The sequence below is a fragment of the Anas platyrhynchos genome, chromosome 21 (genome assembly GCF_047663525.1).
Source record: "Anas platyrhynchos isolate ZD024472 breed Pekin duck chromosome 21, IASCAAS_PekinDuck_T2T, whole genome shotgun sequence".
In the NCBI taxonomy this organism is placed as follows: Eukaryota; Metazoa; Chordata; class Aves; order Anseriformes; family Anatidae; genus Anas; species Anas platyrhynchos.
The window spans coordinates 5387727-5510199 of NC_092607.1; the positions used below are offsets into that span (position 1 = coordinate 5387727).

Below are 122473 nucleotides of genomic sequence, written 5' to 3' on the forward strand. Positions count from 1 at the left end.
AGTGTCAGGAGCATCAAGACAAGGTCAGGGGTTTTTTGTTGTTTGGGGGAACACGCCCTGTGTTCATAAGTCTCAATGCTTTCTTAAGGTACTCTTCTGAACTCCACTCTCTTATTGCACAGTCACAGGGAAGCAGATTATCAGCCAGCTGCTCTTCTCTATCATTTCTTTTTTATTTTTTTTTAATCTCACTTCTTTTCCTCCAACTCCTTGTGATTTTCAGGTCTTGTTGATCGTTCAGGATGCTCCTTTATTATTCCAGTATCTCTAGTCTGCTCTTGTTCAGACTTCAAATCCAGTGCCTGCAGCTCCCTAATTCTGTGCTCCCTCTCAGCAGACAGCTGACAAGTAGCAACCTGTTTTTTAAAGGCTAATGTTCATTTTGCTGATTCTGTCCCCTAGAAATTTCCTTCTTCTTTCAAAAACTTTGCAGTATTTGTTTACATTCCAGCTCTCCTGGTGCACTCCTCTCCTTGCAGAAGGGTGGCAGATTGTTACTGACTTCAGGCAGCACCAGATCAGATGGTCTTGTTCACTCAGAGTGAGGCAGGGAGGGTGGCTTATTCCAGGAATTTATTCAAGGAGGAAATATTTTCAGCAGTTTCTGGGAAGGAAACCAGAAAGTGAGAAGGCAAGAAGGTATGACCTGTACTTGCCTTTAAGCAAAAGCAGAGGATAAATGTATTTAGACTACTTTTTTTTTTTTTAATATCATTTTTCTTAAAAAATAATAAAAAAAAAAAAAAAAAGGAAGAAAAAAGAAAAACGGGGGACAACCTATATAAAACAATTAATGAAGGATCATCTATACGGTAAAATGAAAAATAATAGGTTAATATGTTTATTATGGGTACAGCTCAGTTCATATTGGAAGTCAGGACAGCCCGTGGTGGTGTCAGTCCAGATGACCCCTAGGGTCCCCTGGGACACTAAGGTTCATCGGGGTAGGGCTGTGATGCACCACAGTTATATGCTGGCCTATTTTACCTGTACACAGGCCAGGCTAACAGGGACCCTGTTCTCTCTTGCTGCCTAGTGGTAGCATTGCCATTTGACATGGATAAAACTGCCTAGTGATTTTAATATTTTAAACCTGTGTGTGTGCAGTACCTGAATCAAACGTCCTTTATCTTCTCTGGTGACTGGCACAAGAGTAAAGGTTTGCAGAAGGAAAGAGGTTTACCAGCCTGCCCTGTCACTACAGCACCAGCTCTGCTGAGAATCCTTGTGGCTCTGACCCACCTTTGTTCCATGAGGAGAAACCCCATCGAGAGGCTGAACTGACAGCTTTCCATCTTTACAAACTCTCTTTGCCATTTAGTCACAGAGGCTGTCCTGCATTTTTCTCCCAGGAACTGTGTACAGCATTGAAAAAGATGAGATTGTGAGACATGCTCTAACACCAAACTCAACATACAAAATGCTTCAGTGGCTGTGAGCTGTATGGGAGGGAAAATCTCCCTCCTGCCATGCCCCAGGACATGAACAAATGCTTTGGGCAAAGTCCATGCCCATCTTGACAGCCCCATGTTCCTGAAAGGGCTGGCTGCAGCACAGCCCTGGGGCCTCACCCCTCCACAAAGAACTGAATTCTGGAATATTCCATGTTTCTTTTAGTTCAGAAACTGATGCTGTTTTGTCAAAGCTGCCAGAGTTCCTTGTGGAATGAAATGAGTATTTGTTAAGCATCCTGGCATGTGGGTTTTCTGGGTTTACACAGTACCAAGCAAGGGTCCCTCAACATGTTCATCATAGAATCACAGAATGGTTCAGGCGAGAAGAGACCCTCAAAGCCCACCCAGTTCCAACACCCTGCCATGGGTAGGGACACCTCCAACCAGACCAGGTTGATCAAAGCTCCATCCAGCCTGGCCTTGAACACTTCCAGGAACGGGGCACCCATACCATCAAACTCATCATCTTGGCAATGGTTCTGATGAGCCCAGAAAAAGGCATGGACTCTCCCTATTGCTGAATTTCTGGCTGACATATGGGAATTGCCTCCTGGAGATGTGCTGTTGAGAGGTCTGAGTTTTCCAGGGCTTTGTCCAGCACCTGAAAAACACGGAGCCTTCTAGACTACAAGCGCTCATCTTCCTGTCCAGCTCTGTAGGACTCGTTTGCTTTGTGCTGGGCATGGGCTGGGTACAGATCTGCTGGTGCTGCATATTCCCACCCTAAGCCAGCCGAAAGCATATTGTTCTGCTGCTAGCTGCAAGGAAGGTGAAGCCTCTGAATGACTCGTGCATGCTGCTATGGCACTAATTTCATATTAGCCTGCTAATATGCCTAGCCACACATATTAAGGACTTTAAATGTGATGTATGTTATTAATTCTGGTGTTGAATTATAAATTCGCTCTGACTTGAAGTGCTGCGGTGCCTGCTCCCCCTGCCTGCACACAGAACCGTCCTGTCCCTCTTGCCACATCCCGCAGTGCTGCCAGACCTGCACCTGCAAAACGCTGGGAAATTTGGCTGGGGGCTGCTCCGGGCACTGCTCTGGGCAAGGACCTGGGTGTTGGGGTACCTACCTAGCCAAAGCATAGAAAACCCCTCGTATCAGAACCTGCTCTTTCTTGAGATCCCCCATGTCTATAGCTTTGGGGATAGCAGAGGCACAGCCTCAGGTGGCTTCCAGAGCTTCTGCCCATGTGGGATGCCTGAGCAGTGATGCCTAAGGACAGCAGACCCCAAAGTTCCCAGGTCTTCCGTGTCTCTGTGCTGGTTGATGTTTGCACCGAGTTCTGGGCAAAAATTCACAGTGGTATTAACCTGCCTGGGCTGAGGTCCTGCTATCGCCTCCGCATGCTGCTTTCCCTATCACCAGCTTGTGGTGGCCAGACGTCTGCACTGAAGAAAGCGGGGAGATATTACCTCCTCAGCGGCCAGCCCCCGTGGTTTGGATAGCAGCACACTCTTCAGAAGTCAGCATGCCATTTGTTCCCTATTACCACTGCCCAGGGAGGAAGGAGGCCGGTGACAAATACATTATATAGACCTGTGTGAATGCTATCAGGCTTTTATTAATATCTCCTGGCTAAGTTATTATTCTGCTCCCTTGATGATTTCTTCTATTCCATTTCTATCAGCATCTGTGTCTGCCAGCCTGCTGCATTAATACATGTGCTTCTGCCTCCTCGCCCTTTATTACTAATAGGAGCTCAGTGGGAGAAAGCAGGTTTGGTGGTTTCACATCACATTAGAGAAGCACACAGCTTCTCCACACCGCAGCACCCCAGGGGGACGAGGGTTTGCTGGCTGACCCAAGTCTAAGGGATGTACGTGGGTATAACAGAAGCCACCTGCCGAGCCCTTTGTTCTCTCTGCACAAATGCCATGGGCTGTTTTCTGTGTTGCCGAACACACATAAGCATGAAACAAAAGCAGCCTGGGGAGATGAGAAGTGGGGAATGGTGTGTGTGTGTTGGGGGGGGGGGGGCAGGGGGGTTCTGCTCTGCTAGAAACACAGGCCAAAAGTTTTCAAAGGGAAGGCTCACACTGTCAGTAATTAACGCTTGTGTGAGATGCCCCTCTAGTTCTGAGGCTCCTCTGCTACTCAGTGCTTGATGTCCAGGCACTGAATCAGTTCACAATCCATTTACTGTGTCATCCTGCCTGTGCACAGGGGAATCCCATACTTCCAAGAAAGGTGATGGGGACACTAAAAAATCTACTTTTTAGCCCTGCTCTCTTGCTGGACTGACATTCAGTCACTCCTCACGGTGCTTCTGCTCCCTTATTTAGCAGCAGAGTTAAGGATACTCATGATTTTTCATGCAGTGAGGTATTTAAGGGAGTCCTCACTGACAGCACTTTGGTTTCTTTATGTCCTTTGAATGGCAAGTCTTATGTCCTCTGCGTGGTAACAACAGAGCTGCTCGGGCATACGTGGCTCAGGTGCTCTCAGTAAGGGATTACTTAATTGCTTCTAACACTATGTAGTTGGAAGTTTTCTTCTCCTCCTAAATGAGAAGAGTTTAAGCTCTGCAGCAGCCAAGAGGCACCTACAGACACAGCCAAAGCCCCGCAACCTCTCTCACCCAGCAGCTGCACCCCGTGTGTTTTACAGCTCACCACCCTGAGACTGCCGGGGTGTTTTAAGCCAAGCAGCTAAAAACACAGCAAAATTCCTAAATTCTTCAGGGAACTGGGAAACTGGCCAAGCGAAAACCACTTATGCAGCTCTTCTCAGAGCTGCCTGCAAGGAGGCAGTAGTTGATATTTGTGGTCTGTCGGTGCCCCACTGGCCTTCTGCCCATGGCACCGCGAGCACTCATTTGTACAGCAGAGCTCTGGCTGATCCTCCTGCCTGGTGGAGAAGCTCCCCGACTGCCTTTATTTCAAGGGCTGGGCTGTGCCACAGAAACAGAGATTTGTATTCATACCCAGCCATCGCCATGCTATGTGATGTGGTGACAGGCATAAAGTTCCTCAATAGAGTTGTTACATGATTAATAACAACAGGAGCAGCTTAATAGATAAAGCCATTTCCTTTACCTGGGATCCGTCCTGGGACTTACTGCTGTAGAGCTTGAATGAACTGAGCAAGGATGTTGCTGCTAATTAGTGTGCATGACCGCAGCTCGATACTGAAGGCTGCTGCTGAGTGGCCTGCCCCCTGCCCATAGTGGGGTGCAGCTGCCAGAGCAGCCAGCGGCTGATTTCCTTGGTTTTCTTTGCCTGGCAGCAATGTGTGGTCAGTCCCAGCACTCATCCTTCCTCTCTGTAGAGTGTTCAAATGTATAAGATCACAAGGTGCTCTGATGTAATTTGTCCTATTGAAGAAAAGATAAACTGTTCTTTCATGAAGGTGATATATGTAAATAGTGTCTCTTTTGAAATATCTGCAAACCTATATTTTAATCTCCAGCTTCAATGCCTTTCAAAGAACGTACAACAAAATACATCAGTGATATATTTCCCCAAAATCCTGACCTGCTGTTAAGCAGTCCTCAGGTTGGAGCATGCTGCTGTTGAACTGACAGAAATTATCCTGTCTCTGTAAAGAGGTGTGAATCAGAACAACTGAATAACATACTGAGGCTCTTCCTGAGAAGTCTGACTGGGAAACAGGGACCCATGACACTTCTCTTACTTTTTGTATGGAGCCACTTTGCAGAGGTAGAAGTCTCACTTGAGACGGGAGAGTGGAGGGCAGCTGGACTGTGGGGTGCAGCTGCAGGTCCCAGCATCTCTCACGTGGTAGAAGCATGAAGGTTACATATGCACATCCCCAGCTCAGAATGCTACACCTCTGGTAGCTGAGAGACCACGTCCTTCCATGTTCCTGACACCTTCCTGTAAGTGCTGAATTTCAAGTTGCTGTTTCTCTGCTCCGCAAAGTAAGGGGAACCTCAGTGCCAGAGGAGCACACAAGCAAAATGCAGGAGGGAGAATTTTTCTGTGTGAGTATTTTTCTGCCTCATAGAAGTGATGTCTGAGTTAGGAACAAACTCAGCCGTCTGACCCAGTCACTGTAGACAAAGACCTGGCGTGGAGCTCGACTAGGTCTAGGCTGGAGCATGAAACCAGCAGCTGAGTCAAACAAAGGGCTGGCAGAAGATTTCGCTATTGCCCTATTACAGGGGAAGTCTGGACTAAAATCTGGGCACAGATTGAAGGTCTTGGCTGAGGACACAAGCACGTAGCATCATCACAGTACAGGCTTGTGGCTGAACCACCCTTCCCTCCCATTGCCATCTTCTCGTTTCAGTCCTGTTGCAGACCTGCCTGGGATGCCATTATGCCCTGTCCCTTCAGTAGCTGACCTTCCCTTCTCCTGCCTTGCCCCACGATCTGGGATGGGCAGACATCTCCCCAACAGCTCTGCTCCGTAGGACAGCATTTCTGAAGCTCTCCCCTCATTTCCAAGCAACGCTGAGATGCATTCTCTTCCTCTCCCCTTCTGCTGCAACTGCTTATTTCACACTTGTTATTGGATTATTTATAGTAATTCTGCAAAGTGTTTTGGAATCAGTAGAAGGGCACAGTGCTAAATACAATAGCATCACCTCGTGAGATCTGACATTTAAAAACAGGGGATCTAATTACTGAAACCAAGGGAGACGGCAAATGTCAGGAAAAGCCAGTGGCTGTTGGCTTGACGCTGTGACTCCTGAATTGCTGCCTGTGCAGCAGGCAGAGGAGCTGTTTGCAGCTCCTGGTTTCTCCTGTGGAGCTCACAGCCCAGGAGGACTTCAGTACCCCTTCAGGGGATGCAACAAGTGCTGCTTTTTGCAATGCTGCATGAATCAATGACAACGCATGGATAAGCCTGCTGCCTCCATCAGCCCCACACCCAGACCCTTCAACTCAAGTTGGGTCAAACACATTGTGAGACCTGACCCCGAGGTTTCCAGCCAGACCCAGACAGTCCACAGCAAACGGCAGCTTCACAGCCTGCTTCCTTCTCGCAGAGGAATTCCAGCACAGAGCATGTCCAAGCTGTCTGAAATAGCGCAGCTGCCTAAAAGCCCAAGTTAATATTTGTGCTTCGTGCAGAATTTCAAATACATCCACCTCTCATCGGCAACGTCAAACTGTCTTGACAGTTAATGAGCTAGGCACAGACTCTAAACCAGCAAGTTGTAACTGAATAAATATGATAAACAACCTGTTTCCAGATGGCTTTTTATGTAACACTGTTTATGCAGTGTTGATAGATGGCAAATTTTATGCCAATAAATCCTCGTATTTTAAAACATTTGCCTTCTTAATTGCCCAGTTTACATGTAAAATATGTTTATGTGCATTGCTAAGTTGAAAAGTGACATGGAAACATCTCCGGACTGAGCAAGCACCGTTCATGTAGTGCCCCATCTGGCTGGGCTCACAAGAAAAACAGTGTCACAGGAATGTCACCTATGAAATCTCTTTTGCATAGCAGGAGTCAGGCTCTGATCAAGACCTGCATTCATTTATCTGTTGCTGCTAAGCTCCGTTCACTTCCTAGATGGCATTTGAAGGCAGCCTGAAGCCCTGAGCCCTCAGGCTGGTGGGACCTTGGGTGCTGCAAGGGAAACACAGTGGAGGACGAAGCTGGAGCAAGGAACAAGGCTGTGAATGAAGGTGGGTGGTGGTGCTGCAGTCAGCAGTCACTGGCCTCAGTTTCACACCTATGAAATGGGAGAGGTGGTGCTCTGTCTGCTGGGGATGGCTTTGGGGAAAGCCACTGGTGGCTCTGGGACACCCTAACCCTGCAGGCACTGATGTCTGGGGGGAAGCTGGTTGCATACCAGCACTAGACAGTCTCCTGCAGTCTCCCAAGATCTCTGTCCTGCTGAGGACACTGTGATAAAGCAAAGACACCCCAAGCCATTTGGATGAGAAGAGTGGGGTGAGTTTATGTCTTCAGAAGCTCCTCCAGACTCATCAGTGCTTTCCCCATCTGGACCCCAAAACATCAGTTCTGCTCTCAGCTGCAGACACCCAGTGCAGCACCAGGACCACACACAGGTTGATGTGTGGTTTCTCTCTCCAGTTGTGAGGTCAGTGCATGCCACTGCATTTTGGCCACAGGTTGTTTCCTGGGCACTTTGCACTGTCCTACAGGGGAGAACTCCTGCTGCCTTGATGTGCTCTACCAAACTTTCTGTAGGGCCAGCTGGTGTCCCTCGCACGATGTGCAGGAAACAGGAGTTGGCCAGAGCTAGAGGTTGTGCATGGAGACCCCCAAAATGCAGCAGGAGGCACTGAGCATCCTCCAGCTCCAGCGCCAGGCCCTGAGCCCCAAGTACCAATGACCATGGAGATCTTCCATGGGGTGCTGGCTCCATCCCAAGGAGCACGGTGGTGGCAAACACAGGAAAGGCAGAGCCCTATTAAACACCTCACCTTCTAATGCAATCACTTCATAGCTTATCTGTGGCCTTATTACTGGTTATTTGCTCTAATAGATTCAATCATGTATAACATTAACATAAATTGACACCAGGCAGATTTATCCCTTTGAGTGTGTTTACTCATTTAGGATTCCTGAGTTGCTCTGCAGTATATGGGGTGTTTTATTTAGCCTTTAACTCATTTATTGGGTATTTATAGAACAGGACTTCCCTGAGCAGTAAAACCAGATGGCTTCACACACAACAATATGTCCTCCTGACAGGTTTATATTGTTTTATTTCTTTAAGGGATAACTTTGCCTCACTCTGTGTTCACCTTAGCATCACCACTGAAGTCATTGCAACAAACTCTGCCCCTTTATATCTTTGGTGGCACTCAGGCAGTGTGGTCCTGGCTGGTCCTTGCAAGGCCAGGATTGCAAGGAGGCTGCAGCAGAGCCCAGGGCTCTCACAGCTCTGCACCAGACATGGCCCCGTTGTCAGTGCCCTGCAAATGTCACTAGCACCAGTGATTATTTTTTCAGAGAGATACAGGACCAGATCAAACAAACCATCATAAGGAAAAGTTATTTTTGTTGAGTCTCAAAAAACAGGAAAAATCTTTTTGGAAAAAACTCTTGTCATTTTCCAAATTTTCCTTTCTGGTTTTCAGACATTTCTGGTTCTGAGTTGAGAAGGGTGTTGGTTTTTTGTTTGTTTGTTTGTTTCAAAACATTGGTAAGCTTGGACTAACCAACAGACAATGGATGAAAAAGGAAAGTCAAATATCATATTCACCCAGTCTCTGAAGATGAGATATCTGACAGCCCATAACCATACATTGTTGGGGGGGGGGGGGAGGGGGGGAGGAGGAAGGGGGAGAACAAAAAAAAAAGAAAAAAAATAAAAGGAAGACAAAAAGGAAAAAAAGACAAATCTCCACTTTTTATCCTAGCTGGGTATGACATCAGAACACTTCTTTTACTCTTTTCTGAAATCTGAAGAATTTTTAACACACAAGAAAACCATTTCCCATTTATGCTCCAGTTACCACTGTGATGGCAATTTATATAAAAGATTCTGATGGTTGAAGGGGGTGGAGAGAAGTCCAGGACCTTCTGTGTTCACGTGTACGTTGTGTGCATCGGTCGGCTGACACACTGTATTAAAAACCTCAACGCATCAGGGCTGTCAGGGCAGCCACCCTCAGCCTTCACAGTACGTGACGCCCCTGAGGAAGCCTGCAGAACAGGAGGACAAAATGCTCACACAGCTCCCGTGTCCATCAGGAACTCTCTGGGAGACTGAATTAAACTGGGATTGATGCAGCCTTGCTTCATCTCATTTCCCCGAGGAATGGAACCACCCCTTTAGCACCAAAACACCTCATCTCCAGCCTCCGTGACCAAAACTGCCTCCTCAGCCACAGCTTTCGACAGCCTGAAAAGTTGAGAGCAGCAGGAACTTGGTGTGACCCGCTGAGGATTTCAACAGCTCACAGGGTGTTTGCTCTGGCCACTTTGTTTTTGTTTTTGTTTTTGTTTTTTGGCCAGGCACCCTGCACTGACGGGGCTACAGGCTGTGTCCTCTCACTTGTGCAGAAATGCTCTCTAGGTTGGTCCTGGGACCAGTCTCAGGTTTGCAGAGCCACTGGGACAGGCTTTCAGGGAGACAAGGTGCCCAAGGTCCTGCAAAAGGCTCCAGTTTGGGCTGACCAAGGCGTCTCTGTGTGCTGCCCATGTGGGGAGATGGAGGATGCCAAGTGCAGCGTGTGCATGACCAAGGGAACAGCTCAGGGAGAACTTTTGATCCGAGGATGTACCGGATAAGAAAGTGCCATTTATAGCCAGCTGCTCTCTGGGCTGGCACCTACATTTGTCTTGCAGCATTTGCTCAAATTGCCACAGTAACTAACGAAAATATGACTTATGAAAAATCTAACTCACGTTGCATATTGTTATCCATCAGCACTGACCTGGAGAAGTCCTTTAGGAATCTTCCCATGCCCTGAAAAAAACACTTGCTGAAGGCAAAGCTTCCAATTCTGTTTTTTTCAATCAGTCCCACAATGCCTGGCCAAAAGAGAGGGAGCATGAGATGACTGCCAGCCTCCACCACAGGCCTGGGTCCATAAAGCGACAGCTCAGCTACAGGTTCTCCCATCTCCTTTTTTCATTCCACATTTCAGTGACATTTGAGAGTTCTCTCAGATTTTAAAACACATAGATTTTGACATTTTATTACTTGCCTGTCTCTGTTTTATGGTTATTAGGATGGGTGAAAAATTAAGGTTCCTGGAGGCTGCTGTGAAAACCTCTATTTATTCAAAGGGCACGTAAAAAATGGCTGCATTCCCTGTCAGCAACATAATGAGATTTAGGACCATTTCTGGCTCTCGATTGCTTTGCATAGTGAGCATGGCACTTCCAGTGGCAGAAGCTCGACCCCAAATCCCTTCTGTCCCCCATCAACTCTTGTTTCACCCCCTGTGCTTCCAGAGTGCCTCCGGAGTGCGACCAGGGCACCCACCTGGGGTCTGTGGGCAAGAGGTGACATCTGAATTCCTTCATATGTTGTCTCAAGCGCCCATGGTGTTGTAATTTCAAGGCAGCCCGGATGCTGTTGGATGTCACCAAGACAGCCCTATACACATTCAACTGTTCTAGTAGCTGAGGTCTGCGTGAAACTCGGGAGATCGACTTTCTGCTTAGACTTATGGGAGGTAAAGCAGAGGACAAACCAGTAAGAGATCCCATTTTTTTTAGCTTGTTGCCTGATCCAGATGCAGGTCAGCATAAATTGCTCTTTTCAGAGTATTTTGGCATAAGAATCACATTTTGGATTCCTGCAGTTCCACATCAGCTCTGGCAGGAGGAACCACTCAAGGCTTGGTGAGGTGATGTCCTTCAGGCTGGCCCAGCTGCTGAGAACACCAACGCCTAGGTGATGGAAAACCAGAATGAAAAACATTTCTGTTTTCTCCCATGAACTGCAGAGCTAATGTCAAGCTGCTGAATCTGTCTTCTGAGAACTTTAAAAATACACAGGGCTGCTAGTGACAGTACCTTCAGTCAAACATCGCCTACATGAGGAAGAAGTTTTCTCTTCTTTGAAGAAAGTCCCTGCTTGCTGTGAAGCATCTGGAAAGCCAGATAACTCTGGAGTGCCCAAAAAACATGGCTGGCCAAAGGACACCAGGAGGTACCTGCTGGGTGTCCCCACAGCCTGACACAGCTCCCAGCATCAGACAGGGTTCACGCAGGGAGTGCAGAAATCATCCAAGCCAGGACATAGCATCCTGGAGGCAGCAGGAGCTGGAGCACACCTGCCCATGGGCTGCTGGAGCACAATGTCTGTCCTGGGGTCTGCCTGTCTGCACCCAGACCCCCCCCAGCACCTCGTCCCGGGAGAGCCACTTCTCACAGACATCCTGAAAGCCTCTGATGAGGGCTTCCAGACTTTTTCTGTATATTTCTTATGAGACTGTCTTTCCCTTGGAAATAGCACCAAGACCAAACAAAAATAGGGAGAGACAGAGTAAACATTCTCCTTTGCTTTTAAAAAATTGCCTGAAAAGGCAAAATGTTTCATTTGGGTAAAAACATATTTCTGTCCTGTTTTTTCTGTGGGAGGCAAAAAAAAAAAAAAAAAAAAAAAAAAAGCGAGGCTCTTCAATCAAATTGCTGCTGTATTACATGCATCAATTTTCTTCATCCGCCTTTTTGGTTAAAAACACAAAGAAACACAGATAAAAACTGTACGCCAGGTGCTATCTGCCTCTCCCAGGCTCAGATGAGTGGCCAAAGAGCAGGATCCCGCACGGCCAGAGGAGGAGGACAGGCTCATGGGGGCTGGCTTTGGCAGCACAGCAAGGAGCTGCTCCTGCTTAGCTCAGCCGCGGCATCACTCGTGCTCATTGAAGGGTGCCCGACACAATTGCTGCTTCTCCCCTGGGCCTTCGGCTGAGCTCACAGACTGAACACATGAGCCTCTTCCCTTTCCATCTATCCAGCCTCCTATGAGCTATACCATTTTTACAATTCATGAGCCACACCGGGGGTCTCTTTAGTGCTCATTCGTTAGTCTTTCTAGCTCGCTGGCTAGGTGTCCAATTAGTCTAAACAGCTCTTAGCCTTAGTAGAGCTAATTGTTTTATATTGCAGGGTGACGGCTCGGCAAGCACCCAAAGTTTCCCAAGAGGATTTTTAATTATTGCTTCTGTGCTGCTGGTACTCATCCCCTTCCCCTCCCTGAAGTCTCCCATCACCTCTCCTACGTGTTTTCTTCCACCAGAGCGTTCTGCCGCAGCCTGAGCGCACCGCCAGCATTGCTCATCCACAATTAATGTGCAGCTCAGACGTCAGGGGGAAGAATTGCCAAAGTTGTTTTCCCCCTTGTTCTCTTTTTTTTTTTTTTTTTTCCCTGAAGAACCACTTGTGGATTCAGGCAGGAACGTGACCGGCTCACGCTGCCAACCTCTGCAATTATGGAAACCATCGTTAGTGAGCAGAGATAAGGGCAAAAAAAATTAGATGCACTTGGGATTTGGTTTGCAATGTTTTACTTAAGAGTCTGAAACTCAGTTACTAAAGGCTAGTGAAAAATGTCTTGTATGTGTAGTATAACTACAAGGTCATAGTGGAGGTAGAGCCCTAAATCTGAAGCTCAGGGTGTAGGGGCTCAGTTTCCCCATCCTAGGCTGGGACTCATGATTATCACATATCTGGAGCATTTGCACCCTTCCCTCTGCTGTGTGAAGTAAGGCTGATAAATTGATTTTCCAGCCACGGCACCCTAGGAGGACAGACCTTTAGATGCTCTGACCCAGCAAGCTGACTACGTCGAGCTGAGTCCCAGCCCTCCCAGGGCACTGGGTACAGCTGTGCCCTCCCCGGGTGGGCAGAGCCCCCTGCCACTGTAAGCAGCTCCTTGCCAGTTGTGGCTTTAAATTAGGCAAAAGAGGGAGAAAATATATCGTGTTTTGGAGGTGTCATGTGATGAACCAGAACATAGGTGGTTTTCATTTGGATTTTCTATTATTCTTTTTCAGATGTAGCTGAAGTTCATTTCCCAGCCTTGGATCCCATCCCTTCCATTCCTGCAAACTTGGTCCCCAGTCCAGATGCCCTCACAGATAACACATCCTCCCAAACCAGCCTCTCTTGCAGGTTTAGAAAAAGAAAAACCTTTCAGTGTAGTCCAATACTTTTCTGAGGAGCAATTCAGTCCTTTAATGCATTTTTATTTCAATTAATCCAATTCGTAAATTTAAAAATTCTCTAGAAATTAAAAAAAAAAAAAAAAAAACTCTCAAGGCACAAAAGGCTTTGCCTATAAAAGCCTGCTAATCAAACACAGTGCTGTTTCCAAAGGAAAACATTTCATCTGGGAAATTCCTAGATTGCGTTTTTCTTCTCTTTTTTTCTGAAAACTTCCTAGCTGAAATTGCCAGTGCTGTTTCCAGCTGCTCTTATGCATTTGCTCTTGTATTTGTTCTCCATGTATTTCCTCTGAAGTGAATTTCAAGCCCGTGAGTGGTACGAAGCAGTGCAACAAACTCATATCCCCAGTGAGGTGTTTGGAAGGAGATGAGGAGCTGGAAGGAGCAGAGAGAGACGCCAGGGGTGACCTGGCTGACAGAGGTGTCTGCGTAGGATCTGTCTTCTTCCCACACAGAAATGGTGAGGAAAGTGGATCCAAGTGCAGGAAAGCACTGGTGAGATCAACACCTTGACTGGAATATTGTTAAAGACCTAGAAATGGGAAAAGATTGGAAACCTCTGGAACACAGCTCTGCATCAGGGCAGTCTGGGGTTTGGATATGACCGATTTTCTCCAGAGTCCTGAAGGAGCCTTCCTCCCCCTGCACACTGCTGTAAGGAGCAGGGCTCTGTCTCCTTCTTCATCTACTTTCTTCTCTCATTCTTTTCCCCCTTCCTTTTAACAGCCGCTTTCCTCATTTCTTCCATTCTTCTGCCCTTTTTCTTCTCCTTTTTCTTTTCACTTTCCTTGGGTTTTATCTTTGACTTTTAAAAATGGAGCCTGGCTGTAAAATTCCCCGTATAGATTATCCATTTTTCAAAGGAGTGCTCTTGACATTATGTGGAGAGAGAATTTGGGAGGAACATACATAACTGCAATCGAGCAAAAAGCAAAAAATGCTTGCTCCAGAGAGTTCCTCACCACTCCTTAAGAAGAAAACAGAGCCTAGACACTGAATCATAAACTCCAGCTTAATTACAGGCACACAGCAGCACAGTGTAGCAGCACTGGTGGCACTGCTGCACAGACATTGTGTGTGTCTGCCCCAAAAAGCCAGGAGCTGATGGAGTGCTGGGCCACCTAATTCTTCAAAAATGCTTCATTTAGGAAAAGAAGCAGCAAGAACTATGAGCAATTTCAGTGTGTCAAGGAGCTGGCCATTTCATCTGGGGATGCTGGGGATCGGTCAAAGCCTTTTCGTCAATGAGGAAAGAAAAATGGGAGGCTGAGGAGAAAAATAGTAGAAGCTTGGAGGAAGCTAGGGAAAAAAGGAGATTGAAATCATCCATCCCGTGAGTGGAGCAGGGCAGAGGTAGCGGCAGCAATTTGGTGGAAAGTGAAAGATCTGATTCCATTTTAGAATAACAGGTAAACAAATTTAGAATAACAGGCAAACAAATATAAAATAACAGGCAAACAAACCCACCCCCGGGGTGAGGACTTCTAGCCAAGCACTGCAGCCTCATGCCCCTGCCTGCAGCAGCCACCTTTTGGTACCTGTGATGCCATCGTCCTGGGCACATCAGGACAAGGAGAAAGTGGGCCCTAGGGGGAGCCAGGGGGAGGCACAGGGACACTGCCCTCCCTGGGAAGGGGCTGGTGGTACTTGGATGGGATTCAGGAGCAAGAACCACCACCACCTGCCCCCTCGGGCCCATCCATCATCCCTCTGAGCACCCTTGGCCACCAGCCATCAGTTTGTGCAGTGTGTTTGCAGACAGACAGGCATCGGCCAGCTTCCCATGGCAAGCCTGCACCTTTCATACCAGAAGTTAAACGTTGTGTGTTTTAACTCCTTCCCCTTTATTTTAAGAGGTGAAGAGCAGTGTCTCATGGACCTCTGCAATGTCTGAGTGGGAAACCATCACTCTACAGTCTACGTCTTTTATTTAATGATATGACCAATGCTGGAGTCCCAGGTCCTGATCAAGTGTAAAGCCAAATAATGAACATTGTCTCTGCTCCAGAACATTGAGGACAGGTTGGACACAATTTGAGCAAGGAGATGAAGGAGAAACACCAAGGGATGTTGCACCAAATGCAATGACATCTCCAAAAGTCAGAGTGCTTGGTAGCACAGCATGAGCATCTCAAGGGCTGTTTGCCTCCCACCAAGGGGAGAGCAGCCCGTGAGCATCCCCACACCCCCTGTCCCAGCTGCACCAAGGGCTGGGGGAGGCTCCCAAAGCCAGAAGAGAGACGAGGCCCCCATGGGCAGCACTTCTCTTTGGGATGGCCCAGCTGCTGTCCATCCAGCTCCACCCCATGCTGCCACCTCGACTAAGGACAGGGTCCCCAGGCTGGTCTCGATGTTGGGCTTCATTTTGGGTTAAAAATTCAAGCTTGTAACATGAATTTAGGCCAGTCTTTAACCTGGCTTTGGTCTTCATGCAGCAGAGATCTGACTTCTTTTCCCTGGCCTCTCCGACACCTCAGTATGGATTGTATTTTGTCTTAAATCCTAAGTCTGTGATCTTTTCCCCATTACCCTTTTGATCAAGCTGGCCTGCTGTTTCTTTTCCTAATAAAGGAGCAAATTTAGCAGCTCAGGAGGAGCTAACGGGCAGGTTTCTCCATCATCCTCAGAACCACTAGTGCTCATCTCTTCCCTCTCAGTACAGAACATTTGTATGTTTAATTTAAGAAGGTGATCTGTCAAAAGCGCTATCTCTAGGTAGCACTGAGCTGGATAAATATGTCAGAAACAATAGTTCCTGCTGCAAGAAACAAAATGTTCAGAAAATTTGTATTCTGGAGGATCTCAAGACAGAGGAAATCAGTTCAAAGTGACATCCCTGTTTGGGAGCTGTTCCCTGCACTCTCATCATTCCCCTCCATGGCTTCATCAGAGCCATGAAATGTCTGCAGGTCAATCATGGAGGGCTTCTGCTGCCAGCAAAGGTCTCGGGCTGGCTCTGGAGGCACCACCACCTCCAACACCACTTTCCCTGGGAGTTCCTGGGGAAGAAAAGCCCCCTCTGGCACAACGGGACTTGGACCTTGGGTAATGCCCAGGAGATCAGGGCAAGCCAGCCTCTCCTGGGGCTCACAGAGGGCAGGGGTTTCCTTTTTAACTTTCGTAATGTGAAAAATAAAAGCATAAATAAATAAAATTTAACCACCACCACCCCCAAAATATATATTTTTTTTTCCACTGCTCCCAGCTCCCCCCTTCTGAAGACAGATGGTGTCATAAATGTTGCATTTAGCAAAGAGTCAGGTCAACCAAGTGGGGTGAAATTCATCCCTGTAGAGAGGCAGCCCAAGTAGCCCTGTAGGATTCCCTGTTCTGGACCTCCAGCTAATTCTGGGGTTCCCTCCTGGCTGTGTGCTCCTCACAGACAGCGAGGGGCAGGGACCAGCCTGGCTGCTCCTTCCCCTCAGCAGTGAGCAGTCCCCAGGGGAGGACAGCTGGGGCTGATCCCACCTGGCACATTGACCTAGCTCTTGGCATAGGTGGGAAAGGATTGGAGGAAACGGGACTTCGCCCAGCAGGGAGTCAGTGTTGGCCTGGGATCCCTCCAGTTTGAGTTCTTGCAGCAAAAAAATGTGTCCCAGCGAAGGAGTTTTCCCTTCTAGTTATAGACATAGTCGGAGGTAACCTGGGAGTAACAAAGACAAAGGCACTCTAGTCCAGATCTGTGCCCATGTGTCTACATGCCTGGCATCCTCCAAGGCATAAAAAGCCAAAAAGCAAGTCAGATGGTCTCCCTCCTAAGAGAGAAACCAGAATTTACAGCCTGCCCATGGCCACATGCCAGCTGGAGCCACACAAAGGAAGGGGACACTGGGGGGACAAGGGGCCAGCAGGGAGCATGACAGGAGCTGCCTGCTGCCTTGGTGGGGAGCAGAAACTCTCATCCATACCTTTTCTCATCCAAAAAGCAGCTCTGGATCATGGAGAGCACAACTCCAGTGCAAAACCCAGCTCTTCTGAAATACAAAACAAGGATCATGCACAAAACCTTGGTAAATATATGGGAAAAAAAAATCTCAAGGCCAGCAAAAGAAGGGAACACATTCTCCTCTTTAATCCCACTCTAAGATCAGTGGAATTAAATATCTCTGTAGCAAATAAAGAGAGGGGATAGTGGGGCTGGGGGAGATGCTGCCTCGCACAGCATCCCCTGGGCTCCAGGCAGAGCAGGACCCCATTGACCCATGCTTAGGAATGAATCCAGGGCTGGGAAAAGCAGGTGAAGAAACCCCCAGCCCAGCATAAACAAAGCTGGTTCAGCACTTGAAGATGAATACCTTAATCCCAGAAGGCAGTAGGCTAATGACAAGAAATATCAAAATTAAAGGAGGCAAGCACTTCAGTTGGGTAAGTGATTAAAATCAGTCTTCAAAACCCCCAAAGGTCCCTGCTGCTGCTGTCAAAAAAAAAGAAAAGAAAAAGAAAAATATTGGACAGAGGTAAGGTTTTCAAAGCATTTCCAGCTGCTGGGGACTCGGCAGATGCCCCAAAACAGATCTTACAGTGCTCAGGGTGTGCCAAAATATCTGGGGCCCTCACCTGCCTCCAGCACAGCACGGAGATGTGATCGCTCACCTGCAGGATGCTCCAGCTGGAGCAAAGGTTCTGCTTTCCCTGACGTTTCCCTCCTTGAGAAAATGAGGTTCAGAACCCACTTTCAGCTGCAGTGGTAAGAGCTGAACCTGGAGGATCTAGTGCAAGATAAAAGATGCTATATCTGCATGATGAAAGACACTGCAGGCTTTCTCCACTGGACCCACATAGCTCAGAGAGCCATATGGATTAGCTGTGTGCTGGCTTTTTCCAAAACCAGGCACTTCTCTGCATCACTCTCATGCTACATTAGTGTGGGCACCGTATGTCCTCCTGGTGCCAGCTGAAAGCCAGCAGGAGAGTTGGTTTTATCTTCTCATTCTACCGAAAGGTGATCAGGTGCTGGTAACTGATTGGTATCAAGCTGTTGCTGCGGGCTGATGCTCAGGTTTGGCTTCAGTGGATGAGGACAGAGACTCAGCTCATCACAACCATTGCAGGAGGGGAAGAGGTTTGCCCCAGCCAGGACTGGTGGTGAAGATGCAAACATCCTCTGGTGATGCCAACACCTCTCTTTGACTCTGCAAGAACCATTGCTGACTAGCTTGGACCAGACAGCTCGCTCTGAGGTGGAAGTGGGATAGTGGAGGATGTGATGAACAGCAAAGACACCCTCGGCTGTTTGCTGCCCCAGAGAAATCTTTCACAGCATTTGCCACCCAGGAGCGCACTCAGCATTTCACCACCTGGAGTCGCTGCTCGGGGCTGCAACACCTTCATTTTGCAAATATGAAATAGTGTTGGAGTGGAAAAATGTTGTTGCTCTGCCTGCCCACATCCCGTTCTCTTGAGGAGCCATTGCTCAGACTTATTTGCAGGCTGAGACAGAAGTGTTTTGTTGGTTCCAGTGTAAGGCGGCTGTGAAAAGGGTAGTTCATTTACTGCTGCTGCTGCCACCGAGAACACTGCCTCTGATTGCAGGCAGCGAACAGAAAATTCACAGAATATTACTTTTGGAAAGATTTCTTGTAAATATATGTGTTTTATTATAAAATTCATATCTCCCAGGAACGCCCAGCGAAAGGAAGTAGCGACAATGTGCAAACAGAATTAAAGGTTGGGAATAACTGGGGCTTCTAACAGCTACCTTGGAAGTAGAAGATGGATTGGGACCTGTCTTAGCCTGTCAAATGCAACTGGATTCAAATAATTATGAACTGCACTTAAAGTCATAGGGCTGAAACAATTTGGAGAATTTGTTATAGAAACGACAAAGATAACCTATGAGGAAATGGTAGGAATATTACAGAACAGAGCAGAACATCTATTTTGCTGCTTTATGCTACCGCATAAATTGACGGCTTTCCTGAATCTTGAAAGCTGGACAATCTGGTCTTTCTGTTTCAAAAAGAATAAAGTGGAACTGAAAAAAAAAATCCAGAGGAAAGCAGCAAAAGTCATCAAAGGTATGAAACAGCTTCCAAATGAGGAACAGCTAAACAGATTGGGACCTCCCAGGAGGGGATGCAGTAACCAGAATTGAGAGGCACAGAAGACAGCAAGGAGATAGAAAAATGGCATGGGGACAGCAGATAGGAAATGACTGTTTGCGGTCTCTTCTAATATAACAATTTAGGATCGTTAAGTGAAACCAGTAATTGAAAGGTTCAAAACAGGCAGAAGGAGGCACTTCACACATTGCACCGCTGAACTTCTCACTGTGGGAGCCCACGGATATGAAATTTTATACAGGTTCAAAAGGTAGTTGGACAAGTTCATAGAAGAATGATCCATTGAAGTCCTTTAAACTCAACAAAAACCCAGCCTCTGGCTCAGGGAGTGCCTAAGCTGTGTGTTCCCAGCTCCTGGGACAGCAATCAAAGGAAGAATCATTATATTGGGTCCCTCTCGCTCGCTGTCAAAAGCAGACACTGAGCTCAGTGGGTTTCTGCTCCAGTCTAATAGAGCTGACCTCAGCTGAGCACAATCAAGAAACACACTCTCTGATGTCTAAAAGCACTTTAATACTAATTTATCTCCTTGTGCTCAGGTTTTATGTTTGCAAATATCCTACCTTGCTCTCCCCATGGCATATTTGGGCACAAGCCCAGGTGGATGCAAGGAGCACGGGTTTGTGGGCAGAGCACTGGACGAGGGGCAGCGTCTCTCTGTCTGGTGATGTCATGGGACATGGTCAGCACCAACGTGGGGCAGGATGTTATTGTGCAGGGTATTAGATTTGCCATTTCTGTCTGAAGAAATCTAGCCTCAATATAATGTTTTACAACCTTGGTGCTGGGGTGGGTGGCTGGAGGAAGAGACAAGGAGAGATGGGAAATTATAGTTCATTTAAATATACGCTTTAATCAAACCTCATAAATTACTCTAAGTGATGTTTTAACAAGGAGCTGTTTTGCAGGAGCTGAGCAATGTTTCTATCATGTGTGGCTGTTTTTTTTTTTTTGTTTGTTTGTTTTTGTTTTTAATGTTATTTATTTAACAACCAAAATACAGAATTCAATTTACAGGGCTTTAGCCATGGTAGATGAATTTTTATGGGATAAATTCACACTCTAGTTTTGTGTTTTGTTATCAGGATGCACTACGAGGAGCTGGGCCTTTTTATTATTATTAGGCCCGGTTGTCAATGCCAGTTATATTGCTCTCCTAAAACTAGATGCAAGATTGCTTGCTTCTGTATAGCATCAATAAAAATGGGTGTTTTCTTACAGCAAAGTTCCATTTTCCATTCAGGTAGAGAGTGGGATCATAATCTTAGATTCTTCTTTCACCTGAATAAGACCTGTTACATCTACAGGGGTTCTTCTAGGCAGACAGACCTTGTGACGACTTGGTGCAGAACCAAAGGAACCACAGAAATGCCATCTGAAGGGGGTCTCCAGACGTCTCTGACCCAATGTTCTCCCAAAAGTAGGACTAACACCAACCCTAGACCAGATCAGGCAGGAGTTTACCCAAATGGGTCTTGAAAACCTCCAAGGAGGGAGATCCCAAGACCTCTCTAGGATTTGTTCCAATCCTTGCAACAGGGTTGCAGCAGTGGCACTGCTTCCTGCAGGACAGAAATGGGGATGCAAACTCCCGCATCTCCTAACCAACACTCCCCCTCTTCTAACAGCTACCCTAGGGCAAACGTCAACTTGCAGCTGGCAGGATCAGGGCTCAGCTTTTGGCTTGAGCCACACACAGAAGCACTAGATGGAAAACTTGATTTTATTGCATTCAGCCAGGAAGGAGAACTAAGGCACTGAAAGATGCTGACTCCTTCAAGAGATCTGAATCACTGTTCAAACTGGAATTCCTGGGTTGCACACTGACACCTGCCCCCATCACAGCCCGTTCAGGAGAAACACCACTTTTCACCTTGGCCCAGGCAGGGTGTTTGGAAAACCAACATCGCATCCAGTGCAAATGCTTCCACCTCCCAGCTTCCCTGGATAGCAGCGTTTGCCTCCTGCCTCCACCCCAAGAGCAAGAAAAAATCTCCACATCTCTGTTAAAGGATAGCTCCCAGTTTTAACTACTATTCTCTGGAGAGAATAGCACCAAAAGTGATAGATCCCATTCCCTTACAAGACATTCAGAATGACCCTGTCAAAGTCATTATCATTAATCAAATTGGGTGTAAGATCTAAATAAAAAATGTACATAGTAATTTATGCAGATTGCTGTGTAAGCTTTTAAACTGCTGGGCTGAGGAAAAAAAAACTACACACATACACAAAATAAAACCTGCCGCTTGCTTTGCTCTAATTAAATCCATCTTGCTCTGCCTGCAGGTGAATAAACCCTTTTGCTCATCTCTTTCTGTGATCATATTCTGCGCAAAATGACAAATTAATAACTTGAATAACAACAGTTCAACAGAAACAGCCTGATTACAAATCTTGATAGGAAAAGGTATTGTTGCAGGAGTGGTTGCCATTTAAAATGCAGTAAATCAGATGTCTCTGGAGGAAGAACTGTGCAGTTTAAAAACTTATTTAAATGAAGAAATGGTAAATAGGAGAGGCAGTGCCCATTTCTCTTATTATATGTGTATGATTCAGCTACAGAAAAACCTCAGCAGAGGAGCTGGTTCAATTTACTGTTATCAGAGGGGATTAGAGCTGAAGATCCCTGATAGCCACGAGAGCTTTCCTGTGTTATTAACTAGGCTTGAAGGTATTTTTCCTCCTTTACAACACAAATGAAAAACCTCTTCATTTGCAATGCACACTGGACATTTCCTGCTTTAATGCAGCATTTCTCCACTGCAGTACTACCGTGAACTTCTGCTTTGTTTCCCCTGCTCAAAACCAGCAAAGCCAAGTCCCCCTGGGTTGTAGCATGTCTTGTCCATGGCCCAGGTAGCTCCAGCAAGATGCAGACAGTGGAGCAGGACAGCTCCAGGTCCCTTTCCACCAACACAGCCCCTTCCTCAAGCACACAGGTCCCCTCCGCAAAAACACTGGGTCCCCCACTGCTGCACCCAGCAGCATCTGCTGGCAGACCATACAGCTGCACCTCAGCTATCCCAGGGAGCAGTGCAAACCTGCAACAGGAAAGTCACTCCTTCAAGGGCCATCCATCACACTGGTCCCAGTTTCTTGCTTTTATTTCTCCCAGTCTTCCAATTCAATGCAGTCACAAGGACACCTTAAACCTATACAAAGAGCAGAAGTATCCATCTACCAGCTTTCCACCTTTTCTAACACGCACACACAAAAAAAATACAGGTAAAATAGTTCTTTTCCTCCACCTTATCTAGCTTGGATTGCTTCTTAGCAAACACCATTCCCACAATAGGGAAAGCGTAAGACCTTTCTCACCCTTTACTACAACCTTACTCTCACTGCCCCGCTGGCAGAGCTGAATGCACTGCTCCATCTTCAGCTAATGCCCAGAAAGAAAAACCCAGTGAAAGTCTACATGGAGATAGAAGCTCCAAAGAAATGGGAATCTGGAGTATGTCTGGAGCTCTGCTTGGCTTTAAATTCATATTCAGATGATGAAGGCTTCCAAAACAGAAGAAAAAAGTAGAACTGACCTGTCACCTCCCAGGCAGAAATACTGCCTCTTTGGAAGTGGTGCTGGGACATAAAACCCGAACCATCTGAAGGTGGTTCCCTGGCTAACAGAAGGGCAAGGGTAGCCAAATTTCATGTTTGCAAACATGAAAACACAGAAGGGGAAGATTGGACTGTTTTGCAGAGGAGAAATAGTATTAACAACTAAACAGGTCCCAAAAGGACCAAAACACAGCTCGTGGCCATGCAGCCATGCTCTGGAAGATGCACACGCACATAATCTCCACCTGGAGCAAGCTCCAGATCCAACCAGGACAGAGAGGCAGGATGAGGAGCTCTGCACAGCCTGCCCTGCACGGCAGTGCGCTGCCACCTGGACGTGACAAAGCCACTCCGAGCACCACAGGGCAGGGAGCCCAACACCAGAAGGGAGCAAGGTGGGACACCCCTGCCCTCCACCACACCAGGATCCTCCCCAGACACCACAAATTAACAGAAACAGGACTCTCTTTTATAGACCCCTCCGTCCACAGCTTGGCCTCATTCAAGGCTCTTGTAAAGAGCTCCTTCCCAAGAGACCTCCCTGTTAAACAGCCTCCTTGTCCTCAGAACAAACACCGGTTTTGTAATTAAGTGCTAATCAATAGTGTTTGCATGCAGAGAGCAGGAGACAGGGGCATGCTAAACCAGCCACCTGAGGAAGCTGTGCAGGGTTGCTGTAGGAGGATTTGTTTTACAGCCAGCTTCCTGCAGGAGCCGTGTGGTAAAACAACAACACAAACATGAGAGCACATTGGGCGTAAACAATTAGCAGTCTTTTGTGACAACTAAATGCAACACATGGATTATTTTTTTCCTTTTTTGTCTCCTCTGCTCACACAGCACCTCTGTTGAAAAGGTGCTGCATTACTGCAGGATGTGGCACAAAGCATGTGCAGTTTGCTGGAAGGCTCTCACCCTCTTCCTACCCCTTTGACTGCATCCCCTTGGGTCCTGGCATCACAGGGCTGTAGATTGTCTGGACTTCATTTTTCTCATGGAAGGTTGCCATTTGGAGTTTGTCAGGGAAAGCCAAAGCTGCTATCCCCATTCCACAAGCAGGGATGCTGATGCTCAGGAGGGCACCTGGCGGCCAGACCTCAGCTCACCCAGAGCCCACCCAGGGCACAGACACCCACTGACGGGGGGAAATGGGCTGCAAGATGTCTGTCTGTCTCTGACACCCCAGTGTTACGCTCACAAAATTTCTGTTGAGGACAAGAACAAGCAGGACTCTGGAGCCTAGAAAGGCAAAGATGTAAATCGTTCAGATGACTGGAGGTTTTAAGCTGTAGCATTAAAAAATTATGTCTCTCAGATTAATGTTCACCTGCTGTCCGGTTCTTGAGATGTCCGGCCCCTTGGGTATCTCAGCTCTCTCTTTCAAAGGTCAATTTCATCCATGAGCAAGTCCGCCAGCAGGTTTTGTACAGGACAACTACTTTAGAGACTGCTACAGCTACAGAAGCAGTGAGAAAGAAACCTCATGGCAATGCTGCCCCCTGGTCTCAGGGGGTCCTTCCCAGCCCTGTTTGCAGCCTCTTCCTCTCGCCCAAGGGACAAGCCACATGAGCTGCCTTGTGGTTTGGAAGGGGACCTGTGGTTCCCCTGGGCACACACTGCACCGGCTTTGCAGGAGGAAGGTCTCACAGCTCCACAGGGGCCACATGTCTCTTTTTAAGTCAACACAGACCCAGGTTGAAGCCCTGCAGGTGTTGCCCACACACACGTAGGTGCCTGCAGCTCCATTCTGCTCTGCCTGGTCCCTGCACGGCTGAGCAGGAGCAGGGCTTTTCACTGCACAAAATAAATTAAGATCTACTTAGAGGATGCACGCATAAATCTCCATTCAGAAACGGAAAGCAGCCCAAACCTCACAGACTTAATGGCAAAAGCTTGAGTGGAGGACAGAAAATGTTGCTCTTGCCACGTCGTGATTTCTTATGAAAAATGATTCCCTTGGAAAGCTACCGACCACATTTACCTGCTCACAGCTGTAAAACACCCAGTGACGCCTTGCATAAGCCAGCAATGTTAGCAGAGCAACATACTCAGGCTGTTTTTTCATGTGATAAATAGGTGGCAATAAAGACAAGTGTGCAAACAAGCAGCGAAACCTGCCAATGAACAACAAAACACAGCCTGGGAGCATTCCCCACTGCTTTGCCTCTGGTTGTCCTTTCTATCTCCCCAGGGGCCTCACCCAAGCCCTGGCCAGCATCCAGTTCCCCCAGACCCCGTAGGCTGAGCCTGACCCGCAGCGTGCCAGCAGAGCAGCACCGAGCAGAGACAAGGACAAGAACCCCAGGAAAGCCAACAGCCAGCACAGCCCGGGCAGGAGCAAGGGGCTTCTGCATGGACAGCTGCTGCCCACCCCTCCTGGCAGCACGGTGCCCAAGGGCCGAGACTTCAATGAGCTTTGCATAGAACTTTTTACTTAACTTTTCACCTTTATTATGCCCTCGTTCTTGAATTTAATGATGTAGCCATCAGATGCTATAAAACTGGCATTCCCTCTTTTTTTTTTTTTTGATCTTTTTTTGTTATAGAAATTTACCAAATATACAAGAGGAAACATAATATTACAGACCCACAATACCATAAATTGAGCAGGGACAAAAGTCTTTCACCCTAAACCTTCTGAGCACGAGCTCTTTCATTTATCACAGACTGTGTGTAGGTTAGAACGAACCCAGAAGAGGTAAATCACAGCAAGCCTTGGTGAGAGAGGACAGTGAGCTATTATGTTGATGTTTTGTTTGTCTTTGTGAGCGTGCTGCCACCGTACAATTTGTGTTCCCAGGGACATTGCCCACGTTCCTGCTGCAGGTCCCAAGGGAGTTATCAGCTTCTGGAAGACATTGACTGGCCCCAAGGCGCCACTGATCTCCTCTGTGCTGTAGGTGATGATGGAAGTTTTTTGTGATGGTGATAGCCACGCCATGGCATTGAAGTCCCCAGTGCTGGGAGGAGAAAGTGCAGCACCAAAGCTCATCTCAAACACTCAGTGCCAGGAGCACTCAAATGCCCCAGAAATGGTGTTCTCTGAGGGCATTTCTAGGGAAAGGCACATCCAAAGTGTAGGACAAAATTGCTGCAGAAATGTAAATATTGGTTCATAGCTATGAATAGGTAGGTCTGGTGGGAATATTCATTTCTTAAAAATTCAGCCTGGGAAAGAGATTAAAGAAGTACTCCTATAGCTATTTACTCATTTGGAGAAAATCAGCATTATTTACTTAGGGGATAGGTCTAAGTTTTGTGTTTGCATAGCAGTTCTTGAAGGAATATCAGAGAACTCCAAACTAGATGGTCCATTTGGGGGATCTAGTTCTGAGGTCCCTGGTACAAGACAGATACGGACCACCAAAGGGCCATAGAGGTGATTAAAGATATGGAGAGCTGGATGTACAAGGGGGAGGCTGAGAGACCTGGGATGTTGAGCCTGGAGAAGGCTCAGGGAGATGTGGTCAATGTGTAGAAATACCTGAATGGGGGAGTAAAGAACATTCTTCTGGGAGTTGCCCCAGCATAAGAAAAACTCAAACTGTGGTCAAACATAAGAAAAAAAAAAATAATTCCTGTGAAAGCAGACAAACACAGGAACACATTGCCCAAAGAGCCTGTGGGTGTCCATCTGTGGAGATACTGAACACCCAAGAGGACGTGGCTGTGGGCAGAGTGCTCTGCCTGACCCTGCCTTGAGCAGGGCTCGAGCCAGGTCCCTTCACACCCCAGCAGCAGCCCACCAGTGGCACAGCCAACACCACAGCTCAGACTGTCCTCCCGAGCGCAGGGAACAAACTGCTCACAAGCAATTAACAGAGTGGGAAAGAACATTAACAATTATTCTAGAAGTCCTTTTTGAATAACAAATAAACACAGAACATTCATAAACTGCTGACAAACAATTTATGGTCAAGAGACATAGCCAAATTCATTAAATAAAGTATACATTTTATTTTATTCCCCCCTCAGCTCTGTTAGAAATTATAACACAATATATATGCAGCCCTAGTCAGAGAATAAGGCTGAATTATAAATTTCTGTCAAAAATAAGTAAGAGAGTGTAAACATCCCCTGAGCAATCAACCAGCAGAAGTCCTCTGTAAATATATCAGTTGATTTTATAATTATAATGACAAACTTAATATAACAGTCTAATAGCAAACGCTTGCAATTAGCCACTTAAAAATAAGCCAAGAATCAATAATTAGACATTGAGTTCAATTGACAAAATATTTCAATTACTATTGCTGCATTTGTTTTCTATTTATTCCATAAACTAAACATCTTGTTCATTTGTTTCTTTAATGAATGTTTGTTCTCAAACAGTTTGCCAGAGGAAAAATGGAGAGAAAGCAAATTAATCCTGATCCATCTCTTGTCCTCACATCCCACCATTCCATTCCCACCAAGATGTTAACATCTGTATTTTTCTCTACAAGTTTAGGTATTTCCTTGATCTATTCTCTAACCTTCCAAAGATCTGTAAGTTTCAAATAGAGGTGGTACTTTTGCATTTAAATAGCCTTCCATGTATTCCCCTTTCCATGAATTTACTTAATTTTTGAATCAAAGTAAACCCTCTGCGCCTGCTGCTTTTGCAGCAAGGATTTCCAGAGCTTAACTGCACACTGAGGCAGGAGGAGCTGCCCTCACTTGGTCTGGAGCCTCTTACATGCAGGTTTCATTTGGTGGCAGGAGATCTTACATTGGAAGAAACGGTGACATTTATTCCCCATTCAGCTTCTACATATCAATTGGGATTCTACAGCCCTGTTTAGATTTCTGAGGAATGACTTTTCTCCAAAAAGTCATCCCTAACTTGGTGACCACTCGTTACTCATTAGTCTTAGCTTCAACCAAGGTGCCTGCTGGAGATGGCAGACTATCAAAAGTAGCTCCATGGATCTTTCCAATCCTTTTATACAACCAGCATCATATCGGTCCCTTTTCAGTCCTCTGGTATTGGGGTAGTCTGGAGAACAAGACTACACCCTACAGTGACAGTTCGTTATCTCATTCTTGATCTTGAGTGCACGTGGCTGATGTGATCTGTCCCTGGCAATCTTGCCATTCATCTCGTTATTTTTCTCTGTAACCTCCTCAAGCAATGCTTCAGTTCAATAGACATTTCCATTTAAAAGGGACTCTGAGGTGGAGACATCCTGAGCCTTATAGGATGCAGGCAGAAAACAATCCTTGCATAAAAGCACCCATCTCTGAGTGGTTTTGCACCTGGATTGTCAAAGATCCCAGAGAAAAACAAAGATTTTACTCTCAAAAGATTAGAGGTAGAAGAAAAAAATACTTTGCTCATTGTTCAGATAAAATATCTGATGATTGATTTTTTGTGACATGTGTATCCAGTTATGACCTCTGGTCCTAAACTCATGAAGGTAAATGTCATAACAGAGATCAGCTGTCATATATTTTTATGTACTTGGAGGCTAATGTGTCCACTGAAGAGTGTACATGGCAAGAATGTCTCATTTCTGAGGGTGCTTTATGTCAAGTGCTATTCCAGATGATCTCTTCGCAGCTCGGCTCCATGTCCTGTTGTTTCTTGGCAAGTACACACTGCCTGGGTCCTGCAGCCCCAATACGGACAGGCAGCAGGATGCTTATGCAAAGAATCCAAAGTGGCAACTCAGCAACTCATCCATCTCCTTAAAAACAACCCTGTTCTTTCCTAAGGTGCCACAATAATCACTAGAAATACATTTAAATCATCGGAAAGATTCAAAATATAAGGGCTTCTCCCCATAACATCCCACCACTGTTCCAAAGAGGAGAGACACCCTCAATTTCCAGAACAATTAATATTCAGTAAACTGGTAGTCTTGGGAATTCCCTTTCATATTTTGTATGACTCTTCATGGCACAGAGCCTGTAAGCCACCTCTGCGGGATGCAGGCTCTGCACCTACGCCAGATGCCCGGTGTGGATGCTCCTCCTGGGGAGCAGTTTTCAGTCTGCTCATGCTGCGAGTGTTAGCCACAGCCAGCAGACTCCCTGCCCTAATTCTAAGAGAGTCGAAAGCTGGAGATGGAAAAGCACTTCCCCCCAACCCCCTCTTTTTTTTTTTTAATTTTTTTTTTTTTTTCAGGTGTTCATGCTTTCATTACCTGTTTGTGTTGGTTGTGATTTTGTTTGTTTTTGTTTGTTTTGTTTGTTTGTTTGTTTGTTTGTTTGTTTGTTTCATTAAGCTTGCATTAACTCTTGGCAAATGTAAAATGGCTGACAAACTTTTACAGAGCCTGAGACACCCCAGTAGTCCCAGCTTTGGGGCAGGACTGATACGCTCCTGGAGTCCCACCAGCCTCCTCCTCTGCAGGACATTTCCCAGAGGGAAAATTTCCCGATTCCCTTAGCAATGGAGCAGAGATCACACTGGGTTAATCTCAGCATTAAGGCCAGCTGCATTAATCACTCAGCCTCTGTCATCTTCAGTATGTGTAGTGGGTTTACATAGCAAGGTGTTTTGGGTTTCTTTCCTTTGTTCATTACTTCTTTTGCTTGTTAGTAATAGGCAGTAAATCTTACTATCTCCCTATTCTGAGTCTGTTTTACCCATCACAATAGTTGTTGAGCAATCTCCCCGTCCTTTTCTCAACCCTTGGGCCATTTTCATGGTATTTTCTCCCCCTTTCCATTTGAGGAGGGGCAGTGAGAGAGCAGCCGTGGTGGAGCTCAGCTGCCCACCCAAGTAAAACCATCACAATACGAAAGCAAAGATTTTTTTAAAAGGCAATGTGTATTTTATAAAAAACAACATTCCAGAATATCACACGCAATGTGATTCTAAACAAAGGTTCTGGGCTGGGTTATTAAACTTGAAAGACTGGTAGTAAACTGGAGTCCCTCCACTGCCACAAATTGGGAGACAGAGGTGTAGTCATTGTGCCAACCCCAAAACTGGAATGGTCTTTCTGTACCTGAAACTTTCTGTACTTGTCCTTATCTACTGACCTGCCCCAGTAATCCTTTATTTTTCCTATCACCAAGACCTGTGGAGGTCCCCCTGCCCTGGACCCAAGTGGCCGGTTGTATTTGCAGGAAAGGTTTCTGATCGGTGCTGCTATTTCTGATTGCCCTGGCTTCCCTGCTGGGAAGTAATGACATTCACGGCATGGGGCAGATGAAATCATCATCAAGAGTTGACACCTTTTTACATCCTGTTATAAAACAGGTGAAAGGAGAAGAGCAATAAATCATCCTGATGACCACCTCCTTCCAGCCAGACCTGCAGGGTTTGAAATGGAAGCACTTGCCCCAACATCGCTGCAGAGAAATAGCTGCTGGCACAACGCGTGTGAAGGGAACAGTGTCTCATCCACAGCAATTTGTCTTCAGTGCTCAAAATCCCTGTCATAGGCTACGGGATCTGCCAGGAAATTGCCCATGCCCTGTTCTCCCCCCCACAGCACTCATTCTGCCTTGTTCCTGCATCACAAATAAGGTTACAACAGGAACAATGTCAAAAACTGGCCAGAGGTTTTATTGCATCTTCCCGTGGCCTCACATGGCTTTTTTCTCCTGACACAGCTGGACGCAGCCCTGGTGATGGTCTTGGGGGGAGCCGAGATCCCCAAAGGGATAGCAGGGCCAGGCTGGCACCACATCCACCTCGCACATTACTGAGACCTCTTGGGACAAATTCATGGGTTAGTGGCAGACCCAAGCAGGGAACATTTGTCATTTGGGCTGTAATGAAAGCACTTTAGTTAAAAAAAATAAAGCCGGCTTTAAAAAGAAGCATGAGATGGATTCATTCCAGGATTATTCAAATACCTTGCTTTGGGGGAATATACTTCACTTCTCTTTTAACTTTAATATCACATTAGAGACTGTTTCCCGGGATGGTGGATACTGTATTCTGCATACTTTATCGCCAGGCTCTGAGAGCTAGTGAAGTGTTTTGGATAATAGAAATGAATTATGTATCACACATTCGTTGCCTACCAGACTGATTTGTTTACTAATAATTTAGTTTAAAGTACATTATTGTTTTACTACTCACACTCTGATTTACTTCCAAACAGTGACTGAGCAGATATCATTAAATTAGAATAATTTTTTAACTCTAAAAGTATATTGTTCACAATTTGCTCCTTAGCAAGGCAATTGGTCTGAACTGCATATATTTGTCTCTAGGGTTATGGGTCCAAAATGATCTTCAAGCTGATTATTTCCAGGATACCTCAAGATTTTCTTTTGTACCCAGGGTCCATTCCAGCCTTCCTGTTAATTAGCTCTTCAGCAAAGAACCTCAGCAGCAACAAGACGAGTCCCTCAGTAGAATAACCACAATAAGATCCTGCAGCAGAGGCTCCATGATGAGCTTTTCTCTATAGACTGACTCTCCTAATCCTGTAAAGAATATTATCTGCATCATTCCATATATCTATGCATAGTTTTGCAGTGCAAAATGAGTTAAAGGTAGATCCTTTGGCAAATTTTGCAATGATCCTGTGTAACATTGTTGTGCTCATGAAATTCAGTAGCAGAATAACTCAAGCTTTGAAACCTTCCTCTCTAGTTAGAACTAAATGGAATAAATTTCATATGTTATAGCTGAAGAAACGTGGTAAGGTTTAGACTATGCTGCTAATAACTGCTGCATCTATTTGCAGAAATTTTCACTGCTAACTTTGTGGTGATACCATGAAGGCCAATACCTGATATGCCCTTATACATGAGCTTCATCTTCTGCAGAACCAAAGCTGTCATATGTGTTCCTAATACTTGCATGCCATTCGGAAACCTAGATAATAGGACCTATGAAAAAAGATGACCAAACTGTTTTTTTGTTGTTGTTGTCGTTGTTTTTTCCATTATAAGGCAGAGAAGATGGGAGAAGGGGGATGATGTGGTAACATTATTTAAAGATGGAGATGGCTGCTGCAAAGAGAGGCACCAATTGTTTACTGTTTGTGGAAGATAGGAATTCATGCATATAGAATGAAGTATGAAATATTCACTTTACTCATTTAGGGGTTTTATTTTTTTATTTATTTTGTGGCTAGTAGAGCACTGGAGTAGATTGCCTCATGCAACTGCAATGACTCCATCACAGGAGGCTTTAAGAAGGGGCTGGGCCAGCAGCTATGGGGTGGGATGGGGCCGATTCTGCTGGGCTGGGGACAGCCTAGCTCAGCTCCAGACTTCCGCAGCCATTTCCCGAGCTTCTGCATTTATGGCTCGGGAGCACAGTGCTGCGACTATGGGGTGCACATCCATGACTTCATACATCTGGTTCTAAAAAGAAAGAGATGTATTCTGGATTGTTTATATGTTCAGTATTACATTTGGATAAACAGGACTTTGCTGGGAGGGGGTTGAGACTGGATCTGCCACTGGGCATTCTCCACCTCCATCTCTTTTAACACAGCACGGAGACTTTAGACTGGTTTGGAGGAGAGGAAGGGTCATCTCTGTGCAGGCTGGACCACATTCATTCAAGATAAAATGAGGGTGCTTGTTCTAGAGGCAGGAAATTGCTACCTTCTCTTCATTTATTGCAAAGAACAAACTGAGGTTTTGCAAAACCTCAGAACTGGCTCTCCAGCAGGACAGCAGAACTGCTCACACATCCTCCAAAGTGAACATTGACACAAGATGTTAGTCTCCAAGAGTTTTAGTAGGCAATGTTTTGCTTATTTTCTTCCCTGTTCAGACTTAGAAAGGTTAACAGTGTCAGAGAAGAGGAAAACATCCTGACATTGCTCTCAGGAATAAGAACTGGGAAAAAATTGCACAGCTTACAGGATGAGAAAGAAATTAAATTGCAGCATACAAAAACCCAATATCCCAGCTGCAGGCGCATCCACTAGGTGAAACCAATCTAATTTGTTGGTCTCTTTATTCCCAAAGCCTCCTGAGACCTTGGAGTGAAAGAAAGCAGCTACCCGGAGAGAAAAGAAAGTTTCCAGCCCAGGGGAGCAAAGGGGATGTCACATTTATTTAAAAAGTGAGAGGGAACAGAGAGAAAGAAGCCAGTCTTGGGTGCCTTCAAGCACTGCCAAGCAGATCCTGAAAGATAAGCCTGTGTTGTCAGAGCTTCAGCTTTTCTGAAACAGTTCTGATAACATTGATTGAGGAGCTGTGCACGACAGCAGTGGTTTGAAAGCCTTGGAGCTATCGTTGATCCAAGCGTAGAGCAAGAGATAGAACAGCAGTTCCCAGCATATCGCTTACAGCAAACACAGGCCTTGAGAGACCTTCCTGCTTTGCTACAGGCACCTGCAGAGGAGAAACCTGCAGCCCAGCTAACACAGAGCACAAAAGACTGTGTTGCTCTTAGAACTATCGAGGGCAAAGGGGAGCAAATGCATTGCTTGGGGGAATAAGGTGGGCAGGAGGGAGCAGCCTGAAGGAGGAGGAGGAAGGTCACCAGGTACCTGAAAGGTACGGCTGTCCATGGGCCAGCTTTTGTGGAAAGACACTGAGATCAAAATGCTGTAGGATATGAAAATTATTTCCTGAACACATGGAGAAAACAGGCTTCCCATATATCACAGAGAAAGAGGGCTGGCTCGACATGTGCAATTGGCAAGGTCTCATAAACTCTTATCCTCCTGGGAACTGTCATGAATATTCCCTCCACGCAAAGGAAAGGATTCATTCATGGTCTGCCCTGCAGACGTACAATTTCATATGACAAACTGCTCAGCTTTCTCGGGACAGTCAAAGCTTCAACAAGATTATTCAACAGCTTTAGTCACTGTCCTTTGACGCAAAGCTCTACCTTTGATGCACTGATGGTTGGACATGAATCACACCATCATGTGTGCTTGGTCCCCAGCCCAAGATCCTGCTCGAACCACAGCCAGCTAGAGCAGCCTGTTCCAAACCTTGCCCAGCTGAGTTGAGTTTTGATTGTCTCACAGCATCTCTGCACCCCTGGCCTAGTGCATGACCACTGTCAGGGTGATTTATTTTTTTCTTTCTATCCAATGGGGACTTTCCTTTTTCCAAGGTGTTGGCTCTCAGCCTCCCACCATGGGAAGAGCGCTCACAGCACCCTCCCCTTGGGCAGCTGCAGACAGCAGGGAGGTCTCTACTTCGCCTTCTCTTCTCCAGGCTGAACAGACCCACCTCCCTTAATCTCTCCTCACACATCCCTTTCTCCAGCCCCGATCATTTTGGTGGCCTCTGCTGGCCTCACAGGACTTGCACTGGGAGCCCCAGACTGGGTTGGGCACTGCAGGTGGGATCTCACCAGTGCAAAACAGAGCAAGGATCCCTTCCCTCACCGTGCTGGCTGCACTCCTGCTAGGAGGGCTTTGGGGGGACATGGTGTTGATTCCCGCTCACCACCAGCAGCCCCAGAAGCATTTTTTTCCAAAGTTGCCTACTGTGTCCAGCTGCATTGGGTTATTCCCTCCCAGATCAGGATTTTACTTCTGCCTTTGTTAAACTTCATAAGGTTCTCACCAGCCCATTTCTGCAGCCCTCTCCTCCAGCCTACAAATTGTCCCCCCCAAATTATGGGGAAGGTACTCCAAAGTCTGTGCTATGAAGGAGAGAAATTTCATTCTGCAGTGGCTACAAGAACCTTGGTGTGCTTCCATGCAATTTAAAACATAAATTAAATATATATATATTTTTAATTGAAATGTAGTGGAGTCTGTGTTTTGTGCTTCAAGCTTTGCATTAAACAAACTACAATTTCTGTTGGCTGACCTATTCACATGCCTAAATCTCTCTTTCCTCATTCATATTAGAGATGGTAGAATTAACACATTACTCAGTGATTTAGTCCTTCCGTCCATGATCCAAAACCATTTTCTGCAAATGTATTCATTGCTTCCTCATGTTTGTTGACTTGTTATGCGAAGGACATTCAGCCTGTACAGAGTATCTGGGAATACTTTGCTTTGTTTGCAAAATCTGATCCATGGAAGGAGGTCACTGGAGTCTCAAAGTATTGTTTCCACCACCCAAATCTTTCTAAATGAAGGATTAGTGAATTACTAATGCAGATACTTAATACCAAGTGATGGCTACAGAATACTGAATAGTAAGTAGAAAATCCTACCTCCAGTTCAAGAAGTCCTAGTTGCCACAGAGATACAATTATTCAGGTTTTCGGGGGGTTGAAGGAGAGCTTGCTTCCTAAAGGCTGGTGGAAGTGAGCATCCAGAATTCCCCTGAATGTCCATGGCAAATGGCTAAGAAAAGGGGTGTGGGACTGCACAGAAACCCACATCAAATGGGAAATTTTCAAGAAGATGTTTTCTTTTCATGAAGAGCCTTCCTTAAAACGCTTGTTATTCAGGTGGAGTTTGCATTGCATCCAATTGGAAGATCAAATTCTGTTTCACACACTGTTTGTGGGTACTCTAGGAATAACTTTGAGGAGTGTCTAAGGGTTACCTGAGAGCAGAGGGGTGTAGAATTGCAGCTACGTTATTCAGGACAGCACTGAGACGTGCCCTGAGTGAAATCCCACCCTGACATGAATCCATGGTGCAGCTGAGCACTTGCTGTCTACGTGCCTGCATGCGGGGAGCATTGGCAGGGCTGAACTTGGTCTTTCTGTGTCCTCTGGGTGCAGCAGATCAGCCTTCCTGACACCCCCTGGAGCAAGGGAGCAAGGACCCTGTCCCAATCCACTCCCCCAGAGAACATCCACCTCTGGCAGCAAGGTCCTGGAGACCTACGCACCTGCAGCCCTGCCCACCAGCTAAAGAAATCCCAATCAATATTCCCCATTAGAGAGCTACTGAAGTGGAAGCAATTTGGCCATGAGTAGTTGCTGGAGGTCTGTTCTTCTTCCTGCTTCTGTCTGCATGGGCGCTTAGGGTGAAAGATTTACAGCATTTTGGAGAGACAGGGTTATCCTTCACAAGAGGGGAACATTGACAAGCCAGGCCTTTTTGTCTTCATTCCACTCCTGAAATCCCTCTTGATTCATTACAGTTTGTCCTTCTCATTGGTGTAATGAAAAATAAATGTTTATGTTGATATATAAAGATAGCAACATTGATTTTCTTTTCTGCAGTAGATTTGATTACTATCAAGCTTCCAAAGCCTTTCTGAGGTCTTTTTTTTATTTTATTGCAACACCTTTTCAAGCTCACAGCTTTTCCTAATTGTATTTTCTGCTGAGAGAAGCACGTGGAAGAATTTGAAAAGGATGCAGGTGAGGTCTCAGAGGGGCCATTTCAATGCCTGAAAATGTTGAGATGGTCTGATTTTACAAAGACTGTACTTTGCAAATTATATATATTTGCAAAAACTTGAGATGAAATTATAAACATAACACTGCAAGCAGTTTTTTCACCTTTATTATTACTTCCTCTAGATTTTTGTCTCATTTTAGATCCCCAGGGTTCTGGAGGCTTGCCAGTATTTTGACACTATCCATATTCCAATTTCAGTGTATGATACCTTCAGTATGGTTGTACGAATGAATGAGCAGGTATGGTTAAAACGTACAAGTGCCTTAAATATGTTCAAAAACAAGGACAGCTTTAATGTTTAGATAACATGTTTGTCTCATTGCGTTAAATCTGCGTTAATCATGAACCTGAAAAATAATCTCTGGACTAGAAATCTTTGTGAAAAATGAAGAATTTGGTATCCACAAGCAAATCTCACGCCTCGGTCTAACTCTCACTTTTATATGCCCTATTCTGGACTGTAGAATGGGGAAAAAAGCAAAGGCTGAGGTTGTACTATTGCAAATCCTCAAGATGCAAAAGCGTTAGAAAACTTAATAGTGTTCATGGTACTCCAGAGTAAGACATGGAAATCACCCAGAGGCCAATGGGACAATCTCTTGCCCAGCTCTTGCACTGCTCTGTCCCAGGTGCTAAGCTGGTCCTAGAGCAAACACTTCCTTGTTAAGCTGCTTAGAGTTACTGAATTACTTAGACAGAATGTTAATTATTATAGGATCCATGAAAAGGTTTGTTGATTTGTTCTCTTCTTCTTCACAAACGGTGTTCTCCAATTAATCTTAGCTTTGTTGCGAATGCAGGAAAGATTCTTCCTAACTACCAAAGAAATTGATTTTTCAGGTTTCGGTGTGTTTATGTTCAGCACAACTTCACTATTTCCTTGTTTGCTAAAGAAAGGGATACAGATAAAATTAGAGCAGGCTTTCCCCTGGGGGTGATCACTTAGTGGCTTAAACTTCAGCTTCCCGACAGTGCCTGGAACTACACATTTCAATAAGGCTTGATTCAAAATGTTTAAGGGAAGTGGATTAAACTCAAGTGTTTTCTTCATGAGCTTTCTGGAAAGATCCTGAGTGGGCCAGTAAATGTGCACAGACACGGGTCTGAAGGCCAGAGGTCTCCCTAAGGTCTCCTCTAACTACACGTGGCCACATGTCATTGCCATGGGCTGGGTGGCCAGTCCCTCACTTCTTTCTCTCTGTTAGTGAAGACATTAAGTATGATTCATCAGCCTACATATGTTCACAATCCCAGTTGTATCTTCGGGGAGATAAATGATCATGTTTCCTTATGCACCCCTAAGACCTATTGGGGGAAGTGATGGTCTAGTATTCCAGCTCCAGAGTGGCAAACACCTGCATGCCTTCACAAATCTAATCCTAAGCAAATGTGCACATCTTCACTTTTTTCCCTAGTTTCATCCAGGATGCATCTGAATCCTAGATGAAAACTCATTCAGCATTAAACATTTTGTTAGCTGGATTAGCCTGAGGGGATGCTCATAATTACACTGTTGTTAGGGCTGCTTTTCATTTTAAACCACTCTGTTAAAGATGCTTCCACATACAGAGTCCTGTAATTTTCCTAGTAGTGGGCTGGGTGTAAACTCCTTGCTAAGCTGATAGATGTCTTTTTCTATAAAGTCAATTACTGGCAGAAAATCCACTAATACAAAGGGCATAATGCAATTATTTGGAATTGATTTCTTATAGGCATATGAATAGACATTTGGACAAGTTCAAGTTTGCTGAGAGAGTTTATAGTAATAAGTGTCACATTTTACATTAGCTTTCATCCCAGGGGACTTCAAAGCACTTTACAAAACCTGAACTTGCATCTCTAAAGAGAAAGCATGGCCCAATGCCCACTTGTCTTTTGCTCAGAACATCTGCATTTGATTCCCTCTGTCACCACAGCCTTCTGGCACAACCCATAGCAAGTCTTCAAACTCCTGCTAGAAAATTAGGACAAAAAAAATAAAAATGCATGTTCCTCCTGCAGGACAGCCAAAGGAGAGACAGCGTAATGACTGGCAAGGATAAGAAGGTGCAAAGCAGTGTGGAACAAGTCCACTTCAACCAAGATGAGCCCTTAGGATGAGAGGGTGCCAGAGGATGCACTCGATCCTATTTGCATGCCTAAAATGGTGCAGATGACCCACTGCCACAGGGTGCCTACTTCTCTCCATGGACTTTAAAAGGGATCTAAAGCTGAAGAGCACGACTTTAGCTTGCAACTTATTGCTATCTAAAGTTAACGGAATCCTCCTCAATATGCCATGGAGGTCCCAGCAGTTGATTTAAAGCTATGGGCACTTAGACTTTTAAGAGCAAAATGCAGGGGGTGATAATGATAGTAACAACAGTGATGATAATGAGCTGTGAATGTTTTCAGGAGGACATAGGCACCTCCCAGAGTGTCACAGAGGGAAGCAAAATCGTGACAGCCAAGCACCAGCTGTGGCTCAGAGGCACTCACTGATGGCTAAAATATGGTTCCTTCTCAGTGGTTCATTAACAGCTCTTGGTGCTTTTATGAGAAACTTTATTTGATCATTTTGCAAAGCTCCAAAGTTAAGCAAAGGCAAAACCTTCACAAGGAAACGGGAATGACGTACTGCAAGAAGCTTTAATGAGGTTGCCAGTGTTATTGCTGGCCTTTCCTGTCCAATGCAACCTATAGCTGGCAGAGATTTCATTAAAAGTCAAAAGCTGAGGCACTAAAGTAAAATTGAGGCATGTATTCCCTATACAATAAATATATTCAGCATGTCTGGAAGGAACAAGAAGGAGTCATATTTTTATTTATTTTCTCATCGGACTCTAAAATCAGCTTCACATAAACTAGGAGGAAAGGCATTGTGCTGAGATAAGTCCATTCCTCATCTAGTGTCCCCAGCATCTGGCATTCTGGAACAGTCTTTTTTTCTTTTTTTTAATCAAAGTTGCTGTGGACATAAAATAAACCAACCCCTCTAAATTTATTTTTGCATCAGTTTATACCATTGGAAGAATAGTTTTTGCTGCCTAAGTAAGCTGGATAATAACAAATAGACTAGATAATTGTACCATTAAACATACCGCCTTGTAAGAACGAGGATGTACTCCCTTAATATTTAAAAAGTTTAAAATTTGTTTTAAAAGTTACCTGGGGATTTTTACAATATTTACCATGAAGCACCACAGAAGCCTGTCTAATGAAGTACCAGACATAACTGAAGTTATTGTAATTATGCCACTTCAAAAAAAAAAAAAAAAAAAAAAAAGACCTGAAAAAATATGCATTATAGAGAAACATTGACAGATTAAATAGATTCCATGATAGGAACCAGGAAATTGCTCAATTAAAGCATGTGTGTATTACAACATTAGGCAATTATTAAATTAACAGATGGCAGAGCTCTGAAAATGGATCCTATCAGCATTCAAGTGATAAAGGGAAAGTCGTATGATATGCAGACATGAGTCTGAATACCACTCTGAATCACTGGCACGTGGGAATTCAGGGGATGAAACTGGTAGCAATAACAGAGTAACTCACGTGGTGAGGAAAAATCTGTGCACTTGTCTCATTCCCCTAGTAAATAACAAATCAGTTATTCACCAAAAGGTGAGCTGCCTTGCTCCACAACTTACAGAAAAACTGCTAGAGGACAAAAATGTAGAAAGGTAGAAAGGCTAACTCACAGCATAGGGTAAGAAACCATCCTTTTACCCAGGATCTCAGAGTCTGGGGTTGCTCACCAGAGATGCAGGAAGCCCAGACCCACTTCCCTCCTGCCCTGCAGGGGTCCAGGCCACACTCTGCACCTCCACAACAACCTGCTCCGCAGCAGCGTAGCAGTGAGCACTTTGCATCTTTCTCCCCTCGCTTAAGGGATTAAATTTCACTGGAGCAAAGACTGAGTGCTTCTTAACCAGCACATGCTCTGTGTGGCTCTGGAAATCTGAGCAGTACAATAACCTTGATAAGAGTGGGTGGATTGAACCCTTCTGGGACAGGGTGATTGGAAGAGCCCTGTGACACATGAAACACTTCACATCCCTGGCATGGGAACATGGAAGAGAATAAATTTGATTTTGCCTCCTGTCTTGGCTTCCAGGAGATGGGTTCTGCTGGGGCTGAGGGCCCCTCACTCCTTGCCGCTGGCATTTTTCTTAGCTGCAAGGATTTTTTCAATTAAATACAACAGTAAAACCTTGGGAAAGACTCATTAGCCTAGAGGCAGGAGCAGTCACTTGGGTAGTTGTTTTACTTCAGGGAGCATTTAATTGTTTATAGAAAGCTTCACGGTGTTGAAAACTGAGTTTTACCACACAGGATTTCTCCTTGGCCTGGCAGTGGTCAGAGCACCTTCCTGGGCAGCTGACTGATCCCTTAAATCCCCTCAAGCAAAGAGAAAATTCAGATGTCAGCTTCTAAACCAGGCCTTCATTTTCATCATGAAAAGGGAAACTGCATCAAACCACGTGCAATGCCTAAGATTTGCAATTTGTGGAAGATGGAGAGTGTAGTTTTGCTTCAGCTCTCCAAAGCCCAACAACTTAGTATTTTGTTTGTTTGTTTGGCTGTCACATGCAAAAATGTATCAATCATTCACAGCATTTTAGCAATTACCCCCTTTTCAGATTTAATTTATCTAAATTGGAACCCTGGAGTAAAAGCAAATCTGAGATAGCTATTTTATTATTCTGGCCCTCTTAGCACCTCATAATTTCTAACACAATAAAATAAAAGTGAGATTTCCCATTTCTGCAACAGTATTTTCACTGCTGGCAAGGTCAGGTCTGCATGCATTAGTTCCCTGGATGACAATGGGGAACATGTCATTTACTTCTAGTAATCAATTATTTTTAAGAATTAAATAGATGACAAGCGGCTGATGGATTTAGTTCTGTCTCACCCACAGATTGCAGGTACAAAGTCAAAAACTGGCAGATGTTCATCAAAAATCTCAGAAGTGCCCTGGAAAGATGTTTTAACGTTCAGAGGTGTTTTACACAGGTACATGTATGTGTGAATTCAGATGTATTTGATAAGCACAAGGAGAAACATCTTTGTAGGCACAATAATCTGCTCCTTGACAGCAAGTAGAGCTGAGCTGGAACATACCACAAACTGTGGAAGAAAACTCTAAAACTGCTGTTGAGAATTAGAGCATAGACCCAAATAAATAAATAAAAACTTTTTTGGCTTATATTTTCTGATTTATGGTCAAACCATAGCTTGGCTTAAAATTCAGGATTGTTTCATTCTCCCAAACACTGACCGAGGATATTATTACCTGTGGGAAACCACCAAAAATCACTTTGATGATTCAAGAGCCAAGGTTCTGCTTTCAGCAGCGATCTAGAAACCAAGGGCCCAGTTGTCAAGTGCATTTTGGGGTTCAGAGATGCACATGGATTCAGGTCAGCCTGATGCATAGTAGTCAGCAGAAAGAATGATCTTTTAATCCAGACACAAGAGGTCTGCAAGAGCACAACACTGGGCAGCGATTGCCACCCATGCTCTGAGAGCTGTGCGTGGGAGCATAAGCACGAGGAGGCTGCCAGCAATCCAGAAAGTCTGTAAGAAGTGACTCAGAAAATGATCTTCATCCACACCACAGTGCAGTTCACAGCACTGACACACGCAAAGCGTCTGCCTCTCCATCCAAAGCAGAAGCAGGATCCACAGGTTGAAATTTGAAAACTTCTGGTCTGACCTATTTGGAAGACTAATATTGCAGGGAGAAGGGCAAAACAACTGTAATGATCCCGGTCTCCAAAGAAATCATTTATGCTTACAGAGAAAGTAAAAATTGAATTGAGCATTATGAAAAATTCTCTGTGTAGCTGAAACTATAACCTGGATAATTCATTTAGGCTAAATATATGGTTGTAATTGAAAATCCAAATAAGGTATGCATATGCATTGATCCATATGATTTAAATCAAGCCATAAAATATCAACATTATCCAGCAAAAGCTGCCGAAGAAATGGTAGCCAAGCAGAGTATGAAATTCCAGGGAGACCACTGCACTGGCTGGGAGAAGGACTTAATTGATTTTGACAAAAAAAAAAAACCCTATTTGCTGTTTAATTGATTCCTACTCTAAATTCACAGCGCTTTCACAGCTAGCAGAGAGAAGCAGCAGCATAAGTGATTACCCATACCAAATTACAGCTGGTGGGGTCCAGCATACTGCAGGTTCTGGTTATTCACTATGCACCAAATTGCTACTGTAGATTTTCAAAGAAACACTACAATCTACTCACATACACAGACAAATCTCTCACCGATGAGTTACAGGGTAACTGAAAGCTATTCAGAGCACCAAAAAGACCGTAGGAAAAGCAAAAGCAGTGAGGAACCTCACTTTGTTCTTGGTGTTCATGCATCTCTCTAGGCCAGTGGGAGCTGCATTTATTGGGTTGCAGGGAGCGAGCGGGACTGCTCCACCAGCCCCACATCCTCCTGGTGCTGGGGGCCCAGAGCTGGACGCAGGGCTCCAGGTGGGGCCTCAGGAGGGCAGAGCAGAGGGGCACGATCCCCTCCCTCCCCTGCTGCCCACCCCTCTGCTGATGCAGCCCAGGATGCAGTTGCCCTTCTGGGCTGCAGGCACATACTGCTTTGGCTCACGTTGAGCTTTTTGTCCACCAGAACCCCCAAGTCCTCCTCTTCAGGGCTGCTCTCAGTGAGTTCTTCTCCCACTCTGTGCTCATGTCTGGGATGACCCCGGCCCAGGTGCAGCACCTTGCACTTGGACTTGTTGAACCTCATTAGGTTCACGTGGGCCCACTTCTCCAGCCTATGCAGGACCCTCTGGATGCCATCCCTTCCTTCTGGTGTATTGACTGCCATCTTGGTGTCATCTTCAAACTTGCTGAAGGTGCACTCGATCCCACTGTCTGTGTCATTGATGAAGATATTAAACAGTGCTGGTCCCTGGACAGACCCCTGAGGGACACTGCTTGTCACCGGCCTCCACCTGGACACAGAGCCACTGAGCACCACGCTCTGGGTGTGACCTTCAGGCCAATTCCTTATCCACCGAATGTCCCACCCATCAAACCCATCTCTCTCCAATTTGGAGGCCAGGATGTCAAGTGGGACTGTGTCAAAGGCCTTGCAGGAGTCCAGGTAGATGACATCGGTTGGTTTTCCTCTGTCAACTGATGCAGTCACTCCACCATAGAAAGCCACCAGTTGGTCAGGCACAATTTGCCCTTGGTGAAGCCGTGCTGGCTGTCTCAGATCATCTCCTTGTGTGCATGTGCCTTGACATTCGTGCTTGCTCAAGATGCATCATTCAAGATGCTCACAGCCCTGTGGGATCCCCTTGAATTTCCTACCACAGATAAGGCTGCGGTGAGCACCTGAGTAGAAAAGGAGCCTCTGAACCAGGTCAAGCAGAGATAGAGCCTGGGGATTTCATTCCTGATTCCAACAGAGCAACCTCCAGAATCAACTGGTCTGCAATCAAATGAGAAAGAGTAAAGAGAAGCACAGCTTGTGACTGCTCTACCCAGATGCATTTCCTGCAGTATTCTTCACACATTTCAGAGAAAGAGAGAATGGAAAAATGAAACTGTTAGGAGAACTCTTTTCTTATACTGACCTCTGGATGTCAGTGTACGAGTTTCCCAAGGAAAGGAGCTAAGAGAGACTTGGCTTCATTAAGGGGGATAACCAGAGGAAAGACTAAACTCCTCCACCTCCCTGCAGTGCTGTGGGTGTGGATGGATGCTGTGGTCCCAAGGAGGACCAAAGGACACCAGTTAGGGCACCTACTGCCATGAACAACATTGTGAGAAGTGTATTGCACCCAAAATAAGAAGAACAAGGAAAAAGATGGACACAATGCTTGCACCATGCACACCAGCCTGTCCCAGCTCCCAGTGTTTCCTAGAGAGGAGGAACGGCCCAGCCCCACTCCACCATTTGCATTTTCCTCCATCTATGAGGAGCTCTCTTTTCAGAGCTCTTAACACCAGCCAGCTCATCCCAGCCATTGCCTGCCAGAGGGCTGCTGCAGCTAAACCCCTAATTAGGGTGAAGAAACAAACTCAGAGATTTCCTGTAACAGCTGCATAGTGCCTCCTGAAATCACTCAGAAATTGCAGCAATCAGTGTCCCTGCAAGGCCAGGAGTCATCCAAAATCAGTGGTTTCATTTTCTCACTCAGGTATCTCCCCTCCATCCCTTCACAAAACATCCAAACAGAGGAAGGACAAAAAAATATATATAAATAAAAATGAAAGCACCTTTCTGGTTTCTCTCCGCACTGAGTTGCTGCGGTGAGGCGGTGCCAACAGTTTCTGTATTATGTGCATGTCTTTGATACAGTGGGCAGCAAGGATCTGGTGTTTGAAAGCAACGGGCTTGGAAACCCCCAGTGGAAGTCACTGAAGATGACAATAAGCCCTGGATGCTCATTTGCCACTGCTCCAGTAGCACATTGCACTCAGAAACAAGGCAGATCCACAGAATGGCTGCATACCCCATTTCACCAACTGTCCTGCCCACTCCCTCCAGATTCCCATTTGTTTGTCTCCAGTCAGGGCTTCCAACACTTTGGCCTAAACACCAGTGCTGGAGATCCTCTGGGAACCCTCGGGTTGTTATATTCTGCTCATCCTTCAACGCCTTGCCGATCACACTGGAAAATGTTATTTCAGGTGTTGCTGCTGCCACGGTGTTCGGACAATGTGTTAGAGATTAACCAACAGCAGGAATTGTCAGGGCCTTTTTATGCGTGGGTGGGAAAGGAAAAAATAAATTACAAAATGAAAAGAATAAAATCAAACTTCAGGGCGCCCTGGAGCAGCACCTGTGAGAGGGGAGTTCGTACCAGGTGGGGAGAGCTGTGGGGTCTGTCAGATGCGGTGGCCATGCTCCTTCCCAGGACAGACAGAGAGCTCAGCCAGGAGGCTGGTGTCACTGAGAACAGCACCGTCAGGCTTTGCAGAAAAACCTCACAACCTTTCCAGTTGCTGGCATGTCTGCAATAAGGGGAGAGCCCATCCAAAATCCAGCACGTGCAAAAACAGAGGTGGGACTGCTTTAGCTGAGAGATCAACCATCACGTCATTTTTGGTAGGATGAGGTCCTGCAAACATCCCCGTAGCCCAGCACCTCACTGCTGTTACCGCTGGCTCTGAGAGCAAACGCCCAGGCAGTGGCCTGGAGCTGGAGGATACAGCAGGTACCAGCATCCAGATTTGGGGACAGCCTTAAACGTGGTGGCTTCCCTTCACCACACCAACTTCTGACCTCTCTCCCCTGTCCCAGGGCACATAAATTGCATGTAAAAGACAAATAGATTAAAATAAAAATAAAAATAAATAAATAAATAAGACAAGAATTAAAAGGGGTCACAGAATCACAGAATTGTAGAGATTGGAAGGGACCTCCAGAGATCATCAGGCCCACAGGCCCTGTGGATCAAAACTGCAATGATCATTACCCAGACCAGTGCCTTTGTGCTTCAGGCCATCCACGCTCATCGCTCAATACCACGAGCTTCTTCCCAGTGCATGGCTGGAAGGTCCAGCTACCAGCAGCACCGCAGGAGAACAGGGCACAGGGACACCGTGAGCAAAGGCAAACAAGACCCTATGGGGGAGGCAGAAAGCCCAGCATGGCGGCTTTCCTAATGCTGCATCCCTCACCCACCAGCAGCGGTGAACATGAGAAGGTGCAGCTGGAAGCAACGTCTCTGCTTGTGTGCTCTGCAGGTGAGGACTCTGCTGAGCTGACCCAGCTTTGTGCTGGGTTTCCCCAGCCCATCTCACAGGAGGCAGAGCTGATGCTGCAGCAGGGATGTTGCTGCAACACTGGAAACAGACGTGTTTTGTTTCAGTGTTTTCCCAGCAAAAGCAGCTGATCAGGCAACATTTCCTTTACTGTTTTCTAGACTTTGATGTTAACAACTGTAACTGAGCGTTCAGAGCCCTGATGCTCCCCCAGAGACAATGAAACCGAATTTCAAAGGGGAGCAGCGTGCTCACAAGAAGCATCAGGGGAGCTTCAGCCACTCTCGGGTTTCCAGATTGTGTCCATTACCCGCAAAGCAGCACTCAAATTGCACGGGGATGCTGACACTGGCATGGGGCTGTGCTTTGCTGAAGCTTTGGGGGAGTGCAGAAGGGATGCCATTACAGGAATCAGTCAGATCCCACTGTTTCCTGCACCTAAAAGCAGAAAACCTTTAAAAACCTCATTATGATATAAAACCAGCTTATCTTAAGTACAACACAGCCTGACAGCAAGGTGAAGCTTTAAACAAGCAACAGGGGGTAAATAATCAGTATTTTGTATATTAACTTACTGTCCTTCCTCCCAGCACTGCAGCCGCTATAGGGGCCAGGGCCCAGGAGCACAGGTCGTTCAGCTCCACTGCCTTCTGAGGAAAGTATTATAAGATGCAAATCTAAGGGTTTGGGCCAAAGGACAAAATGATTATTGGTGGCAACTTCTGAAAAGAACCATCCACATGGTGCTGTGGTAGTTATAGCATACAAACAGGTCGTGTGGATTTTTCCCAGGCTGGTGTTCAGGAGCCAGCCAAACCGTGGGCTTTTCCCTGATGATACACCTCATGGGAAGTTGCAAGGCATGTTGATTTTGCAATCAATCAACCAAAAAAAAAAAAAAAAAAAATCTTATATTGAAATTTATTTTCTCTGCTCTGATTTTTTTCCCACATAAGTACTCTGGTGAATGGGATTCTTAATAGAAAACAGAAATGGCCAGTTGAACCAAGAGGGAATGAAAGCACCCTCATGGGGCCTCTGTCCTTTGCTCCCTTTATTCAGTAGGGTTTGCTGCAGTCTCTCTTCTGAGCCAAGCTCTTCCCAGCACTATTGACAACAGGGAGGCTGGAAAACCCTCCGCCAGGATCTGCAGAACCAACAGGCTTGAAAGCGACACACGCTGTGTGCAGGGCTATCTCTTTCTTTTGTGCTCTTTCATTCCACAACTTTTAAACCTGAGATGTGGAAATACACTAAAGCTTCCTATCTGCGTTCAAGACCCTCTTGTTGTGGCTGTAAATCAGAACCAAGATAAGGAAAACTTCTGAAAGTCTGAGACTGGCAACATGAGAGTGAAAAAGAAGTGCAAAAGCCTTCCTGGAGGCTGCAGCTGCTGCGGCTCATTTGCTCTCCTCTACTCATTGCTCAGCCTGATGGTGAGAATTCAGGGATCCAGTAGAGAACCAACAGCCACAGCGCTGCACAGGCTGCATGTCATGCCCCCGCTTGCCAAGGATCAATGAGGGAGTGAGACTTGTGCAACAGCAGACATTAGGAACAAAAATATCTAAAAAAAAATTAAAATTGCTTTCCTCTATTCCACAAAATGGCAGGTGTTTCCAATCAGTTTCTTACAGGGTAAACACTGCACTTGGCTTGTAATTTGTTTGGTAAACCTTACATTTGCAGCTGTAATTACCCCATCAAGGCAGCTAAATGATGATGACATTTAAAGTGACCTTCAGCTTGCAGCTGCGATAACCATCCTGCGGGAGAGGTGTATCAGGGAGGCAGCATGCTGCTCCCTGGGTGAGATTTGCCTGCGAATGGGCCAGCCAGATGTTCCTCCAAAACCAGAGAGCTGTTTTAGCAAGCACAGCTTGTACAAGGCTGAATAATTTGATTTCTCTGCCGGGGGAAGGACCACCACAAGCTGCATGCAGCTGGTTGTTTCGTCAATGGGAGAGCTTGGGATGTTCTTCCTCCTAGGGAAAAACAGCTCCTGCAAAACCACGGTGTGCAAGGGCAACTCCTTGCAGGATGCTTCATGTACGAGTGGTTACAGGCACTGAATATCTCAGTGCCTCCCACAGAGTGGATGTTCCTGACCAAGGCTTTCAGTCATCCAGCAGGTCCCAGATCTGATGAGTTCATCACAAACCCTTTCCCACGCTCATTTCCTAGACTTGCTTGGCTTCTTCCACAGCACCCACACCTGTCCCCAGCCTGCACCTCCAGCCTCCAGCTCCTGCTGTCTGTTTCCTCCCTTGTTCACCAGTGGTCTCTACCTTGCCCAAATCCTGCCCAAACTGAATCCCCCCATAAAGCACTCCTGCTTTTCTGCTCCACATGTTGAGATGCTCAGTCTATCCCTCCTTCTCCACACACATTGAATCAGAATTAATAGTGGTAATCCACTATTTTACACCCAGCCTCTTCCCTGCTCTCCAGTTTCCCCCAGCACTCCCTGCCCTCCAGCTCTCTCACCCCTCTCATTTTCCCATTCCACCTCTTCCCAGACTTAGCCTGAAGCCCCTCCACAGTGTTTCATGCCCTCACTTAGCTTTCCCAAATAATCACCTCCAACAAGCCCTGTGTCCTCCCTCCCAGGGAGGCAGGACAAGCACACAGGCTGAGCAAGCCACAGCAGACAGCAGCCCTGCCTGCTGCAGATCCCATCCCCATGCAGCCAGCCCTACCAGAACAACAGGACCCACAAGCAGCTGTAAGGACCCTTACTGAGCTTACTGATCCTGAACCGCAAATTTGCTAAACTCTAGAAGCATCTCTGTGGCCCCAACTCTATCCTCAGCCCTCACAGGGCACCCAGCTCATCGATGAAATGTTATTTTGGAGCAACAAACTCAGTTTGGTCCTGTATGCCAAAATCCCTTGCCCTCCTCAGGAGCTGCAAAGTTGGGTAAGAGCAATCAATTGAAGGAATCTGCAACAAAAAGGCAGTTAAGACTTGCAGAGGTGCCCATGGGAGCATATGGGGAGAGATGGGAAGGAATGCACTGGCCTGTACCAAGTTTACAAAGCAAGCTTAACACAAACAGACAAAAAGAAAGTATCAGTACTGAGGATGGCATAAAATCCAACTGTGTCAGCATTCAGCTTGTTAATTATCCTCCGGATCACCTCCCCTCTAAATTCACTGCCGGAGCAGCTCAAGTTGAATCTAAATAAATATGAGAATCAGAGAGAGACTCGGAAGTCAATACCGTGAACTAACTCCTTCTACAAATGGATTTTCATTACCGCAGGGGCAGATGCCAGTGTCCAGAAAGAACCACAACAAGGGCAATTATTTGCTGGCAGTGCTCTGTATTCACAGGAGGTGCTTTGCCTGGTTTGCAGCAGTAAAGGGCAGCTGGGCTATCGATCAGGTCAGACGCCTGTCGCTCCTGGAGGCATCAGAGGTTTTAACAAGCCGCACAAAGGCAGTATTGGAATTGTCACAAGTTCACGCTTGGTTTGTAAGGCAATTTGAAGCAGATTTATTGACCCCCTTTCCCTTTCCTGCCATCCGCAGGGTATGGAGGAAAGCAGAGCTGTCCAGCTCAACACCTCGTCAGGACCTGCCAGAAGAGGTCCTTGACAGGAGCCTCTGGAAGGGGGAAGAGCTGAGTGCTGATGCCTGCAAAGATTTCAGTAGGAAAAGCATCCAGCTGGGAGCCCAGGTGACTGCAAAAGGCTACTCATAAATGTACTACTTCTGTCCTTCTCCAGCAAAGCCCTTTCCCAGCTGTTTCTATACCCACCGTGGTCTCACCTGAGCATTTCATCCTGCCCAGCAGGGCAGGATCCAAATGAGAGCACAGGGAACTCTCTTCAGGTTTTCCTCTCCCATGCTCTGAAGCCTTTGGTTTCCTCCTCTGACACAAGCAGAGGTAATAATAGGAGCAAGACAGGACAAGGGGTTACAACAGGAAAGCACAGGGGCAGCCCACAAAATGCAGCTCCTGCCTGCCGCTGTGTGATGGGGGGAGACTGGAGTAGGTCCCACAGCCTGACTCTGCCCCCACACTGGCCAGTCACAGCATCCTCATTTCCCAGCACTGAGAGCAGAACCTTCCTCCAATTTCCACTGTAGATTAATGCCAATAAGCTCTGAGAATCTTAAACTTCTCCAAGCAGAGACCTTACAGGTCACATAAAAATAGAATTCAGATCACACCTAATCAGGGCACCAGCCACCTGAGCAGTCCTTCAGGGTGATAACAGCCCTTCAGGGGGATCACTTTTTTAAAAAAAAAAATAATAATAATAATATTATTTTACAGTGCACAATAAGTGGATTTTTTTAAGACTTGACAATATACAAATATAACAAGAAATACAAAAATTAAAGAGAAATTAGAGTCCTTGTGAGCAGCAAAAGAGCTTTCATCTTTCAGCACTTGCTAAGAACTTTCAGTTTCCCAATCTAGTGCCTTCTTGACAAAGCTGCTTGGGAAGAAACCCTCCTTAAGCAGTTACCCTTGCCAATTAGAGGTCACAGTAACACGCTGGCTAATGCCTCCTAACTCAACTTGTGGAAGATGACAGCTTTTTGGAATATTGCCCGAGGTAGCCTTCAGCCAGTGCCAGTACACTCCCTGACCTATAAACCAGGCATTTGAACGATGAACAGCAGGGACTGAATAAAAAGAGGCACGAGTATGAGTGGAGAATTAAATAATTAATAAAGTGTTAAGTAAAATGGCAGAGGGAGGTGAGGTGGCATCTAGCAAGAGGGGAAACGAGGAGCAAGTGCCCCTGTGATTGCATTTAAAATTCAAATCATCCTGCAACTGAGCTATCACATGTGGCCACAGCCTAAGTAGGCAGGAACAGCAGTAGGGGAGGTTAAGGTGTAATTACTTGGGCTACGATTTTCAGAATTTGATTATCAGAATTAAGGAGCATTACAAAATTTCCAAGGGCTACTCAGAGCAAGAAAAGACATCTTAAAATCATATCTTTCCAGCCAAGGTGTTTGTCTAGGATTTGATTCACTTCTCCAATGTGAGTCAAAGAATAAGCATAGACAAACAGGTCTAGATAAAAATAGGGAACAAATTGAGTGCACACCCAGAGATGAGAGAAGTTTACACTTCAGCTATTTGCAAAAAGCCCGTCCATTTCTCATTCCCAGTTTCTTTTCAGCTTTATCCTCCTGTCTCCGCAGCACAGACAAGACCAAGAGAAGAGCTAGGGAGATAGAAATCAAACTATTCCTGGCCACAGCTAGTCTTGGTGAGGGTTTTGTCCTTCTCGCTTGGTCTAAAGGATCAGTGGTTCCCTGAATCTTTAGAGATGAAATAGGAAACACATGCTTCCACTCAGACACTTCTTCCCAACCTGAGCTTGGAGCTGCCACAAGAAGGATGGTTTAGCCTATCACAGACCATGGAGTCTATAGCAGTAGCATAAAAGGGCCACAAAAACCTTACAGGTATTGGGCTGCCCCCCACTAGCTCCAGCACAGGGAACCAGGGATACCCCAGCCATGTGCAGCATCGGAGCCCCCAGCTGCCAAGGGGACCACAGGACAGCACAGGTCAGTACTCCTTTAAGTTACAGCCTGGATGCACAGCATCCAAGAAGGTGGAGAAGGTTATTTCTGTTCTGTCCTCACAAGGTTATCTCAAAAATGTCTTAGGAACACAGATACTTTGGAAAGCCCTACCCTATAGCACCTGTATTACCCAGACAGATTCTGAGGTACAACTGTGCAATGGATCTGACACCTGCAGTTTTTTACATTACCTCCAGTGCTATCTGGTAACTCCAAGGTGCCTTAAGTAAAGGAGACCAGGTGAGAAACAGCAGCCAGAGATAAGGAGTGCTACACAACAGTCATGAACCCTCAAAACACAGCTAGAGGAATTCCCACAATTCAGGGCAACTTCAAGCTAGGAAAAACTAGAACAGATCCTTAGGAAAAAAAAAAGTCACAGGTGGATTTTTTTAACCCTTAAATATATCAACTGTTAAAGATTCAATACATCCTTGAGGGATGTTTTTCTGGAAGCATATGAAGGAGTTGCTCTACTTTGCACAGGGAGGATGGTCACTGGTGTAAGAGATCCACACTCATACAGTCAACCTCCAGCGCAGTTTTGTAGCCCATAACTTCCCCTTATGAAACAAAACATCTGGAAACAACTTCTCCTGAGAACTTGACTGATTTGCTTTCTCCCACTGTATACCAGGCTCCCAAGGTAAGAGCAGTCAATAGTGACTACAGGAATTGGGTTTAAGCAATAAGCAAGTATACGCCCCAATGATCCATAAGCAGAACATGCATGATTTGCTAGGCTAAGCACTAAATTAATATAGATCTGATCAGCTGCACTGGTAAGTCGGTGTGGAATACAAGGATGTCCAGCTAAGTTTAGCATCTCTAGGTAGCTCTGTGCAGCTTTGCTGTAGAAGAATAGAGCATACAGCATATCTCCCACCAAGCAGCAGGACTAGCTCCAGTGCTTCTTCCAATAAGTACCCCACTTCCCTTCCTACAGCTTCAGCAGTAATTACATCACACAGACTGAATTTACCTCTCCTTGAGTTCTTTGCCAAAGAGAAATTGGTCAGCAGTAATCAGAGAGCATCCAGTGGAGAGGTGACACCTGCAATTTATTTCAGGTCTCAACAATAGCTCAGCCTTACAACTCAGGTTGGCTTATTGTTTTGCCTCCAGGACAAGCCAGTTGCTATTTAAGGAGTGCTGGCCAGAGAGCTGTCTAATGGTCTCTCACTGAATCTAGAGCTGAAGCTGCACTGTATCAGAAGTTCACATTGCATCAGTGGATTAACTGAAGCCAGACCTCAGGGATCACACGGTCCTGCCACAGTACAGCACTAAGTCACCACACATAGTGGTCGCAGCAACAGCTATTTGTACTCAGGAGAAAAAGAGTAGAAGACCATAGCTGTGGTTCCCTCCATAAACCTCAACACCACTGCTTAGAGGCTTTAAAGCAAGTTTTCAGAATACAGATCCACCCATTTTTTCCAGCTAAGCAGTGATATTGCCCTTGAAGATGGGAAAATTATAGCTCACATCTGATAAGCAGCACTCACAGCGCCACTCCAGAAAAGAAGAGAAAGTAAGCATTTTTGCATGCAGTAGTTTTATTTTAAACAGTTATGCTAGGTCATATACATACAGCTTCTAGGAAGAGTTCTTTACATTGCATACTGTGTTGAAGGATTAGGACCAACAGCAGATATCGCGTGAGTACAGGCATTACATGGATACACCATGGAAGGCCATGCCTTAGACAGCTTGCTAGGGAGGTGGGGGCACTGGAGACCTTCAGGTCTGTATCTTGAGCCAATGCTCAGCCACCAGCACCAAGGAGCAGTCCTACTAACCTCCATTACCCCCTGAAATTTATTACCCAATGATTATTCAGTGTGACAGCTCCACCTTCAGCTGGGAAGTAGGGTAAAGCTATCAAAGTCCAAGCTCCCAGGCCTGCGCTCAGGGCCTTGCCTTTCACAGGGAGGAGGCAGGAGCTTCATGAGCCCCTGCTTCCTCCTGCAAGGCCTCCTCCTGCAGAGTTTCCTCCTCCTGAGGAGAGAAGGGTCCCACCAGCCAGGACGGAGGCCGGTTGTCCTTCAGGTAGTCCAGCAGCTCCTCCATGTACTCCTGGATCACAGCCAGCTTCCCCTGGCTCTGGGCCAAGACACTGCTGGACAAGTCCTGGAAGGAATTCGCTGCTGAGAAAAAAGCACGAAGCTCTTCTATGGTATTAAGGGATTGTTTCACCTTATCCTGAAGGCTTGAGGGAAGGCCTCGGATTGCAGACACAATTTTACAACAGGTGATTTGCAGCTGCTGCGTGATGCTGCGTGCCATCAGCAGGGCCAGAGACTCCATCTCCTGGGAAGAGGCAGAAAGGACAAGTTCAGGAGTACATTAATTAAAGAAAAGTAAAAGGGCTTGGGGCTTCTCCTTGCTCTCCCCCAGGGAGATACCTCTGGCTCTGCAGAGCTGGCAGATCTGCTGTCTTCAGGAAGCTTCCTAGTCCAGTCCAGCCACATCTGGCACAGTTTCTCCTGCCCTTCCTGAAGCTTTTTATTAAAGCCTTGCTTAAACACCTCAATCTGTGCCGGGGAAAAAAAAAAGTTGGTGTCAGGACACATCAGCTGAGGCCAAGACAACCTCTTGGTCACCTCCTGGCCTCCAACAGGGAGGCCAGGCTCTGCCTACCAGTTCAATGATGGAGTGAAGCTGTCCAAGAGCCTCCTGCATGCCCTGCCAGATCCGCTTCATTTTATCTGAAGAGTGCAGGTAGGCAAACTGGCGAAGTTCATCAGAGAGAGAGCCCAACCGCACAAAGTACCTCCTCGTCTCCTGCTGCTGCTCCACAGACATTATACCTGCATCCTCCTCAGATGCTGCCAGTTTGGCTGGGGAAAGAGACAGTACCTGTAAGCAGCTGATCAAAGGTTCTTACCAAGCAGAGCTAAGAAGAGGCAGGAAACCTTTGACTAGGAGTCAGGAAGCCTCCAGCATGGCACTTTCCACTAGCCACATTCCAAAGGAATGGGGCTGACCACCCTCCAATTGATGATCCCATTACAGATAGTCACATGTTGTTTCCTGACCTAATTCCTCATTTCCAATGGGGAGAGAGTTGTCTTCTTCTGTTCTCCACAGCACAGCTTCTGCTCTGCTCACAGCCATCTGGCCCACTCTGGAGTCCATGACCATCCCCACACTGCTGGTTACTGCAGATCTGGCAGCTTCCACACTGCTGTGAATAGCGCCCTTAGTTGCATCTATCACCTCTGTCACTCTGCTGCTCACAGCATCCTTTGCCTCTGCCACTGTGGATGACACCAGCTCTTTTGTTTCAGAGATAACCTGCAGAAGAGATTTATGTCAGGTAAGGGCTTAGGGTGAACTGCACTAGAAGGACTCTGCATAGTGTCTGCTTATTACGTGCTCCTATAGGAGCTTGTACTGTGCACCTAAGGAGTATTTCATTCCTTCTGGGAAGCTACCTCACTCCCAAGCTTAGAAAGCCTGCAATGACCAGCCTGGGATGCACTACCTTTAAGTCTCACCTGGTCCACTGGCTTTTGAAGGAGTGGGACCTTTTCCCCTAGTTTATCCAAACCTTTGGAGGCATACTCATTTGCTGCAGCAACTGTTTATAAAGAAAAAAAGTGTTAAAGCTTGTGGGATAGAACAGCAGGAAAAACAAGTCCTATCTTCCAGAGAACAGTGCTCTGCAAGGAGCCTGGATCAAAGTCTCCACCCAGGCCACCAGGCCAAGCATACTCTGCTATAAGCTGAATTTGTAGAGCAGCTTCTTAGTCTCCACATAGATCTATTCACTTTGATAGCAGCCAATTTTTACTTGCATGGACATAGCCATCTACACTTATTTCCCTCCTGTAGGTCCTTGAATAAAGTTCAAGTGTAGTCCTTATCTCTATAAAGGAAAAAAAAATGCCCCAAACCCCAGTATGCCAAGGATCCAGGTTCAAGTAGTAACCAACAGGACAGGGATACCCACTCTGGGCTTAAAGTGAACAAGAAGAGGCCTTTTCCTGCAGCCTCTGCAAAGGTACAAGAATCAAGCTATGAGCAACTGATATACAAGACTTTGGACCTGGCAAGATCAGCTTTAGAGCAGCCAAACTCAATACTCATCTTCCAGGGAAAACATCCCTCTAGCACATTACCCAGAGTAAGACTCAGCTTTTTGACATTATGAATAAGTCTGGAGTTGTCCTTTTACCATGGAGGAGAGGTGCATTCCCACACCCTAGGGCTCCTTTCAGAGCTGGAAGGAGAGAGAGACCTTCAGAAGCAGCTGCAGACCTCCTTTTCCCCAGGGAGTTACCTTGAGGCTCCAGTGTAGTCAGAAGTGGCTGCACACAGCTGGCTGTGGCTTCAGTCATGCTCTTCACTCCTTTCTCTGCTGCATCACAGACAGACCTGATGTAGGGGTGGCTCTCCTTAGTGGAGGCATAAGCGGTAGAAACCATGTCACAGGCAGAGCTGACAAAGGTCAGGTTAGCCATCTGATTTACTGCATCCTAAAAGGGGAAAGTAGTCATGAAGCTTGCAAACATGACACTGAGCACGCAACTATGTGGTGTTGCACCAAAATTTCAACTTGCCTGTTCAAGTGACCTGCCATAAGGTAAGCAAGACAAGCCTTGCTTAGACATTTGCCTTAAAGTCCACAAACAGACTTTAAAACACCTGTGGAGCACTGACACTTATATCCAGTCCATCATGGAGAGGTTTTCCTCCAGTGCAACACTACCCAAGGGACTTCTGAGTCCGCAGACAACCTCAGTGCTTCTGGACACATATCCAGTTCTAGTTCATTTTGTAGAGCTATTTAACAACCCAGCACCCCAAAGAGAGCTTCACCTAAACAGGATCAGGTAGGTTGTAAACAAACAGGCTTTACACTGCTCTGTAACAAGTATGAAGTTGGTCATGGGGAACAAGGCAAGCACAGGGGGTTCCTGGGCTGCTGGAACATGGGAACCTTTCCACAGGAGCATTGCCAGTAGCAAGCCAGGCTCTTGGCTACAGTATGAGATGCACATCTCTCCTAGCCAAGGACCAGGTCATTTCACTTAGCCTAAGAGGTTATCCCAAGGGCCCTCATGTGTACCTGGGGCTGTGCTACCACCCCTATTTGCAGAGGGGCTGTAAGGCACAGACTGAGCAGAGATGTTCCTTCCTCCACACAGGCAGAGCCTCAGCCACAGCAGGGCCACCTGCTAATACATGCACCCCAGAGCTGCCACTCATTTCATCTCACAGGGCACCTACCTGTTGCTCCTCTTCCTTCATCTCTGGGGAGCTCTTCACAGCATCCTCTTTATCAGGCATAGCAGAGGCCATCGCAGCTGCAATGCAAGTAGTACCATGGTTTAAGAGAAATTCAACCAAACCGCTAGCGAGCCTCCAGAGGAGCTCCCCTTCCTAACATAAATCAGGAGACTTTTTTTTTTTAGTGTCCATTAAGGACAGATCCCAGAATGAGTCTCACAGAAACAAAGTTGTGTTTTTGCAATAGAAGGTGTTTTTGCAGTGGAAAATTCCACTAACCTTGTACATTCAGAAGTGATTGTGCAGGCACAACAGTAGCATAGCAGCAGGGAGTATGTTAAGAAGATAAGGTCCTGCTGTCCCAAAACAAGGAGGATAGCTAAGAAAAACAGGATGAGCAGTGTGAAATCAGTAAAAAACAAGTCATGGGCCCTCAAATCACGAGAGAAGGGAAAAAAAGGAAAAGGAGAAATTAACAGTTGGTCAAATAGAGTTGGACACATATGGTATAGTAGTCAATGTGAAGTAGGTTGTGAACCTGTAGCACTCAGCCAGTGAGGAACAGGGAAGGAATCAAGCATCAGGTAGTAGAGAATATAAGGTTTTGGTATACTTTTAACATGCACCCCTGCTTGCAGGATGCCTGCCATTGCAATCCAATTGCAAATAAGAATAGCTTCAAAGACAACCCTGTCTGAGAAATTGAGATACTTCTCACAGTCCCCTCCCCTTATAGGGGAAAAGGGTCTAGGGAATTTCCAAAGCCAGCTAATGTTTAGGTTTCACATTGCCCTCATTCCCCTTATATAAAGGAAGTCTTTCCCCACTCTAGATCTCTGTTAGAGAGAGATCATATCGATAGTGAGCACTCTGCTTAGGAGAGGGATCTGGTACCTCTTTCCTCCCCACCAAGGCTTAGAGAAGCTCTTGTACTAGGAGAGGGGTAGTAACAGCAGATTTAGAGGAAAAAGGAAAAAGAAGAGACACATTCAGAAGTCTGCTCTCCTGCCAAAAGCACAGCCCAACCCCACCCAGCTTTCTACACAACACCAGCACAGGCCATACCTAACCCTTCAGCCAGGATCACAGGCAATCATGTATTAATTAAGACTCATTTCACTCTGTGATTAAACAATGTAAGACACATTTAAACATGAACCTGGAGGTCACAAAACAGGTACAGCCTCACCAACCAAAAGCTTTCCCTCCTGTAGCAAACAGTACCTTTTTCCCCCCTGTTGAAGGTAAGCAGATAACCAGCAAGAAGGAACCAGGCACCACACCATGCTGCCCCCCTGCTCCCCGCCTTTATATGCTGGATGGGGAAGTGAGCTGGGGAGGGACACGAGTGACTGACAGCTCTGGGAAGCAGCAGAAAGGACCCAGGGTCTGTCCTGGCCTATGAGAAGTGGAAAAGGGCAGTGATGGGTCCTGCAGCGTCTCATTAATTGCTCTGTAATCAAGCAGGTACACCTGGCTCTGGGCAGGGCAGCTTCTTTCAGAGGTTCCTGCAAATGGAGAGAAGCAAGGTTGGTGTAGCCTTCTATGGCCTTACATGAGCTTCCACAACTTTTTGTGATCATCTTCTAAGATCTTGCATCAGGTCACGGGTACAGTCTGGAAATAGAAATTTCTTGCCTTTTTTTTTTTTTTTTTTAATTGGTAAATAATAACCAGAAAAGAAAAGGAAATAAAGAGATCTAGAGAAGGGCTTCACTCCTAATGTGGGATTCCTATTGCTTTTATCTGACAGTGCTTGAAGTTTAATGCTGGAAATACTGAAAAAAGGGAAACACCCCTCCCCTTTTAAAAAGGTAGAAAGGGGGTCCTGGGGAACTACAGACCAGTGAGCCTCACCTCTGTGCCTGGCAAGATCACGGAAAAGATCCTCCTGGAAGCAATGTCAAGTCGCATGCAAGACAAGGAGGTGATCCAAGACAGCCAGCACAGCTTCACCAAGGGCAAATCGTGCCTGACCAACTGGTGGCTTTCTATGGTGGAGTGACTGCAGCAGTTGACAGACGAAAACCAACCAATGTCATCTACCTGGACTTCTACAAGGCCTTTGATATGGTCCCACATGACATCCTGGCCTCCAAATTGGAGAGAGATGGGTTTGATGGGTGGGACATTCAGTGGGTAAGGAATTGAAGGAAATTGAAGGAAATGAACGTCATTACAGCCTTTCAGTACTTGAAGGAGGCATATAAAAAAAGATGGAGAGCAACTCTGCTCAATCAGATATCGACAGGAGGAGGTGGAATGGTTTTAAACTAAAAGAAGGGAGTTTTAGATTAGTGGTTAGAAGGAAATTTTTCACCCAGTTGATGGTGAGGCACTGGAACAGGTTTCCCAGAGAGGTTGTGGATGCCCCGTCTCTGGAGGTGTTCAAGACCAGGGTAGATGAGGCCCTGAGCAACCTGATCTAGTGGGTGGCATCGCCATGGCAGGGGTGTTGGAACTGGATGATCTTGGTGATCCCTGCCAAACTGAGCCATTCTATGATTCTAGGGGAAACTGGGGCCCCATGATCCATCCCCGTCAGCAGGGCTTCACCTGTTTGCAGAAAGACTCCTCGGTCTCTCACCAGGACCAGGAAGGTGGTGGTGGGCATGGTCAGCAGGAAGGGGCAGCCAGCAGCATCTGGCTCCTGCAATGATTCTTCCTGTATGCAATCTAGTGGCTTTAAAATACAGAAATACTAACATCAGCTGAGAAGCTCGTACTGCAGCTGCTTGTAGTCCCATCAGAAACCTCTGAGATGGGTGGGATTTTCATCCCACCAAGAGTCACTGCTTTACTTATGCATCATCCAACGTTTCAGCAAGCCTGCTAATGAGTGGGAGTTCAGCACTGAACCTTTGCAGGATCTGCGTAGATGAGAGTTTGCTTTGTTTGCAGGAGAACACGTAAAACATTTGTGTTACAACCTGCATCCAGCACCCCAGCTCCTCAAATACAGCATCTGTCATTGCTTTCATTTAAAAATAAAATCAAAAGAAGAGAAAAAAAAAAAAAAAGCTGTGAGTAGGTGGCACCAGTGAAACAGCAACATGGATCTGCTCCGTAGTTACCTGCCAGAGGAACGTGGATCCCAGCAGCAGAGCAGACAGGACTGGCACCCACCCACACAGTGTGAGCTAAATTGCTTTCCTCTCTTCCCAGTATTCATGAGCTCACTCCCAGCCAGCATCCATCAGGATACCATGGCAGCTACAGAGCCCTTTCCCTGTGCAGGGTGCTGCCTGTCCTCTGCTCCCACAGCAGAGCAAGTGCCCCAAGGCAGCCTGTGCCCCACACCAACCTTTGCAACCCCTGTTTCCCATGTGCACAAGGGCAGATGATGCACAGAGCCCTGGAAGCCCCTCCAGAGCCTCAGCCAGGGCTTTAGAGGCTTCAACCGGTGCTTAACATTTGTGGTGTGGTCCCTCCAGGAGCCAGTCCTGGTACCGGGAGCTGAAATTGAGAAATACAGCAGCCCTGTTTGCCCACTGGGGCAAGTTTCTGCCCACATACACCAAGCTAATGGAAAGGAGACAGAACAGCAAGGGTGGCTGCAAATGATGCTTGTGTTGGCAGTCAGCAAACACAGATCCTTTTGGCAGGAGCTGAGCAGGACTCCTGCTTGCTGCCGGAGCCAGATAAAGATGGTGGTGGATTGGTACGTGGCAGAACAGTGCGGAGCAGGAAATGCGAAACCTGGGAGGAAAACAGACTTTAGCCAGTCCTTTATAAACACAAAACAGCCACCCTGGTAAATCCTGATGGCTCAAATACAACAGAGATAATAACAAATCCTTCCTAGTGAGACGATTAAAAATAAAACTGAGATTTCTATAACCTCTCTCCTTTGTCTGTGAAGCTTAAGAGGGAACCCAGGCAGTCCTTAGCCTGTCCTGACCCTACCCACGCCCCAAGTGCATAGCGCGGTGGCAGGGATGTGGTGAGTGTGCAAGGATGAAGGGAGTGTGCCAACATGGTGCAGGATGGCCTAACCACAGGGACACAGGGGCAGCTCTAGGAAGAGCAGGGGTGAGCACACCTTGCGGTGTGCCTGGTGGTGGAAAGTGCCCTGGGCCTGCAGAAGGAATTGAATACAGATCTACCATAACTGCAGTAACGCGTTTGCACCAGCAGTTATATATCACTACATGTATTTTTGCATTAAGGTAGGGCTACCAGGTTTTGAGAACATACAGGTGCTGAATATCCACTGGGGGAAAAAAAAAAAAAAAAAGTGACTTGGAAAAAATGTTTGGCTGGATGAGCTCAAACAGACACTGACTTGGTTGCTTTTGTTTTGGCAGCAGTGGTTATAGGCATGTGTAAAAGCAGAGTTTTGTGTTCCCATATAACATTATTGATGAGCTATAAGATCTGAGGTTATTTCAAGGGCTCTTCATTTCTACCTAAGTCTTTCTGATGTGCCACTCTTCAGGTCTGGGTGCATGTGCCCTTGTACCTCTTATCTACAGTTCTCCTTATGTCTCTGGATGGTGAAGATTATCAGTAATTTAGCCACTGTGATGATGGACCCTAAGCACCGTACATTCTAATTTTTATACTAAATAAAAGGCATTACCTGTGGTTTCTCGAGTGCATTTAGTGGCAAACTCAGTGTTAGAAAAAGGAAAAGCCACTTCTGAATGGCCCTAGCTGCACAAAGATCACAATGTCATGCAGTTTTCTGGATGATGAGCTTGGGCAGGGCTGTAAAATAAGCCTGTTGTAACAGCCAGGAAACTGCTGGCAAGTGAGATGCTGGAAGCTAGTCCAGCAAACCTGGAGGTTCTGACATGCCGTCTTTCCTCAGAGCTCACTATCACCTTAACAGAGAAAATGAGAGCACTCAGAGTCTAAATTCCTGTTCTGCTCCCTTGTAACTTTTCTGAAAAAGAGGAAAAACTCCTCCGAGTACTCGCTGTCCTCCAGATGAGCCCTGAAGTGGTGGTGAACATCATGTCAGAGGATCCAGCTTCCCAGAACACCTCGAGGAAGCAGTGTTCGTGCCATTTGCCTTTGAGTTTATTTTTCACTTTCTGCCTTGGGACAAGACTTACATTACAGCATTGCTGAAGCACATCACTCCCTGCACAGCAGTGGCTGCCAGCACCCACCTCTCACTGCTCCCTGTGTCCCCAGCCTTGAGTGCCCTGCGTGCAGCAGTGGCATTACGCCAGCCGTAGTGCCCAGGCTGGGTCTTGTGGTGTTGAGGAGTCAGACGAGTGGGTCCTCCACCTGACAGAACAACAGGCAAGGCTTTGGGTGATCAGAGTGGTAATGAGGTTTGTTCCCTCATATGGGGACAGAAAGACCTTTGGTGTCTTGAGCCGTTCATGCAGCTTCTCTGCCTGAGCTGAGTCTCCCAAGGATGTTTACAAGAGAAACAGCATTTTGAACTTGTGGAAATGGATGCTACCACTACTTCCAACTTTTTTTTTCCAGGAGATGAGCTCTGTCTGTCACAAGAGCCTTAGGAGGGCCCCAGACTCTCTCGGGAGGAAGGCAGCTCCTGCTGTCCCACACCTGTCAGGTGCACTGAGGCACTGAGGATGGATCCCGAAACCCTGCAGGTTTCCCAGAGAAAGAAGACATTCATGTTTCTGTTCCTGTGCTGAGCTTGAGCTGCTTTACAGAAGAAAGCCAGGCAGCTGGACCTCTCTCTTAGCTCCCTGTAGCTGCCTTCAGAGGAGAGAAGAACTGAGTACAAAGAGGCAGATGCATCAACCTGACTCAACCCCTGAACTCCTGCAGAAAGCCCTTCAAAACCATCCTGACTTCCAAGAACCTGCTGCTGTCCCCTCTCATGCCCTCTCTTTACTACTTAGTTCATTTTGAAAGCAGGATGTTTTGCTAAGCCCTCTTGGCAGAAGAAAAGCTCCTACAGAGGCAGAAAACAGTGAGCAATTTCATGTTACAGGTCTGCTGGCTTTAGGACCAAAAGGCATGACCTAGTGCTTTGTGTCACGGGGGAGCAGAGACTTTCTGCTTGGAAATTGCTGCTCAGATCCTTTGTAGTATTGACTGAGCCTTTCTGTCTTGGAAGAGTGTAACGAGTGTGATATCTGTCTGCCTGCTGCAGCTGGGTTTCAGCAGCTGGGTAGTTACGGTGACAACTGCCCAACATTGCCTTCCTTGGCCAAAGCTGCAGAGCACCTGTGCCTGTAAGGAAGATAAAGATGAACATTCAACATCAGAAATGGGGGGGACAGAAAAGGGGGACAAGGAAAGGCAGCCAGAATGGGCATTGCCATTACCTTTTTCTCATAGGCAGCACAATTCATGCAGAGAAACTCAGAAAGCTGGTGGTGTTGAACTGGAGCATCCTCTGCTGCTTGGGCACTGTGAGATATGTTCATCTGATTCGTGTCAGTATGGAACAATGCTAGGGCCGCGTGGTATGATGAATGTGACCTTCTGTTTTACATACCCTTGTATAACCACAAGTCTAAGAAAAACAGAGTGGTTAATGTATATAGTTCTTGTATCTTGCAAAGGAATGTTTTAGCAATTCGTGTCAATAGAGAGCTTGAAGGGAAATGCATTTGTAGACTTTTCCTTGGAGTCTCTGATATCTGGGGGAGGTTCAGAATAACTGCTAGCTATTATGACTATTGCATGGGACACTATGCAAGTCTCTGCTATCCAGCCAGGAGATTAAGGAGACGGGGAGAGCTGGAAAACAACTAAAAGACACAGCTTGCAGGGGATGTTGCACAAGTCTCTGACATACAGCCAAGTTGGACAAAGGAGAAGGACAAGAGGGAGGAAGACTCTGAGCCTTCAGCACGAGAGACCCCCAGAGACCCCCAGAGAGACCACCAGAGACTGATACGCATGCTCCAGTAGGAGGGTTTGGATTCCGGAAACTAATTATAATAACCCTGTTTTTTTTAGAAGTAGTAATGAATATGTATTGGCCTAGGAGCATAAAAATCAGCTACTTGATGTAATTGGTGTGCATCTTGGTGGAGCAGAGACTCCCGGTGCACCCAGCGCTGTTTGCTTACCTCTATTCCTTTAATAAATTGTAAACTTTGTTTATAGTCCTATTTTGAAGACTGAGCCATTTATTACAGGCACTGATGGTCAGGGTAGAAAAAAATGTTATTTCTGTTTTTGTTGTGTGTTTTTTTTTTCTGTTTTTTTTTTTGTTTTGTTTTGTTTTGTTTTGTTTTTTCCCTTTACTTGGTGGTACTCATCTGAACTACACTGGATAAGGAAGAAAAATATGTTTGTCTGTAGGCTGGCAGTGAACTCCTCAGCACTGCAGGTGAGTGCTCAGCTTTTCCCCTCTGCAGCTGAAATCTTCTTGGGGTGTGTGTGCACGTGGCTGGCAGATTGGTCTTTCTTCCTATCACTGCTGAGACCACCTATAGCTGGGGAAAGACACTGCCCAGGGTGGGGATGGGGAGGGCACAGGTGCTGCTGTGCTGAGCAGGCAGAAGTCTTGTGCAGAAGTTATGGAGGGCAACTGGACCCAAAGGTCTGCCCCAGCCCATGATGGAGAAATCAAAGAACCAGATCAGCTAATCTAAGAGGGCTACAGCTAACTGGTTTTTCTGTCTTTGTATCACATCTCGAGCATTTGCACTAGATGCAAATGAATGCCTGTTTCTGTGCTCATTATTGCACTGATGTTTGAAGACCACGGAGCTATTGTGGAAAAGAAGGGCTCCAGCCAAGCCAGAGGAGAGCCTGTGGATGATGTATCCATGGCGACAGCTCCTTCCACTTTCAGAGCTCTGACACCAATTAGAGGCAGTCTTTCCACTGCTAATGATGGGAATGGGGAGGCCGGAGCACTGGGCTGGACCTGGAGGCTGTGGGACTCCGTCCCCAGTTCTACCAGCTGCCTGCGGGTGGCTTTCTCTGAGGCGGCTCAGCTCCGTGTCTCTCCTTCCCCATCTTTAGAATGGGGATCATGATACCGGCCTTTTTCTGCAAAATGCTTTGTGATCTGCTGATGAAAAGTGCCAGGTGAGAGCTACGATAACTGATAATAAACTCCACACTTACCATTAGAAAGGCAGTTCCTGCTCAAGGCAAGGCACAGTCCCCTTAACCAGAGGCACAGTTTCTCAGTGCAGATCTGGCCAGCTACAGCTGCCAAGCCCATTGCTTTGCTTCACAGAATCATAGAACGGCCTCAAGGATCATCCAGCTCCAACCCCCCTGCCATAGGCAGGGACACATCAGGTTGCCCAGGGCCTCATCTAACCTGGCCTTGAACACCCCCAAGGATGGGACGTCCATGTCTTCTCTGGGCAGCCTGTGCCAGGGCCTCACAACCCTCTGAGGGAAGAATTTCCTCCTAACCTCTGACCTAAATCTCCCCTTTTAGTTTAAAACCATTCCCCCTCCTCCTGTCAAAGAGTTGCTCCCCATCTTTTTAGAAGCCTCCTTCAAGTACTGACAAGCTGCACTGAGGTCCCCCCGGAGCCTTCTCCTCTCCAGGCTGACCACCCCCAGCTCTCTCAGCCTTCCTGCCCAGGAGAGGTGCTCCAGCCCTCTGGGCATCTTCGTGGCCTCCTCTGGCCCCGCTCCAGCAGCCCCACATCCTCCTGGTGCTGGGGGCCCAGAGCTGGACGCAGGGCATAGGAGACCCCAGAAGCCCCTCCAACAGCTGGAAGGCTGATGCTTGGCTAGCTGTGCTTGGTTGCAGTGTGGGAGATAGATCTGGAGGGTTTGCAAGAGGCATGTGTGCAGAGGGGGTTATTGCCCTTCTGCAATGCAAACCAGGAGGTCTGAGCACACTAAATACACTTGCTTGGATTGTACTGGCTTATGTCATCTGTATAACACATGATCAGCAGGTAACTTAGGGCCAGCATTTGAAGAGAACACCCACTGAACTGTCAGAAAAATGCTTCAGAAATTTCATTTGAAGTCCCTCCCATGTAAAGAAACTGTAACTTGAAATATGTACAGAGCACAAAAGAATAGGCTCTAGCAGCAGATTTAAAAAATCAGTGCTTTAGGCAATCTCCTTAGCAGCTTGTTAGATGTTTTATAAGTGTCCTTCCCAGCTCCAGAAGAAATAATACTACTAATGATCATGTCAGATGCAAAATAATTTCACAGCCTTTTTTTCTCTGTGAGCTTTCCAACTTCAATAAATCAAGTTCCCTTCTATGCAGATGGAGAAATCCAAAACCCATAGTACGGAAGGGAAGGGAAGGGAAGGGAAGGGAAGGGAAGGGAAGGGAAGGGAAGGGAAGGGAAGGGAAGGGAAGGGAAGGGAAGGGAAGGGAAGGGAAGGGAAGGGAAGGGTCATCTTTTTCTGCATTAGTTCCAGCCAATACTTTGCATTCGCAAGTCAGGCACTTGCTGAGCTGTGATACCTTCTCATTAGCACAGCTGAGTGCTCTCTGGGATCCCATGAGGAGGTGTTAGACTTAAGCATGGAGAAACATAATAAGGGAATCTGCACGTGCCTGCATGTTTCACTGCTCTGCAAAGTGATCTGGTGGCCCCAGCAGAGGTGGTGAGCATCCAGGTTTCCCCAGGGTTGGGGTGGTGAGATTGTCGTGCTGTGGCGTGATATTCCTGCAGGCTGAGAGGTGATTTACATGCCTGATGCACCGGGGGAGGGTTTCAGCCAGTGAACTGTGGGAACTATTATTCTCCTTGCAAATAGCCCTGTGCTCAGGATGATTGTCCTTGAGGACATAACCACACCTGAACGATTATCTCAATCCACCAGGAGAAGCTTTCCTGCTAGTGACACACTTGGGGATGGCAGAGATGAAGCAGTGCAGAAAGGACACAGGCGCCTTCCTGTCTCCTGCCCAACAACACACCAGGGGGAGTTTTACTCCTTTGTTTTTAAAGATAGAATGTTGTATAGGGGAGGTGGCAAACATATTTTCAATTTCTGCCTTGAAATTTTTGGTTTATTTCTAACGAAATCATTGCAACCCAAGCTAAGGTAATTTGAACTACCCAGAAAATGCCTGTTTAGAGTCACTTTCCCAGATACATCTTGAAACTCTGCTGAATTTTCACAGGGGGTGATGGGGAAAAGGTCCCAGAAATGACTGATAAAAAAAAATGCATTGAAATGAGCAGAGCAGTATGAATCTTCAGTGCTCAATGTAGTTATAGAGCAAGAATAAATAACTTACACTGCCAGATCAATCTTCCAATGTTGATTGCACTCACCTACTCTCTTTGTTCTGAATAATAGAAAACATCACTCCAGGCTCCTGCAGAAAGTAGACCAGGGCCAACAGCTCACCAGCATCAAGGCTTGGGCCTGTCTGTAGAGCACTGGAGTAGGGTGACGGCCTCCTCTTGTGCTCCTCCTGCCCTGCAGGTGCTGCCTCCTGCTCAGTACTGCTTGATGCAGGTGTTTCTTTGGGCTGGGGTAATTAGAGCTGCTCCATCTGCGTTTGTGGGTGAGAAGGGACTCCCCCAGCGCTGCGTCAGGAGCAAGACGAGCACACCTCTCCCTCGACAGCGCATGATCCCTGAGCATGGGAGCAGGTTTGTGTCTCATGACGGGTTGCAGATCCTAAATGCAACCAAAAGCTTTGTCTTGAATTTGTATGTCTATAAAGGCATTCGCTCTCATCCAGTTCTCTGGTGCTTGCTAGACTTTGAGCTCACACAATGATTTTGCTCTCTGTTGGGATACTTACACTACCTTTTTCTTATTGAGTTGCCTATTTTTTTTTCACATTTTGCATGAATGTAATTACCTTTGAAACCTCTTCCCTGCTCTGTAAGACCTGATTGAAATTTAGCCAATGGATTCAGAAGCTTGCACAGGAACAATCTGAAAACCCAAGGAGATAGTTACACTGCAATGTGAAATAATCCATAATCCATCTGAGATTAATTTATCCATAGCATTTACATTTTTTCCCTATATGTCAACTGATGCAACTTGGATAAATTCATTCCAAGCCTGTATGTCCCTTATTTTTCCTTTAAACCACTTGAAGAACCCAGCACCACCCTGTAGCTGCTCCCCCTCAAGACCTGCCATGGACCCCATGGTGAGCAGAGCAACAGCCTCCACTCACGACCTTTTCAATTTGTCTGCAGAGCTAGAAAATGCAATTAAAATGAGAAACAAAAGGTCAGAAACCAGAAAACATGTGACTGAATAAATCTAATCTTTTGTGTGCGGATATTTAATCTCTTAATTGTTAAAGCTGTACCTAAATTCCAAGCATGGCCATAGAGGTAAATGAGAAACACAAATGTAGTGATCTTCTTCAGGTCTTCATCTTCCATGTGAGTTGTTTTCTCTCTCCTGCTTAGTCTAAGCTTTGGGTCTTGTTTTGCTTATTTCCCTGCCTTCAATTGTGATAAACCTCTATGGGGTCCCTGTTTGTTTCACACATGGCTCAGAGGGTGGCAGGGAGCAGCCCATCCTTCACATCAATCCATCATAGGCCATGGTGAGCAGGAGCTTTTCTTTCTAAACGAAAAGCCTCCCAGTAACTGCAGGCTGAGATTAATAAAAATGACTAGTTGGGGCAATTTGGTGCTATCAGCCATCCCATATATCCCCCTTTTTGGAAAGCCTCTGACCTTTACTGTCTCTCTTCAGATTTTCTTCCTACTGTCCCACCGACTGATCCCAAACAGACGTCTTTTTTTTCCACATAGCATATCTTGAGGCTTTCACAAGAGAATGATGATGCAATATCCAGTCCTTGAGGTCTGGAAACTTCATTTTAGAGGAGAGAATCTGTGTCATACTTCTTGGCAGGGAGACTGCAGGGCAGGTGTTATAAACCATAGATGGTTTCCGAATGGAGATTGTCCACAGTCAGTTATAGCACCCAAACGCAAACGCTGAGGCTTTAGACTATCACAGCTTATTTGCAAAGCATTGCCACCATTTAAGTTGAGTTGGTAGATTAATTTCACTGTGTTTCAATTTGCAGTTTAATGACGTCAAGGTTAGAGTGGATTACAGCCATCTCATTTGGCCTCCAGCTTTAACTGCGGCACAGGGTGTTATTCACTGAATTTCACAAACATTTTAGGCGTATCGCCGGTATGCAAATGGCAGTCTATGGACTGTCCCAGTTATTCTGCATTTGAATTTCAGAACTAGGGGCCCATGGGGCAAATAGTTTTTGCAAATAAACATCCAGCCTTACGTGGCTACATGAGGCCTGGCAATCAGGGCCGTTCATAAAGGCACATGTATTATGGCATGATCCCGATGCAATCAAAGGTAACTGGACTGTAACATCCACATATTGTTTTCCTCATCTGCCATCAGCTTTTTTATTTTTAATTCTGATTGGGAAAGTTAACTGTAAAGATGTTATGGGAGAAATGTGTTTGTCTACACCATAAGGCCTTTAAAGTGCTGCCCCAGCTATTAAGAGCATTGCATTTTCCAGGAGCCAACGTCTCACGGTCGAGGCTTGGTGGCCATACCTACACCACGGACATTGGGGACATCTGGCTCAGCTCTGCCCCTGGGAGGAGAAGGTGCCTTTCTTTCTCCTGCTGTAAATCTCCCTTCTGAGCTCTCTGTGTGGTCAAAAGCCCAGTCCTGTGCAGTCCTGGAGGCTCACAGCTCCGGGGATGGTGACGGTGGGCCATGGCCAGGAGCATCTCTCCTTGCTTCCACAGGATTGCTGTTTCTTGGGGCAGACTTTTCCAGAAATCCCCACAAATCAGGGAGACATGCTGTGGCTTGGTTCCTAGCTCATGGTTTGCTGGTGTTGTATTCGACCATGTGCTCTCAAGTAGCCTTTGTTTGCAATATTATCTGGAGCAGCACGATACGGCTGTCCTACTTTGCCTCCTGTAAAAATAGCACAGAAATAAGGTTTGATCTTCTTCCAACCACAGAGATAATTGTGAGCTGTTTGTATCCAGGATCTTCCTAGTCTGTTGTTATAGCTATTTTAAAATGATTCTTTACAGCTTTCTTTTTTTTTTTTTCTTTATTTGATGGGGTCACTGAGTTTGCTGGTAAATCTTGATACACCTGTCAAAATACTTTTTTTTTTCACTGACAGAACATTTTGTATTGCAGGGTTAGTGTATATTAATATGTATCCCTTTCTTTTGCCATTCTTCAAAGTAGTTTGGAGGATACAATTTTCAAATCTTTTATTGTACATCCTTTTGTAAAAGTGTCTAACTGCTTCTTTCTTTCCTTTGAAATCAGATTTTTCTCTTTCTGATAGGATCAGATCTGAAATCATTTCTCATGTTCCTGATATTTTTCATTTTTGAAGTCAAGCATTCCTTTTTACACTGTTTTTTTTTAGGCTTTTGTACTCTTTTCTCCACTTTTAATATGGATTCTAATGTTTGCCAGACAATTTCATTTCTGTCATCTTTATTCTCTGCTTTATATGATATTTCCTTTTGGTTCCTTCCTACAAGTTTTCTAACTAAATTTCTTTAATTTCCAATTGATGTAATTTTTCTAAGTACTGTTGTCATGGAAGGCAAGTGTAAGAAACATTATAGGCTTCGTGCTAGTGTGCCAGCCTAATGAGACAGAAACAAATAGTGCACACTGAGAGAGGCAAAACATCTCCTAGTAAATCTAATACGCTTCTGAACTGGCTGCCGTGACCCTGTGGAAGAGGAGATGAACACCTTGCAGGTGGCTCTGCTCATCATGGCCAAGGACCAATGCTCTCCAGTGAAGCTCCGGGGTGGGAAGAGAGGGATGCTCGGGACACCCGTGGGGGCACCTCGCAGGGACCCAGCCAGCTCCCCCAGGTGTTTGGGACAGCACCAAGTCTGGAAGTGTCTCCAAGAAACACCTCCTCATCTTCCCATCCAGAGACAGGGGCAAGCCCAGTGATATTTGGGATGCCTCAGTTAATTTTCTCTCAATGTGTGTGTTTCTCACCAGGCAGTGAGTTATTGCAGGCTGCAGGGTATCAACGATAATAACAGGGTGAGCAAAGAGGGTCACCTCACCATGGCATCTTTGGGGAGGACCCTCAGGACAAGAGGTCAAAAGAAAGACAAGAACATCAAATCTCATATCAAATAACCTCCGAAAAGTTTGAAGCAAAGGCACTGGAAAGTCCATTGTTCGTTTAATGTCATCAAAACCAAGTAAAGGAGCAAGGTTTGTAAAAGCACAAGTGATGAGCACAAAGAAGGTGTCTTGGGAACTGCCCTCCTCCATTTGCCAGTGGGGGAGTGAGGGGGTTCCAGTGCTGCTTGGCAGTGATAGAGTCCAAAACCAGAAAAAAAACTGTTTTTCTATACAGTGATTAAATGTGGAACCTGGTGCCCCAGGGAGGCCTGAGGCCAGGAATATCACACTGAAAAATGGTCTTAGCGTTCTGTATAACTGCTGGTACCAGGTGGTACCTGGTGTAATCAGTAAAACAGAATTAGAGAAGGGAGCTTATCCTTAAGGTTAGGGCTGAGAGCAGAAAGGATCACTCTGAGAACCCACAACTGTGGATTTTTTTATGCTGTCTTCTGGAACAGCTGATGCTGGACACTGTACAGCCTAAGTTTTTGGACAAGAGGACTTCAGCTGCCCGAGAAAGTGCAAAAACCTCATTCTTCAGCACCTCTTCCTCTTACAGTTGAACTAACGTGGCCGTGCACAGCTTACAGAGGAGCCGTGCTGTGAGCTCAGCCCTCCCCACAAAACCAGTCTGGCAATACAGCATCTGCTCCTGCCAAGGGTGAGAGCTGTGACCCCAAAGAGTGGATGATCACCTCCTGTGCTGCCCGTGGCACAGCCTGGTGGCTTCTTCTTAATGGAAAAATTATGTATCTGACAAACACTAGTGACTTCCAGAGCAGCACAGCAGCAAGCTGTGGATCCAATCAAGCCAGCACGGGAACATGAATTAACACCTGCTTCAGAAAGCAGATCTCCTCCAGGAGAACAAGCAACCTCCATCGGGTTCTGGCTGTCAGTGGGAGGTGATGTACGGTGAGCTGAGGTCTGGGTGGAGATGGATCTCCTCTGTATTTCCACAGGAATGAAGTTGTTGCTATACACCAGGGTGAAAATCCAATCTCAGTAACGCAGTAACTGAACGGCGATGTGAAAAATTAACTAGCAGTTTAGAAAAGCATATTCAGCTACTGAGGAAGGCTGGAATGAATTGTGCTCAGCTGCTGCTGTTTATGTTTCTTGTGCTCTGCTTGTTTCTTCAATTTCTTATGTCCTTTTTCATGTGTCCCTCTTTGTTTTTGCTGTATCTCTTCTTGATGCCACTGCACAGCCCGGATGGGCTTCAGCTATGCTGGGTGTGGAGAGAGCAGCCAAGGATTCACACAGGGCTCTTGTAAGCCATTTCTGCTATAATACCTAATTCACAAGGCTGTATCTATAATGTTGAAGTCTAGCTGAGAGTTACGGCCATACACACAACCGAAAGCGAGAAGAGAAACTGCTGCAAACACCTGCAGTCCAGCAAAGGCTGAGCAGCAAACATAAAGCCATGAGACATGATAAATAAAATTAGCAAGAGCCGGAGTTGCTGCTGAATGACAGGGCCTTTATGGCTCCGAGCCAAGCCGAGGCTGTGGGCTAGGGTCAGCACCCCACTGCATCCCACCCCACCCCATCCCACCCATGGGAGTTTTGGGGTAGCTGACCATGAGGGTAACAGCCCAGGGAGGAGGTGAGTTCAGGACAGTTTGCATGTGCTGCCTACAGAGCAGTAAAGCAAAACGTGTGTCCTCATTTACACTAATGACAGCCAGAAAAGCTGTGCAACTCTTTTCTTTTCCTTCTTTTTTTTTTTTTTTTATATTATTTGTTTTCCCCTCAAAATACTGCACTTTCCCTTGGAAGGCATTAGCAAAGCCAGCCCTCGCCACCATCTCCCCAGGGCCTCCCTGGCTCAAGAGCTGCTCATTTTAAATGATTCAAACCTGGGCTGTAGGAAGGGGGAAACCTCCAGGGTCTCCCAGTAAAATGGAGCAGCAATATGACCTTTTAAAAGCAATATGTTTCCTGTGCAAGAAAACCAAACTATCCACGGAGAAACTGTTCCCCAAAGAGCAGGAACATCGTGAGGTCTCTCTATGTTTCCAAGAACCACTGCTACCAGGTAATGCTTGCTATTGATCAGGCACAGCCCAGGTCCATTTCTTACTCTTTCATTTATGAGCATGGTTTAAGAACCTTATAACTCCACTCTTGGGGGCAGAACAAAGGAGAAAATTGCAGGTGCCTATAAGGCAGGGATACCCACCAAAAGATGCCACTTGCAAACACCTTGGCAAGCCCAGCCTGACCTTTCCTGAGGTCAGGGTTGTGCATGACGATGTCCCCTTGCCCTGCCTGATGTCCCCTTTCAGGGCCAGGTGCTGCTCCATCTCCTGCAGTTGCTGCTGGCAGTGCTGGGAGCATCTCCTCTCCCCCTAGGCCACCACACAAGGCGAGTGGTAGAAGAAAACACCGACAGTGGGAAAATGAAGCATGAAGGGAGGTGCAGTCTCCACCAGCGAGACCTAGAAGCACAGGATAAAAGTTTTCTGTCAGCTACAATATCGCACAGACACTCGTGCCCCGGATCACGGAGCTGGACTCTTCAGCCTCATTTTCTCTGATGTCTCAAAATACAAGGAAAGTTTACCATCAGCCTCAGTGAACAAAAAAATAATGCCTGACTCTGCAGAAAACACAACTGAAAGGCCAGCACGCCTTTGGCTCATTCTGCAAATCAATGCCCCACACCTCAAGGAAAAAATGGTTCCCAAAGTACCCACCCGGCTCCTGCTTGTGATGTGAGACTGCTCCCTGACACACAGACCCCGTTTAAAGGTTAAAGGAGCAGGAAAGGCTGTCCCCTGGGCTGCTGAAGGCCAGGTTTGGCCTAAGGCTGTGCCGTGAACAGGCAGGACCAGACAGAGAGGGAGCAGGATAAATTCATAGCCAGCCAGAGTGGAGTCTGGTGAGATTAAAAAAAAATAATAATAAAATAAAATAAAATTGTGAGATGTAACTTGTTTGCTTAGGAGAGACTTTTCGATTTGTTTTCTTCTTTTGCACATCTACTGCCTCGTTTCATTAATTATAAGTAACAAAATGTGTTGTTTTGTTTTGTTTTAAGATGTCTGGAAGTGTGGCACGTGCCCCAGCCGTGCCAAACATCTCTGCCATTTATTTCTCCAGTTGTTCTGGTGCCCAAAGCAATGGGCAGTGAGACACTTGCTAAGTCCTGCTAAGTGTTCACCCTTGGGCTGCCTCTTCATCTTACAGGAGTCCAAGATTTCAGCCAAAGAGATTTTTAATGCTTTGAGAGGGTTCTGAGATCAACAGCCCAAAGCCAAAATTGGCCATGGTCTTCTTGTCCTAGCTCTTTGCCTCATCCTGCTACGTGTAATGATTTACTGAAACACAGCTGGCACGAGGCCCTAGCCATGCTCTGAGCTGCAGCAGTGCCCAGAAAAACAAACTCTGGCAGAAAACAGATTTGCTGGAGGTGAAAGAAGCTGGCCCGTAAGTCACAAAGGCAAGGGCTGCTCTGCAAGGCTGGGGCTCTGGAGATAGTCAGTTTGGGGAAAATATTGCAGGAGGGAGTGCAGTCGTTCAGAGTTTGGGTTTTTTATGCATCCTGCAGTGCCTGGTTCATGTTTGCAAAGCCCTTGAATGGGCAGGCTGTCTCGTGGCACAGCTGAGTGCTTGCAAGCACCTGCAGAGAGCCGCACAGCTCGGCCCCACCGCTGTCCGTCTCCATCAGAGGGAGCACAGGGAAGGAGGTGTCTGCGGGGCAGATCTCAGCATGTCCCGAACGCCAGTGGGCTGCCCAGGCTGTATGATTAAAATAATGACAGGGACACAGCTATGTGCTGGCTGGGAGCTCGCACAGCCACCCAGCACAGAGGTGGAGCGCTTCATTTACGAGAGCGCTCTCCTGGCAAGGAGCGGGTTCAAAACGGGGGGAAATGGCGTACATTTTGCAGAAAACATCATTAATCTGAAGCCGCTCTGCAGGCAGGAAAACAAGCCACTTAGCCACAAACGCCACCGAGTGCTGAGGCTGCCGGTGGCTCCTCTCCCCGCACACCAGGTGAGATAACGGGAGCTGTGAGCAGCTCGGAGACCTGCAGAGACCTGCAGGGACCCCTCAGCTGCTTGGCACTCCCGTGATTAAAGACCTTTGGGGCCCTGGTTATCATTTCCAGTCCATCCCCAAGCTGTGCAGCTCATCCCACAGGAGCTTTATCACCAGCAGCAGCAGCAAGCAAGGACGTGTCTCCCACCAGCAGGGCTCACCCCGCTCCCTCTCTTTGTGGCTGCTGTGGAAGCAGCCCCCCGAAATGACCATGCAATGCAGGAAAACCACATTACTCTCCAGGCTGTGTCACGCTGTGGGGAGGAAAGCACGTGCTGCCTTACTGGGACACACACATTCATCAGCCCACCCCACCACCCCAAAATGCAAGATCCCCACAGCCAACACCACCCTTAGCAAGTAGGCGGTCTCTGCTGCTGCCTTCGTCTGTAAGGAACATGGAAACACAAACACGTAGCACTCTTAATTCACTGGTGCTAATTTGAGAGCAACATTAGGTTTGTCTTCATTGGCAAAAGGAAGAAAATTCTAGGGTAGTTTTGTGGGTCTTTTTTTTTTTTTTTTTTTTTTTTTTTGGACAAAGCTGTGCAAAATAATGGAGATGCAAAACCAGGCTGGGGAGGTCAGAGGGTGTCTGGAATAAGTCAGTGGGGTGGCAGGAGGGCAGAGTGTGGGGGGGTTCCCTGATTCTGCAGAAGCAGGAGCACAGCTTCCCACAACCCAGGCTGCAGCTGGCTCACCTCAGCCTGAAGGATTGGTCTGGACTCTGAAAAGCAGCCGTACAGCGACCCCAGCACCTTCACCCCAGCGCTCATGGACTCTTCAGACACCCACAGCATTTGGACTCCCAGTGCTGCTGTTTTACCCCGTGGCTGGAGTAAAAATTTCTGTCCAAAATAGTAAAATTTAACACATGCACATGCACAAAAGTATGTACCTTTTCCCTGGAGGTGTTTCCAGAAATTCCCTTTGAAACTCAGCCCAGAGGCACGTGCATGGCCAGTGCCCGAGGTTTAAAGCCTGCCTGCAGGTTAGCAGCCCTGCCAGCTTTGGCAGCTTTTTGTATCCTGCCACCTCCCATTGAAGACAACCACTTGTCTGCCTGCAGCTGCCTCCTTTGTACCACCAGCAAGTAGCCAGACACCACCAGCTGGTTTCACTCCTAAGAAATAAACTTTGCAATCATTGCAAGTCATTTATGCTTCCAGCTTCTGCACTGCCACGTGGTGAGATGAGCAGGTGGCGATGACCTGTGCAAGGCACCAAACTTCACAGCTCACAGGGAAGGTGCCCCTGGAGAGGGGTTGGTGTGGCTGCTCACAGTGACGGTGAAGTGCAGCAGCCACCAAGCCCTCCCTCACCTCCTGCAGCCCAGAGCAGTGGGAACCGCGGTCTCCCTCCTGCCCTTTTCTCCAAGGAAGGACCCCCCTGACTCAGAGCTGCTCTACTCCTGGTAATGCTCCTGTCCTTGGGTCTTCCAAGGCTGCAGCACACTTCCAAGACTCCCTGTCCCCCCGTCTCCTTCCCCAGATGTCCCTCAGGGGTCACTCGGCTTCTTGCCCCATCCCTGCCTCCCCTCAGCTGCCTCCTCCAAGGGCCTCCAGCTTGGCCCCCCCTGCAGCAAGACCCCAGATCTGGAGAGCTGCTCAGGATCATCCACGCCTCTGGGAAAGGCACGGGCATCCTGGCAGCAGTTAGCACCACGCTCAGCTTTGTTTGACTGACGGGTAAATGAGATGTTTAGTGATTTCTCTGCGGTCTGGTTTACAGCAGAGAAATGGCTCTATCCGAGCTGCTCTGCTTCATTAGTAGCTTAGAGAAGAGGGGAGGGAAAGAGAAAGCTGCCTCGAGGTTGGAAATTAAATTCTTTTGTGTCCAATCCCCCCTGGAAAATTAAAATAAAATAAATAAAATAAATAAAATAAAATAAAATAAAATAAAATAAAATAAAATAAAATAAAATAAAATAAAATAAAATAGAATAAAATAGAATAAAATAAAATAGAATAAAATAGAATAGAATAAATAAAATAAAATAAAATAAAATAAAATAAAATAAAATAAAATAAAATAAAATAAAATAAAATGAGCAGCAGCATTTTGGCAGATCCCTCTCCCTCCTGGCTCAGGAGGGATGCTCACAGCAGGACAGCAGAGGGGCCACCAGGAAACCTTGGGCCTCTGCCCAAGTCTGCCAGAGCCCCTGCCAAAGCTGCTGAGCGGCAGCCCTCTGCGCATGGATGATTGTTGTCTTGAGCATGGGAAGGGAGAGCAAAGGCACCCTGCTGTGCTGCAGACGGGGTTGGATGGACCCTGCTAAGCCGTGATTCACAAACCCACGCCTGTCTGTGATTGCTGGACCTCAGCAGGGCACCGAATCCCCACTCCCCTGGGATTCATTGAGAGGAAGAAAATAAAGTTTCTGTTCCTAGGGATTGCAGAAAAATGTCTGCATTTCAGGTCATTTGGCATTTCATGTCCCTTATTAACCCTTTTCCATTTTTCATTTCCCTTTCACTCATTTCTCTTTTGAGTTGGACCCGATTTTGAAGCAAAAAAAAATGCCTTTGAGCATTTTAAAGTGAGGTTTTTACCTTTGAGGTTTTCAAAGGCAGCTTTTCTATATTGCTCTTTCAAAGTATTTTATGGCAGTTTTCTTTTAATTCTTTTTAATCATACAAAACCCAGTCACCAAACACGACCTGGGGTTGTGCTACACCCCCAGAAGCACCACTTGGGGGCAAAAACCCTTTTCACTGAGAGCACATCACCCAGCTCGCGATTTATGGCCAACCCAGCATCAGCACGGCTGAGGCCAGAGCCACACACAGAGAGCCCAGAGCTCTGCAGTGGCTGCTGTGAGTGCTCCTGCAATTAGTGCAATTAGTCCTCTTTCACCAGCAGAGTGACAACCCCCCAGGCAGCAGTGGGGTGCTCTGCAAATCTGGCCCTCTTGGAATTGCAAAATGGTTGAGGATGGGAGGCGCTTCTGGAGAACCTCTGGTCCCACCGCCCTGCTCAGGCAGGGACACCTGGAGCAGGTTGCCCAGGACCACAACCACGTTTTCTGAAACTCTAGCCCTGAAACACACAGCCCCAGGAAGTTTTAGTTACCCACGTCTTTGGCTTTCTGACTCTGAAGAAGATCTCAAGGATTCAGATGCTGCCATTCTCGGAGACCAGCACCATCTGGCCCCTGTCCTTACTCACTTTAGATTAAAGACTAGAAAGCTTTTATGAAGTCAAAAGAAAAAAAAAAAAAAAAAAAAGGAGCGATATGTCATCTGGATTTCCTACTGTTTGCTGGTAATTAAGTTTGTCACAGTCTTGACAGAGCTGGGAACAGTGGAGGGAATCAGAAAGAAAAGACGGAGGCAGAGAAAATATAACAAGAATCTCTCCAAAGCTGTTTCCTTCTGATTCTGTTACCAAAGAAAATGATTAAAAGAAATAATGATATTTCCATGGTGTCTGCTCCCCAGTTCCACTACAGATACAAATTAAGCTTAACAATTAGTCTTTTTTTTTTTTTTTTAAAGCTCAGGTAATGTCATTCCAGTATTTACTGGGCTGCACACCAAGTCCTGGGTTTCATATCAGTTCAAATCGAGACTCTCTCTCTTCATCCCTCTTTGTTGTTTTCTCTTGATTTATTTCCTTTCTTTTACTCGGAGAGCCAAAAATCCAGCCAGTTCAGTGGCACAGCACTTCAGGAGTGGGGCTGAAGGGCATCTCAGCAGCAGGATCTGCCCGTCTGTATCTCCCTGCAGGAAGAAGTGGTCCTTAGAGTTAATTTTCATTTTTCACTCCACTGGGATAAAACCAAAATTGCTTGAAAGCCCCAGAATGCTGCCGGGGCATTATCTGTGCTTCAGTACTGCCACAGCCCACCCTGCCAAACCTCCCTCCTACACCGAGCCGATGGAGATGGAGGTGGCTGCAGTTTGCTCTTGTCCACAGCTGGGTTTCTTGCCCCTCTGGGATCAGACAGAGTGAGCTGGGATGCAGGCAGAGAGGCAGGTTCAGCACTGGAAAGGCAAATTTCCATGAAAAAAAAAAAAAAAAAGTGTTGCATTGTAAAAGCACTGAAAATACTTGGAAAGTGGAGAACACGAGTGAGGGGAACTCATTGAAAAGAATTACCATGAGCAATTCTGGCTCTGACCCCACCTCTGCTCTGTCAGTGCCCAGCTATGGAGCTCCTGCTGGCCTCTGCACATCCATGGAGCCCCCGACAAGCAGGAATTCCTCCTGGTTTCCTTTAGTTTCCTGGGCTGAATGAAAATTATTTGCTCCTTCTGGGAAAACACAGCCCCTACCCAAAGAACCGCAGCACTACAGGGCGCCACGTGAAAGCTGCTCTGACATAAATCTTGTGTTTCCCCACCTCCCCCCGAACTGGGGAGGCTGCGCAGAGCTCTCGCAGTGGACTTTGCAGAGGGCCATGAGGATAGATTTATTTTGGAATATTTCCACTTGTCATCACAATTAATCACCAGAACCCAAGGAAAAGGAGCACAGTTTATGAAAACGGAAAATGAAAAAAGCAGGGAATGTGACTGCAGGAACCTGACAAACAGGACAGCAAGACAGGGAGACGGCTTAGAATAATCCATTTTCATGCCAACTCTGGTAAAAAGAAAAGAGAAAGACTGAGCAGCATCCTTCCCCATGACAACCTCCAGAGTATAATTGTGGCCCTCATCTGAAACCATGCAGCAGTTCCTCAGAACATTTTCAAAAGACAAGGCACCGTATTTTTTAAGCTCTGTCTCAAGCACGATACTCCAGAGAGTCCCTCTACTGTGAAAAATAAATGCTCCTCCACAAAGAACTAAATCCACATTTCTCAAAAAACAGCCTCAGATCTGGACATGAACTTCCAAAAACACAGAACAATGTTGGCTAAAGTTTTGCACTAAGGACACTGGCAAAACAGACTCTGTTGTGTGTGTCCCCCCCCTTGCTCCTCCCCATTTCCTTGAGAGGACTCCCAGCCCCTCCACCATCTGCCATGAGAAGCAGGAGGCTCCTCTGGAAGGCATGCCTGCAATGCTGGCATCATGAATGCAGAAGACAGAGGGAGTCTGTTTTCTAACTGAGACATGGACTCCAAAATGAGACACCCAGTAACAGCTGCACCCATGGAGCATTTACAAATAACAGCCTGCCATGGGAGGAGGATGCCCACGTCCAGCATCTGGGCAAGGAAAGGAGGCAGAAGCAAGCTCAGGTTTCCCCCGAAGCACCCTAACGTCCGAGTTACCTGGGCAGAGGGCAGTGAGGGGGAAGGGGAAGAGGAGGGCTCCTGCCTGGCAGCCTTCTGCTCCTCACCTTTGGCTCTGTGTAGTGACAGACTCTTGCAGAACAGATGGTTGAGTCAAATGGGAAATTGGTCAGTGTTTCACTGTGGTGAGAAGAAATGTATTTTTTGTTGATCCAAACCAATTCATTTTTTTTTGCATCTTGGCAGCTGAGCTGCAAAGAAAACACACACACACAGATTTCAGCACTGCTTTAGTTATGTTAAGTTATAATTTCCTAAAACACCCAAAGACAGGCATTTGAAGAAGGCTACGAGGGTTCTGTCCTGTGCCCCCCTACAGGGTAGAAGCAGGAGGGTCCCACCACGGGCAGCCCAGGTGTCCTGGAGCCCCGTGGCTCTCCCCCAGATGCCTTCCAAAGACCTCCATGCTGCAGGCCCACCTGGAAGCAGACCATCGGTTTCTCCCCAAAACTTCAGTCTCCCCTCATGGGCTCCACTCACCGAGCACATGCATGGCCAGACCCTAAACACCTTGAAGTGATCTGTGGGTGTTAATTCAAGAACCATGAAAGCACGTCAGCTTGTGGGAGCAGGTTTGCTTGGAAAGATGGAGTGAGCTGTTAAAGTCCTTGTCCTCACAAGGTCTTCTTCATCAGTGACCAACCCGGATGAGTCTTCACACACAGCATCGCTGCTTCCCATTACACACCACAGCAAGCCAGAGCCCCTGCAGAGGGAAACAGCACCGTCACAGCCATGGAGAGGAGCAATTCCTTACTTCTACCCCATAGCCAGGCACTCCAAGTTTATTAGCAGGAGCAGGAAGGGCACGTAATCAAACATAATTAAGGTACGCTGCAGACAGGATATCCAGTGTTGGTGTGTCCTTAGCAGGCTGTTCTAGTGGGTGGCAGGGGACACATGTGGGCATGCAGAACAGGGAGAACCATGAAAAATGAGCCAACAACACCGAGCAGGTTGACAATGTCCACCCAAATTACCTCGCTGACCAGGAACCTGCCAGGCTTCTGGACTAGCAGGAACTATGGGAGTGAACAGCAAGCTTTTGTCACAAGTTCTGTTAGCAATTCACAGTCCAAAACACACACTCAGGGTTCACGAGACTAATTACATGAATAGTTCATTGTCTCTGTCCAAGATACAATGTTCTCTGAATACGCTGCTGTCTGTGAGGCTCCCACGGGGCACACGCCTCAGAGGCTGTTGTCTTAAGTAGACGTGGAAAAATCCTCTTCGGTATTGCCCAGCGAGGAAGCCCTCAGCTGGAGTCTGCAAAGGGAGGAAGCTCCTTTCTCCAAAAGCTGAAATTCCACTTTTGCTTAATAATTAAACCCCCAGACAACAGCTTTTATGTGTGAGCTGAACCACTAAATTACAAGGTGGATCTACAGCCTTTTTACACTGAGTGGAATTTGCTCATGTGGAAATCTCCTGGTGCATCATCCTGTGGACGCATTAATGATGTAAAAAAGGTGAGCAGGTTTTATGGTATTGATTAAAAATGTCCCTCTTCCAAACTACAAAAGGATGTATGTTTTGTTTTAATTTTTTTAATCCCCTTGGCACAAATTCCCCATGGTTTGAGTTGTGCATCAGTGCTGATGTAGATGGCTTTTTTCAGACGCACTCTGTTCAAAGTGGAATGACTTCACAGGAGCCTTGAGTGAAGTGTGCGGGGCTGGGAGCAGGGGCCAGAAAAGCCCCCAGGACCCCTCTGTCTGTCTTCTCCAGGGCCTTGGCCTGGGCCTCAGCCACTGGGCATGCATTGGCCAAGGATGTGCAATGGCACTGCCCTGCCAACTGCACCCAAGTTCCCCTACAGACCCTTCTGCTATAGGAAGTTAAAGCAAAGGGCCTGAAATGTTGGATTCTCTCTTGTTCAACAGTAATTCAAACACCAGTAGTTGAACAACACAGCCAAAATCTGGTCTCTCAGATTGTCTCAGGAAACCCAGCAGCTTTTGATAAAACATCTTTCCCATTGCTTTTGCAGGCCAGCAGAAGGCTGCCCACAAGCGGCTCCTCCTGGATCCCAATCAGAGAACTCAGTGTTAGATTTAAATTATTTAAAAGATATGAGCCAAACCTTCCTAGCTGTTCACACACCAAATCCTAAGTATCTTTTGTTGTTGAAAAAAAAAATGCAGTAATACTAATGAAACTGTAATGTATGTATTAATTAATGTACATATTTTCTCAGTAAATTTTGCAAAGCTATAAATGGCCGAATAAATAATGAATGCTATGGAATAATTTATATGAGCTCTGTTTCTTACTTTGCATGTTCTAATTACTGGTATGAACATACTCCAATGAATTATTGAAAAATCACAGAATAAATAATATTTAAATTAATTTGTCACCCATAAGTACACGAAAAGACAAGTTCAAATATATATTTAATTCTATGAGCACTTTGCATTGTAATACTTGCCCAGTAAATGGAAGCAGGAGAGGGAACCTTCCTCCTGGCCAACTTTATTAGGGGCTCCAGCTCTGGGTTTCGTTTTTGGCTTCCACTGCTTAAATTCAGCATCTAAATGCTTTTCACTATTGGACCTTTGGAGGGAGAGCAGGTTCCGTCATGAAGCACTACGGATGAAACCAACACCAGTCTTAAAGCAATGTAAGCAGCACCTCACACTTGCAGAGCGTGTTGCAGCTGGGAATTTCATGGTCACTTGCAGATAATTAGTCAAGCTTCAGAATTTGCCTGTGGGGCTGCATATCGTCATTCCCCTTTTACACACCAAATGAAAGGACGGGAATGTTGTGAGCCTCTGAATGCAATTGTTGCGTGACGTGAACAATTTTAGCAGCTGCGACCAGAGGTCAGAAGCAACTGAGGGAAACGCACGGTAATTAATGATGCTGGTTGTTAGCATGCTTGATTGCTTGTTTCTCATATGTATGCAGAGTAACCATGTGCATCTTGTCAAAAACTGTGCTCTAGAGGGAGGATTTCTAAGAGGTACTGCTGTGGTCTTCTGAAGAACTGCCTAGGGTGATCTGCCCAGCAAGCTATTCACAAGCAGTTGCAACCATTTGGTAGCAGCGTGTGCCCGAAGACCTACATCACGAGGCACTGGGAGCATTCCTGAGCAGATGGATGCATCCACTCCCCCCATCCAGCAGGCACACTCCGGCCAAAACTGTGCTGCTTACCTATTAGTTATCCACTTACTCCGTAGCATGATGAGCGATCCATCAAACCCACTGCCTTCCCCTCGCTCAGCACACCCATGGTTAACAAGATTGATGAACTGCAGTTCGTCCCCAACGCTGGATTAATCACCAAGAGGATTCATCCTAGGCCGTGACGTTCACGGTGACTTTGGCTTGATCACGAGTCAGCCAGAAGATGTTCCACCAGAGTGCAATGAAGGCTCGCCTCACCATGGGCAGAACCAGCCACAGCTCCTCCTGCTTCGAGCAGAGCATCCACGCTGGGCATGGGCTGTGTCCAGGTGGCCACTGGCAAGAGCACAGCTCTCAAGAGCATGGATTTCATATCTGATTAGTGTTTAACTCAGACCCTCAGCTTGGAAAACCTAAATTCAACTCCTTACCTTGTGCTCTGTGCAACCTCAGCACACTGCAGGGTCAGGAATGGCACTTGCCAAAAAAAAAACGGTATCTGGAGCAGCCTCTGATGAGGGGCTCCTCCTGGTCCTCCTTCTGCCTGCTCAGGGTCAGCCCAGCCAGCCACAGGAATGAGGACCCCGAGGGCAAATACCTGGTGAACAAAACAGGCTGGGGAAAAACAAAGAAACAAAGAAACAAACAAACAAACAAACAAAAACTTCAACGGTGCTACTTCAGATAGAGCTCAATATCTGGAAAAAAAAAAAAAAAAAAAAAGAAAGAGGGAGAGAATTACCTTTTTTCCCCTTCTTATTCTTAAATTATGCTGGGGATTTGTTTTCAAGTTTTTCCAATATTTATCAAGCATTTTCATTTGAAGGATTTAACAGCTCAGAATTTTGATCCTTTTTGATTTTCCTTCACCTTTCTTCATTTATTTCTCACTCTCCTGTCATATTCCAGACATCTATTATTTCTTCCACAAAATGGTACCTTATTTTTTAAATTAAAAAAAAAAAAGTGTTTCTATGGAAGGTGTTAATGAATCTCAAGCCTCTTTAACCACCTCTACAAATGGCACATACTAAGTACCTGATAGAAGAGTAGCAGAGTGGAGAACTCCATCTGACACAGACACAAAAAATATCCTCAGGACTTCTCAGTTCGCAGATAAAGCTGTGAAAACAAGTTGCAATTTTCAAATACACTGAAGGCAAAATTCACCCAGAAAAAGGTGTGTGGGGGTGGTAGAAATAAATGCAAGGATGACTACAAGAAAGTGAGCCCAGGGAGAAGAGCTTTGTTCAGGCCCAGATTGAAAATAAAGTCAAATAAGAGAGGGCACCACCCTTGGAGGGCTTTCCTCCTGCACCTGGGCTAATCAAGTGACTGATTATTTGCTGAATATTTAACTATCACACCCAATATGAACTTTGCTTTATAAATGATAAATCAAGCAGCTTTTTTTTAAAGCTATACCTTGTCATAGTCTCTCCTCCAGCACTTTCATGGGCAGGAATAATTATTTAGTGCACACTGCATGTATAATGAATTTTCAGGCATACTTGTTTGATCTATAGCCTTGGAAATAAAAATCCCATTAGTCTAACAAGCTCACCAATTATTTCCTGAGATCATTGAGCCCATTTCAGTGAAGAAAGTTAAATAAAAATGAAAGTGAATGGAGAGCAGTGCAATATGTTGTTTTACAGAGTAAAACATTTTAAAATAGCATTTCACATCGTGTTTGGGGGCTAGAAAGAGCAGAGAAGTTATGTCTGCGTTGGATAGGTGCATGTAGCTTGCCTGCAGCTGCCTGGTGGAGGCTGAGTTAACGCTGGGGAAGAAACATTTGTCCAAATTCAGATATTACCACTCAGATGTCCCTGTCCAAGCTAGTTCCCTGGACTCCTCTTGGAAGGTTTTATTTTGAAATATATGCACTTTTGAGTGACAAGCATTCACAACCATCTCAGATAAGAAATCTGAAAACAGGCTTTTTCTCAGATTTAGAAACCCAGTGAGACAAAATGCAGAAGAGACATAAAACTGGATGATGCCAATTTCCACTTGGTGTCCAAGCTCACCGAGTATCCCTGGGCTTCTAGAGGCTATGGAGGCATCCCCCAGGAGCCAGCCAGCTATCTTTAGATTCCAATCTGCAAATTACATCAGCTGCCCTCTGTGGGTGGCTGCTTCTTCCTGTTGCCTTGGCCAAACATCCAAAAAAATCAGCTCTGATGAGATGCATCGACTTCAGAGGGCTGCCAGTGGGGAGCCGAGTCCACCACTCCTTCCCATGACACTCAGGACGATCAGGGTGAGCAGGGAGCACCAGGCTCCATCTGCACATAAGGAGCCGTGCACAGCTCGATTAATTCTTGTTTGCTCTTCGGGGCTGTCGGGAGCAGCTTTTTAGGTGATTACAGAGGGGCAGAGGGGACTGCAGCAGCAGCAAAGGAAGAGAGCGATTAGATAAAATGCTTTAACAAACACACACAGCATCGGCATTTCTGACTTTCAAGCACTTTCACACCCAAGAGGGTGGCTTTTTACTGCTGCAACATCCACGGAAAAACAAAACCAGAAGAAACAGGCCCTGAAAACAGAAAGATTCTGCCCTAGCAGAGGATCAGCAGCAAAGGGGGCCTTAGAAGGGATTATTAAATTGAGCTGGTGGGATCACCATGGCACTGATAGATTATGATCTTCCACGTGGAGTGAGGAGAAGTGCTCCGAGAGCTCCTTGCACAGCTCCCCACTGGCACCAGAGCCATCACCATCCTCACCTCCTGTGTGTGGGCCCAGCCCCAGCGAGGAGCAGGGCTGCAGGGAGCCGGTCCCCACCGCCGCTCCCCCCTGCTCCCCTCTGCTTGCTCCCCACCGCACCCTGTGCTCTGCCACCATCCTGCAGGCACCCTTCTGCTCGCTCCTCGCCCTGTGCCTCCAAGCAGGTCGCTGCTGGTTTTCTCTCCTTCTTTGCAGCCGAGTCTTCTCTGGGAGCCTGGGAGAGGCCGTCTGCCTTCCCACAGCCCTGGCATGTGGTGCCCAGAAGGAACAGAAATGGGAAGGTGCAAAGCAAGGTCAGTGCAAACAGGCTCTTCAGAGGCTGATGCAGCCCCTGCTCTCATTTTGTCATTTTTTTCCCCCATTAACTGACCCTTCTGGTGAATTGATACAGATGACCATGGAGCCACATGCTCAGCCAGATCAGGTTACTTCTATTAAAGCTCAAAAAAAGAGCATTTGTTCCCTCTTCATCTCTAGAAGATGCACAGATGAAGGTAGGACATGGGGGAAGAAAAAACAACAGGGAATGGTAAGAGAAAAGGCAAAACACGATAATAAAGCCATGAAAACCAAGCCTGTTTGTCACATTCCGTGTTGTCCAGATAACTCTGGAAATATTTCGCTCACTGAATCTTTCAAAACATATCTAACAGTGCCTAAGCTCTGTAGTCCTGTCCAAACAGGACCACGAGCCACTTTGGGGTAACTTCTAAGGTTTTTCAAGTACTCATATGCAGCACATTAATTAAGGGTTTGAACAGATGGGCATGTATGGATCACATCTGAGCTCGTTCAGGAAGGAGTGCCCTCCACTCCTCCCAGGAGCTGCTAATTACCACCCATCAGCAGGAGACCATGGCTCCAGCACTGAAACATGCTGCACCGTGTGGGAAGGCTCCCAGTGCAGCTTAATACAGGCAAGCTGTTTAAGTTGCCCCACCTTTCCCAAAATGTGTGCATTTGCACCTTGCACTTAGCCATCTGTTTTTCTCCAGAGAGATGCCCAGGTACCCACAGGAAGATAAAATCCACAGCAAAGCTGTCCCCACACTCCTGCACGGGAGCAGGCTCAGCCCCTGTGCAAGCAAGCACTGGCACTGGCCGCTGCCCAGCCACTCGTCCCCAGGTCTGCTCTAGCTCCTGCTGCTCAGTACGTGTCAGGCTCATGCCCCTTGCTCCACATCTATGACCTCTACGTAGAACAGCAAATGGAAAAGTTGGTTGCAAGGATCTTTCCTTGCTGTTACTAGAGGGAGGAGAAGCAAGAATCAAAAAACAGTTTCCCCAAGCACATCAGAAAAGCCAGCCTGAGGAATCCTGAGAAACAGGCAAGCTTCCCAGTTGAGGTTTGGGACACCCTTGTTCCCCATGATTGCTCCCAGAACCCATTGATCTTTGAAAAGGAGACTGGAGTAGGCTTCATTTTGAGCAAAAACTCACAGCCTCTACAGCACTGCTCCTTCAAACATCAGCTCCTGGATTGGATGAGGGCTCCTGCACACCCAGGAGAGCAGCAGGTGCCTCAGGTGCCAAGTCAAAGGCAAATAGAAAGCAAGAGGAAAACACCCCCTCCAGCACTCCCCTGTAGACCACAGCCCCTCTGTTTTCCCCTTCTATCCCATGCAGGTGCACAAGACAAACGATTCCTGCTGAAATACATTTCTGAGCTCAAAAGGGCTCATGAAGATGGATGCATCCCCTGGACCAGAGAGCTGGCAGGAAGGTGGAAAAAGGAAAAATTAAAATGATTCCACAAATCAAACTCCAAGATGTTGTTTAGGCATGAAGGCCCCCTGCTCACTGCCATATTTGCTTTCCTCAGCTCACACACAGATTTCAGCAGCTGAGTGTGCACACACTGAGTGTGCACCCTGCCCGTGACACAACCACCAAGCCCATGGGGGCGCCCGGCAGGAATGGGAGCTGTAGGCTCACCAGGGGGCAGCTCCGTGTGTCCTCTCTGACCAGGTCCGGCTGAGCAGGACAGCTCAGGAGCAAAGCCAGCACCAGGCAAAGGTCTGGCCATCCTTCCAGCACTGTCCCCTCCGCTCCCTCCTGCAGCCTTGTTTCCATGGGGCAGAGCACGGGGCTCATCCCCCGGGTGTGACAGCAGCAGCATCGCTTTGGGAAACTGCCCCTTGGCTCTGCAGCTTTTCCTCGGCTGTTCTCATGGGACCAGGTTAGACACAGCTCCATGAAGTGCCAGTCATGATCTCTGTTGGAGGTGGCTGGGCTGCGGGCTGGAGCCCAGCCCTGGGAGCACGAAGCGAGGTGTTCCCCCAGCCACTCGCCTCCCCGTGCCTGCGGAGAACATGCTCGCTGGCACCGCTCTGTTATGGGTTTTTCTTCAGTTTCCATTTCTTCTCTCCAGCTGAATCCTGACACCGAGAGCTGTTTGATCATTCATCTGAGTGCCACCTTGGAAGCCGTGAATGAAAAGCAAAGCTTTTCTTGTGTTCCCAGGCTGTCTGCAAGCACGCTGTGTAGATCAGCCTGCTATTAGGAGGGGTGCCTGGCACAGCACCCTCCAGTTAAGGTTACAAAATAGCACCATTTTTACCTCTGCTTTTTGCATATTTTCCCAGCTATTCACTGTTTAAAGGAGAAACTTTCTACTTTTGCCTGTCTGCCTGAACTTTTTTTGAGAGTGAAAGGGTTTGAAGAACATTTTGTCTTGTCATTTTTTTGAGTTATGGGACAGCAATTGAAAAACACTTTTCCCAGCAGTTTAAAGAGAAAATAACCACAGATACATTTTTCAGAACTGGAATAAAGCAAAAAAAAGCAGAAGTTTGAAACTTGAAACTGGTTCAGTCACCAGGCTATGGAACAACATAACGTTTGTAAATCAGGTGAACAAGAGAAAGGTCACTTCTGAGCAGGAGCAGCAAATATGTCCTGTGTCTGTCCATTCAGACAGCTTCCGTGTGGTTTTTCTTCATATCTCTTTGTAGGGAAGCCAAATGAAGTCCCTTCCCCCTCCCTCCTCTCGTATCTCTGGAAAGCCTTCCTGCATCCCTGCTTGTGTATTTTGAACAGGGTTCTGCTAGGAAACCACAAAGCCCCAAGCAAGTTGGTGTCAAACACCAAGCCTTCAGTCAGACAAGTCTTTCCCCTGTTAATCTCAGACCTGCTTTAAAAGATGTTGGAGCCAAAAGTGAAGCTACCAGTCTACTCCTGCAGAGTTTGCCACTCCTGACCCCTTCAGGCCTGATGCCCCAGCTTTGGTGGCCCCTTTCTCATGGAGTCCCACCAGCTCCAGGAGCTAGAAGTTTAAATGGGCTCATTTCCCACTCAAAAGCCACCTGAGCCAGCAGCATCCTGCTCTGGGAAGACACAACAGCAAGTACAAACCTCCCTTGCCACGCTGTGGTGCCCCCTGGGCCAGCCTGCTGGCGTGGCTTCATCAGGGCAAATACAGCAGGAAGGGGCAACGAGGTGGGAGATGGGAAGGGAGGACCTTGGCCCCGACCTCTGGGTTATGTAAGATAATGAAAAAGCTGACATAATAACCACTAATCCCCATCAGTATCGCTGCTTGGAGGGCACCTGGACTACATGAGATGAGGTCCGTGTTGGTGCAGTCTCCAGTATCAGCAAGAACTTTGTCACTGGTTTCAATAAAACAGATTCAACCCTTAACCCACCTCTAATGTGTCTGTTTCTTATAGCCAGATGAATAATGAACAAATATAAATTACAAAGAATTTGTCTGATGATGGCAAGGAGAGAAAAAGATGAATAATTTATTTGATGGATATTATTCATCCATCTCTATAGCCAGCCAAGTAATGAAAACATTTGTTCACAAATCACTTTGTTGACGGTTGAAAAGTTTGTAAAATAAATTATTCATAACTATGATTTGACTCCCTAAAAGCCCAAAAAGGATGGCTGACCTTGAAGTGGAGGAAGGTGGATCAGTACGGCACCTGTTCTAGACCTACCTTGTGCCTACCATCTCCGTGGTTACTTTGGACAGTGGGAAACGGGACCTTCACTTTTGTGGGACCTTCACAAGACAGCCCCAGAACTGGACAGTAATGTCTCATATGGCCATGCTTAGAGGATGAGCCTGGGCCTGTAGCCCCAGAATGTCCCTCCAAGGTCCAGGCACTTTGTCACTTCGCAGCACAGCCAGGACTCTCCAGATCTCCACTCCAGCATTAACACATCCCACACAGCCCTGTTAGTCTTCTGTCCTTGGACACCATCACTCCCTGCTGCTTTAGCCAGGCTTCCTGCTTATCCCAGCTAAAGGTCAGTAAAATATTGTGTGATGCTTTCTGATGAAGGCAAAAAGATGGCTCTTCCCACCAGCCCTGCTCCAGAGAATGCTGGAATACCCATTCCTCCATAAATAACCTGTTAGAAAGGCCTGAAAGTAACATTTTTTATTTTTATTTTTTTTCTTGTCAGAGGACGTACAGCTGCCTTTTCAGATCTTTTCCACAGTTTATACGATTATCGGAGCTCCTTCCTCCGTCCTGTCTTGCAGCTTTCAGGTTGATGAAATAAGCCAAATGGCTCCATATTCCCTCTCAATAACATGAACAATATTCAAGCAAGGTTATAGCTGCCACAGATGAAAATATGATATTTATGTCCCCCTGAATTCCAGTCACTACTTTATGACCCCAGCTCCTCCAAAGAGGGCCACAAATCTATACAAAATCCCCAAGTGCAGGGTTTTGCATTTGGATCCTCTAAGATACCTAAAATTACATGAAGATGGACTGCTCCCCGTTGACCATGCATATAGAAAGGCACAGAAACACACATTATTCCAACATGACTACTGAATAAATTGCCATCTGCTTTCGAGCAGCAGAAGAGGAAAAATTTCTATGGCCAAACCTCTGGAGCTGGTGAACCACAAAACTTGTCACGGTTCAATTCATCTCACAGAAATATCAAAACCACAGCCGCCTCTCTGAAATAGATGCAAACTATTCATCCCCCTTTGGTGAATGAGACCAGGTTGATACTCAGGATAAGCCAGGTTGCTTATGAGATTTTCAAGTCCTTTTGGGGAACTACAATGAGAACAACTCTGGACATATGGCGTTTGCAAGGTATTCTCTCTTCCCAAAAGAGATGGTTATTGCAGAGGATGTGAAAATGAAAATTAAAATAGAAGTTCACACAGGCTGAACAGATGGCTACCGTTTCTTTGCAACAAAGGCCCTGAAGTAGACCTACATTTGAAGGAAGAAAAGGGTGGAAGGGAATAGAGCAGTCCGGGATGACTTAGGACACAGGGATGGGCTTGACCTCATGGACCTTCAGGTCCTCTCCCCCGCTCAATAGCCACCAAAAAGCAGAAGTCTCCGCAGGTGAGACACTGCTCTGCATCCACACTGGGGCAGGATTTGCACCACAGGACCTCAGCCAAGCTCACAGCCCAGCCACAGGCAACCAGGCATTTCTCCAGCCTAAAAACCCTGCTGGCTTCTGCTCCCCAGCACCCACAGAGAGCCCAGACAGTGGGGGCATCGCCAGTGCCATCTCCACTCCAAGGAGCATCTTCCTCTTCCTCCTGCCTTGGCCAGGACATTGCCTCCAGTAAAGGGTTCCTCAGCTGACACAATCCCAGGAGAGATTTCCATAGTTCACAACTACGGGCACAAAACTATCAAAGTTTCACCCCCCAAAAAATAGAAGATAGTTGGGAATTTATGACACAGAGCCTTGCCTGGGAGCAGAGCCTGGGCTGAGATACAACAGAAGGCCACACAAGCACAGGGTGAGCTCAGCACGGTGACACGTGGGCTCAGACACACAAGCTAGAAGAACCAGCCAGAGCCTCGCTCATTTTCCCCAATTTTCCCCAATTTTTTTTTGTTATAAACGAACCTGAAGGAAAAAAATATATATATATCTTTCCAGTGAGCATGCCTGTCTGAGCACCCAAGGACTTCAGAAGAGATGAAAAGCTCCACCAAAACCACTCACCTGATTTGTTTTCATCCCCGTCTCCTTAATTACTGGTCCAGTGCCTCCTGTTGGTTGCCATGAAACCCTCACAGATTCCTGCCAGGCCAGAAATATACAAATTTGAACTACCTGACCCCGTTAGGGAGTTGTTTCTCTGTTTTGTGTTGGTTTGTTTGTTTTTAAAGACAGCTCAGAGGCCAGACAGACCCAGATGAGTCAAATGTCCTCACGCCCTCCACTGAGTTTTGCTAAAGTGAGCAAAAGGATCTGCCTTATGGCACCTGCCAAATGGTGTCCTCAGCTCAGGGCCGTTTCGGAGAGTTTCTTTTGCCGGGAGCCAGACGAGAGAGCAGGCATCAAACGAGGTCAGGTTAAGGTGTCAGAGGGGCTTTGCTGGGACCAGCAGGGTGGGTGGCCCCTGCTGTCCCCATGCAGGTCACTCCTGTCACCTCCTGGTGTCTGGACACCTCCCTGATCTGGGCTGGAGGCAGCAGCAGTCCTGCAGCTCCATCTAGTGCGCTGTGCCTGGGCCATGGCCAGCACCTGGAGCTCGTCCCCATCCCCAAATTTCAGGCTCCTAGGGCCCTGGGATGCCTTGTGTGTGTCTCATGGCTCTCAAAATCGTCACCTTTCCAGCTATCGCCACTGCAGAGGACACCACACACCTGCCTCAGGTGCAATCTCCACCTCCAGGTACCAGGGCATCGCTGCCTGAAGCATGGCCCTGGGGCTCCAAAAGGACTCATAAGGTCTGGTGTCACATCTCCAAGGGCTTCCAGCACACTGGAGGTGCTGAGGACTCTGGAAGATCTGTTCCCCTTTAAAAAAACCCTTGCTGCAGTCAGCAGACAGGGAGCCTGCAATATGGGTGCAACAGGGCTGTGGGCTCCAGCTTGGGTTTTAACCACTAATGCAAAAAAAAGTAAAAAAATAAAATTTAAAAAAAAAAAAAAAAAAAAAGAAGAAGAAAAAAGTAGGATGAGATGTTCCTCAGGGAAATGAATAAGAAAGATTTGGTATATGGAAGCACACTTTTACCCACCCCCAAACACAGAATCAAGAATGGTTTGGGTGGGAAGGGACCTCAAAGCCCACCCAGGGCCACCCCCTGCCCCCAGCCCAGGCTGCCCCCAGCCCCCCCCAGCCTGGCCTTGGGCACCCCCAGGGATGGGGCACCCCCAGCTCCTGGGGAAGCCTGGGCAGGGCCTCGCCGCCCTCAGAGGAAAGGATTTCCTCCTTCCATCCAACCCTCTGCTAGTTTAACGCCCTGGTTGTTCATCATTTGCCCTGGTGCCAGTCACTGCCCAGCTGTGGAGCTCTGGCTTGGGCTCTTCCAGATATAAATATTGATATATAAATCCTTAAATAAATTCATGGATGATTAGCAGAAATAATTGTTTCCATTTTTTTTTTCATCATGCATTATAGAAAGCTACAAAATGACTTACGTCTGTTAACGGATGAGGCCTCGGCGCTACACGAAGGTCACAGAGTGACTCGTGTCATGCTGCAGCGCCTTGGATCAATCTTTTATTAAGCATCTCCACGCTGCTTTTGGCTGCCGACTGCTCGCTGAGCACGTGCTCACACAGCTGGCAACTGCTCCTCTTTTAGCCTGGCCCAGAGCAGAGCAAGGGAAAGGGCCGGAGAGAAAAAGGTTGGAAATCTCCCATGCCCCCCACTTAGAGCAACTCCATGTTCAAAAATAAATCAAAGAGCAAACAAGCTTTGTCCCTGGGATAAAAGCCATGACTTTGCTGCGGGGCTGTGCTGGTCACGAGGCCCATCCCAGGGCATGGACACCCTTGGCTGAGCCCATCAGCCGCTGCTTTAACTCGGCACTGAGCCCCCGCTGCCTTACAACAGCCTCCTAAAACAACTGCACATGCTTTTATCCCAAGCATCTTCCGACTCGAATGCATCTGATTCATCTCCCTGCCATAAATGACCCCTTTATGATGGAGAGCGAGCTGTCGAAGCACAGCAGAATTGTTTTCTCCCTGCTATCATGATCAAGTTGCTTGGTATAAAATGCAGCTTAAAAGTGAATCCATAACATTCCTGGCAAGGCAAGGAAACTGCTATTACTGGGAGGAAAACGTAGGTAGTAACTCTGGGGGTTTTTTCTCCACTGAAACTGTAATTAATGTGGATCCTGTGTACTAAGTGCAGGGAGAAATACAGTCTTCACAGCAGTTAAAATGCATCTCATTAGCACTGAAACCACTGTATCGTCAAAATGCATTATGTTCAGCGAGGAAAAATTGTGTAATTGAATTCCCACCAAAGCACAGTTCATCTGCAGCAAACGGCATTGTGCTCGTCATGGAGCTCATCCTGGCTGCGGCTGGAAATGAGGATTAATTAGGAAACCTGTTCATTATAAGCATAGATGTGCTCTGGTCAGACTGGGGGCTGCATGCCCAAACCCCAGCAAGGCAGAGAGGGACCCAGGGACATCTCTTATCTGGGGAGAGCCGGAGGGGCTGTGGGGGGCTGGCTTGGCCACACCTGTAGGAGCTTATCCTGTGAGCCGGCTGCGTTAGTCAATTTTTTTTTGTCAGCGCAGTAAATGCTGGCAAAAAACCACCAACAATTCACATGAAGGTGCCCCTTACCTGCATAAATCCTTCAGTAATAATTAATAAATGATTTACACAATTGCTCTTTCATTATTCTAGGCTGTATCGCTACAAGTGGCAGTGATTATATAAATCATGTCGCGTGCAGCATCTAACAAGTGTGCCGCCAGAGGTACAAATGCACGAGGTAATAAATTCTCCAAAGCTGAACATGCCAGGCTCTTCACCTCACTAAGAATAACTCATTGATCTGCAGCATTTTAATGGGCAAATTATTATTAATTTAAATAAAAATAGATTAAAATCTTCCAAAGACAGGGCACTGCAGGGGAGACACCGGGAGCAGATGGGAGAGTAGCAGAGGGAGGAGCAGTGACGTGTCGGAGCCTGAGCACCTCTGCTTTCACCCCACAGTCCTTCAGCCTGCTCAGAAGAGCACAGAGCTGATCTAATCCCCTGCCTTGCCACAGCATCTTCAGTGAGCCCAGGCACTGAGAAAACCAGCCAGCAAACTACAACCCCCCTCTGGCCATTGCTTTGGGCCATCCGTGCAGCTTTGGAGCTGCTGGGAGCAAACCATTGCCCTCACCCATTGCAAAGCCAGGAGCTGCTGTGGGGCCACGTTAAGCAGCCACTGGGGTGACTTTTGCTGGCTGGAGGTGCAAGGGGTGCTGAGCTCCGGTTCCCCAAACCCACAGGCACAGTCCCCTCCGACATGGCCGAGCACAAGCCATTACTTCTGTTCTTCAAAGCTCATTATTCAGCTCTAACGAGCAAATAGATTTAATTAAGGAAATTAAATATTTATTTGCATCTGAATTTTAAGTAGGCCTTAATGGGAAACCACTGCAGGGAGCCCTCCAGCAGCAGCCATGGGGCTGAGCAAGGAAGAGGAGAAGGAAGAGGAGGAGGAGGAGGAGGAGAAGGAAGAAGTAGGCACAGCTGCCTGCCTGACCATGGCAGACGGGGACACAGCCACCCCTGTGATGGTGGCACCGACCTGGGGAGGCCCTGCCCGTGGCCTCACCCCCACTGGTCTTGACTTCAGTTAGACGTGGAGCGTGCTGAGTGCCCCGAGGCTGCCCACTGCTCCCTGGCCAGAGGAGGAGAGGCACTTCCCAAGGCGAGGAAAAGGTCCCCAGGGTGCTGGTCACCAGCGCAGCACTGACGTTTGTGGGTGCTCCTGCATCTCTTGTGATGCTCCTCCAGCTGCTGTCTGAAGGCTCATTAAGCCCTCACCACTCCCATGCCCTCACATTGCAGCTGCTGTCAGGATTTCCCAGCACACCAATGCCAACCAGCACCCCCCGCCCCAGCTAGGGAAGCCTCCTGCTAATTGGAAGTGGGAAAAACAACCAGAAACGGGTGTTGGAACAACGCTGCCCTGCTGCTGAGGTGCCACCAACGACCAGGCAGCTCAGCTGAACGACAAGGACAAGGCGAGGTGGCTTTGGGGCAGAAAGAGAACGTTTCTCATCTCATCTCATCTCATCTCCTCGCAGCAGAGGCAGCCTGGAAGGCAGCGCAATGCAAGGCGATGGTTTAATGCGTCTGGATAATGGTCTTGCTGAAAACACCCGCTAATTAGTTAAGTGGTACCCAGTGTTATTAATTCGGCAGCTCTGCCATCAGCAATTTATTTGTAATAATAGTATTCCCTCTGTAACAGCATTAATCAAAATGGATTTATTAAGAAATTAAGAGGGAAGGGACATTACCTCCCTTGGGAGCACCGTTTGGCACTGGCTTTCCTCACGGCGCAGATTTCTGTTGTTTCAATTCTTTGTGTTACATCCAACATTTCCTCCCGACATTCACACCAGGCGGAAGGGCACCACCGAGTCCTGTTCTCCAAAAAAAACCCCTTTCTCCCCCAGACAGAGCTCCGGCTGCACCCCAGGTGCCTGAGCGGGGCAGGTGCGAGGCGCTCAGCCTGCCTTTCCCTTCCTCCTCATGTTTGCCACGTTTTGGTTCCAATTCGTTAAGTATGAGTTGCAGCCTGAGTAATTACATTTGTCTTAATTAGCGTGTACTGCCACACAGCGCCGCACTGAGAGGCTTTTCTTCCGTGACTGGCACCTCGCCGGGGATGCAGCCCCGCACCCCCAGCGCGCGGCCCCCCACTGCTGCCAGCCGGCTGATTAAACAGGTAAATGCCTCCTGCACCTGTGCCCAGAACGAGGTTATGAAGTTAGGGCCAAGCAAGGATGTCGGTTTTACTATTTTAACCTGTTTTTTTTGAGCCTCCTCCATAGCAGAAGCTGTTCTGCTCCACGCGGATGTGACAGGAGAGAGACCTGGAGAGGATGCAGGTGGGGGGGTGAGAGTCCTGAAAGCTTTCAGGGCGATGGTTTCAAATGAGACCATGAAGTCCTGGCTTGCAGCTGCCGATGAAGACGGAGCTGCAGGGCAAAGGATTTTCAAGAAACTCTCCCCATGCTGAGAAGCCACCACGGGCTGTGGAGGGACTGGAGAGAGAGCGAGGAGGTGTGGGGGGGTAATCAAAGGAGCAGAGATCAGGAGGATCACTGGTGATGCCCAACATCTTACCAAGCAGCACAATGGGACTTTAAAAAGAATAAATTATATAATTATGGTTAATTTATACTATAGATGCTCTCTTGAGAACCCACCTGAAGCACAGGAAGGGGTGGGCCTGTCAGAGCGGGGCCAGAGGAGGCTGTGAGGGTGCTCTGAGGGCTGGGGCTTAAACTAAAAGAAGGCAAGTTTGGGTTAGATGGAAGGAGGAAATTCTTCATTCCCAGGGCGGTGAGACCCTGCCCAGGCTTCCCCAGGAGCTGGGGGTGCCCCATCCCTGGGGGTGCCCAAGGCCAGGCTGGGGGGGGCTGGGGGCAGGGGATGGCCCTGGGGGGGCTTTGAGGTCCCTTCCCACCCAAACCCGTGCGCTCTGGGCTCTGAGGCCTCTCCCCACGCCTCTGGACGGGGTGCAGGGAAGGCAGCGACGTGGTTCACACTGAGCTTGCTTTCAGTCTCAGAGCTGCTTATTGCGTTTCAGATTTCCCAGGCAGCCAGCTCTGGGGCTGAGCACGGGGCTGCTGCTGTTAAAAATGAGCTGCCAGGCGCTGCCAACAAGTCAGTGACTTTATGAAGTCGTTAACCAGTCGATTGAGATCAGCTTTCTCTTCCCCTGCCACCCTGCTGCCATCCATCCCGTCCATCCATCACTCCCGGCTCAGCACATCCATCTCGGTGCCCCCGTGCCGGTCCCTCGGGTACATGCGGCAGCGTTCGGGTTGGGTGAAGACGCTGCGGAGGCTGTGGATGAGAAATCCTGCTGCCTCACTGCATAAAAAGCACACTTTTTGATGGAGATGGGTGATTTAACCCCCGTGTTGCTGACAAATGGAAAGCACGACTGGGGGCTTTCCCACTCAAGCGCTGGGATTTTACCTCCAGGACGCAGGCCCTGGCCCAGCTCTACCCATCGGGTTGCAGGGCGATGTCCCTAAAGGGACTAAAGGGGACACCCAGGGTGTCCCTCTGGGGGACATCGGGGTTGTCCGGGGGTCTGCAAGCTGCTGCCCATCCCCTCTGTGTTTAACTCGGTGTTTTTCTCTCTTGGCAGCCGCGCAGGGCACGGAGATGGCACCAAGCGCGCTGCAGACAAAATGAAGTTCTCTGCAATGGCACCAGCGGGATTATGAGAGCTTTGTCAATATTTGCCCAGGATGGAGGTGAAACTGAACCGAGTGAGGCTAAGAAACAATGTCAGATATTGGATTGTAAAGTGCAGTTGATAGCCCACAGTGGCAGCTATTGAGGTATTACCAGCTGCCAAGCTGAAAAGCCTTTTTTTTTTTTTTTTTTTCTTTTTTCTCCTGTTTCCTCCCTTCCTTTGTATTTTAACTTCAGGTAAATTGATCGCGAATTACACATTGTACAGCCACAGAGCTGGCTGGTACAGAAAACTGGCAACCTATAATAGGCTCAGCAGGGCGAGCTAATCCGCACGCTGCTTCCATGCTAATGAAGGGAAAAGCAGCAGCCGGGGCCGCTGGGGCTCGACCCTGCCCGCTCTGCCCTCCCAGCCCAACGGGAAGGAGGCAGAGGAGCCACAGAAGCAGCACGTGAGAATCCCAGGCCTGAATTTAAATATTGCCATCCTCAAATTGAGCTTGGGTGGTGGAAAACTTGCTTAAAGCTCTGCCACGGTTGTTCTGCACAGCCTGAAACCACGACCTCAGTGGTGCTCTTGCTGTCTGTGCTCGTGGGATAGGGCTCACCGTGGTGCTCCATCAGGGCTGGGTGGCTGTGCCATGACACGGACGAAATTTCCATTCAGATGGAAAGGGCTTTAGCACCTGCTCTGTGCCTGCAGGCAGCAGACAAAGGGTGAAAAAATCCCAGCAGGGTGACACGGGACACCCGCCGAGCTCCGGTGTCCTGCCCGGTGTCACCCAGGCTTGTTAGGGTTGGGCACAGCACTCCAAGAAATGGCCCACGTTACGGCCCCACAAGCAGCATAACGTGTCCGTAAGAAGCCATATGGCAAATTTCCACTTTGTAATCTTCCCGCAGAGGGGAAGGGGAGGAAGGACTGAGCTGGACAAGGCAGTGCCGTGGGCACAGGAGGAGCACGGCCAGCCGGGGGCCAGCACGGAGCCACAGGCAGCCCACGGGTGGTGGCTGCGGTCCCCAAGAGGGGGCTCCTGTGCTGCTTTCCCCACCGATGAGGCAGAAACAATTCACTGGCATCGGCCACATCAATCGTGCTGACAAGCCTGATCCCCCCCCTGCCATCAACCACCCACTGAGGCACCCCAGAACAGCAAGAAAGAGGGCTCAGGGCAGGACCCCGCCTAGTTCCCAAAATCCAGGGCCAGAACACCCCAGGGGACACAGGGCCCCAACGCCACCGCTTCCCCACGCGGCTGCGTCTGTGAAGGTGCAAAACTGGGCTCCACAACACTCAGTGTGCCCCAGGAAAATGCTCCTGGAGAGGCAGGTGACACCTCCATGCTCAGTAGCTTCTCTGCCAGGTGCCTCCAGTGTCCCCAAGCCACCCCCGGGCAGCGGTGCTGTCCCCACCACCCACCAGGACATGGGAGCCAAAATGCCCAAGCTCCCCTCATGCAGCCCCGGTGGTTTCCCAGGCCTGATGTCAGCCTTGGAGGAAGAGGGAGATGAAAACGAAAAGCAAATGAGGAAAAAATGGTGGTTTTTTTTGTTGTTTGTGAACAGTTGGCAGCCAGCTTATACTCCCTGTGCTTAAAACCCCGTCCCTAATTCAGAGGAATTTCACACAGCTCAGGAGAGGGGGAGAGGCCGGGAGGTGCTCCTGGACACATCCCTGCAGCCCCAGGGTGCCCCCAGCTCCCAGCGCTGGGCAGGGAGGTGCAGGTGGAGCTGCTGCTCAGCTGCCTGGCCCGAGATGCAGCTTTGCCTCCAAGCGTTCAAGCCCGATATTGCACCGGGATGCAGCCAGAGCTGCTCCTCCTGCGGAACCGTGCTGCTGAGCTGTGTCCGTGGGCACTGTGAGCAGGGTGGGGGACGTGCGTGCACCCCTGGGTGTGTGCAGGCTGCTCCTTTTAGAGAGCAGCAACCTGCACGAGGGGTTTCATGGTGCTTTGTACCTGTTGGTAGTACCTGGACTCCTGAGAGGTGTATTTATACCTCCATCTAGGTGTCTCTCTCTTGCTTCCCATACCCTTATTAAATCACAAGTCCGTAAACTTCTGGAGCACGTTTCTAAATTAGAACAGAACGCCCCGAGGTGGAAGGGAGCCCATAGAGCACGGAGCCCAACTGCTGGCTCTGCACAGCACCACCCCAAAATCAGACCCACAGGACAGCTGATGAGGGATGCTCGTGGCCACAGCTCTGGGACAAGGCGTGGAAAGACCTCAGCGGGCTCCCAGCACACAGGTGAGACAAGGGGAAACCTCCGGTGAGGTCCCAAAACGCAGCCTCAAAGCCCTGCTCGCTGCCAGCTCCAGGCTGGGACAGAGCCAAAAAGCCCAAAGGGAGGGGTGGGAGGCTGCTGGGAGCCATGGGGAGGCATCACTCTGAGTTAATGGCCCTTTGTGTTTGAAAATTAAATCAGGAGAGCTCCTTTATATGCCACAGGGCTGAGAGTAAGCTGAACGCAAGCAGGATTTAGAGCAAGGAGAGCTTTCCAGATGAACAGAGTGCAATTCTGTCATAAGAACCAAAATAATGATAAAAATAACTAGCAAGGGAGAAAGGGAGCCGTGAGCACAGCATACAAATGTCAAACTCCAGCTCCTCTGAGCAGAGCCATAATAAAAGGGTTTAACCTATTACATCGATTAGCAGAATTACACCTCTTCACTGAGAACAAACCCAATCCCACAGACGGGCTAATTTCATGAACACGCTGCCTTCGGAGCCTTCAAACAGGCCAATGGCTTTTAATGTGAGGGCTGAGACTAAAATAGGTGGCTGCAAGGGGAGCAGAGGGAGTCACAGGCAGTGATGGCAGCTCTGGGGATGGAGGGACATGGCCATGGTGCTGCCCCTGTCCCCAGCACCCCAGGGAATCACAGCCAAGGGGCTCTGCCCGCGCTGGGGGTGACCTTCAGGCAGGGGAGTGATGCAGGTCCGGCTGGGACAGCCCCTCAGCTCCTGCCTTCCTTGTGGTTCTCCAAGCTGGAAAAGCCCCCAAGGTCCCAGACGCCCCCCGCTGCGCTGCTGTGGGCAGACACCAGCAGGAGGCACCCAGGGTGCCCAGAAAAACATCCTGGCGGGCAGCAAGCACACCCTGCTCCCTGCTGCCCCCCCTTTTCCCTACCTGCTCAACCCCAGCCTCTTCTCCCTCGGTGGCTGCCAGTGCTGCCCAGCTTTTTCTGGAGCAGCAGCGCCTTCCCCTCCCAAGTCCTCAGTGCTCCAAGCACCAAGGAGTAAATTGTGTTTTGCAGTGAGCATGTTGCCCCCCCGCTGCACCCCCAGGTGGCTCCCGGGGGGCTCCGTGCTCAGCTGCCCCCCCAGGACACACGGTGGGGCTCCTGCTGTGCCTGGAGCTGTGCAGCAGGGCCACCGCTCCTCCTGGGGCTCTTCACGGCCCTCAGCAGGAAAGCTCCATAAAGGGCTTCCCAAGAGCTCCTTACTAGTGTGAATTAATAGCTTATAACCCATCAATTAAGCAACTGGAAAGTTCTTTGCCCCAGCAGTGCCTGATGTAGCCCTCCTTCCCTCCTCTTATTTAACACTGCACTGGAAGTTATCACACAAACGGCTGCACCTTACGGTATTCCCAGAAAGAGTGCCTGCTGGAGACGAGGCCAGGAAAGGCACAAAGAAAAGCCCTCTATACATCTAAAAAGGCAAAGATCCAATGAGACTGAAGCCTAATTTTATTCCCAAAAAGCAGTGTTGGGCTGAGCAATGGATTCTCGTTGCTCCTGGGAGGGAACAGTGCCATCTGCTGTGCCGACACGAGCGCTCTCCGGCCCTGGGGCAGGACAAGCGCTGAGGTTTGCAGACAGCTGCTGGAAGCAGAGCCCTCGCAGCCACTCTCTGGTGCAGCTTCTGCAAGGGTTCTTTGTGCTGCTCACCCTGTTCTGAAGGGAGGAAGCAGATCCTTGGTGTGCTCAACTCCTGAGCCTTGAAGCAGCCACGATGCAGCAATTTTTTCCCCAACTCCCCTAACCCAAACACACAGCATAAAAAGCCCTGGTTTCTCTACCTGCATAGCAGAGGTAATAGCCATCCCGCTGCAGAAGGTCGAGAGCATCATAAGGGCAAAGCTGTGAGGAGGTCCACCAGCCTGGACTACATTTGTGCCCTACTTTAAATACAGCAGTATCCAAGACACAGGCAACAGTTTGAACTTCTCTGTTGGAAAAAAAAAAAAAAAAAAAAAAAAAAAGAAGAAAAAAAAACACAAGCAGGATTAACCAAAATCTGAAAATATCCAGATCCCAGTTTTCTGCTTGCCTCCTTTAACAATTAACAGCATGGAAAATAGGAAAATACCGATGCAGCTGCAAACTGAGGTGCCCAAGGAGGGCAAGTTAATTGAGCGGTTTGTTGTCAGGAGACAGACTGCCTCTCCTGGGAAGGGAGAAACTCTGGGCACTGGGTGCAAAGCTGCAGAAAGCCTGCTCACCACCGAGAGCTGCTGCCTCCTGTGCTGCATCTCAGTGTTCTTTACAGCTACGTTTTGCCCACAGAATGAGCCTAAGCAAGGCAGAAAAGTTTCACTCTAAGAATTTTTGCTATTCCCTGATATGATGCACAATATCAAGGAATCCAGTGATATCAAAGCAGAGACAGAGTGATCAATCCTCATACATGCTAATAAAACGTAGGATTAAGAAACCACCCTATCATTTCTCAAAAAAAAAAAAAAAAAAAGTTAAAAGAAACAAGATTGTCCCAGCCATCTGGCTAAATGTAAACAGGAATCTTGATGCTCTTTATTGCATTTTCTTGCTGTGCAAACCAGGCTCTTCCTTGAGTTGAAGCAATTGGCTAAATGAACAGGAAAGAAAACACGACCCAGGAAACAGCTGGGTTGCCAGGTGGTGCCTCTGTCACTCACAGGTTCTGAGCTTCTGCATCAGCAACCTTAAAAGCATTAAGTGCTAGGGGACTGCTTTTTCCTCTCCCAGCTAAACCTGAACATTTCTGCTAAGACACTTCACTGCACTTGAGATTGTCAGTCATAACTCCTATACAATACCAGAGCTTTAAAACGCATTTTGTTTGCACACTGTACAATGGGAGTTATTTCTATGACAAAAAAATACAAAGCCAAGGCTCTCAGCCATCCTTAAACCTGTTGATTCCAGTATTAACCCAGCTTTCATTTCTCTTTAGTGTGGACTTTGACACTGTGCCCCAGAAGATTATTAGAGTAAGAGCTCTGAGTCCTCTGGCAATTTTGCTCAGCTAAAACTCTAGTTTTATACAACTAAGCTACAGTTATACAACCAACATTCAACTAACTTTAAAGAGTAGATGTCACTCGTGCAGGAAGAGGCCAAATGGCACTTACATAATGGACTCGGATAACTTCAACATCATAAGGAACTGATGGCAGTAGTCACAGATGAAAATTAATCAAGATATTTAATACAGTGCAATCCATAGTAGTTTCTTAATTAAAATAATTGTGTGCATGTATCTGAATGGGTTATTATCACAGAAAAAGCAATAAACATCATAGTGCTATGTAGAAAAATGTACAACTGAAATTTAAATCTTCCCAACTTCCAAGATGCATTTGTCAACTGCAAATCATTATCACCAATTAAAATGGGAATAGTGACTACGCTGCTGCGGTGACAAACACAAGGCTAGCCACACATCAGTAAAGGGATATAAACATAACTTGCAAAGAACTAAAAACCTAAAGCAATCCTGCACCTAAACACAATAAGAAGCCGATGGTGGCTTACGACTTTTCCTTTTTAAAATGCCTTACAAGACTTCTAAACACACTTAAACTGACTTAAAATTACAGAGTGTTTTTCAGCTTATGTCAATTTAATATGGCCCAAACTTTTGAAGATGAAGATCCAGCAGTGGCATTAGCACAGTCCAAAAGCCGAATGTTTGATTTTGCAAATACCTTTTTACAGAAATTCAACCGTACAAACCGCAGGCAATTCCTCCTGCTCCTCCTTCTTTCCTCCGTGCAGACCTCACTATGCAGAAAACAGCAATGCAGTTCCCACTGCTTCAGGTTAAAATTAAAAGTAAAGACATTTTGCTTATGCTTTCTCCTCAACACAACATATTTGCACCCAGAATAGGTAATCAAAGTCTTTTTCCAGCCATTTACTGCTGTGGTTACTGCTCGCCTGCCCCTGCCCAAGCTACCAGCTGTTTCATGTCTTCATCCTCTTCTTCCTCTCTCTTCTTGGCTGCAAAATATTAAAAGAAAACCAGTAAGTTAAGAAAGGAAATCTTGACAGAACCCTACAGCGTTCCCATTTGTTGGGGGAGAGAAGACCTAACCAATAAATGAAGCACCAAATGCCAGGTGAGGGGAAAAAAAAAATTACACAAGACTTTTTCAATTGAAGGTACCTTCTGAAAAGCTACTGTGGGCTAAATATTCTGATGTTGCCCCTTTAATATGAAAAAAACATAGGAAGAATGCAAACATACATGAAGGTCAGGATGAGTACACCAGTGGCATCTACTGTTTTCCATAATCACCACGCCACAAAGGAGCAGACCCTGAGCCCTCAGTTTCTGAGCCCCTCCCAGAAGGATTTAGTTTCGTACAGAAACCTATCTCCTATCTCCAGTATCACACAGTCTCCCAAACAAAAACAAATTCCCTTACTCCATCTGTAAGTCCTCAAAGCCCAATAAAACAGAGGTACTGTGTTTTGGTCTAGCTGAGATTGGAACTGAGAGACTTCCAACTCTTGTGTCAGAAGAGTCCAACTCTTGGGCTGAAGCTACCTAGCACTAGCTCTGTGCTACTCCCCTCCTCATGCCATGAGCACCAGGACTCGGTTTCGTGCAGCTACTAGGAAGCATGATGCTATCATGTCTGGTCCTTTCAAGGGACCAAACCATGCTGTTTGTTACGATGTTACATGATAAATCTGGTTTCTGCAATTAAAACAATCCACTTAGCAAAATATTTTAACCAAGAAAGAGCTGCAGTAACTTTGGAAAACACCCAAAAAAGGGATTTCCTTTTTTCAAAAAAAGGTGTTTCAGCTTCAAAATCACTCTGCTTCAAAAGGGAAAAAAAAAAAAGTGTCAAATAATTAATACTTAGAATGGCTTACATAAAGGTTTCATTAAGATGATGCAAGAGGGAACTGAGTCAGCTTTAAGTCAAACTCAAAACCCATTCCTTGTAAAGATTTGGAATTTGTTTTTCTAAATTAAGATCTTCCGGTCTCCACTAAACAAAAACAGCTTCTGCCTGGATTGTTTCAGACACCCATTTAGTTGGCAGACAACAACAACAAAACTCGAATTCAGACTGATTAAGTCAAAATCCAGACAGCTCCTGAAAACTGGAAAAGCAGGAAAGCTCACAATTGTTTTCCATCCACTGAAAAGAAGGAAAGAGTCACCTCTGCTGCAGAAGACACACTAAGCATGCCCCTGAGCTGGTAGGAAAAGCAGTCCCTTTGGAAGTCTGGGCCATGGAGACCAAAAATACTTTTGACCCCAGTCTGTATTAAGTCAATTTTAAGTGAAAAACAATGAATGAAAACAAAAGCACACAAAATGAAACAAACAACAACAGGAAAAAATCCACCCAGCACCATCCCCAGAATCCCAGGTTTTCCAAAATGCTGGACTCGAAGGCAGCTTTAAGTAAGAGGGGACTAGTATGTCATTCAGAGTAGTGGGATTCAAATTTCCATGAAAAATCAGCTTAACCAATCCTGTAAGACACTGTTGCACACTCAGTTTTTTTCTATGAAAAACATTCATAATTTTTATGATTTATTATTTTAAGTGGTATGCCTACATAAGTGTCACGTTATGCTGTATAGCTGCTGCAACATGTACAATTATAATGCCCCTGACTAGTCAGCAGTCATTACTAGCTAATATAATGCAGAAGGTCTATTTAGTCGGTATGTTTTAATGTCCATATCCAACCAACACTAAGAAAACAAACCTCATCAAAACAGCTATGAAATAAAAAGGTAATGCCCACATTTATTTAAACGTTTCCTGCTGCTGTTGGATCTGAATTTGGATTGTCTCAGGCTCCAGATAGTTTGATGGAATTCACTCCTTTCTCATCAACACTTACCAACGATTCTGCCTAGCAAAACAGAACCAGGAAAAAAGTGCAAAATCGATTACACTGAAACAAAACAGAGCACGCAAGGAGCAATCTTGATAGCATGCCATCTGAAGCAGACCTTGTTGTTTGGTATTGTCTGCTGCTTCCCAAGTCTTTAATTAGCCTGGAAAGCAGCAAGATAATTTTACAGGTACACTGACAACTAGTTGGGAGTATTTTTTTTTGTCCTCCGTCTTTTTGGACCTTTTTTCCCCTCCTAAGCAAGCACACAAAATAAGCCGTAGTCTCTGCAGCTCTACTTGTAATGCCTTATGGCAGATTTAACAAACTGGGTAGTAAAGCTTCACATTCCATTAATACATGTCAAAGGTTTTCCCACTCAACTTTAAGTCACGAGGTATCACTTCTAGTTCACAGAAAAATGATTAGGTCAGATTTAACAGCAGCTTTGAACTGTGTAAATACTAACACTTCTTGACCACTCTTCACATTACATCACCACACCCATTTTTGCTAGGTATACATGTTCTAAAACTGTCATGACCACAAGTCTGGTACGGTCTGGCTTGAATACGTGCAAATGTCAGACAGAGGAGGCAACCACGGACTCCAAATAGGAGACTGAGGATATACAAGTGAGTTCCTCCCAAAAGCCAGAAAAATGGGAATAACATTTAAAAAATAAACAGCAGCAAGGAAGCATGCTTCAGTGTGGATATCTGAACCAGCCTGGGACTAATTCTAAGAGCTAATTTGCTTTCAATTCCTTTCCTTTTATATCCACGGTCTGTTTGTCAATATTACTTCCCTGCTGGATCAGCAGTGACTGGTAGAAGGTTCCCCCTGGCTTCCTTCTTCCACAACTTGACTCTACCCTGAGCATCATCTAGGCTGTGGATAAACTGGAAGTGCTAGAACAGGTAACAACTGTTCTTGTGATAGTTATTAATTCCCATAGTTACTGTGAAAGGCAGGTTAGCTCCTTGAAGGAACGTCACCAGATGTGATTTTGAACTCATGAAGCTGTTTCAAGCAAGGTGTCTGTGCTGCCTGTAGCTCAGATTCTTAAATCAGAGGAGCTAGAATTTAAGTGAGTGTGCGTTACAAAAACCCAGGATGTTTCTGGTCCATAAATACCTGGCTTTGATGGTATTGCTATTGAGGGCACGTTTGGTAGTGGTACTGTCTCGGGACCACTTATTTCCAGCAAGTTTTTGTCTAGTTCTTCTTGTTCTAGTTCCTCTAGTTCCGCCATAAGTTCATCCTAGTTTTATAAAGGAGAGAAAAGAAAAAGAAATTTTTAGATCATATTTATTATCAAGCAGATTTAGCTGGTCACGTTATCGCAGAAAAGAGCTTAATTGCACAGGATCAGAGCAGGAGAGAGATAAGGAATCTGAATCTTTGTCTGAATTCCTGTATTGTTCTCTTGTAGACTGAAGATGGTGGGGAAAGCAGTGAAAAAAGAAGATAGTGCAAGCCTAAATGTTATCAGATCGAGTCATCCAGACCATTCTCAGCATAAAATCAGGTACACAACTGCTGTATGTACTGGTAGAAACAGCAAGTAACACATTCCAGGAGAGATTTTATATCCCAGTACTATAACTAGATACACGCAGCATGCAGATATTAAACGATTTCACTTAAACAGAGGAAAATTCAAAGCATACCTCATCAAAATCTTCCCCAAATCCTACTGGCTTTGAGATGGCTGTTGAAATCTCATCTGCCAGCTCTTGCTGTTCTGCAATGTCTTGCATTAACTCATCTACTTTATCAATATCCCTGTAAAACAAAAGGAAAGAGTAGGCAAATCAGGCACTTTCCCAATCAGCACTTATGACCGTATTTCCTGTTTTCTATAATAATGCCACACCATGGTGACATTTCACAAGGTTCTTTCTCAAAAAATATTTTGCATGCAAGTCTAAGTTCTATCTTCCTACACCTCACACCCTGATCTCAAAACAAAACTATTTTTTTTTTTCTACTTTTCCCAAGAAGCTTAGCTCACAGCAATTATATACAGAGACCTTGTACAAAGAGGTTTTGGGTTGTATTATGACATTAATAATAATTTGCTCTGTTCCCTAATCCAGCATTATTATATTACATCTAAAATATCTGCTTTTGGAACAAGTACAACATTCCCATAATGTAGTTTACCTTTAATTACTGCTACATACACAAACTCCAAAGAAACTGCTACAAATGCAAATTGCAAAGAAAGAAGTTTAACTCTCCCCCCTTGAGACTTAAAATTCTTGCTGTTGTGAGGTGGATCTGCAGTGGTACACCCCCCCCATTTGCTTTAAACACTGATGCTAGCCTTCTGTTGGACAAAGTACATTTGCCATTATTTGCTTGGCATCATATGACATGATACCAAACTGAGAAAGTGTTGGTCAACACACAAATATACCTAATATTTTAGTTTTATTTAAGTTACAGCCTTTTAAAAAGATTTTGCTACACTCACTGTACCGTTCTTTAGGAAAAACTTGGTATTTAGCAGCTCAAGCAAACACCAAACTAAAGATTGCTACAGGCAGAAAAAGAGGGGAGTAACTTACATGTTGTCGTGAGCAGCTTTCATGGCTTTAGCAGCAAGCCCCATGTTCTTAAGCACTTCCGTGTTCGTGTTGGCATTTTCAAGGGCTTCCCTCTGAAATTCAATTGTGGATAATGTGCCATCAATCTGTGCAAGCTGCTTCTCATACCTTTTCTTACGCTTCAGGGCCTGAAGAGCAGCTGATCAACAGAAGGGAAAAAAAAAGTAGGATTTGTGAGATTTGTGCCCCAGACAGCCCCTCACCTTCTGTAAAAAAAATAGTATGAGGTACAGAGCAATGTCTAACATCTTCTATTCTTTGTTTTATATTTACCTCCTTCAAAAACATTGCTCAATTGTGGCCGAACGTGAGCTGCCCATCCATCCCCTGCCTCCAGAAGGACACGAGCCAAGCAGTGACTCGAGGGCTCAGCATGGCCCCGTCAGCCGTAACAGACCACAAGGCAGAAGCCACGTTAGAGCAAACAGCAGGCTTCACCCTGCGAGCTGCTCTGCTTGGGAACACCTCTGCTCGCTCAGCCAAGCGGCACAGCACAGCTGCTGGCACAGCATCACACGAGGTTATGCTGCTGCTGCCCCTGCCGGCCAGCTGAACTCCTGTGAGCTGCAGGGAGAAGCAGCGTGTTTGGACGTAGAGAGAAGTAGTCCCAAATAAATAAACTGTGTGTGGACTGGTCCAGCTCCTCCTGCAGCACTCAGCTCCTCCCAGGCAGGGCAGGCACCCTGGCAGGCAGCAGCAGCCTGGTGCACGCTTGATCCGAGGGCACGGTGACAAGGAGTCAGATTTACACGTGGCCTCACCTGGACATGGTTAAAAGTTTAGTAGGGGTTGTGCGGAGGCAAAACCTACCGAGCACTGTTGCTGATGGACCAAGTACAACACAACGAGAGACAACAACTTCCCTCCGAGGCACTGCTGCTCCCCTGAGAGCAGATTTCTTGCTCACGGTGTCATGGACTTGGTTATACAATACACATCCACCCACTTTAAAAACGCAGCTTGGACACACACCGCTGTTGTGACAGCCTTCCTCTCCGTTTCTTAACTTACAACACTATTTCAAACCTTTGCCTGTCCCTGTTACAATTCCCTAGCAGATATTTTGGAGAGGTGGGGGACTAAAGAGGAAGAAATCCTGGCAGCTTCCCTTATCTCCTCTACTAGAGCCACGATAACTTTGTGACACGCTGAGTAAATTCCTGCACCAGAAGCAAAATAGCTTGTTTCCTCAGAGCAGATTAAGCCAGCAGACACCTCTTGTATTGTCAGATGCCATCTTGAGAAGCTTGACAGCCCTTCAAGATAACACCCTAGCACCCAGCAGCTGTACATAGACCCCCAGCTCTGCAACTGGCTACGAATACACTCGTTTTGATCCTTTTCAAATTACCCCAGCATCCTGGAGGAATAAAGAAGTCCTTTGGGCAGCTGCAGCTTCGGCTGCCAAGCACACTTGGAGAGTACCACAGGCTGCCTTCGCAGACATGATCACAAGGACAAACGAACATCACCTCAGTTGTTCCAGCACAGGCCATTTCGGTGGCTGCCACCCCAACAATCAGCAAATCCCCCCCCAACGAGTGTTGGTGGCAGCAGCTGCAGTTTCCATGTGGCAGGAGCAGGGCATGAAGGGGTCTCCGTGTAACACGAAGGCGTTTTTTGGGACACGACACAGACTCACCTGGAACGTCCCAGCTTTGTGCCAGGCACAAAGCACAGAGCAGCGCGTTACTGGCACTTTCAGTCTGGTTCATGCTGCACTAATTGCTTAATTAAAGATATACAGAGTTATCTTAGGAAGATAAAACTGTTAATAGGCTGTGCTTATACACTGACAGATGCCAGGAAAGCGTCAGATAGCAAAAGAACAATTTTTTAGTGAAGCCTTTGTGCATTAAGGAGAATTATAGGCAAAACCAGGGGGTTTATAACCATTACACAAACCCAAGCACTGTGATTTACGTACAGTTCCCCCCCTGTAGCTTTCCCTGAGAATAGCCACGGTTTCTCTACACTTCCTGCTTACGTACTAAGCGAGCCCTGAGACACCAAACACCACGAGCATCATGGTGACAGAGCACGTGGTTGGGGTGTATCAGGGGTTGTGCAATCCTACCCCTCCCTCCGTCCCCAGCACGCCAGCTCAGCGAACCAGAACTGCGCTGCCCGGCCTTCGCTGCCTTCCTTCCGTCTGTCCTTCCTTTCCCGTCTGTCCTTCCTTTCCCATGTTAGCAGGGGAGAAAGTAAGAGAGATCAAGGCTCCTGCTTTTGCAGAAACAAGCTACGTACTCCTTCAACACGCAGGGCCAAGCCCATGGGTCTGGGCTGCAGCCCCACCACCACCAGGCTCGGCGTGCCCCCACTGCTCGCCCCCAGCACCAAGCCCAGCCGGGGCCACGAGGTTTCTGCGCCCCCCCCTGCAGCGAGGACCCCTGAGGATCCACCCTCCCCTGGCCTGGATGCTCACCCAGACCTACTGGAAGATGAAGCTGTAGAAATCCCTCCATGCTGCAGCCAGCAGATTAGAGGGTCACAACTCCCCACAATTTATTTTCATCCACGTTCCCTTGCTTAACTATCCCCACGTATTGTGTTTATAAGTAGAAGATTTTATTAAGCTGAAAAAAAAAAAACAAAACACCAAGTTCAGTTCGGTCACCCACATCACTTTCACCCTCCAACTCCGGGCAGTTTGAGTCCCACACACAGCCCAGCAGCGAGAGGACACGTGCCTCTGGGGTCTCCTTTCTGCAAGCAGTGCTGACCCCGTGCTCCCCACGTCCCTGTCCACAGCTCAGCCTGGACCACAGGCAGACCCCGCAGGCCACTAACTGATCATTTCTGCCATCTAACAACAAGCAGTATCAATACAAATGCATCTACTTTCAAGTGAAATACTTAAAAGCGTGTGGTTTTTTTTCCAACCTTGTTACAATTAAGTTGGTTTTCCACCTCCCTCCTAGGACTGACTTCTTAATTTTCAGGTGTCTCTGGGGCTATAAATTGTCCACGTTGCTGTTAACTTCACAGAGCAGTGGTATCAGATGGAAGCGTACAGCTCAGGGGATGATTCTGGTTAGATCTATAACTACTTTATCTCCGCTCTCCTATTTAAGTGTCGATTTCGGAGGACTGATGAGCAGCTCTGCTGCTTTTATCCCGCAGAACAGCCCTCACCACCTGCACAAATACCTTGCGCTACCAGAACTACACATTTTTATTACATTTTCAATGAAGTCAAAGCTATAAATACTTCCTCTGAAAGGAACTGCATTAAATCTTTCTCCGCAACATCCATTTTCAGAACCTGAAATACATCCGAAGACAAGCCAGTTGGCTTCAGAACGCCCTGCAGCACGACGGCGTCTCACACAGATGCAAGGCACGGACGTGCCTTTGCAGTCGAGATGTAACACAGCCCAGCTCTGCTCTTCACGAAGAGGCAGCCATGAAAGAGGAGACCTCAGGACCTGCACCTCTAATTATGCCTTTACTATTTCCAAGACAGCAATTAAATCGGCAGGCAACGCAATTCAATACCCACCTGTAATTGCTGCGGAACTGCCTCAGCAGGACCTGCAACCAGCTATTAAACCCAAACCATTTATTCCCTGACCCTGCCTGACGTGCCTCGCTTGCGACCCAGAACCTGTTGCTAGCACCCTGGCAGCAGGTTTCTCTAGAAGGAGCTCGTCACACGCAGAAAATGTAGATCATTTCCTTACCCTGGAATAAAAAGCTGTATGAGACTGCAAAATCACCAAACCAGCATCCCAGAGCAGCTTCTGTGAAGCGCCTGAGATTCAGACACTCCAAGCAAACAGGATTAATGCTTTTCTCATTGGGACTTCCACCAAACTGTGGGCGATGCGTTTCTTACGAGAGAATCTGCGTTTGTGCAGGACGAAGCACAGACAGGCTGTGATCCCAACCCATCAGCAGTGAGTTATCCAGCAGTGGGTCTGCGCTGGATCATGCGGTGTGGCTGGGATGCAGAAGGCAGGCCCGTGATGCCAGGCCCTGCACTGAGCCCTCACCAGCTCCTCGGCACAGGACACGCAGTGAAGGACAGCAGGCACGGGAAAAGGAAACACGGTGTCTGCTCAGAAAGCAGCGAGCGGGCTGTAGCATCACCCTGACAGCCTTCCCTCATCACGTTCCACATAAGTTGTTAGGTAACGCCAGGTATTTCTCCTCCCAAAAAGCAGGAAGGCTTCAGATTGGGGTTAACTTGCTCTTGAATTAGCCTATTTCTATATAAAAACAGCAGCACCACTTCAAAGCACTGGCTGCTTTAGGAGGGGATCTTTTGGCTTGCCTTTTTCCCCCCCTCTCCTTTCTTTTTAGGTCAAGTCTCTCGCAGGAATCACAAAAGGACAGCGATTGCTGACCCATCAGAACAAAGTGACAGATGACCAACTCAACCTGCTGAACAGCGTTGGATTCGATGCATCGATGCAAGCAGCATGGTGGTAGGCTTAGAATTAACTATTTAAAAATAAAAATCCTAAGATCAATGCTTATCTTCGCTTAATAAATCAAAGCAAACCCCGTGATAGCAAAAACATTTGATGGTTACACAAAGTTAGTTTTCACAAGACAACAGCTAGAGCCCGCTAGCACTAACACAGGATTTTAGGCAAATTTCACAACCCCCAGCCTGAAGGGGGACAGTGGGTGCTCTGCCTCCTAACCCCAACGTGCAGGAGGGTATCCAGACACTTTAAATACCCTCCAAAACCTAACAGCGGGTAACAAAACTTATTTGAATTTTAGTAAATTTATCAGCACTTTTCATAGGCAAGTACCCACTGGAGAAAAACCAGAAATGTATATTATTATAATTAAATTGGAAGGTAATACATTTACAGCCAGCTGGGTGACTCCTGTTACCCATTAAGAGCTGGTGAGCAAGCTCCAAGGGATCTTTTCCATATGGCAGTTTGACATATTCCTCGCCTTTATTACCAGCTACAGCTGGGACATTGGACCCAATTTGCACTGATAAAGATGTAAACGGTCAGAGCTCTGGGTGAAAACTGCTTTCAATTTCCTGCACGGAAAAACACGTGCACAAGCAAATTTGAAGAAAATTTCACAGCCTCCTTAGGAAGTCAAACTTTTTGACATATAAAAATGCGTTCCTTCTTTCCTTTTCAGTCTTCAGTTGCTGAACTGCAAAATATTAGTTAATTTTTTGCGCTTTTTTTTTTTTATTATTACTTTTAAGTTTCCTACCTCCTTGAATTTCTGTGGTAGCCCTCCCCAACAGGCCAGCAGCAGCTTTATGCTTACTGTTCGACCACAGAGAGCAAAAAGAAGGCACAACAGCAGCCAGGGCTCCAGCACAGCTGATAAGCAGGAACTCATGTTATGGTTTTCAGCCACTCCTCTGTGCGATAAATGAACATTCATGAGTGAAAAGGGCAGAGTCGTTTTGCCAGACTATCCTCCTCTGTCTGGGCTTACAAGTCTGAAAGAGCAAAACAGTTCACCCAAATAATTTCACTTTGTTCTCAAAAAAAAAAAAAAAAAAAAAAAAAGCTATCTGGAAGAATTTTATGTAATTTTTAAGATATTTCAACCTGTAAGTAAACAATTATTAATAGAGCCAATATAAGCCTAAAATCTCCCTCATAATATTTACAATAGTTTGGGAATGAAATAAGAAAAAGGGTCAGAGCAATCAGAAGTTAGCAGGATAATAAAAACACATTTTTTGCTAAGTAATACTGCATTCAGAGAGAAAAAACTGGCTCAGAACATCAGTAAGTCCATCAAAAATCAACAGCCCTGCTGCAAGTAAGTCCTGCTTGTACACTTGCAGGACAAGCAGTGTTGATGGGGTACTTACGCCCACAGCAACCCTACTGAAAAAATGCTTTTAAATATCCTTAGTAGGAAAATACAGACTGGTTTATACAGAAACAAGAACTCAGGACTCCTTTTTCTTGGAGCTCCAGGCTCTGCTGGCAACAACACATCTCAGCTTGAGGAGAGCAGGAGGACCAGGTGCTTCAAGGAGCACTGGGAACGGTGGCAAAAAACACTGGGGAGTTTCACTGAGCTCCAAACCAGGCTCCTACGGAGCTCCGGGCGTTGTGAACCCGGGGAATTTGTCCTGACTGACGGCTCACAAGGTGCACACTCTCTGCCTGCCCACCTCCCGCCTGTAACTGGAAGGAATGGCACAGCGATCTGGTAGCATTACACCAGACACCTGAAACAGAAGCAGAGGAAGATGGGTTAATAGCTCTGATTGCTGCAGCTGGGGTGGGGGTGATCTCACATCCGATTTTTTCAGTTCTCTCTGGCAAGAAGAAATGGCAGAATCAGAGACAGCAGCAGAAATGATCGCCAGCCATATTCAGACACAACGAAAAAGTTCCATTAGAGCCTCAAAAAAACATGTATACTGTGCCTGCCGTGTCGTGCCAAAATAAATACCATGAGAGAAGAGCAGAGAGGCTTCCCAAAGGGGTCTTCCTGCCCCTCTCACAAAGCCCAGGCACCAGAGGTGAGGGACTCACGGCACGGCACATTGTACCGTCAGCCCGTCTCTAATTCACCTGACAGAAGCAGCCTCATTATTTTTGCTGCTGCTGAAAACGTGGTTCCATCTTCCTGCTGCTTGCCTAGGCAGAAAATATAATCATCAACAACATCCTCGCTGCCCTTGAAATGGGATAAGCAAGAGGCACCACAAAGCGTAACACAAATTGCTGCCTGGCTGGCAGCGGCCTCCCCTCTGACAGTGCCTGTTAATCTCCCACTCCACTGAGAATTAGCAAGCGGCTCACGGTGTCTCACAAAAATCCCACGGAGATCTAACTTAAAGCAATCAGAAAACACCCTCCTATGCTACAAGCAGACAGAAGGCTCGATGTTAACCCAGCAATGATAAATCCCACCACGCTTCCCAAAATTCCTTCGTAGCTCTGAGCTCAGCCTTGAATAAGCGACCTAGCTCTGAGGCCTGCTGGCTCAGAAGAGCTGAAGGACGCTCGTAGGGGCTCAGCCCCAGCAGAAAAGCCCCAGGCAGCACCTTGCCACAAGCAACCCGCAGCACGTCCCAATGAAGGTGAGAGCAGCCAGGGCTCGCACCGTGCAGCAGCTGGCAACTCATTTATCTGCTCAGGGACCAGAGGTCAGACCTTTTCAGAGCACTTCTGGGCTCTGACAACAACCCTCTGGGCTGTTTCCAAACCCCCCGGTCCTGTTACAGCAGCTAGAGAGCACCCTTGTCCTTCACACTTCTGCCTGTTTGTTTTTTTTTTTGGCGCAGGTACCGGTGCTGGAAATACCTCCTGCCCTTCAGCTGCTCCAGCAGAGCCTCGTGCCTGTCCTGCACGCTGGTGACACCTCTCCAGCTGCGAAGGAACACGAAGCCTTCCAGGGACACTAACAGCACACCAGCTCGGACGAGGGACTGCAGAGGAAGCAAACAGGGCCAGGAAGCAGCACCAAAGCCTGTTCCTAACTGGTGGCCCGTGAATCACCTGCCTACATTCAGCACAAAACGTCAGAGGTCAGAGAAGAGAGTTTTGGTTTTAAGCATCGCGGTGTGGAAGCGGATGGGAGAAAGAGGCACTCAAGCGTGGTTAAAAATAAATTCACATCAACTCCAAGGCTCACACAGGGTAAAGCAGCCGCATTTCTTTCCCAGGGAAGATCACTTACCAGGATCTGTGATGCCCAGAGGATACACGCAGGCCTAAAAGTCCCTTTATGCTGAATGCTTGAAGCCATCAGCACACATTTCCCCCACTACCAGGCCCTAATGCCTCTAGCAAAGCTCCCAGAAAGCAGCCACCAGGGCTGGCAGCAGCCTCCTGTGCCCCTCCTCGAGAGGCGGTGGTGGTTTTGCCCGGGAAGAGACCAGGGCTCTGTCTTTTTTCTCCATTTATCTTTCTGTGTCTGTCTACAAAGCATCTATTTGTTCCCAAACCCTCTCCTCAAAGGACGGCAATGTTTCCTAGCTCAAAGATTAAGCGGCTGATTAAAACTACTCGAGGAAAGCATCTCAACCCAGGCAGAGTAAAAGAAGGCTCCTGCCCTCTCTGAATTCAAACCAAGAAGATTACAACTTCCTCTTGAAGAAAGCAGTGCAAGGGACTGAACTAAACAACACAGATTCATGGTTTAAAAACGTAGAAATACACAAGGGGGGGATGAGCAAGAAGAAAGCACCCCTGCACACCAGCACCACAAGCTCTGCTCCGTGCAGTACCCAGCAGAGCGGTGACAACCAACTTCTCTGCCCGAGCAGCACCCACAGCACGCCGGGACCAGCCCCGTGGCTCCGCACCCCACAGCTGGGGTGGGAGGAGCTGTACTGGAAGCCTAACATGCCTCCTCGCCACCCTTCCTTATACCAGTGAGCCAGAAATAGCCATTTTTATGAGCACAGAAAGCGTGCTTCCGAAGGTCACAACCCATGATTGCAAGGGGATTTACCGTCAAGGCGGTGACTCGGGCACTCGGGCTGAAAATCACCGAGCGAAGCTTGTGGGGCCGGAGCTGGCGAGACGAGGAACTTCCTCCTGGGCACAACCTTCTGCGGGAAGCGAGGTTAAAGGTCCAGGATCACAGAAACCCTTTGAAGCTGATTTCTTTGCTCTCTGAACACCACAACAGCAATCCTCTGGTCAATAATCCTCACTGAGATGATCTCCAGGCGAGCCGTCCTGGGCACTTCTGTCTTTTTCCCTGCGGCCGCTGGGGTAAATCACCCTCTCACCCTCTCCAAGTGCCCCCTAACATCGCTCGCTGTTAGAAACCTGCACCCTACTTCACATCAGTTTGATATTTATACGCACTCAGAGACATTATTCAGAATTCAACAAATGTTGAAGGGTTTCGGATGAAAAAAGTGTGCTCGTTAAGGGCTCTTTAGGATCCTTACACACCGCAAATGCTCCTTGTGGGTTTTCTTCTTTATTTTGTGACTGCTGAAGGACGCCCAGCTAAAGAGAATCCCATGAAAAAACTGTCTTCCTCTGAGTCTCCTTGCCAGAAACGTGTTGGAGAGGTTCAGCTGTACAAGAACAGAAACAGCTCCTCTTCAACATCTCAACAAGTTCTTCTTTGACAGGAATTAAGAATCCCTAAGTTTAAGCAATAGTTTTTAGACCAAGACGCAAAATCCGTGAGACCCTACCTTTAAGTGGCTCATTTGGAGACTTGTTCTTCCCGGGGAATGAAGTTACTGGCTGGGAATCTGTCACCCTTTTTCCAGCTCTATGTAGCTCCCACTGCAGTGTCACCACACTGAAGAATTTCACTGAGGCTGTCACAATATTTAGCACTTCCCTCAACATCTCATCTGGGGAAGTTTCGCTAGTTTGAGAGCTGAAAATTTTAACGTCTTTCATGAATTTTCCAATTCCAACACGGATGATGAGAAGGGGAAAAAGTTGGGGAAACCCCAAAATTACAAAGCAAATCCAGCTGTGCCCATGCCCTTCCCAGCAGCAGCCACCTATTTCAGCACCCCGGTACCACCAGGAAGGTCTGCGGTGCCCCAGTCTCCTGGCCTGGCCACCAGCAGAACCTCCCCGGGGCCATCAGGTGTCCGAGGGCTCTCCCCATGTCTGATGTGAGCGTTTTTAGCATCCTCCAACTGCGCCCTGTCCGTTCCAGGCACTTTGTGCCACAAGTTCTGCTTCGCAGGACACCCGGCTGCAAATCCAGAGAGCACTGAAGTGCCCACGCCACTCCAGCTTTTAGTTTTGCAAAATGATGCGTTTTTGGGTGTCACGAGTAAATGGGGATGTTTGGCTTTACACCCTGCTCCTGCCAGACGTGCAGAGCCTCGCTGCCTGCAGGCCAAGCCACATCCTCCCAGCTCACACTGCACACCGTGCGAGCGGCACAAAGCACCCCAGAGCAACAGGGAGGGCAGCGCTCACAGCTCCAGGTTTTTTTTCCAGGTAAGGATTTCACTGGGGAGAGCACAAATCCATCCAAATCCTGGCAGCAGCCTTCCAGCCAGCAGCATGTGGCCTGCTGTGTGACTGCAGCTCCGAACCCAGCCCAGGAGCCCTTCAGCAGGCTGTATGAGCTAGAGCTGAGCTTACCGAGCTCCTGGAATCCAGCACATGACACACCGCGATAGAAAAAGCCATAAAAAAGCACTAAAAGCAAAGGCAGTGGCTGCCAGCACACCAGGCTTCCCCTCTGACACGGAAGAGAGGAAGGCTGGGCTGCAGCACGGCGTCACCACATCGCAGCTGGCAGAGCCACAGGTTTGGGGGGAGCTTTGTGCAACTTTTTCCACAGGTGTTTTGATGTGCTATCCCCGCTCTCGCACTGAAGCTGTGCTCTCCAGTTCAGCACCTGGAGCTGAAAGCCGACCTGCCCGCCTGCCTGCGGCAGCTCCAGGGTCTGCTGAAAGATGACAGGGAGCATAAAGCCTCGACTTTCAGCTTCAGCTCCCACCCAGCTTTCTTGTTTGGCTTTCTTTTTTTGGCGTGAGGCAGACAACAGGAGTGTTCTCTTCCCAGGAAAAGCCTGAATTACACAGCTGGTATTTAGCTGTGGTTTTGCATCCATTTTGTACTTGGTCACTGGTGCCGAAAAAACAGCACTGTGTTTATTTACAGAGCGGGAGGAGCTGACTAGCTGGCAGGAATCAGAGTTGGTAGAAAATCCATGAAGCGTCAGCCTCCTGCTAACACCTGAATATAGCTACTGCACATCAGCGTGGTGTCAGCTTCTCCCTCTTTCCAGGACTGGGGACCTCGTGTTCGCTGACAAAAGGTAAAACCCAGCAGCAGGCTGGCACGGGACTGCACTGATTTTCTCTGGATCTGATCCCTGGTGGGCTGCTCCTAAAAGCAGCACCCGGCAGGGCACCCGGGCTCTCCCCCTGCTGTCAACTTCCCACTGAGACAACTTCACCTCCAGGTTTCCATCAGAAAAGGCAGGGCACTTACAGAGACAACACCACAAAACAGGCACAACCCAGGTCCTTCCGGCAGGCAGAACACTCACTTGCATCTTTTCATCCCGTTCTAAGGATGACCAACCTTCTCCTTGGCAGTTTTCCACCCCATGGACAACAAACGGTAACCGCAGGAAAGCCGGAGCTGCTGCTCTCCCTACCACACACCGAAAACAGCACCGACGCCTTCGCAGCCACCTGACCTTGCAGATTGTTGCCTTCCCCCTCCCCAGGAGCTACTTGGGTGCTGTGGAGAAGGAATTGGTAGAGCAAAAGAAAAAAAGAAAAAAAACTGCTGCCTGTCAACATCCCAGTGTTTGAGTCCCTTCCGGAGGCACAGCGGTCGTAAAACTGCCACAGCGTGCAGCCAGAAAAGAAAGACCATAAAAAAAAGAAAAAAAAAAAAAAAAAAAACTTCCTAGCACAAGTTGAAAGCCTCCCGTGCCAAGAAGCAACGCAGCCTAAGGACACGCTGAGGACGTTTATACCAGCTGGTTACTCGCTGTAACTTCAGAATTTGACGAGAAGCTGCCTGGTTGCACAGCCCAGACACCCTCCACGCAGACGATGAAAAACACACACACAAAACACGTCCATAACTTCATAAAAGCCCTGCGTGTGCCTGGGGCAGGTGCTGTAAGAAGTTTCTGTGCTTCCCTCTGGCTCCAGGGGTGCCGAAGGAGCTGCTGAACGAGCCTTCAGAAACCGCGTCCGCTTGGCAGCCGAACAAGGGCTCGGTGTGCCAGCAGCACAGCGCGGCTCCTGCCGTGACGCCGAGGGGGCAGGACGTGCATCCTCCCCCCAGGAACATCGCTCCGCGTTCCCCAGGGCGCCTCCATCCCCCCGTGAAGCTCCCTGCCCACTGCTGCAGATGTGCAGGTTCCCCTGCCTGCTTTCCACAGCAGCCCCTGCTAACAACAGCGAGACCTCCCGGCCGTGCATCTTGGCAGAGAGCGGGGATAAAAACCTCCAGAGGGAAATCCAGGAGTCTCAGAGAGGTAAGAAAGCTGGAAGGATTTTTAGAGGTGGGTCTTTTAAAAGTTCAGATCCAATAAAAAGCCAATCCTTAAAAACCATCCCTAATAAGTTAGCTTTTTTTTTTTTGGAGTTGCTTAAAACGTCTCCATTAGATAAAAACATTCCCATTAAAAGCAGACTTTCCTAAGTAAAACCAATTTGTTTTTATTTTTCCCCTAAGTTACAAATTTCCCCTAAGTTACAAAAAGTGACTTCGCACCAGTCACAATTTCCGGATTATAAAACAGCCTGAAGTCAGAGAGAGATAAATCCACACAGCCATGTGACAAAAAGAAACACGCAGACGGAATTTGTCCCAGCTCAGCTGATGAGTGACACCCCGAACTCTGCAGAAACAAACGGCGTGTCCCGAGGAGAACTCACTTCCCAGCGAGCCAGCAGAAACCCACGGGCTCTCCCAGAGCCCAGCATTAACACTGGCCTCTTGGCTCCGGAGAGGAGAAAAAAATAAAAGTTTCCTTGAGGGGGGGGGGGGGGGGAGTGGGGGGGGTTGGCTTTCCACCAGAAAACCATCCTCAGCCCTTCTCGTTTTCACAGCTCCTTAATTACTCCTCGGGATCCTGTTCTGCTCGGAGACCTCAATTAGCCTGACCCAGAATCCTGCAGCTCGGGCAGGTTCTTCTCCCTCCTGCGCCTCCAAGGAAAGGCAATGCCTCCGCTGCCCACAGAGAGGCGTGGGGAGAGGCCTCAGAGCCCAGAGCCCGTGGGTTTGGGTGGGAAGGGACCTCAAAGCCCACCCAGTGCCACCCCCTGCCCCCAGCCCAGGCTGCCCCCAGCCCCCCCCAGCCTGGCCTTGGGCACCCCCAGGGATGGGGCACCCCCAGCTCCTGGGGCAGCCAGGGCAGGGCCTCGCCGCCCTGGGAATGAAGAATTTCCTCCTTCCACCCCACCTGAGCCTGCCCTCTGCCCGTTTAACGCCACCCCCGGCCTGCCCCAGGCCGCAGCAGGCAAACAAGAGGCGCAGGGAACCGGGCCCGGCGGCAGGGCTCACACAAACACCCCCACACACCCCCCCCCCGGCCCCTCACCGCGCTTGTTCTTGGTGCCGTGCTTGCGGGCGGCCGCCAGCTCCTGCTCGATTTTCTTCTCCAGGAACTCCTGCTTCTTGCTCAGCATCTCCTCGGTGTCGCGGAGCCGCTGGATGGCCTCCTGCGGGGACGGGCCCTTCCCGCCGCCCTTGCCGCCGGCCCCCACCCCAAATATCTTCTCCAAGAACCCCGACATGGCTGCGGCGGCTCGGGACGGCTCCGGCCGCGCTCGGCGCTCGCCTCAGCCTCGGCCTCCTCCTGCTGCTGCCGCCGCCGCCGCCCGGGCCGCTCCGGTCACCGCCCCGCCTCAGCGCCCTCCCCCCCTCCCGCCGCATACAACTCCCAGCGTGCCCCGCGGCGCAGCGCCGCACCGCCGAGCGGCGGTCGCGCGAAGGGCACGCTGGGAAATGGAGTCCCGGAGGGGCGGGGCCGGGCGCGGGGCACGCCGGGGAGGAGCGGGCTGCCGGGAGGAACCGGGAAGCGGCCCCCAGAGGGCGGTGACGTCAGCGGGGCGTTGCCATGGCGGCAGCGGCCTGAGGCAGGGCCCGGCCCGGGGAGGTCCCGCGGCGGGGCTGGGCTTGGTGTTAATAATTAGCGAGATACAGACAGCGATACAGCCCTGTATCGGCACTGCTCGTATCGGTACTGCCGGTACTGGTCCTGGGGCGCCGCTTCAGCAAACGCCCAGGGCGCCCCGTGATCCAGCAAACGCTGGGCAGGGCAGGGGCAGCCCCCGGGGCTCCGACGGGGGGGAGAGACCCCCAAAATCACCCGGTCCAACCCCTGAGCTAACACTGACCTGCCCTCCACTGAACCGTATCACCAAGCACTACACCGAAACGTCTGTTACAGCCCCCAGGGACGGTGACTCCACCACCTCCCTAGGCAGCCCGTCCCAGTGCCTCACAACCCTCTCCATAAAGAAGTTTTTCCTGACATCCAACCCAAACCTCCCCTGGCGCGACTTTAGCCTGTTCCCCCTCGTCCTGTCACCAGGCAAATAGACCAACCCTCACCCCGCTACAGCCTCCTTTAGGGTACCTGTAGAGAGCAATAAGGTCGCCCCTGAGCCTCCTCTTCTCCAGGC

At 47.4% G+C, this 122473-nt stretch overlaps 2 protein-coding genes and 2 long non-coding RNA genes across 12 annotated transcripts; all 4 read right to left on the reverse strand.

Moving 5' to 3' along the window:
* Positions 1–52701: 52701 nt before the first annotated feature.
* LOC101802175 (perilipin-3) lies at positions 52702–57771 on the reverse strand. Of its 2 annotated transcripts, none has more exons than XM_021272140.4 (8): positions 57623–57771; positions 56399–56475; positions 55344–55644; positions 54664–54746; positions 54202–54460; positions 53804–54003; positions 53569–53697; positions 52702–53473 (listed from the first exon to the last, which is right to left on the reverse strand). In XM_021272140.4, exons 2-8 carry the CDS (start codon positions 56468–56470, stop codon positions 53087–53089), a joined length of 1431 nt encoding a protein of 476 aa, XP_021127815.3. In that variant the 5' UTR covers positions 56471–56475; positions 57623–57771; the 3' UTR covers positions 52702–53086. The 2 variants fall into 2 exon arrangements, with proteins under 2 accessions (XP_021127815.3, XP_005019114.4); XM_005019057.6 differs by having other exon boundaries at positions 55449–55644; positions 57623–57768.
* Positions 57772–61605: 3834 nt separating this feature from the next.
* Positions 61606–66723, reverse strand: LOC113839673 (uncharacterized). Its single transcript, XR_003492231.3, has 3 exons — positions 66563–66723; positions 62656–62846; positions 61606–62560 (listed from the first exon to the last, which is right to left on the reverse strand). It is a non-coding gene; the product is annotated as an uncharacterized lncRNA (long non-coding RNA).
* A 10495-nt stretch (positions 66724–77218) lies between these two features.
* On the reverse strand, positions 77219–91619 carry LOC106016970 (uncharacterized). Of its 8 annotated transcripts, none has more exons than XR_011804517.1 (5): positions 83864–84035; positions 83568–83764; positions 82853–83440; positions 82122–82279; positions 77219–80393 (listed from the first exon to the last, which is right to left on the reverse strand). It is a non-coding gene; the product is annotated as an uncharacterized lncRNA (long non-coding RNA). The 8 variants fall into 8 exon arrangements; XR_011804515.1 differs by having other exon boundaries at positions 77224–80393; positions 82122–83178; positions 83257–83440; XR_011804514.1 differs by having other exon boundaries at positions 77224–79878; positions 80168–80393; positions 82122–83440.
* An 11496-nt stretch (positions 91620–103115) lies between these two features.
* Positions 103116–121690, reverse strand: CHMP4B (charged multivesicular body protein 4B). The gene is made up of 5 exons (XM_038166281.2): positions 121387–121690; positions 108376–108553; positions 107473–107587; positions 106937–107063; positions 103116–103931 (listed from the first exon to the last, which is right to left on the reverse strand). The coding sequence occupies exons 1-5, from the start codon at positions 121580–121582 to the stop codon at positions 103858–103860; spliced, it is 690 nt and encodes a 229-aa protein (XP_038022209.1). The 5' UTR covers positions 121583–121690; the 3' UTR covers positions 103116–103857.
* Between the last annotated feature and the right edge of the window lie 783 nt (positions 121691–122473).

Bases quoted from the DNA above. Each gene is read 5' to 3' on its own strand.
- CHMP4B (XM_038166281.2), bottom strand. From the start codon at position 121,582: ATGTCGGGGTTCTTGGAGAAGATATTTGGGGTGGGGGCCGGCGGCAAG. The intron at 108,554-121,386 runs GTGAGGGGCCGG...TCTGTTGATCAG, and splicing joins CGGCACCAAGAACAAGCGCG to CTGCTCTTCAGGCCCTGAAG. The intron at 103,932-106,936 runs GTATTTATGGAC...AATATTTTGCAG, and splicing joins AGCAATACCATCAAAGCCAG to CCAAGAAGAGAGAGGAAGAA.
- LOC101802175 (XM_021272140.4), bottom strand. From the start codon at position 56,470: ATGGCCTCTGCTATGCCTGATAAAGAGGATGCTGTGAAGAGCTCCCCA. The intron at 55,645-56,398 runs GTAGGTGCCCTG...TTCCCCTTTTAG, and splicing joins TGAAGGAAGAGGAGCAACAG to GATGCAGTAAATCAGATGGC. The intron at 54,747-55,343 runs GTAAAAGGACAA...CTTTATAAACAG, and splicing joins GAATGCACCTCTCCTCCATG to TTGCTGCAGCAAATGAGTAT.